The sequence below is a fragment of the Triplophysa rosa genome, linkage group LG10 (assembly GCF_024868665.1).
Source record: "Triplophysa rosa linkage group LG10, Trosa_1v2, whole genome shotgun sequence".
NCBI lineage: Eukaryota > Metazoa > Chordata > Actinopteri > Cypriniformes > Nemacheilidae > Triplophysa > Triplophysa rosa.
Genome location: NC_079899.1, coordinates 23,027,952 through 23,137,159, shown reverse-complemented (window position 1 = coordinate 23,137,159; position 109,208 = coordinate 23,027,952). Strand labels below are relative to the sequence as shown.

The following is a 109,208-nucleotide window of genomic DNA, read 5'->3' as shown; positions in this document are numbered from 1 at the left end:
CCTGGGTTCTCCTGAGGTTTTTTTTCTCNCGCATCCTGGTTGTGCGCTGGACGCCGCATGTCGCATTCGTCTGCCCTCGCGCATGCGCCACGAGAGCACCACGACGCATGTGCATCTGGGCTGCACGCTCGAAGGCTGCATGGCGCATGCATTGGGGGGCACAACCTGGATGTGCATGCGTTGTGGTGGTCTTGTGAACTATCCCTTTAACTTGTTTACACTGAGGTTAATAAAAGAATTAAGTATTTTTGAGGAGGAGAAATTGCGATCTTGTGTCTGCTATTTAAATATGGGCCGGTCCTATCTTCCATACTAATAAAAACCTCACCTGACATGACATCTGTGAAGTGATGATATCACGGCCAGACTGTATCCGGCACAGAACCGCTTGTGGCATGTGTGTCTTTCTCTGAGCTGTCATCACTCAGGTCCTGTATCTGAACAGTGCTCTGTCTGCGTTTTTGACCACAGAGGGAGTGAAGAACAGAGTCAACACTCGAGGAGTCCTGCATTATTGAGCGACAGGACACCAGGGCGGGAGGGCTGTGATGTATCGATAGTGATTGATCGGCTGCCATTGATCCGTTGTGTACGCTTGATAGTCAAATTTATTCACCTGAAAGAATATCAGATAGTGAAAAAGAGAAACGTTTATGAAAGTGTGCATGTGTAAATACTAACAAACATCATGGGTTTTATAGAAAATGACGTTTTTCTCCATCTGAAACAGGGACGGTTATGGAAGAGCACAATACATCTGAGATACTCGCCCAACAGGAAGTCATCCAGCCTGACCATCGTAGCAGCACTGCCCCACAATCCCAGCAGAGTGAGCATGACCCCTCCTTAGCCCCACCCCCTTCCTCCTCCTCCTCAGCAGCGACGGACAGCTCCTCCTCTCCAGCCTGTGAGGAGGCAAGATCAAAAGAGCAGAGCAGAAGTGTGGAGGCTTCTCACAAGGATGCAACAACACAGCCCGAGCATCCCCCGTGTGAGTCGCTTATGGATGCTGCTCAGCCAGGCAACGTCGAGGTCCAGCAGCCTCAAACGGACACCGGAGCCATGCCGGAGCAGACGGGAGACACTGTGGACACGGGTCAGGGAATAGTGGAGACTCCGGGTATGCAGGACGGTGGAGGAGAGAGAGAGGAGGTGGAGACTCTGAAGCTGGAGGAGACGGGAGATAATCAGGAAGTTCCTGAAAATACTCCAGAGTTTGATTCGGAGGAAGATGGACACGGGGTGGAGTCGCTGGATGTTACGAACGTGTCCACGCTGGACGACATTGCCAAGCGCATACAGGTAGAAGAGGTGGGTGACAGATGCCAGTATCATGAATCGGTTCAGTTTCATTTAAATTCCAAGGGTTATTTTGTGATTTACATGGAACTGCTGTAAGAAATAGACTTGAGTGAGTGATGTCATAGTGACATCATCTTGCGTAGGAAACCCTAACTGCTTCATACTCTTGACTTAAAGGAACAGTTCACACAAGCATGAAAATACTCTTAAAATTGAGAGTATTACAGATTTATGGCTTCTTCAGTTCACAAATAAGTCATTTGAAATTAAAATGTCATGTTATCTTCTTACGGGACTCAAAAGCTCTAAAAAGCACAAACATTTATCAATGAAGTAATCCAGTGGAAGTGTTGTTAAGTGACGTTTGTGAGTGAAAACAATATTTTACAATGATTTAGTAAAACTAAATAGAATTTTGGTTTCTGGTCCGCATTCTTGTATTTGGACCTTACAGGTTCAGTGTATGAAATTTTAGCGCCATCTAGCGTTGAAGTTGCGAATTGCAACCAATTGCTCACCCCTATCTTTCAAAGCACTACAGTGGCTCTCACAGAACAAAGATGATGTCACGTTTTCGCTTCTTTGCCGGAGGAGATATTGTATTTACGAAACGCGCTCTGTAGAGCAGTTTGTCCGTTTAGGGCTACTGTAGAAACAACATGGTGAACTCCATGGAAGGGGACCCGCGGTGTATGTAGGTAGAAATAGCTCATTCCAAGGTAATGAAAACATAACGCTTCAGACAGTTATGTGTATTATATTGCATTTCTGTCATCCTCCAAAATATGTCACATTGGACCTTTAACTTAAACTCATAACATTTCATTAGATTTTAGAACCCTAATGTATTCTGTGTTCTTTGTGTCTTTATATTGGTGTGGTGTTCCTGGCTTTTTGTACCTCGGCATGTGGCATGTAACCCGAGCTACCCGCCACTTTAACTTTCTTATACGTTTCTTTGTTGAGAGGGAGTTTGATAAGAACGTTAATAATATATATCGGAAGCTTAGATGTGATTCAGGACTGGTTGACCTAAAGAGTGACCTTTCCCCCTAAATGCCAGAGATGAGTGATTGTAACGGGCCGTCCACCCTGTGTGATGTCATAATGACACTTCTGGCCTCAATGAGACAGTCAACAATAGGATCAGGACTACTGAGCTCTGCTCGCACAATACAGGCCTTTATGAACGTAACATCTTGTGTCCCGAACACTGATGTACTCTGTTCCCAAACATGTGATGTTCTGTTGCTTGGGGGCGAAACGTCTTTTTGGGGAATTTTCCTGTAATCTTTAGTGTTTATTTTCAGTGTATTTGTTTATTTAACAGTGTGGTTAATTATTAATCTTTGTAAAATGTGTTGACTAGGTCTGTCAAACAATTAATCGCGATTAATAGTATCCAGAATAAAAGTTTGCGTTTACATAATATATGTCTGTGTACTGTGCATATTAATTTAGAATTTATGAACTCATACACGTACATGTATATATTTAAGAAAAATATAAATTTCAAATTGAATTAATGAATGTTTATATTTAATTTCAATTATTGGCAAATATAAATAAATACATCTAAATATGTCCTAAATATTTATGAAGAGTTTGGTTCCAAATTGAGATAACTCATACGATAAATGTTTCAAAAATCATGTTTTTTATGATGTTATCATGTATTTATTGTGTTTTATTGTGTTAGTTAGCTGTATTTTTGAGTTATTATGGCTTAAATCAAAACAAAACAACTTCAGTTTGATCTATATTCATTGTAATGCACAATAAAAAAACTAGATTTTTGAGAAAAAATGAAAACGGAGTGAGCCCATTGTTGGAGCCAAACTCTTCATATACATGTATGTGTATGTTTTTGTTTATAAATACAATGTTACTATGCACAGTACACAGCCATATATTATATAAACACAAACTTTTATTCTGGATGCGATTAATCGCGATTAATCGTTTTACAGCCCTAGTTTTGACAGATTTTGTGCAGTTTCCTTGAAAGAATCCGTTCCACTTGTGTAGTAGTATCAGAAGACCAGATGAAAAAGAAGAGATGATAATGCTTTGTTGTTGTTGTTATTGTTGAGATGGTATTCGGATCACGCATTGTGATTCACTTTACGGTTGGCTCATGATCATATTGTGCTTCTGCAGATGTCTACATGTTGTTTTCTGTCTATTTTAGTCTTAATAATTTACAGGACTTTTTCACACAACAGCGAAAAAGTGAGTTTTTTCATTCTTTTGGCATGAGGAACATGTGGATCTGTTATCCCCCAATAAAATGAATGTAGTGTATAATAAAAGCCTGAGTATCATTACACTTGTTTTATTAGCTATGAGCATTGTAAAACATTACCGTTCTCTGTTTTTTTATTCATACCACACCACATTCATTTAGGATTTATTTGAACTATGATAAAATCATCAGCGCCTCATGGTACGCTGTCTATGCAACGTTTGGTCGGTTCTTGTAAACAGTTTTATGGAATTGAGTCATTTTATGGAATGGCTTAGTTGTTTTATGGGTTTTGTTGAAAGCGTGTAAGAAAAGTCTTTGGCTTTATTTTCTGGCTGTCGAATGAAATAAGCTGTCGTGGATTTATAGACCTGTAACTGCAGCGCTCGAGACATTTGTTTTCAATCGGTCGGACCTTACCAAATACAGGCATAATGACATCTTAAGGTGAAACAAACTCACTAGAAATTAAAGCTAGTTTTTATCAACCCATTGTTTTGTGCATCTCTATTTGTATTGTATTCTGTTCAAAGTCAGTGTCATTATCACGTGTACAAGTATTATGAAAATGTGTGTACATACTTTATGATTAAAAGCTTTTTCACAGACTGTAGCTAAGACAGAATAAAATAAACAGCACTGCTAGTTGCATGAAATATACTGTACATATGTACAGAAATATACAAAAATGTTACAAAAAGGTATAATTTGCTAGACTATAAAGTGTAGAGAACAGTATCATTATTGGTGTTCTGTCTTCTCTTTAAAGGTTGTTAAACAATCTTTCTGTTGTTGTTGTTTTTATGAATCAAAAGAACTGGCAAAAGATTGAATATTAACATGTCCAACATTCATCATTATGGTGATGATAATGTTGAGTACAGTACTTTTTCAGGAAATTAATATAACGCGTTCAATATTTGTAAATGTCTCTCTGTTATTCCTCTGTGGGGTTGTGCTTGCTCATTAATATTGAGATTTATGTATGGCATTCATTGATTGGCCGGAGGGCGGCTCTTGACTCTTGAATAATGTCCACTCATTCTCGGTGTGACCTTTTTGTGACCTTTCCATTCCTCAGCGGCTGGTGATGTAACATGACTGGCTTCTCGTTCCCTGGCGTCTCCAATACTTTCATTGCCGTGAATTATTTATGAGATGGGGTAACACCCAATTCGCATGATGTGCTCAGCAAATGGATTCCTGCACTTTGAATAATAAAGTTCATGCAATATTAAACATGCTTAGTCAAGACAAAAACGATTTATTATGAGTTGTATTTGCATTTATAGCATTTGTAGGTAGGGTAGAGGATTTATTTGTATTAGTAGTCTTCGTTTTGGGTCTTTATTCGCAATGTACCACGTGCTTGCTCTTCTCACAGTGACATCTAGTGGTTAAACTATGTTAGCGAAAAACCTTGAATTAAATCATTCTTCAGGATTGTCGTTCACTGCCTTGTTAAATCACTTTGGAACACGGGACCCTGTATAATCATCATGAACCACAACACATTATTGGGTATGTTTCTCTGTCCTTCAGATCACACCAGCCGCAGGTCTTGTGTCTATCTTAAAAAGAAGGGCCTCACTAGAAGGAGCCAACAGTTCTGCCGCCGCTGCTCCTAAACCCGTCTCCAAGCGCAAGGTCCGTTTCCGTGAGCCCTACGAAGGCCTGGACCACGGTAAGAACCCGAATCAAATATTGATGATATTAAATCATATGTCTTAAATGCATATTAACTTTGTCCTGATTTGGTGCCTGTTTGCTCTGCTATGCAGATGAGGTAGGCGGAGACTCTTGGCTGCTCCTCCTCTTGTTGTGTTTGGCTACCGTGGTGATCAGCGTGGGCGGGACTGCGCTCTACTGCACCTTCGGAGACGCCCAATCCAGCGTGTGCACAGACTTTTCCCATAACATGGACTTTTACATCGGCCGGGTGCAGAGAGGGGTGGATGAGCTCAAACACTGGCTGTCCCCGAGCTCATAGCGGGACAACGAAGGACAAAATGACTCTAGGGTTGTTAAAGAGTCCTTTTTTTATTTCATCGTTAGACTCTATGATCTCTTAATAATTGAGTGGCATGTATGAACGTGTTAAGCTGACAACACCTTCAGCACAACAGACTTCATGGTGAGACCTAAACAATTGTTATGTGTAGGATTCAGGTCTTTCTGTCACTGAATACGCCCTATGAACCCTGAGCCCGCCTTTCAGGTTTGAAAAGGGGACGACCGGCCTCCAAAAGACCTGAGAAAACCTCTTGGCCAGTGTTTTTTCTCGAGTAGCTCCCTGTTTACTGCCGTCCACTGAACCTCATACAGAGAGACTTCGTTTTTAAAGCAATCTTTATATTTGATTGACAGGATTTTCATTCATTCAGTGATTGACCATCATGGCACTAAAGACGATGATGGACGTAACCATCTGTAGCCTGGACGTAGCATTCTCCTGTGGTCGGCCTGGATGGACTTATGGAAAATATTTCTAGGGACAGGAAAGCAATACATGAGAGTTCAATCTTTTTAGATGCACTCGGCAAGAACATCCCTGGAAGACAAATCTTGGTTCAAAAATGTTATAGAGATATATTTCAAATAGATTCAGCTGTATTTTGGGCTTGTTAAAATAGCTGATACAGCCACTGAAAACATGAAGAGACCACTCCAAAATTATTTTCAGTTTTTCTTCATTTACTATTTCCAGGTATGCGTTTAGGTAAAGTGATCATTTTTGTTTTCTTCTGTAAAGTAGTTTCTCCCAAATTTCTCCCAAATTCCAAATGAAAAGGTTGTTTTCTTATCCTAAAATATCCATTTTACCTTTAAAAATGACCAGGATTTGTTTATCCATACGCTAAACCACGTTCTCCAATATATGATGCCTTGCTGACTGTATCTAGAGGAAAGTCTTAAAGAAGAGCTCGGTACTAGCACGAGAATGTTGTGGTTTTATCATTTTCTCAGGCATGGTCTTACTGATCTTAACAGTTATTGCAATCATGATGTTAAAAAATACTTTGCTTTTATGTTATTATAACTTTACATCTTGTGTTAAATAAATGTGTTTTAAGTCAGATTAAGAGTTTGCTATTCTCATAAACGCACCCTGTGTTTGTTCTACCCAATGTGTTTCTCAGAGAACATCTGTTATGTTTCTTTTCAAAGCACAGACCTGCTCTGATAACGTCAACATGTGCAAGAAATTTAACGTGCGCATTTTAGCACAGTCATGTGCTGTGGTCACGTTCAAAAGTACAAGAACTGTAAAACATTATTTTGGGTTCTCTGTTTTTATTTGTATGTTATCTGGCTGGTTCAGATGACCGATGAATGTCTTATTGTGTGAGTTGTCAGTATTTATTTAATGCAGAACAGAAAGTCTTTTAGAATCACAATGTCCGGCTGCATGCACTCTCTACTGTCTGTACAGAGACTATTTGAAATTTTGTTTTTCATCATTTTAATTTTGTGTATATATCATGTGAAGATTTCTGTATTTCCTTAATGTCTTAATTGGTTCAGATTTGTTTAGTTATTGGCTTGGGAGAAAATGTTAAAGGTAAATGCAATGAGATGTCTTTGACCAAACATACATGGCAAATAAATTTTAATGTTGGGACTAAGTTGTCTCATTCCAATGTATTTTATGGTTTAATTGTAACATATATACTGTTTAACCTATATATATTTATATAGGCCTATATATATATATATATATATATATATATAAGTAGGATAAATACAATTTACTATAACAAATGTATTGAAAATGCAAGGCATTTGCCACTGACACACACCGGTTATCACATGGTTTGTAAAAAAACATATATTAAAAAATAAATTTATTAAAAGCAAAAAAAATCGCATTTATCCCAAAACTCTGCCCATAACCGTTGTTGACCAATCAGAAACGACTTGACATGACGCCGCACACCGATATACTGTATAAGCATTTACATGCGTAGGACCGACGCAAAAGATGTTTGATCAACACGAACTAACATCACCAAAAAATAAAATTGTGATTATGCACGATCGTCAAAAACAGTGTTAACAAAATATAGTTGTTAAACAAAATCTTAACTATGTATCCATCGGCCACGCTCGTTTAATTTGATAACATCCAAGGCTGCACAAAACGTGCGCATCTTTGATCTTTTTCAATGAACTCCCTCGATACGGAAGTGGCGCTTGTCAGAGGCGAGTCTGCAAGCTGATCCTCATTCCGCGTGCAGTGTTTGTCTGGTACGGTCAGCAGCACGATGGCAACATTCAGCACATCCTCCAATAGACCCTACCACATCGTCATCTTCGGCGCTACCGGTTTCACGGGACAATTTGTGGTGGAGGAGGTGGCCCGCACTGCATCCGAGGGTCCGAAGGGAAATCTGAAATGGGCTGTAGCCGGGAGAAGCAAAGCCAAGCTGGACAAAGTTCTCGAGCAGGCCGCCGAAGCTCTCGGTGCTTGATTTTTAAACCCATAATTTATTCAATGTCACTTTGCATGTTTAATCTGAAGTTAGTCCGATCATCGAACTGGAGCAAAGCAATCCCCATGGCAACCATAGTTTCTTTCAAGCTTGAATAGTTTCTCTGCGTTCATTTTTTAGCCACTTAAAATCATGTAAAATTAATATGGCACGCGATTTAAAACAGCATAAGTTACTTGGCTAACTGTTACCCATAAGACAGACTTGATTTTACTACAGTAACGATATGGTGTTTGTAGTAAAACTATGGTTATATTTTTTTCGTTTAACAGCGAATAGCTGTGGCATTTTCTGTGGTTGATATCTTTGTAAAGATAGTCTGGCTCTTTATATAGATAATAAAACTATTATTTAAAACTGATTATTGTTTTTTAAGCATGCATGTAGTGATGTCTATGAAGTGATGTACACTAAATTATATATTAGGTTTGCACTCATTTCCACCAGAAACTTCGATATGAAACTTGAAACCTTTATGACCCTTTATGGTCATTTGGCAGATAAAAACAGATAACTGGTCAAAGTTGTGCAAATATGTGGAGGGTTGTGATGACATCACACCACTGGACTTGACTTTGACCCACACTGTGGCAATGCTGTCCAGACTTACTGATTTTCTTACAGCAAGCTTGCCAAAGAAAATGCCCTCTGTGGGACACTGCATTGCCTTGTTTTGCTTGGAAAATGACAGTCTCGGGACAGCAGTCTCCAGGGCGGTTTTGAATAATCCTAGAACAGCTGATGGAAAATTGTCCTCCACTGACACATTACAGCACACACCCATCATGACTTTAATTCGGCAGCTTTGAATGGGTCGGCTCAGATTAGAACGTTTGCTCATAAGGTTTTATTTAGATTTCACTTCGAACTGAAGTAGGCAACATGTTCAAAGTTATTGATCTTTATCAATAAGCATATTTATGATTATTGTATTTGGCCTGGACTGTTTCGCATTTGAGCAGTACATTGTAAGCACGCGTAATTTATCGTCTCTTTAATTGACTTTATGTGTGATATATTATCCAGTATTTACATAATTGTGGTTCATGTGCAGTGTCATAACAGTTGCTGTGTTTAATGTGCTTGTTCACAGGTAGACCAGAGCTGCAGTCAGAAGTGGCCGTCGTTGTGGCAGATGTCGGTGAACCTGACTCATTGGCTGCCATGTGCAAACAAGCGGTGATTGTGCTCAACTGTGTGGGGCCTGTAAGTATGCAGTGAGGTTAGAACAAAGACTGCATGATCTGTCACGTTGGGCTTTTGATCACAAACAAATATCCCCCCAATGACGGGGCTTATTTAGGGGCTTAAACACTTCAAAAGGACGTCAACTAAAAAACAACATGCTTTAAATATTTTTACATAATGCATTTCGTGTAGTTCAGTTAGTGGAGCATTGCATTAGGAGTGTAAAGGTTGCGAGTTTAAATCAATACACACAGATAAATGTATAGCTTGTAAATTGCTTTGGATAAATGCGTCTGCCAAAAGCATAAATGGAAATGCTGAATTAGGAAAATTAAAACTATGCTGAAATTGCTTATCACATTATTGTGGATTCATATCACATAGCAAAAGAATTCATTTTGTATAATTCTGTCAGACTTCGTTTAGTTTACCTGAGGTGTGCACAGCATTGTATTTGTGTAAACAGGAATCCTATAATAAAACATTCGACATGTTCTCACAACAGTACAGATTTTTTGGTGAACCTGTTGTCAAGGCGTGTGTGGAGAACGGAGCCCACTGCATCGACATCTCCGGAGAGCCACAGGTCCCACATCACCACATTCACAATTGAAGCTTAACATTAAACGTCTTAATAATATTTATAACCTGTTCGGCTCACATGTATCATACAGAATTGAAATGCGTTTGTCTCTTATATTACTAGTTTCTGGAGAGTATGCAACTCGACTACCAAGACAAAGCTGCTGAGAAAGGTGTTTACATTGTGGGAAGCTCTGGGTTTGACTCCATTCCTGCAGACATGGGCGTTATTTACACCAGGGACCAGTTTAAAGGTACAATTTATTTCAAATATAGCACTTCATGCGTAGATTATAATACATTTAATAATGTTTTACTGGATAGTTAGTTTCTTTAATACTTTTATATCACACCAAGTTTAAGGCACTTGAGGTTGTGCTATATTATGAATATAGTCACAGCTGCAGGAGACCAAATGTCAAACTTCTTGATTTTTTTCGGTATTGTCATCTGTGTTCTCTGCATTGATTCTGTTTTATTCGTCTCCAGGGACACTAACAGCCGTTGAGAGCTTTTTGACTGCAAGCTCAGGACCAGAGGTCAGTGTTTTTACATTTAAGACATTAGAAGAATGAAAATGGGTTTGAGCTTTAAAAAGGCTTTTGTGTTAAACTCTCAGCTGACCCATATTCTCATGTGTTGCCACAGGGAGGATGCATCCACGATGGCACCTGGCAGTCGGCCATCTATGGCTTTGCGGACAGCGACAAGTTGCGGAGCCTCAGGAAGAAGTTCGGTCACAAGTCTCTGCCTGTGGTGGGGGCTAGAATTAAAAGGAGGTGTGTGCAAGAAACAAATAGTTACATTGTAAATTGTTTTCCCACTAGGGTGCATTAATACGTCTTTTATATGAGAACACAAATTTGATCAATTTTATATGAATATTTTCAATGAATTTCTTAACCAGGATTAAAAACTGCGCGGTTGACGAATACGAATTGTGTTCCTTTTTTACAGGGGAGCGCTGTTTTTTAGTAATGAGATACAGCAGTATGCAGTTCCCTTCATGGGCTCCGATCCATCAGTGGTGAAGAGAACCCAGCGTTACTTGCATGACGAACTCCAGGAGTCTCCGGTTAGTTGTCAGTTCAGTGTCAACCACCCCACATTCCCATAATTCTGTGCACAGAGTACAAAGCATGAGAATCGATCACCTGAAACTGTCAGTTAGAGCTGAAGCCAAACCCTGAACCTGTTCAACTGGACCAATGCTGAACTTGTTTAGCCAGTAAACTAAAAATACTGATGGTCTTGAAACATCTGCAGATTTTTGAGACGGCATGTCAAAGGGAACATCGACTGTAACTGGATTAGGGTTGTAATCTGCAAATTCATCACAGATTTCTTAGAGTTTCAGATACAGATGATTCAGAAGTGAGGGGATTGGATACAGGCTGGCCGATACATTTTATCATGCGTTTTTATTTCAATTGGATATTATGTACGAAGTCAGATCTATTCTCTTGTTTTCTCCAAACATCTCCAAAGTTTTTGTCCAGTGAAAATTCCAAATTGTCCATAAAATATGGCGTGTATTTTTTTCCAAATTTACAATATGGCGTGTATTTTTTTTTCTCCAAATTTACAATTGTTTCTTGTATTCCCCTAAAGGCATTCATATTCTACTACCTAACTTATTGCCATGTGTCGGTTGTCCTATAGGTTCAGTATGGTGCGTATGCTGGTGTTGGAGGCATTTCCAACATTTTTAAACTCCTCTTTGCTGGAATGATGTTCTGGTTCTTTGTGAAGTTCAGTTTTGGTAGAAATCTCCTCATGAAGGTAAATCGCTTTTCTGCTATTTAATTTAGAATGGTTTAGTTTGATGATCACAGTAATGTCAATGCAATTCTGAATTTACTTTGTTGCAGTTTCCAGAGTTTTTCTCTTTCGGCTTCTTCTCTAAAGAGGGTCCAACTAGAAAACAGGTATTACAGGCTTTGTTATCAGCTTTATCCTGTTTATACAACGGTTTGCAGTCCTCTGAACATCTTTATAATTAAAATGTGATATATGCAGATGGAGGGCTCCTCTTTCCGCTTTGCCTTTTTTGGTGAGGGATACACTGAAGGTCTGGAGCCCACCGAGGGGAAACCCAATGCTAAGATCCGCACTCTCGTCCAGGGACCAGGTACTTTGACTTCTGCCTTATAAAGTGTCAATCTACTGTACATAACTCGCTTTGTTCAAAGCAATATTTACTCAATGTATACAACATACGAGTGTATATCTGTGTCTGCTGTTTTTCAGAGGCTGGATATGTTGCCACACCAATCGCTATGGTTCAGGCAGCTATTACTATGCTGAATGAATCCAATTCTCTACCTAAAACGTGAGTCATGATGATATATATATATCATAGACTTTAAATATAAATATTCCCAGAATGTTTCTATATGTTAATACTAGATTAGCAATTTGTTGTTTATATTAGATTATAGAAGATTTCACATTTTCAATTAAATGTCTGTTATATTGGGTGACTCCACAGAGGTGGGGTATATACTCCAGGAGCGACTTTCGCCAAGACCACCCTCATCGACCGCCTCAACAAGCACGGCATCCAGTTCTCTGTGCTTTAAGTGGGATGGAAATGGGGCTGGACCCATCTGGCTTTGGCATCACTCTTCTAAAGCACCTGTTCCTTTGCTTGCTCAAACGTAAAGAAATCTAATGCTATTTGTATTTTGTAGCTTTCTCGGCACGTTAACAGTGTTGCTGTATTCCAGTTTCGTGTCCTGGCTTGCACACAGTAGACCGGGCTGGATTTATTTGCATGCACTTCGCTCAGATGGCTGAGAGGCACAGTTTTTTGATCATGTGACATTTCCTGTTTGAATTTAAGATGATTCTTTCCTAATTTGATCAAGTACAAAATACTAATGCAGATAACAGACATCTGTTAATAAACATTTTAAAAGTGCACACAGAGTTAAGAGAAAATATAGTTATGTAAAAAGAGAACTAGGTTTTGTAATGTCATTAGTTATGTGCGAAGCCAACAACGATGGCTGATTAGTAAGATCAATTTAAGAGATATAAATTTTGGGGGAAATCTGTGAATCTTTGAGTAAATTTTTTGTAAGACTACAGAAAGGCTGTAATATGGTTTACTGTTATAACCGATGTGCTGGCTGAACATTTCCTCTTATTGCCTGTTGTTATTCTGGTTTGTTCCTACCAAACAAATAAACATATCAAACCATATTTAGGAATAAAATAATATATTAATGAATTGATGTAAAGGATACATTCAGAATGTGATACTAGCTTACCATATAACATACTGTATTTACTGTCTGCTATTCAAAAATAGATACTGTATATACTAGTCGGTAGTATGACATTACTAATATATCCTGAGATAATTCAATCTGATAAATTAGGGTGTGCTTGTAGGCATGCAACAATTAAATTTTGTAAATCTTGTAATCAACAACAAGCAATGTCATTGGCCTACAACTTCATTGAGGCTGATTCAGGTTTAAGCTTTCAGGACCAAATTCCTGACTTCTCCCTTTTGCGGCGCACAATAGCAGCCACATCTTGTTTCAGAGTCGTGACGCACTGTTCCATTTGCACAGCAAAGCCTTTCAGGAGATAAGAATGTTCATCCACAAACAGTCTGAGACCCAGCAGATCTGCTTCCTCCTACAGAATCATAAACGCAAATATTAAAATGCATAGATTATTTCAAGCATATTTTGATGTCAAAGCATATACAACCAGTAGGGCTTTGGATAAATTCTTTGACATGAATAAAATGATTTTACTGAGACATCTGAATAACTCCCTGCTGATTAGGTATGAGAGCTTGATTAGCTTTATTGTCTGGTTTATAGCAGGTCATATAAAACTAAGGCAGGTGAGAACAGTGTACTCACACTGGGTTTGTGTCTGCGCAGTCGCTGTAATTGCCCTCTGACGGAGGTCATGCTGTGGTAAAATACTTTCAACGCTTTGGCGAATTCAGCATCGCAGCTGGGCCTCAGACTGCCTCTTCTATCCTGCCGAGTGCGGTTATTCGCCGCACCTGCTGAAGTGAATGAAGCCGTGTGTGTGTGAGCATGTTAGGTGCGCTGTAAATGGCTCATGTGCTAATCTGTTATGTTTACACATGTGCAGTTTTGCATGCTTGCACAAATAGTAGCACATATTGAGAGACGCTGGGATCAGAGTTCAGACAAGCCCATGATGTCACACCCTGTCTCTGGATTAGGGCCATAACAGGTTTTTATTTCCAAAATGTCTTGATGAAATGTGACCTAACAGAAAGTGCTCACCGTTTCTGGCTGAGAGAAGCTGGTCTCTCAGTGCGCTGTTTTCTTTCCTCAGCGCTACGTTTGCGTTCCTCAGCTGTTCCAGGTCTTGATGAAGGGCACGTAGAGAAGAGCTCAGGTCAGACCCACCGGTTTCTGCAGCCTAAACATACAAACTGTTTCACTAGTTCACAATATCTCAACATGCCCTTATATTTTTTGTACACGGTTGGTTTTTATAAGGTTTACCACTGGAACTTGCCATGTTTTCTGATGCACTGATCTTGTCAATAATAATGCTGTCGTCTTGGGTCATCTGCACACCATCCATACAGGAGACCAATTCAGGACATCCTTCTATAAGCAAAAACATCCTTATTTTTTAAACATCTCAATGCAATATTCATGGTATTAAGGACTTTTGAGGTCAAAATGTCAGAATTACCCTGTAAGCCCCAGAGCTCCAGCACGAGGGCATTGCTCTGCAGGTAGTTGAGCAGTTCTTGTGAGGTTCTCAGAGAAGTCAACTGAACTCTGTGGTCTAGCAGAGGATTCACGTTGTGCCACACTGCTGGGGAGTAAAGAGGCTGTGGACAGTCAAACACCTGGAACCTGTCAAAATATATTTAGATCATTGATTAACCTCCAGTTAACCTAAAATTTGTTATTATTGCATGGCAATATTGTTAAGACAATTTATTAAGGAATGGACTGTAATGCAGTCAGCCGTTTCGTAAGAATCTGGACTTTTGAGACATCTTAAAAGCGAGGCCGCATTATTAGATCAAGATAGTGCTTTGTGGAGAACACCGAGCTCTTTCTGTAGCTCAAGTAAGATTTTATTTCTAACATTCCAACAGGGATGCAAATCATCAGACTGAAATTTAAGCACTGCAATCCTGTTACGGTATCTACTCATGTACTAAGGCCCCAGATTTAGGTAATTTTGACTGGAAATGATGAGATATTATGGGACATAATTCATCTACATAAAACAAATCCAAGCTTTTATAAACTCTACACAAAGCAGACTTACACAATACGTTGCAAGACTTTTGCACAAAACTGACCCAATTTGCACGCCTCTGTTGCGCGCCTCTTTGACCCAGCGCAGGCCGCAGCACTGATCTAAAACAAGCTGAAAATCCAACCGCTTCCCAAGCAGCTCTGACGGGTCAATAAGGATGTCGTCTTCACCCAGAGGCCTGCAAGATAACCAGTATTCACTATTCATGACATCATGACACAAAGTATTATTAATCTTTATCACCTCCTCTTAAATGCAAATCTATTTTATTCACTGTACTATGCAAAAATGTTACCCACAATCCTGTGGGGCTGCATGGCACTAGCTGCGCCTGCAATATGGCTTCTTCTGTTCCTTCTGGACCCACCACCTCCACCTGCTCCTCCAGAGGGATGCGGAAGGCCAGCGACTGCAGCCACAGGTGAGCGCTGCCCAGGTGCAAAGGTTCAAGAGGATCCCAGAACGGGTCTCTGTCCCGGGGAAGAGGGGCTCTGTCTGCCCCCTCACCACCAACCACTTCCTGCTGGTACACCTCTTCCATCAAAAACTTGCGGTTCACGAACTTTGCCTTAGACCACATCCAGACCTTAGAAGATTGGGTATATTTACAGTTTTAACAGTATTCTCCTTTATTTATTGATAATAGTGATACACTTTAATGTTTACAATATAAAATCCACCTAGACCATTTAGACCATTAATCGTGCAAGATAAAATATTTAGGATATTTGTGCTGCAAAAACACTTGGATGTTTGTTATAAATAGACTTTCTATTGAAATGCTTAAAACGAGCTGTAAAGTACATTTTTGTTTGGTGTTTGTGAAATATGGCTATGGCCTGATTTTGTCCCTCGTGCTTCTGTTTAACGTCTTAAATCAATTATTGCATTTCTCTTTTATTTAGTTGCAACAGTTCATGGTTTCAACGAAATGAAGTCATCTGACATTATCTGAGTCATGCATTAGAAGACAGTCAGGACATTTTGGTTTTCTAAGAGCTTTCTTACTGGCTAGTTTGATCTGTAATGTAAGTGAGACATTTATAAAACGTTTGTGGTTGATCATCTTTTGTGTGCATATATGTACAAATGAAAGAATCAGATTCCAAAATCACTTTTGTGTTTACCTGCTTGCTTTCAACAGATGTCACTCTGACGGCGATCTCCTTCTCCAGGTCATGACCCTTAGAGTCTGACATCGCCAAATTCTTTATTTCCAGTTTGAATTCAACTCCCTGAAAACAGGAATGAAGATGTTTCAACTCATGAACATGTCCTTGTCTAAAACTGATTATATGATCTAAATTAAGATGACTGTAGTCACCTTCTTCAATTCTTTACTCATTTGATTGGCTTCTGTCACCATAGGCATCAGCTTTATATAGTCATAGAAGACAGCCAGGAGACTGGGATCAGTTTGGTTTGGCCCTAGTTACAGGATGAGTCTTCATGAGACCAAAAAAACTACAGATATTAAACTAAAAGGTTACATTTTACACAGTTTAAAGCCACCATGAAAACTAAATTAAACTTGTGGCTTTCAGTCCATGTCTTGTATGTGTCTATTTACATATCTGTGTACTCCTAAACGTTAAGAAAAAGAAAATGACAGATATACACATTTTAAGCTGCAATCTGTAACTTCTTGTTTAAAAATAAATAAAAATCAGTTATTGAGCAAGGACATAAAATAAGTGTTCAAAACTATCTTGCCTTGAAAAGTAATGGTAAGATTATAATAATGATTTATAAATTGAGCTGACGGGTATGATATCATAGGAAATGTCAGTTTACGTCATTTGACTTACATCCATCTAAAGCTTAATACTTAAAGTAACCTGCAATTTTATATTTTAAACAGAGATGGCGAAACAGAGGCAAAAGTTAGAGCACCTTGATATCTTAAATGACTAGCAGGAGAATTTAATATTTTATATCTATATTTCATAGATATTACTTTACATCTATTATATTAATGTATTTTATATCTAATACTTTAAACAACCATTGCAAGTAGTGAATTATGATTCATGGCTTTGACGTAAACTTAACACTACGGTCTATTTAGAAAAGGACGAATCCTCAATATTTTTCACCTCAACTTCCTGTTTTAACCGGATATCCATTCATTTGAGCTTTAATGGGAGCTTTAAAATGAAAGCACACACACACACATACGGTGGCCCTGATTATCACACAGAGACTGAATGTGGATTCCCTCGGCTGCTGCGAGCTCAGATTGAAAATAGTCATAGTCGTAACGACTCCAGTCCTCCCCAGGCCGCTCTGAAGGGAAGCCGATATACAGATAAGTGCTGTTTGAACCCAGAACCAGTCGATCCTTGAAAAGAACAAATTAAAATTAAAACTAAGTCCAAGTTCATTTTATTTGTATAGCACATTTACAACAGCCACCAGGCTGACCAAAGTTTTTTACAGAAGAGCAAAATTATACTACATATACAGAAACAGACCATACAAAAATTTAAAATCTCCACCAAAAAGCCTATTCTGTTTCATATGAAAACATGCAGAATATTTTTATGATTAACGCAGAACACACCAAATGCTGCAGCTCTGTGTTCTTAGATACAGACGTTCCATTCACAATGACCTTTGACCCAGACACAGGAGTGATTGATACTCTCCTTTGGTGATTCGAGAACACAGCGTGTTTTTCCTGGATGCTGAAGACAAACGGCGTGATTCATTTGCTCGAGAGAACTAAATATCTGGAGAAAAGATTTGAGACTTACCCTAGACCCCTGATAGAGAGAGCTCTGGGTGAGTTATCTGCCAGGCCGATATCCCACTCACCTTTACACAGGAGGACAAAAATCAAATGTTATAATCTATTAATATGCGGGTGTGAGTCATCCGATGTCATCAGCATGAGACGACAACACTCGCCTTCCTGAATAAAGTGCTTTACGACGCCAGACAGCTGAGCGTCCTCATTGACGTTCATTATGTACGGATACATCTGCATCATCCTTCGCTCCTAACAAGTGATAGGTTAAGAGTCAGAATGAAATGTTTCCAAAACGTCCTATACTGTGGAGGTCAGGGTGCTTGTTAAGTGTCCATGTGGGATGTCTGGGCACCTGTGTTATAGTGGCATACTGCATCTCCCAGTCTTTGAGAGCCTCCTGGAGATGTTGTTCCCACAACGTCTGAATTGCTCTGATCTGTAGCTCATTGTGAGTCAGCAATCGCCGTAGCTCCTCTGTAATGAAGCATTGAAATTACACTAAACCTACTTGCGTTTACAGTCAGATATTTCTTTGTATCATGGTCACGTACTTGTTTCATCATCTGCTCTACGACCTTCTTGACCCAGTCGGCTCAGTCTCAAAAGCAGTTTCGCGTTCTCTGCCTTGAGCTCCTTCACTAATCGTTCTGTAGGACTCTCATTCACCACGGCTCTATTCTGGATTCTCTTTGCTCTAAATGGAGAAACATTTTTTTATATATTACATGTTAGTTTAGTGTAAACACCCTGCCCTGCTAAAAAAAGAACCCTGTTCAATAGAAAATGTTATGGTTATAATGGGAATTTTATTGGTTTTAATGGACACTATAATGGTGTCTACTGGTATGTGATGGATTCTATTAGTGGGATGTTATCTGGCCCAAAAATGGCCTCATTCCTTTAAATCCTATTGGAAAATGATTTTGTAATGGTTTTAATGGAAAAGCTAATTATTCATAATGGCATTCTCCTGGAAAACATTAGAATTTCTGTAATGGTTTCTATTGTTTTTTTTCATGAATGTGGTTAAAAAAACATTAATATGAAGCACACAAAGGATGCTTCACCATGCCATAGAAGAACCATTTTGGCCGAATAGTTCTATAAAGAACTCTTAACATGTGAAGAACGAACCTTTCTGTCTAACTTAAGATTCTTCGTAGTTGGAAAGGGTTCTTTAGACCATACAAAAGTAAGAAAGAAATAGTTCTTAAAAAACCTTTGACTGAAAGGTTTTTGGGGAACCAAAAATATTTCATCTATGGCATTGCTTTAAACAACCTTTTGTAGCACCTTTTATCTTACGTATACAGTATATTAGTCCATACAGTATAAATATGAACCAAATATTTACATAAGAACTAACCTTTCAGCATATCTAAGTGTAGAAAGCGACTCTTCATAGCATATGTCAGCAGGGCTTAATGTTGCAATCTGTTTATTAGGACAAGAAAGCAGTCTTCAATACAGTATACCAAAGCTCAAGCAGAACTCTGGGCGTGGGTTATAAACCCTTACCATGACCGTTCGACTATTGCCACCGAGAGCAGACTGCAGTAGTTTGGTAAGGACGGAGTCTCTGTATGGGATGTGAACCACCTTTTTCCCAAGAGCCATGTCTGCTAGAGCACTTTGGAGACATGTGGAATGTACAAAGTACATAACCATTCACAATAGCACATCAAACACAAATGAACTGAACAAAGAATAGAAACGAAAAGCAGTGATGCATGTACATATACGAGCGGAAGTATATAGTGTATAGATATTAAATGGGCTCACCTGATAACATTTCCGAGGGTTGTTAAACTGAGATTGATGGCTGTCCCTTCTTTAAGCCTGTCGGCCTCTGACCCCGATGACCTTTGTCTTTCACTACCGGCCAAGTCCACTAGGTTAATGTTGGACTGTTTGGTGATGCACTCTTTTGAGAATATCTGCAGGTGCAGTGACACACACAACTGTATAATCTGCATGAACTTACCATTAAAGATCATGTAGAAAATACAAGAGAATCATTTAGTGTTACTCAAGCATTGACATTGCAGTCTAGTAACACCTGTTTCAGCTGGACGATGATGAGCATGTGTGACCGACTGCTGTTGGCGTTCATGTGTGTGGCGGCGGTGGTGCGTGTGCGAGTTCCCTGTTCCATCAGCTGCTCCACCTGTACCGCACTGTCGCAGGGCACCCGCCTCAACCCCTCCACGTAGAACCCCCTCTGCTGGTCCTCTCGTACCCGAAGACCACCAGCAGATCGACTGGCCTTCGACAGCAAGTCTATAACCTGAACTCATTTACAGGGGTAGTTCACCCTTCACCCATAGTTGTCATTTCAAACCTGTATCACTTTCTTTCTTTCGCAGAACACAAAAGAAGATATTTTGAAGAATGTTGGTAACCAAACAACAGCGGTTCGCATTCACTTCTATTGTATGGACACAAAACCAAAGCAAGTGAATGAGTACCGCCATTGTTTAGTTATAAGCATTCTTTAAAATATCTTCTTGTGTTCTGCAGAAAAAAGCAAGTCATTCAGGTTTGATATGACCTAAGCGTGAGTAACTTTCACTATTCCTTAAACAAAGATAACTAAGACTGGTGGCCAGTGTTTGGTCTATAAGCTGCATTCAAATTTTTTTAATAAAAATGATTATTGCGCTAAAATTATATTAATGATTTAGCATAAAATTACATAATTTGATCTTAAACCGCGCAAAAATAAGCACGTAAAGTAACCTGCAACTTTGTTTCAAACGGAGATGGCGATATAGAGACAAACGATAAAACAAAGTTATAAAGTACGCATGCTTACCAGTTCATTGTAAATTTCCAACATGCTGAAAAACACCTGGATTTGGTTGACAAAAAAGGATTCTCATAAACACAAAAGGTTATAGTCTTTCTGTAATAAGGTGCTTTCTATTAAGGTGTAAAAATGCAGTTAAACGTCAAAATTGAATCAAAATTTCACGAACCTGACACTGCCTGCTGTCTTGCGAGTTCCGGATAAACTGAAAGAGTCTCTCACAGAGGGTGGGTATCAGACCTTTATTAGGACCATTACCCACCATGGAGTAACTCTTCCCTGAACCTGTCTGCCCATATGCCAGTAACGTGGCATTGTAGCCATGCAGTGCATTGTCAAGGATGCCCTGCCCCAAACCATGAAACACATTCGCCTGTGAGGGACAACAAGGGATAGAGAGATTCAATCAAATAGAAAAACTGCTCAGACAATTCTTCAAAATGACACCTTTTAATAGTACTAAACTGTACATATCCTAAATAGCCTTGCCAACATTGGGCATTCAAAACTTTCCAAGCACACATTTCTTTTACAACACAACTTGTTAACCATGCAATAAAGTACAAAGATGCATCCTTGTTTTTAAGATAATATCTGTATATAACCTGATATCTGTTACCTGGTCTGCATAGCGCCCACCCGCCTCCTCGGGCACAAACAGACCGTCTTTGTTCCTACTGAAGCCACTATGGGACCAGTAAGCGTAGTCAAAAGTGAATGTGCGGCTGTTCTGCTGGTTACGGGGATCCTGAATGGTGATGTTGTTGGAGGTCATTGAGATAACACAGCGACTACCTGCATCCCGTTCCCTCTACAGAACCAAGAAAAAGCATACGCAAATCCAACTAGAGAAATTAAATATTAGCCTACTAATTCAGAAGAAACTAAAATATGATCTGGCTACTTGCCTTATTAAAGGGCCTGACTCGGACTGCCACTTTCACACAGTCCTTGCTGGCCATTTCGATTCCCCTCGCCCTCATCCTCACATGGGTACTCTCAACAGTCCCTGAAAACAGCGACTGAAACCTGAGCCATTCGTTCCGCTCGCTTGCGATCAAGGTCCAGCAAGATGAATAATACAAGACCCTTACGGATCGCTTCCCATCTCCATGCTCTTAACAATTGGATGTAAAAACTAGGGTTAAAGTTTTGTTTGCCTTTCTTGTTTGTATTGTTGTGTCTGCCTAATGGATGAACAATTCTGCATTATATGGTTTATCAGCATGATATACATTACTGGTGTTGGCAAAGTCAACCATACTAAACTTCAACATGTAACTTCTTTCTGATATTTCACATGTGAGAGGTAGTAAGACTTTCCTAATGCATTCAAGATTGTCTTCAGAAAATGTAAAAATTCACTTGGGTGATTTTATGCATCTTTATTGGGATCTTTAGGATGATTGTTGTACTTGTAAAACTAGATTATTTCAGATATCTGTAAGACATCCTTCAAATGGGCCACTGTTTCAAGAACTCGAAAAAATATACTGCACTTGTAGCACATCTTGATTACACGTCTTTGGATACCCAACATTCAACTTAAGTCTTTTGGACACACTGGATATCTTTAGAAAACAGATTGTTCAGCAAAACAATTACATAGATGAAAATTTCCATTGATAAAATGAAATGCTTCGTGAAGTGAAATACATCTCAGAGTTGTAAATTATTGTTCTGTATTTGAAAGCAAACAGGCGTTACAAATAAGTTCACACTGCTCTTTAAAATAAAAATGATACATTTGAATGAAATGTACATTATTTGCAATGAACAAACAATTTGGTGTTTTCAACTTAAGACCTCAAGATAGAGGAGATCGAGTGCTAAGCAAAAGAAAAAGTCCATCTATTTAAAATGGACAATCTTTTTACACTTAACCAACTTAAGGTATTCATCTATATGAATTACATCACCCAAGTGGTACAACTGTAAACCTTGTAATTGTTTGATCTGACCTTAAAATTGTTGTACAGTTCTCTCTATAAACAAAACAAGTAACAAAACAATTCAAATTCAAAAATAATATCAAATTTTATTTATAACATACCTAAAAAGCTATTTACATTTGCATTAATTAGTAGAAACACATTTAAAAATAAGCCATCTCCTTTTTTGGTGCCCAAGTCCCTCAGTGCTCACTGTAAACATCATAATTTATATAAAATTATTTATTCCAAATTAGACGTTTATTTATTTCAAACACTATCTTAATTAGAAAACAGCAGGCTGCAGTTTTTAAGAAACAGGGAGAGCAGAAAAAACAAAAAGACTGCACTTTCCACGCATCTGGAGATGAATCGCAATCAAAGTTTCTTCCTCCGTGTCACAGGTTTAGGGAAAATAGCGTCCATCATGCGTTTACGACGTAGGTTCATCTTCAACGAGGGCTTTTCTTTTTCCTCCGTTCTCTTTTCGATTCTAGCGTTGGTTTCGGCTGGACTGGGCAGTGGAGAGAGGAAACTGATCTCAACAGGTGGTGGAGGTTCTGGGGCAGCCTTGGTTCTGTCAAACAGATCAAACATTCATTAATATGTAGATGACACACAAACTCGAAGCAACACATGACAATTTTAATAGGACTACATGGTCACCTAGTTGTTCTCTTCTTTCTGGGTTTGACAGCCTCAGTTTCCACGGCAACATCTTCTACAGGGCCATTGTCCTAAAATGGAAGAAACAAACGTCTAATCCAGCACACTACATCAATTGCAGTCATTATGTTCAAATCAAAAAATCCCGTGCCCCATTGGACACAACAGAACAACTGCTGACCTCTTTGTAATAAGAATCAATGCCATCTTCGGAGACTTGTGGATGAGGCTCAGTAGGGGGCAATAACAGTTCTGGCACTTCAGTTTCATTTTCAACAGACGTTGCTTTTCTCCTTCCTACAAAACAGTGCAGATAAATTATGAAGGCAACATGAGACGATAAAAACTGAATTACCACACACAGGAGCATCACAACTTTGACTTGACGCAATGACACCCACCTCTTGTTTTTTTCAGGTCAGCTGTGGAATTGAATGAATCACCAACAGTCTTTTGTTCAGACACCTTGCTAGCTCGGGTACGTCTTGTTGGCTTGCTCGTATGTTCCTGTATATCATCCGTTCCCACTACTTTAGATTCTTCAAGGCCAGGATTCTGGGTTTCACTTAGCGATGCCACCAGTGCTGCAGATCTACTCGTTTTTCTCTTAGCACGTACGATTTCATTCACGACAGGTACACTCTCCTCCCTGGCTTCCTCATCAAGTCGATCTGCAAAGGCATCAGCTTGGGGAATTTCAGGATTTACGTCCTTGTCTTTTTCAGAACCATCAATTTGATTCCAGTGCTGGCTTCTGGTAAGTCGTCTTGAAACACTTTGAAGTTGTGCATCATCAACAACGAAAGTGGCATTGTTGATTTTTTCTGAAGTGCTGATCACAGCCTTCCTCCTGCTTCTTGGAGGAGTCATAAGAGGTTTAGTTAAAGCAACTTCTGAAGGTTCCTCTCGGAAACTCTCCAATGCAAGTCCTCTGGTAGACTTGCGTGTAACTCTACTAGGACTGCTACGTGTTTTGGACTGTACCCTCTCGTCGTGGACTTCTTGATGCGCCTCTTGAATCTCAACGATTGTAGGACGTGCTTTTCTGGCACTCTGTCTGGTCTCTGGTTGAGGGTCATCGCTGGCTGGAGGATCTGCTGATACCGCATCATCTTCTTCCACCACTGTGTTCCGGGTTCTTCGGGATCCTTTCCTGGGAGTGGCTTTCTGTGGGGTCTTTTGTGTTGGATTTGAAGGCTTTGACACTTTTACAGCTGGCATATCTTGGTCATCCGCATTGTTTCGCTGTGTTGTGTCTGCCTTTCTTGCGCTTCTTCGGGGTGTAACAAGAACTTGACTGTCTGGTAGTTGCTTGCCGCTCCTTGTAACACGTCTTGGTGTTGAAGGCAGTTCTGTCTGTTCTTCCTTCGTGACATCTTGCTCAGCGTCAAGATTTAGTACAGGGAATGTTACGATTTTCCTTCCCATTCGTGATGGGCTCTTAGGCACTTCTTTAACAGTCTCCAAAACTTCAGCGCTACTTTTTGCCACTTTGGACCTTGCAGGTGACTTAGATCTTTCTGGTGACTTTGGCCTTGCTACCTCTTTGATTGTGGAAAGCTTGTCAGTTTCTTCATCCAAGGAAAGTGTACCGTCTACCTGGTTTGACTCGGTTACATTGTCTTTTGCAAGAGTTGACACCACGGTTACCAAATCAGACATTTCCTTAGGCTCTTCTGGGGTCAAGACATCCTCTGGTAGAGACAACTCCAATACTTTGAATTTTAGAGAAGAGTGCGCTTCTTCCTGCATTTCAACAAGACCACAATCCAGTCTGTCACCATTAGAAAGTCCTTTTGTCTCTTGAAGAAAAAATTCAGATTCTGGCATGGATGCTGATTCCACTATCTGTTCATCAGCTGGTTTGTCTGGTTGCTCCACAGGTCCAGGAAAAGAAATATCAACCGGTTCAACGTTTAGTACAAAGTCATTCACTTGTTCTACATTGTTGTCTGAAACGTCAACAGTTGGTTCCATGATGAACAGCTCAGAGTTAAAATTATCATTCTTTGGTTGTTCTTGCTCACGTGAAGGTAGCAAAACATTATTAGAGTCCAACTCTGCAGTAATAGGCAGCTCCTCTACATCTGGATCCAGCATAAGTGAGAAGTTGTCACAGCCTTCTTGAAGCATGCCATCTGGAGCACTGCTAAGTGTCTCTAAAGTTCCTCCATCTATAAGGGGCATTTGCTGTTCCTCAGCCAGCTCTACAGGTACCAGCAGAGTGGTGGATGGCTTTAGCTCAGCATAAGACACAGCAGCTTCCTCATCTAGATCTGCAGGGGCGAGTCCAACCATTACCACTTCACCATCTCCCTCAGGTATGTCGCTATCCAAAACCTGCACAAGGACAAAAAGCAAAGTAGAACAGGACACAGAGTTAAATCTCACTGGACAAAACCCCAATTTTTTCTGTCCCTTGTAGGTTTTGATTGGCTATGACACTAGTGAAATTATGTATGCACTTACTTGCAATTGTTCGTCAGGCGTGACCAGTGAGAACACAGCATTGGCTTGTTCCTGGAGGTACTGCTCATGTGGTGGAAGTTCCTCCAAGTAAAGAGCAGGACCAGACAGATGGTTACTCCTCCCATTACCTTTCACTTCTTCTATAATCTCAACCTCACTACCCGAGTCCTCAGCATTGTCATCTCCAGACTCTTCTTCATCTTCTAGCTCATCCTCAGATTCAGCACTTGTGAGTTCATCGCTGTCATTCAAGCTCACTACAGCTATAGAAATGTTTTTAAAGTCAGCTTTGTAATATGGTACCCTGTTGTTTAGCTTAAAGAGAAACATGAAATAGACTTACATCTGGACTCTGAGGTTGTAGGTTCTGATGAGGAAACAGATGTCTGTGTTTTCAATTCTGCAGCATTGTCAGGGATGGGTTCAACTTCCTTAATGTCACAAACTGATTCACTATGTAATGTACACAACAAACACAAGTCATAACACTAAAAAAACTGTATTTTTTTCAATAAATGAGAAGAATTTTTGACAAGTACCTTTGGATTGATGCCTCTGGAGTTTCTCTAATACTGGATCGGGTCAAGGGTGGGGACAGATCTGGACCAAATAAGTGCTCTTCCACAAAGGCATCCAAATCTAAAGCATCAAATTAATAAAACATTACATACTGGGTCATAAAAATATTTTAAACTTTGTGTAAATACAACATATATTAACATTCTCATTACATATATAAAATCTTTTACATTAAAAAGCACTATGACAGGAATAAAGACCAAGAATAATTATAAAAAGTCAAGGGTTCTTGAAAGGTTCGCACCTGATATCTCCATAGATTCCTCAGGTTCAGCAGTAATGTGTGCATTAACAACAGCATCAGCCACAGGTTCATGACTTATGAACTCATTCGCTGGAAGTTCAGAAACAACGGAGGTCTCAAAAACTGGTTCTTGTGACACTAGTTCTGACTCCTCGATAGCTGGTTCTTCAACGGTGTTAGGAGCAGTACCTTCCTCCAAAACAATAGAGGATTCAAAAGATTCTTCTGTTTCTGTTGGTTCCTCGACTTCAGGATACTCTGAAACCCCAGGCAGAAGCGGCAGTGTTAGATGGCGAGGTGGAACCTCAAGCTCAGCTTCCATAACTTCATGTTGCTCGTGAATGTCAGTCTCTGAAGTTTCCTGCCACTGCTCTTCAGTCACTTCCTTCGCGAGATCATTCTCAACCTCAGCATGCACTTTAAGCTCGAGACTCTTTTCCTGAGCTTCCTGTGTGTTCAAAAGGCTCCGTCCACAGGGCAAGTCTTCCCAAGTCATGTTTATGTCATCTGTATCCAACTCTTTCGCTAGCTCTGTAACAGAGAACAACTCTGCTCTTGTATGGTCTTCCTCTAAAGTTTTAGGAAGTTTTACAGTCACTTCTCGATCCATGCCGTCATCTACTTGACGTTGTGTTTCTATAAGATCCTCAGGTGAAGGAGCATCGTGAAACTCAAGAGTGGTATCAGACTGATTGGAGACAAAACATGCTTCTTGCCCAAGACTAGGCCTTCGCAAAAGAGCAGGCAGCACTTGTTTGGCCTCCTCTGCAAGAATCTCTTTTACAGAAGATCCACTCTCAGATTCGACATCACGATGCTCTCCATCTTCCTTTAAGGGGGTGCAAGTCCTTAGATCTTTATCTTCCTCTTCTGCGTCTGAAAATTCACTCCAGACAATGTTTGCTTTGGGAGGTGGGGAAGACCTCTTAGGCGTTTTGATCTCCTTGTTAATGGTGATCTGTAAACAAGCCAAAGACAACTTCAAAATTTCATAATGTCTATAAAACTTCCATTTTGTTTCAACCTACACAATCAAACATACATGTTAAGGCCCATCAGTGCCAACACATTCAGACCTACCCCATTGTTCCAGTGGACGGAGCCCTTGGTAGCAACTGGAGATTCAGATTCTTCTATAAAAGTAATACGGCTTTCTTTGCCGCGAAGAGGGGGAGTGATAGATCGGCCTGGGGAGGCAGAGGGAGTGGCCACAGGAGTGGGTCGTAAACTACTCCTCAGAATAGACTGTGGGGTGAAGGCTGAGAAAACCGGGACTGACGCCAGTGCTCGAGCTCTCTGAAGAAACACCAAAGGATATTTTAATGGAGATGGGTGATGACCAAGATGGCCAAAGTACTAAGCTTTGGTCATGCTTTATGTCTGCGAGTTTAAAAAAAAACATGAAGTCCCTCACCTTAACTACTTGTGGAGTTTGCAACAGATTGAGCTCAGGAGCTTTGCTGATGCTCTTTGGTCCAGCCCACGAGGATATGGACCTTGAAGGAGTGCTCGGCACATTTGAACCCCCTGGAGAATTCTGGGAAGATGGCTGCACAACCAAATCCAAAAGCCTGTTGACAAAGCATCAGTTATTTGCTAGAGTTGCTTTTTGAGAAGTACATTTATCGGTAACAAAACACTAATATATAACCAGTCTTCAGAATGTTATACCTGGACATCCTCTTGGTTAGCATGTTGATTGGTGTTCCCACAAACGGCTGCAGTAGATTTGGTGAGGGAGGATGCAGGCTTGGCAGTAGCATCTCTGACTCTCTGGGACTACACAGGAAATACAACAATAAAGCAAAATTTACTAAAAGTTATAGGCAATATCTATAATTTACAAACCGTGATGTTAAGGCAGGACCTTTTGGAAGGGGATGACTCTGGAGTAGGATTCTTGCCAAGCCAAACTTCTTCAATTTTGGAGAGGACATTGTTGATAAAGGTTGCTCGGGTCATTACGTTTTCAGATGCTGAACGTTTAGTTACGGTTGACAGAGGCTGTGGTCTTTTAACTATGGGTGGGAAAAGCATACAATAAGTCAAGTTCAAGACAATGCTCAAACCAAGATCTTCACAAGTCCACATGAATATGAAAATTATATTACAGCATATAAAAATTATAGGTACCTTCTCTAAGTATGGTAGCAGGGTGTTGGTATGGTTTTGCGCGCTCAATAGCTAGTTTCCGCTGAACCCGAGGAAGAACTTTCCCATATTGGTTCAGAATAGAGTTTCTTGTGTTTGACCTTTCTTTCATCTTAGGATCCCAATCAGTCTGAAACAAAGTAAATAGATGTGTGAATATTTAATGTTTCCCCTTAAAAATTAAAATAAGCCGTAGACTATAATATGATTCCAAACATACTGCAAGGTTCATTTTAAGGGTTTGGTTGAGTTGAAGGGCAGGAACATAATTGGCCTGCTGGAGGTAGTGGACCATAAGCAGCTCCCGATTCTGGAAACCCCCGGAGCTTTGAAGAAATCGTTCCAAACACTCCTGCAAAGGTAAATTTAAGAAGAAAATGATTAAAGGATGACATGGTTGCAAAGGAATTATGACAATATGTACCTGTGTTTTTAACCCCACCTGCTCTGCTGGTCCAAGGGGCAGTTTCAGCAGCTCTTTCATCAGACCCAGCTGCTGACAAGTCTCAAAGAGAAACCTCATTAACTCCTCCATGTTCAACTTATTACAGTGTTGCCTTAGCAACGCCCAAGCCTCCACAATACACCTGTCCGTCGAAAACCACACCAAAGTAAGAGACTACAAAAGAACATACTGAAAACAATTGACTAATAAAATTACACAACACCATTTAAAGCCCAGATATATTTCTACCTGTTATACAGCAGAACAGAGAGGGAAAGCTTGGCTTGGTTGGTAGATGACAGGGGCGGCTTCATCACGTGCAGGTAACGTAGAGCGATGTTGTGCTTCTGCTGGCACATTAAAGCCTGCAGGACGCGCTCGTGTTGCCAGCTCCAGAGCGAGTGACTGGTGGCCGGGTGCAACAGCAGTTCCAGCGAGCTCTGGTGGATGAAAAATTGCCCATTACGCATTACATATTAGTAATATCATTTCAACCAACATACTAGGGTTAGGCGATGTCTACCAAATTGGCATCGGACGATGCCTACAGTGAAACATTGCGATGGACGATGACATCGGGGGGCGGGGCGAGGGTTATATCAGTTTTCTAGATGGCCATCTGCCAAAACATTAAAAATAATTATATCAGGGCTCCAGACTGCGACCACGTCGCATTTTGGGAACAACTTTTCAAGAAAGCGCGAGTTTTTTTACAAGTAGTCGCACATGTACGACCTGCAAATTTGGAACTTCTTCCAGTTGTTATTTCATGTGGAAAGACGAGTAGATCTTGAGCCCACCAGTGTAGACTGTGCGTGTGTGTGATTAGTCAACAGCGCGGGTCACGCATCACTAGGGCCATATGATTTCCGCGATCAGGAAAACGCGGAAGGAATTGCGGAATCCAGGCATAAAAACGGAATTTGCTGTATAACGCAGAATGCACGGAATTTGCCAAAATGCATAATTTCTTAATCAGAAAGTAGCGCTGAACAGCTAACAAAATTCAAATTGTGCTTTGAATAGCGTTATTCAGATGCGGGGTAAATATGTAATCTGTTTGTTTTGAGTGTCTATGAGTGAAAGAGTGATGTGGATGCGATCGTAGAGCTTTCAGCATCCACGTTTCACAACGAGGAAGCTACCGTCAAACACCCTTTGCGGGGATCTCTCAAAATAAAAGTTCTTTAGTGCTAACACACACACATTTTACCACACCTCCCTCTTGATTTGTTTTAATAATTTTACCACAGACATATTATTTACTTTACTATATTGAAGTAAATGTGCTAGTAAAATTATAAAAAAAATAATACTTATTATTAAAAAATATTACTTAATTAAAAATAGAAAACGCAGAATCCAGAAAAATTCAAACGGAAAAACGGAATTTGGGAAAAAATAAAACTGATTTCATAGGGCCCTATGTCATATTATGATATTCCCTGATATTTCCCACAGCCATCGCGGACGCGCACAGTTCAGGTCGTCATTGACAAGTTTACACACACACAGCGTGAGCGCATTACTACAATTCACTGTTCGCTTTCACTTTCTACGTCCGTCTTGCGCTCACACACGTTGCGCAGCTTCCGAGTCATACTCGACCGTGGAAAAGCACGAATGGATGAGCTCGACACATGCGCAGAATGTCATACTGTGGACTCAGCTGTCGACATTTGTCTTGGGAATGTGCTGTCAGCGGACGGGATGTGCGGACGACCGCGGACCCTCCTGATGAAGAAAATTGCGTCCTGCAGGGGAATCACAATGCTGGCCCAACAGCCATCAGCAATGGACGATGTCATCGTCTATCAGCCCAACGCTTCAACATACATCACATATCTTAATATGAGTTTGTACTGTACTAATTATGAACCAAGCCAAGAAAACTGCTATATAAAGATGATCTTCAGAAATATCTAAATATAAACAATGCAGCAGAAAAAAAATCACATGGACAAAGAAAATAAAGGAACTTTGCAGTACCTCATGATCATGATGATCCAGCAACCATAGGCCTTGTACCAGTTTTACTAAACCAATGGGAATAGCAAATGCTGTGGGAAAAGACTCCACTGACACCCCACTTTTATTGGGAAATGAGTACATCACATCCAGTAGCAAATAAATAACCTAAGAGACTGAGTCAAGGAATAATCTTAACATGACTGATGGCAGTAATATTCACAGCAAATTTGATATAATACAAGTACTTATATGCAATAGGTTAAGACGCCCAAAAAGGATGCAATAGCATATTTGGCAGACTCCTCAACATTTTCCAGGAGATAAATATCAAGCAAGGCCTGCAAAAAAAAAAGAAATAACAACAACTCAGTATAGCTGAGGCAATGTCCTTTCTTTAATACACATCTTAAAGTCTTCACTTACATGAAGTGATGGGGGAGGATAGTGTCCTGTTCCACCCTCGTCCCTTTTCCAGAGTTCAATAAGTCGCTGCCCACACTGACTCACCAGTCCGTCAATCATGAGACAGTCTGCACACCACTTATCCCTAATGCAAAGAAAACATGTATTATTTTAGTCCTTAGTAACAAGAACTTTAGGAAAGAAAGTACAAGTGACTAAGACATGTTGAAAGCCAGACTAAAACCTGCCACACCCATAAATCTGAAGCATGTACTACACCACACCTCCAACATGTACTGTATATGGAAGACAGACACTCAAATTGACATGTACACATGGCTCAGTGGTCAGACTTACTTGGCCAGTCTCCGCAGTTCTTCCCTTTGGCTGACGTAGTAGTTCTTTATGACAGAATGACTGTAAAAGGGTCTTGATATTTGCAGCAAATCATCATCTGGCAAAAAGCATACACAAGTTAATTATATGCAGGAGATAAATCACAGACTGAGTTTAACTTGGAACATGATCATACCAGTGGCCTCTGGAAGGAGACCGGTACGGCAGAACCACAGAACCACCTGAGCATACTGGGAAATCAAACTAGACACCATGCATTTGTTCATGAGTCCCACCAACCCTGCAAAAAAAACACATTAGACGTTAGTTCTTTTACCTATCGAAAGAGCTACACAAAAACAGATCCGTGTGAACGGTGCACACTCAGACACCTTTCTGTGTGAGTTCCTGAGCCTCATTAAGCAAACAGTGGAAGATGGTGCTGAGGTTTGCCAGCAAGCGTCGACTGTGCTGTAACAGCTGAAGTGTCTGTGGATCTGTGAAGTTTGTGGAGCTGTCAAAGAGTGGAGCACCTGGGTAAAGAAAAGGTGTATGATAAAAACACTGTTAAATTCACAATAACGCATAATAAACAGAAATCAGATTATGGGGGATAATTTACATATTTCATCCAGCTCTTCCTTGGTGTGGACAACCTTGTTCCAGGCCCATTCCAGAATATAGCGCAGATTGACTGCTGACCCTGGTTGCTCTGTGCGCACACATGTGCCAAATGCATTAGGATAGGTGGTTTTTTTATATGACTTAAAATGACCATTTTTTATATTTTGAACATTCCTACCCTCAGTAGTCCAATGTTTAATACAACCAGTGATGAATCCCAGCGAGCTGGTCTCCACAGCAGTGCACAAGATAGCATCAAGCTGCTCTTCCTGTGAAATTAAAACAGAAACCATGCTGTTACAGGAGGTCTACGGTTATCTAGTTACTTCTCTTAACCAATTCTACGCACGATAATGTTGAGTGAAGAATGTGTGACCTGTGAGAGGCTGGAGGGCTGAATATCAGCCAGACGAGAAGACAGAAGGCCAGACATGAGGCAGCGCGAGTATCCATTAGTGATGCTGTCACTCAAACTTGGTGTCACCTTCTTCAAGAAGCTCAGGGTCTGAGATAAAGTAAGACTTCAATGTACAACCTTAACAAAAACTTAGCGTACAATATCAAACAAGGGGCCAAAAGCTAACCTCCTTCTGGTGGCCAGAGCAAGTAAAGTGCACAATTCCAGCATTAAGCAAACAACTTCCATCTAGAAAAGGAAAAAAGATTAGCGTCATTATACAAAATCAGCGTTTACAATAAAACCAATATTCATTCTATAAATTATCACTTTTTTAAAAAATGAACAGATGTCTTGCCAAAGTTGTAGGTGGTGGGATTAAAGAACTGTTCGGGTGGAGGGCAGGTGTAGGGCAGACCCCTACTTAGACTCCGTTCATGAACCAGAATGTCTATCAGAGGACAGGGAGCAGTCATCTCCACCACAGAGTCAAGGGACCACACGGCCATATAAGGACAGTTCTTCAAAGACTCCCCCGCCCTGAGAAAGAAACATAAAAATCAGAGCATAAAAATCATACATGCACAAACATAAGATTTATGCATGTTTATTACTGGTTTAAAGCATGTGTCCAAATCCAAACCACACTATACACGCTTACCTCAGTGAATCTGGCATTTGAGCGTGGTACCATCTGTTAATATCAAAAACTCCAATGAAAGTGGATGGCTGCCCTTGTCCGTAAGACTTAACTTGCCAGCTAAAAATTGATACGCTTGTATCAGGAGATGCCACTGAGGGAAAAAAACAACAGCTTGTAGAGAACATGACATCCACACTCACATTACATGTACATTTAAAAGACATAAACAAACCTTCATTCACGCTGTCTTCACGATCAGGATGGTAACGAAACTTCTCAATGGTCTTGCAGCCGATCAGACGAGTGTTAGATGCCTGTGCCCTGAGTGGAAACGCTATGCCATTCAGGTCCTGACTATAACGCTCCTCACAATACTCCAAACCCTGAGCGTCAGATTTTACAAAATAAGGCATTTTCAGGCTCAACATCACATGATTAGCACGCATTTTTAAAATAGACATACAGAACTATAACAGTCTTTATTTTACCTCATAGATAATTTTCCCCGAAGCCAAGCACTTTCTCTCGCCAAAGGCCAGCTGTAACAAATGGAGGCTCACCACATCCCCCTCACTGGAACAATAATTTCAAAACACAAACTGTATTGTGTACCCTCAAAACCAAAACCAAAATAATGGTCATGCTACTTCAGTGTTAAACTTACTGATCCTGTGCCGACTGCACAGCCCACAAATAGCAGCAGTTCCGCGGGTCATTCTCTGGTTCCTGGAAGGTAAACGTATAGACGGGCACTCTGCCGCCCTCTAGCAAAGAGTGATATCTAGAGAACAAAATTGGAAAAGATTAGAGATTGATTACATAATGTAAATGAAAAGGAGTAATAAAGTATTTAAAAGAACTTAAAACCTCACTCACTCTTTTTTGAGGGTCTTCATGTTCCAGAGCTGCAGGTAGCCATCAGAGAAGCCTACAGCTAGCTGGTTGGTACGCTGGATATACTGCAAGGCTGTCGCCCCTGTACCTGTGGGGCTGTTAAGCTGAAGACACAGGTGTCTGCCCTGTTGAACAGCACTCTCCCTGAACCTTGGAATCTCAGATGGAGATTTATTGATCACTTCTAGATCTGTGTCAAAACACAAAATAATGGGTTAAGATTTTTGGGACGATTCCGGATTCATAAAAGCCAAAAACGGAGAGAAGTCTGTCATCTCACCTGAGGCTTCCAGTTCACTCTGGCTACAGGAGAGATCATCCAGACAGAGGTCAACCAGCAGAACATGACCGATGTCTGTTACCACAGCAGCCACTCCAAAGAACCAACGCAGACTCTGATGGAGATGCTGTGTGCTAGCACTGGCCCCTCCATAGCTAACCAGGGGCTCAATGGCTGTGATCTGCAACAACAGGTGTAAAATCTGTTAAAGCACTTTAGTTAAACGCAACAAGCTCTTAAAAACATTAATTAAATCTGTTGTCTGATGTTGTAAAAAATACAATCTGTACTGACACTTAAACTTGTTCACACTTACCCTGCCTGGTATGACCACAGCCTTGACAACCCGGGAGATGCCAAGATCATACAGGCACAACATGCTGCCTTCAGCTTCCTCCAGACCCACGAGCAGCCCTGTTCGCTTCAGCCAGCAGAAGTCCCGCACGGCCAACACTGTGGGCGGGTGCTCTAACACCCCGCTGAAGCGATAAGCAGATAAACGCTCGCCAGTAACTGCATGGACCACCTCCAACTGGGGTCCGCAAGCAAGCCAGGCCAGTCCACTTTTCCCTGTTCACAATAATAGAGGGCGGTGAAAAATAAGATGAAACTTAAAGACATCAAACAATAACATTAAAAAACACTGTTTGTCATACTAACTCGAACAACATGACTTGTGTTCAAACGGGTAGCTAAATGTCATGAAGGCACACCATCAGTACTCACCGACAGTAAATTTTCCATGCAGTACAGAGTCCAACGTAACTTCATCCTCTCCCAGAGCTTCTACCGTCACTTCTGGGAAGTGCAGCAAGCTGCTGGTGACTTCTGCTGCTAGGTCACGCATGCTTACTGAAGAGAGAAATCATGCTCCAAATCAATCCACCTTATGCATAAACCACTATGTTACATTTCAATTAGGGATGTTGAAAATCGATTATAATGTGTGACGATTCAAATCGGTTGAAGTGTGAACTGAATCACAATACATTTTTTGAAAAGCACAGACATTATTAGTTTGTTTATATTAAAGATACTTTTTCTATTATTAATTTGTTTTAAAATTGCAGTTTAGTTTTGTTATTTGAAATAAAAAAAATATTATACAAAGAAACGTGAAACATTTAAGAAATAATGCAAGGGGAGTTGTTCGTTTCTAATTTGTTTCAACTCATTTTGTAAAAATAAATCGTGAATAAATCACATCGTGAGATCAGAATCGTGAATCGCATCGCATCGTGAGCTGAGTGAATCGTTACATCCCTAATTTCAATAGATAGATCCAAAAAAAGGTAACATGCTGTGTCCTACAACAAACTAATGATGAATATTGCGGAAAAGATTTTGGACAAAAGACCTTTAACAGAACAGCTGTCAGCAGATTTACACTGCCTGATGGACAGTTGCTGAACACACTTGTGCCGTCGCTAAACATGAAAATACAAACTCTCTTTATTTGTATCTGAACAACGTTTATTTGTTTGTCTAGGTAACAACCCAGATAAAATATTACAAATACTGTTATTGATTTGAAGAACAAAAGTCAAAACTTTTAGAAGATGTAAGTGAACTTTTAAGGCCGGTTTCACAGACAAGGGCAAGGCTGAAGCCTAGTCCCAGATTAAAATGCAAGCATCTTAAAGGGGAACTCCGACCAAAAATGAAAATTATGCCATTAATTACTCACCCTCAAGTAGTTTAACATCTGTAGGACCTCCATTTTTTCCAAAAATGCAAATTAAGGTAGTTTTGGAAGCTTTCTGACTCCTCCTTAGATTGCAACGCAACCAATCTTCAAAGCGCTGAAAGTGCGTAAAGACATCGTAAAATTGTCCATGCGACTCTGGTGGTTCAGTATGAATTAATATAATGTGACGAGGATACTTTTTTGTACGCAAACAAACAAAACTAACAAAAATATTCCAAAACTTCCTGATTTGAGTGTTAGTTTCCAGTGCGCGTTCCCGAGAGCCACACGACAGTGCATCCGGTGTCAGCATCTCTCGACGCATGCGAGTCCCGACGTAGAGCCTGTGTGCGCGCATGTGTCGAGCGATGCTGACACTGGATGCACTGCCATGTGGTTCGTGTGTTTGGTTGCGTTGCAATCTATGGAGGTGTCAGAAAGCTTCCAAAACGATCTTAATTTGCGTTCTGGGGAAAAACGGAGGTCCTAGGGATGTTTAACTACTTGATGGGGAGTAATTAATGGCAGAATTTTCATTTTTGGTCGGAGTTCCCCTTTTCCATTAAACAACTTGCAGTAACAAGTATCAGTTCCAATCCCAAAGCTTTGTCTTAAGACGCAGTAAGATTTTTCTATGGCATGTTTATAAAAGCTACTTATAAATGCCCTAATTTGGCTAAACCTTCTGCTTAATCTAAACACTGTCTGGGAAACCGCCCCATAATGTTATAAAGCTTTTTACAAATCTAGAAATTATTACTTGCAAAAATATCAAATTACTCTAAGACCTGCATTTGATAACTCTTGTATAAACCGTAACACTATGTCTAGTGTTTCCCATAGGATTTTGACAGACTTGTGGCGCTGGTGACGTCACGAATTTATTAGCATTTTTTGGACAAGAAAAAGTTGACAAAAGCGCTTTTTTAGTAAAAAAAAACGCTCGCAGCGTTTGGTTACAAATAGCAGCCGAACGACTTCGCGCACGAAGGCAGCCCAGAGAAACATAGGCAGCGTAACGGAAGTCTATTTGAATTATAATCAGAGAGTCTTTCCAATAACCAATCACATATTTAAAAACTACAATTATTAATTTCTCGATAGAAATGCAATCAGAAGTTGTTGAAAGTGAAAATTAAATTTAAATGACATTTATACAAAACTATCCTCCAAAGGGCGTTTCGGCCGCCATTTAATTTTTTCGAGCTTGAGCCTTCTCGACCAATCACGTTCCTCGTATGTTATGAAATGACAGGTCTCTGTCATTTCATGAAAAAGGAGCTTGACTTAAGGCGTTTTTTTTCCAGAAAAGTTGACCTTTTTTACATGGTCATGTATACATACAATACAGTACATCTACATTAAAGAGCGTCTATATGCTGTTTGCCCTTTCTCGACAATGTGTTGCTGTATTACGAACGCTTCTCTGATTTTAAATGCAAGTGACAGTTAAATACGAGAGGCCGAGGACTCGCGCACACACATGGAGCTCATCGGAAGAGAGAGTGCATGCGAACACGGAAGATGAGGACGCGTACGCGGCCATGCTCCACTCACACCAAACAAGTCAGGAAGAAGAGAAGACGCGTAAGCGCTGTTTATCCACTAGTTATTCGATCACAGATACTGTCATTAGCACGGATGGATAGAAAAAAATGTGACTGCAAATATACTTGGGCGCCATAAATATACCTGGGCGGACCGCCCAAGTAAATGCATTGTATGGGAAACGCTCTATGTATGCAGCTTTGACGTTTACATACTTCAAAATGTGTGGTTGAAGTGTGATAACACTATCTCAAAAAAAATCATAGTCAAAACAACACGATAATCAAATGGCTCAAGTAGAAAATGATTTTGCACTAGGACATCTTTGCCTACTAGAATGATTTACTTGATATTGACTATTACATTTTCACCTGTTAAAATATGCATTTTTTAAAGCAGCAATTATCTGCCCATTTGTAAAAATACACAGCACAAATTATACAATTCTTTTGCATATTTATTTACGCAATGTGTTAACATCAACAGAATTGAATATGTTTTTGAACACCAACTGATTTTCACTAGTGGAGATGTGATTACTCATACAAACGGACTATTTCCAGTAATATCTAGAATATATGTTTTTAATGAATAAATATTTATTGTTTGTCATGAATTCATGCTGCAAGTGATTTAATGACACCAGCCTGCCAAAAAACAACTGGCCACCTAATGCAAACACATGACCCAACCATGTGCCCCCCACCAAACGTCCCACCCATGCGCGAGATTCACGTGGGAAAACAGCAACCTGGCACGCACTTCTACAAACGCAGACGTTTAGACACGGCCTAATTTAGAGAAAAAAAAACACTTTGCACAGTTATGCATGGTCTTAAAACGTAACATTATGTATTATTTTAAACTCTTGCAAATTGCAAGACAACTGCATTCAATACCATTCAAATTATAGCAGACACACTAACGTTAGCCGTTTTCTCCAAACTGTTCCAACACATTTGCAAACAGCAAAAACTAGACAAAGGCCCTATACGCTACTTTGGTTATAGTCACTAAAATAGTTTACATAACACAGTAACTGGTTATTCAGCATTTGCCTAACGTTAAGGTTTCTGTTTCTAGCAGCACCGCTAGTTTAGCTGCCAAATAATACCGCTAATGTCAACAAACCAAATTAGAGCATTATACGTGACCAATTAATCCACAACCCCGCTTTGTTGTGCTATTAAAGTACGTTTAATGTAACAAAACTAATGTTTTGCGAAAGTTTTTCCCACGCAGGTTCATACCATGAGATTAGCCTAGCCACACAAGCTAACGGTCAAAGCACGAGCCTGACCCAAAAAAGATTTCAATACCGAAAAAGCCACTTGGGTGAGTGATAAAATGTCTTGAAGTACAGGGATATTTACAGGTGACTAAACTATTGCATTACAACATTCTTATATGACCTATTATTTAAAAATATCACCAGGCAACAGCCTTTACCTGGGCAACGATGACGGCCCTCGAGAAAACTGGATATAACGTTACTTCAAATGCGACTCGCGTGGCAACTCTTTTCCGGTCATAATCCGGGTTCGATTCGCCCGGATAATCTCTTTTGGCCTATTTGCTAAACCTCTGAGCAAAATCGAAGAGACAACTTTGATTTCTAGTAAGTTAAACGTCTTAACTGCCGACTACTGCTACTCAAACGCAGGCGCCATTTCCACAGCGCTGCAGAAGGACTACTGCGCATTCATCAGCTCCTACCAAATCCCGCGCCACACACAATATCGCGAGATGTCGTCGGTGCCTGTCCTTGAGCAAGGAAATTAAATCGGTTTTTAATATCCTGCATTTGATCAAAGGCTTCGTCTTTGTTATTGAAGTCGCTTATTAAAAGATATGAATTTGTCTGTTGAATCATAATTATTAGACCATATTTGAGCAACTGATATTTTCTTATGTGATTACGTTTATCTTTCCTTATTATGATGTCCAAGGCCAAAGTAATATTCACTTTACATTCACAAATGAGGTTTACGCATTTTATTTAGAATCAAACATCATTAAAAACTTGAAATTGTTTAATTAAAAAATTAAACTAAACTTATTTATAATGATTTCTAGTTATAGTAGAAATAGAATTAGGAACATGGTAACCACTTTAAATGACTGTACATATGATCTTTATTCTGACATTTTTATCACTCCCATAAGGATTTTAATTATTTAGGCGAGATCATATTCACAAAATGGCTTATGTTCCACTTCTAAAAGAATTATTAGGATAATAGCAGATTTCTAGTAAACAACTACATCCTTGACCACTAGCTGTCAGTCTAATCTGCACTAGGCGTCTGCAAAAATCTACACTCAATAAGGTTAAGAAATATTGTAGCTGTTACTGCATAAAAAGCAATTAACCAGCATGCTTTCGCGTATTTTTATTGGACATGGTGCTATTTCAGCATAATAGTTTTTAATAAATTATAACACGAATGAGCCTGATTATGATGCCATTGCTTAGGCCCATTTTCTTAAATGTAATCCATCTACTTATTATCAACATTCTGTTTTTTTTTCAATACAATTAAAATGGTCATTTTATTTGTTTTCACTCACATTGTAACAGTAAATGATTAAAACGAGATTGTGTCATTCCGTCATGTTTGATCTATCTCTCTCTCTCTCTCTCTCTCTCTCTCTCTCTCACAGTCACAGACACACACTCTCGCTCTCCTTTTTAGTCTCTTTCTCTCTCTTACATGTTCTCTGTTCTCTTATAGTGCCCACCTCATGCTAAGATTGAGCTCTAAGGTTATGCAATTCCCCTTCCCCCTACTCATCCTCGCTCTTCCCCATCACTGCATTGTCAAACTGAATAAATATGAACTCTTTTACTCATGTGAAGGTTGCATTAATACCAGTTGCTGTGTTTATGTTCAGCTTGACAATGGAGGAACTACTCAAGTGTTTATATATTTTAAATGTTCAAAAACATTCAGACCCAGTGAGTCAGAGAGCCCCCAGCGAAGCTGTCAGCGTTTGTTAATGAGTTCTGGCGAGACGCTTGAGATAGTATGGGCATAGAACCATGAATAAGGAAGGTTGAATACAAAGAGGGATGAAGAGGTGGGCTGGAAGAGACTAAGCTTTGAGATAAGGAACAGGCCAGCGGAGATTCACTGTGACTCAGAAAAGGGGGCAGTGAGAGTGGGTGTCAATCGCTGAATAATGATTCTGTTCAATCGGCACCTGCACGGCGACGAGCAAATTATAGGCTATCAAAGAACTGTCACATCTCATTCCCTTCATCTGCTCAATAAGGTTGTCTCTTGAAGGTGAAGTTTAGCTTGTCTGAGAAAGCAGAACACTGACGACATTTCTTGCAGAAATTAATTAAGAAATCAAGTTTCTTTGTACAAAAAGAATACTTTGGCGTTCCTCATCAAAACGTACTGTATGAATTAAAAAATACGTCATATTCAAGGAAGAATATTGAACTCTTAAAAAGATTTCATAAGGGTCTTAAAAAAATAAAAAAATAATTTGGTTTACTTGATTGACCTCATTTTGCAATGTTATAATCATCTGCTGAATATGATTTTTTACTATAGCAATGTACATCCAGAAGGAATTGCAGTTTTTTTCAATTCCCCTAACAATTTTCCTAAACTCTTAACACAGCAACACAACTAAAACACAGAATTGGCAAAACTGTTCATTTCATGCTCAAAAACACACATTGTAAACTAAACTCAAACACTCATTTTAAAAATACACTAACACAATACACTGCGTCTACCAAAACACTAACACATGTTCTCTACTAACAGGAACATTTGGTCAATGATAGCACGATGTCATAAAAACACTAACATCAGATGGAATTACAGAAACTGCATTATTTTATGTGTCAGGTCTGCCCTTATACAATATCCCACCTGTTGGTTTCTCTGGACAATAAATGCCACTGTGTCCCAGATGAGATTTGTCTATATTCATTCACCAGCCTCTCTGTATGATAACCTGTGGTTTGACAGGGATTTTCAAACTGGGGTCTGGGGATCTTTTTTTTTTGCTACATCCATAGTTTTCAGAATTGTTTATATTTGTATATTTCTAGTGAACATTTCCTTTTTTTTCGCACTCAAAGTGAAAGTTATTACAGTAGAAATGCATTTGAATTGAAAATGTCTCTTTGGGGTTATATGCCTCCAACAAGTGCAGCCAACTATTTGTAAGTTTGAGAACAATATGTTGTCTTTAAACACTTATATATCACATTCATTATTTATCTTATAAAATTAAAATGTTTCTTTACACATAAAATTATAGATGGATATGTATTTTAGGAAGGGGGTTCATCTTACGATAATGTTCTGTCCCTCACTTTACGACAGCAGGCTTCAATATAGACTACGGCTGTGATTTATATATTTGCATACGTAACTTCAATTTGCTGTTTCTCATTAGCAATGGAACAAAATACAGGTGATATATTTGTGTTGTAATTCACAATATGAACAGCTGCTCACTTTATACAGTCTATAAGTTTATAATGTTATAGGTTTAGAACGTGATTGACATACAGTGTGAAAGCATTTGTAAACTTGGCAGTAAAAATACATCGTTTTGGTCTTGGTTGTGCTTGTACTGTATGTTTAAGAAGTTAAAGCATATTAAATCTGTGTTAAATGTATGGATTTTGTGTCAACCGCTGCAACAAGAAATGTGTTAATTGTATAGCCATAGCCAGATGTTGTGATAACTGTGTTAAGAGTTAAAAAATGTAAATAACCAAAACTTGTTGACAGGTTTCATCAGCTTGTTATGATGGGGAATAAATAAAAAAGCACTCTGACCAGCATGGAAATTCTTGTCTCATAAAAAGAATAAAATCTTTCACAATTTTGTGAATAGCATTTGGAAGAATTTGATGAGACATTTTTTAATATACATCATAATGTGATGTCAAATAATATACATGTCTCATACATGTCTGTACATTGTTATTTATGTTTCTACACCAATGGCAGCTGATTTTATCATCCCTTAACACCTACATTTACACGTGCCATCCGTGTAAGCGTGTATTAACTACAGCGTGTTTGTGTGTACTTGTGTATTTCAGCATTTGGATGTGATTAGTGACGTTGCCAGACATAATCCATCTAAAGCCGTTCAGAGAAGATCTCTGCTAGTACGACACAGACATTCTAGCACTCTTGTATCAACAGCAAATTCTATTGTCTCTATTTTAAAATATTCCTTTGATGTCAAATAAATGACAGCAGCACAAAAAACACCAGATTGAGTTCTAGGTTTGTTTATGTTTTTATTGGCATTTTCTTATACTGTAGATTTTACAAGACAGACACATTTTGCAGATGTACATAAATAAAAAGTGTGGCACTATTGTGATATTGCGAAACCGCGATACTTAAACGCATGTACTGCCCATGCCGAACGGTAATGTCTACACATTGGGTAATAAGTGAAAGTGACACGTGGTATACATACATCACCACTTCAAGTGGAAAAATCAGTACTGCACGCTGTCTAAGGGTGATGGATAGAAAATGGCAGGCTATGATAATCCCCTGAACCTCACCATCTAATACTTCTCCTGTCATCACAGTATGAAGCATGGCTTGTGTAGAATAAAACAGAGCATGAAAACATGGATGACTAAAAACCTTTAAGAAATTTCATCCCAAAAATGTGTGTATATATGAAATAAATACACACTTAAAAAACAAAAGAAACATCACGTGTGAGCTCTAGCCATCAAATATGCACTTTGTACATTTAACCTTTGGAGAAAAAGATGTAAAAGTAAATGTGATAATTTACTAGACTATCAGTTTAGACAGACACAGAACAACACTTCCTAGATAGAGCGTCAAGGGGCTGACAAGTGCACATGTGCGAACAGGAGGGGTGAAGACCGTGGTGATAGCACATGTGCACTTTTGCAGGTACAGCAGGGAGGGGAAAGGAAGCCAAAGCACTTTTTGCACTCATTTAGCCACTGCCCAACATCTTTGTGGCGCGTTGGTTGGCTTCGTCGATCCTGGTTTTGTTGGAATCGGCCTGAAAGACAAAGATAACAAATTGTTTAACTGGCAAAGCATGGCACCAGTAATCCGAAGGTCATGGGTTTGAGTCTCAAGAAACAAATGTATTTATCAAATATACGGTGAGTGAGCGGTGTCACAAAGTTTTGTGAGTTGTTGCCAGTGTGTTGCTTTTAGGTATCACTTAGGTATCATGACTATAGTGTCATTCAAATTTAGTACCCTACCTAGGGTTAGTGGTTTGCTCCTAATTAAGTAGCTATGAGCAATAGTGATGCTTGTCTTTTTTCAATTCAATTTAATTCTATTCAGTTCTATTTCGTTTATTTAACCTAGCGCTTTTCATAATTTTGCATTGTGGCAAAGCAGCTTTACATACAATTAGGCTGTAGTATAAAGATATAAAAGAAATAGATCTTGTTCTCAATAATGTACATCTTTTGCAAGCATCCTTATTTTACTAAAGTGTCTAGCATTGACGTCAATGTCTTGTATAGGTGATAATTGAAATCCTATGATCTTACCATATCCATAATCCTGTCGATTTGTCGATTCTGGGTGTCAATCTCATTGCCCATGTCCAGAGCCATGTGGCGGAGGTTACCGATGATGCCTCCCACCTGTTCCAAATTCTCATCCATTTCATTCTCTCGTGCATCATTCGTTACCCTGAGAACACAAAGAAAACACATATATTGTGGGTTTATTAAAACACTGATTGAGACAGGCATGAGAATTGTATTTTCTCACATTACCTCCCCTACATAGATATTAAAACCTTTTAATTGTATATGGATTCTCGTGAACCGACAGTGGATATTTTGAGAAATCAGAGCAACAAGAGCACAGTGGTTTCAAGACCAATACATGATGTGCCTGAAGCTACAGTCTGGCACATAGCGGATATTCGTCTTCAACAGACAATTATAGAGTTCATTATCAGACAGAGATGACTGAGGCTCTGTGAGGCTGGTGTTCAAGATTCAAACATCAACAGCAATTATGGATTGAGAGATGTATATTTATTAACAGTTGGGACTCTGAAATTTGTATGAAAACTAGGAGACAAAAAAGGCACTCCACCACAGTGTGAAGATTCTTCAGAACTAGAGCTGTTGAAATATAATGATATTTGCAATAATCATGATATTACTGTAAGGTCGGAGCCAAGATGTCCCGACCAGAGACTATTCTTCTCCTGAGAAACAAAAGAACGCATCTAAGCACAGTGGGGAACCTAGGCCAAAAGGGAATCATCTTCTCGGGAAAAGGACAGCGAGCATCTCTCAGTACAGTGAGAGACCTGAGCCAAAAGGACACCTTCCTTTGAGAAACAACAGACTCCCTCCAGTACAGCAAACTCCCTACTGAGATGACATCTACATCTCAAACGAGGCATATCAGTGACTCACAGATGCAGACCTCACCCTGCACCCCCAACTGTTCCTTTCCTCCCCTCTCACTCAACGCAGGACACCCAAAAGCTACACAAGAAAACAACACGGCACATACACAAAAACCATACACATGTTTGGTATCATCCAAAAGGTCTCAGTGCAACTGGTACAATGGTCTCACTCCCATAACAACAATGTAATGACAAAGTTTTGTAAGAACTTAGCAAACTTCCCTCAGTGCTGGAACATTTCTCACACATTTGGTGACTTTCACCAATCACCTACTGTATGCAGATTAAATACAGCCCCAGGGATCACAAGACCCAATCACATTCCTAACTCTAAAGAATATTTCCATAATGCTTTGTTCTGGTTTGGTATTTAAGGGAGGTTGACAAAAATATCGGCGAATCTGTAGCCAGATCTCCCGCACAAATTCCTGTGTGTCGTCTCTTGCCAGGTATGCAACATTGAACTTCTCTTTACTTTATTTCTTATGATTTTCTATTATTTGTTATTGAATTATATTGATTGCCATTGATTATTTGAATTATGCTTCCCTTACCTGGCTAATAAATTGTTATGTTTGAATTCATTCTGTATTTTTCTGAGTTCATAAACTTTAGTAGATCACGCTATATCCTTTGTTACCGCAAATCTACGTTCAGGTTAGTGACGGACTGGAATCCTGTATTAGGTGGAGCATTGGGCACGCCAGCTGAGATTCTAGAGCTCCGGCTAACTACTTGGCATTAGTTTAAGTGTAATTAGACCGTAGGGGCTATCGTTTCCATTTAGAACAGCACATATGTTGTCTGACCAATCTAAATACGGCAAGTTACCAAAACCTCTGGTTATTGTAATATTATTCTAACTAAGTGTACATAGGAAACTATGGCATGATTATATAAAGCTACCGTCAGAGGAAGTAAAATTGGTCTATTTATCTCTATGGAGTGGTCATGACCTCTGGTTGGAAATAATCATTACTTTAATTAAGTTGTCAATAGTCTAAGGGGACTAGATCAAATAATGTTTCAGGAGGTGCTGGTTGGAGACGGCCATCTGAGCATTACCAGTCATAGAAACCTCTGGCAGTGACCAAGACTGGCGAGTTTGTGACCGTGAGATCCGCGTATAACGGCCGGCGCGAGACTCTAAGCGACATTGAGAATCGGATGAAGGAGTGTAATTTAGAAAAAAACAGAGGAATCAGACATCCATCCAAATTTCACAATTATTAATGATAAAAGTTAAATGTAACCTAAATGAGAAGTCGAGGTATTATTAAATTGGAGTCAGATAAAATGGAGGTAATTAAATGAAATATAAAATACTGTTTCACTAAACAAAGGAAGACAAGAACACGTGTGAAGCCTTCGCCACGCCTCTGGATACCGTCATTGGACCAGCGGGTGGTGCCTTACATTACTATCCATGATTATTGATATTGAGTTAATACTACACATTCGATAATATCAAAATATCTGTTCTACATTTTAACATTTTGCCTTTAAGGGATAGTTCACCAAAAATAAACATTCTGCCATTATTTATTACTCTCATTTCATTCGAAACCTGTATGCGACTCTTTGTTCTGTGAAACACACAAAAAAGGATATTTTGAGAAGTGTCTCAGTGGTTTTATGTCCATATAATGAAAGTGAATGAAGTCCAAAGTTGCTTGGTTACCAACGTTCTTCAAAATATCTTGAATATATTGAATTATCTGTAAATTATAGGTTGACAAAAATATTAAAGTCAGTAAATATTGACAGAATATTCACGGTGAATGCTTTAAAAGGTGCTTTTCTCACTCGATGACCACGCTCTTCGAAGGCCAAACTCTCCTATAAACATGTTTAATCGAATGACACCATCATTTTTTAGAAAAACTGACCTGCGGATAAATCCTCCGCTGATGGCCATCTGCTCGCGTTCATCGACCACACGTGCTGGCTGACTGGACACCACCCCATCCTGATTATTACCCCAGGACTGACCACCACCTTTCAGCCTGAACGGCCACAGGAAGTAAGAGAAGATGAGCACTAGAATGCTATTACATAGCTCTCACACTAAAAGTACTAAACTTACACTTAAGAGGAATGACATGCAGATATATAACGTTTAAAAACAGGATATGGGTGGGGGGGTATCTGCATGTTATGGATTTACACATGCAGTAAATGTGATCATGAATAAATTAAACACACTAGTGTATGTGCTTCCTGAGGAGCAACACAACTAGAACTAACACAACACAGAGTGGATCACAAGAGACAACTTCATACGGATGGAAAGTTAAAGAGGACGTTTACACCAGCAAGAAAGCACATTTTTTTTAAATCAGTGTACAGAACAGAGAATATACAGGTGTTAATGAAACAGTTCAATGTGGTTAACAATCAATAAATCAATAGAAAAGCTTTAAACATAACACACATAATACATTGCATCAGGCAGGAAAGGGGTGTCATTTTTTAGTAACAATGCACAACAATTAAGGTCTAAAGGCTTTGTACACAACAAATTGTAATTCAGATCAAATATGATTTTTGACCTTTTGTTGTTTTACAAATCTGATTTTTTGTTCAGACAGTGTAGTCAATATAGGGGTAGTAAACATACAATGTCAAGACACTGTCTTCTACAAAAGGCCTGGGATATTTTTTATGAATTGTCCGCCCTTTCCCAATGGCCAAAAAACCCCAACATAATATCTAAACAAAAGAATGCACAAAGTTTAATAGAGTAAAAAAGTGAACAAAAATGAACGAATTAGGACACAGCTGAAGACACAACTGTGCATTGTGTGTATCTTTACATGTAAAATCACAAATAAGAAAACCAACATATAATCCAATCTGACACATTTCCAAATGTGAAACATAAAAAACTGTTTCAAAGAATGTGGCCTCATTGTGGTAAAGATCCAAAGACTACAAATGGATAAAAAATCTGATTTATGCAGCCTGTCTGAACAAAGCTTGAGTTCACAGCAAATCTCTAAGCAATGCAGATGCTTTCCTGTGGGCTATTACCTGATTACCTTTTATGTAAATTAGGGATGTATGTATGAAGTTATTGTCTGTTTCAATTTTATTCTCCTTCTTACATTTAAACTACTGCCATTGAGACCGCAGGAGCTGACAAAATATATTCTGACAATAGGCAGTAAGAATCTAGCATGACCTTAATCTTTTCTGACACAAACTCAAGTGTGTGCGTGACATGAATAAAATTTCAAAGGTAAGCAAAAATTCTAAATCGGTGCTTAATTAATTTGTAAATTTTAAAGTCAACAAGAAATACAATTATGACATCACCACCTGTCATTGAGATGCTTTTAAAAAAATATATATATTCCAAATCGTACTCTAAGATCCTCTATTGCTGGTCTTTTAGAATATCGCGCAGTCAATTTTAGGCGATCTGGTGGTACCTCATTTCGTTATTATGCTCCAAAAATTTGGAATTGTCTGCCAAATGAAGTGAGAGAATCGCCAAGTATTTATATTTTTAAAAAGCGGCTCAAGACATAGCTCTTTAAAATTGCCTACGACAAAAGGGGTTGGAGCTGTGTTTAATCCTTGTCTTAATTGTTACTTTTTTCTTAATTAATACTTTTTGTATTATTATTATACTATGTCATTTGTAATATTTTACTGTTTTTGCACCTGTGAAGCACTTTGAGTTACATTTTATGTACGTTTTATGTTTATCATTATCATTATGTCTAATCAATAACAAAAAATGGAGTCAAGTCGTCATTCAATGCTCACTTCCACTTGTCACCACACAACTTAAAGCTTTTATGTTAACTGTAAAAGGAAATAGAGCATCAGTGCATTTACTGTTTTTGTGTTGGACCTTGAATACTTCAATCCCCTAATACATAAAAGGAATAATAAACTACCCAACAGTTAACATTCATAAATACTTCATCAAACAACTGGCGTTCGGCGACTGCTCACATTACCTCTGATGACACAATTACACTTCTGAATATTTTAGCCAGTGACAGTTGCTTACATGAGTATTTATGTGGCGCCTGCACCATTATTCAAGATTTGATCACACGGCATAACATTAACATAACATTTACACCTCATGAAACACAGATAAATGAGATATGTTTGTCCCTGCTTGAATACTATTACTTACACTTACTAAATGAATTCTTTTGCTGCAACATTTGAACTTATGTGGTTTGAAAGTCATATTTGCAACCCAAAATTGTTTACCCAGAATCCTAAAGCGAGATATTTTAAAGCCTTGCCTTTCAGGAAACACGTACAAAAAACAGATCTGCATTCAGCTATATAAAAAACTGTGAATTTCGGTGCTCCACGTGGTTTGTTGAAAGTGTGTAAAACGCTAGCGTTTCATGCATATCAAGCAGGTACTTAACATTTAAAACCAACAAGAGCAGATCAGTGAAGCATAGAGCCCAGCATATTTGTGCGTTTAGCGGCAGAGAGCAGGGTCTAGATCTACAACTATAGATGTGCTAAACCAATGGCTTTGCATGCATCCAGCTATCTCTACCACCATCCCCATGCACACAGGAGCGGTCCAGGCAGAGTGCATCAGGGGGGGAAGCCGTGGCTATGGAGCGGGCATGCGTGCAAACTGGCCATTGCGCTTTTCCTATTGGTCAGGCAGGCAAGCAGGCAGGCAGGCAGGTGACAGGCATCACCTACTTGTTACATGGACATGGGCAAAGCCCACAGAGATTTCCTAGATCCGTCAAATTCTTTTCTGCTTCTTTCATGTCCTTATTGATTTGATCCATTCCTTCTTCGATGCGCTCCAGTTGCTCTGAGTTAAACATTAGTCAATTGGGACCCCCAAGAAATAAAGAATGCGGAAAGGAAATGGAGAGAGAGAAAAGGAAAAGGGGACAAAAAGAAAGAGAAAGACTTGAAACATTCACGTGACAACAGACAGTCAGACAGCAGCACGCGGGTGAAGCCCATCGGCGCTTCACCGGTACCTACTTGTCGCAGGGACATACAAGTCCACAGCATTTGCCTACATCTTTTAAACTTTTCTCTGCCTCCATCATGTCTTTGTTGATATGGTTCATGCCATCTTCAACACGCTCGAGTTGCTCTGGTCAGGACAAAGGGGTGACACAGCAATGAAATGAGATTTTGCATCCTGGCAGACAAACAGTGATGACAACAAGTGACAACCAGCCCATTGTGATGTGATGGGCTGGTTAGGTTTGGTTAAGTTAGGTGATGGGACGTGGAGAACACGAGGTGTTGAGAAAAAGCAAGAACATTTGCAAATTGGAGTGTTTTTAAACCCAATACATAGCATTAAATGAATTAAACCAATTGTATTGACCAATTAAGCCATAGTTAAGCATTGAGTTTAATGATGATAATAATCAATAATGCCTGTTTGTACTATTCCTTTCCTTTCAATTCTATCCAAGAGCAAGAAGTGAGCTTCTTGAAATTTGTTTGCTGTCTCCAAAAAAGGATCACAGGCCGAGATATTAGCAATCTTCTTCATTCACAAGGGGCAAAATAAAGTGCTCAGTGCATGTTTAAAATCAACAGACGTTTCAGTCACATTTGACCATCTTCAGTGTTTCACGTTCCCTAGAAACTCTTCATATTTATATAACTTACATCTAAACACACGTGTGTCCAATCAATCATTCAATTAATAATAAATCAGTTAATTTTATTAGCAATAGACAATTATATCTAGAGGAGAAAACTTTTGCAAAAATTGTCAATCAGACAATCAAACAGTCATATAATCAATCTTAAGGTTTGAATGAGGATTTTACTTTGTCAAATTTCTTGTAATTTTTTTCCCCCTGACTATATGATGTTTTTCTTCTGATTATTTAAAAAAAATTATATTACGGTTTATTAGGATTGATTAAAAGACTTGTTTTGATTGTCTGATTGACCGTTTTCTCCTAGATATAATTGTCTATTGCCAATGAAAGTAGCTGATTTATCATCATTGAATAATTAAGGGACACACGTGTGTTGAGATGTAAGTTATATAAATATGAATAATTTAATGAATAATTTTAATAATAAATAAGGAAAAATGGAAATGTTAGATTATAAATGACCAGGATGGCCGAGTGGTTAAGGCGTTGGACTTAAGATCCAATGGATATGTATCCTCGTGGGTTCAAACCCCACTCCTGGTAGTTTAGTTGCACAGTAAGGTTAGAAGATACATCTATGGTCAGTTTGAACGCCGTGCACTCTCGGTATGACGTTGCATGTGGCCTTTACTAAATAAATAGCACACTGGATTGTCCTGAGGCGGTCTGAAGAACACAACATCCATAATTTAACTGGATGCAATAAAGGACTGTATGTGTTGCTTTGACAGAATAATTACAATTTCTACACGTAGAAAGAATTTCCACACTTCTGATTATCCACATTAAACCGAATAAAGCCACAGGCATTATATGGCCTTAATTTATCAATAGCAACGTGACAGTGTTTCTAGTAAATGACTCACATCGTTGATAAATCACGTTTGATTGTTTTATAGCTCATGATAACGAGTGCTACGGTGTTTGTGGAATGAGTAGGTTCATTTGTGGCCTACTCTGGCGCTATTTGTAATAGCAATAAGCGTTAACAGAAAGTCGTTTACCCCAGGGATTGTACACAGATATATTTCATCTGGTGAAAAGGAGAGCTGTTTGTCGTTACCAGCAACATCAATCGTTCGGTTTACCTCTCATAGCTTCATTTTTGACATGACATGAGCTGGATATTAAGCTCATAAATACATATTAAATTCATCATAGTAATAGAATTGTAAGTATAGTCATTCAGACTTATTTTTTTTAACACGATCTGTTAAATACCTCATCTAGCAAAGCATTATGGGTAACCATTAGACTGTAATGACCAGCCTGATCACGGGAATTTGTAATTATTTTGCGAAATAGCTTATTCGTATGATTTTGAGTAATGTAAATCGTACAAAATCATACGATTGTTTGGAAAAAGCAACAATTAATCCCCATTCGCAAACATAACCTTGTGTACCAAAACATGCAAATGAGACCATAGGAAGTAGATGCCTCATAAAATAGTGCTATGAGATCGTGTTGTAATGGCTTTATTTTAGTTATTCAAAATATCACCATCTCTGCACTTACCTCCCTGTTCATCCAGCATAACCAAAGTTCTGATTCCAGCATCTTTACTCTATTCCATCAAAAGCGACAAAGAGGAAAGAAAAGAAATAACAAGCGAATAAGAGAAGGTAGATAGAAATCAGATTTTTACAGATGTGGGTCAGATATAAGATGAGAAAAGACTAGCAGGAAATAAAAGTGGAACGAATAGAGCACACAATATTATGACATCTGAAATTCTTCATATTTGGCATGTAATTATAAAAGGCAGTAAAGTGGCAGGCTGGGCTAAATTTAGTGTAGACGTGTAAACAGAGCACTGGGATGTGGTTTATTGGTACGTGTGAGCAATATGGCGAGCCGTTCTCTAAGGCACACGCAGGATCAACTGACCTAAATAGAACAGCTGTTTTTTTTCTTGCAAATCCCACATCTTCTCATTATTTTAACACGCATCAAGCCGTGCAGCGGAATGCTGTGATAGTGGCGAGTACCTTTGAGAATCTATTTATATGCAATTAATTGGTCAAATATGCGCACATGTAGTTAATGTTTAATCTGGTTGTGTTCTAATAAAATCAGGGGTGCGTCTACAAAACATTTGAATAAAATATCATGGAGTGTCTCACAGAAGTTGCTCGAGACATGAAAACACAGCATTAGACTATCACTCATTTTGTGTCTTGTGTGTCGAATCTGCCATATCAGTAACACAGATTGAGTTTCTCTGAAATCATTGATTTTTATTACAGATCGGAAGCTCGCTGTCTCTATTTCTGACCTTCATGGCCATGAAAACAAGCAATGCGGGAACTCTTTTTATATATCGGGCATAGCTATACCTAAAAAAATCCATGTTGATCTAATCTGATGATCTGTGGTTAGGTTTATAAAACTAGAAATGATACATAGATGCACAAAGAGTTTGATTTATTTTACCTCCTCGACCAGTTGCAGCATGCGCCGAGTACTTTCCAAAGACTGTGAAGAAAAAATATGTACACATTATATCCCCCAATGAACTGCATTTTTTATATTAAATATATTGAGTATTATCCTGCTTGCTGGCTAGTGTTCGTGAATTGTAAGAGCACTAGGTTTGGTACTGTACAATGTTCATAATGTCAGATTAGACATCGTGTTACAAACGTCTGCCAACTTCAGACTGAATGAACACCAACGTTTAACCCCCCCCCGCTACTTCCTGTTCTTTCAAAAGAAAGCTCAAGATAGCTTTATACACTCATGAATATTTAATGTTCTCTCAGTCCGGCGTGTATATCTGAGCTCATGAAATATGACTGCGCAGCACCACAGGACGCTGGATAACTAACTGACGTTAAAGATCATTATTCTGTTCTTGATTTTCATCTCAGAGAGCCGTTATCATGTATCAGATGCAACCATATATAACCTTGCAATTGCGATGTTTTCAAGGTGAAGTGTTCAACGTTACTTTCCTCTATTCCAGGTTAATGACTACATGGATGACAAGCAAGCAACTGTGGATTTGTAGGTTGGCTTCAATGTGGGGCTTGCACATCAATTTATGAACTATTCTCTGTAACCTAGTTGTCCAAAAAAGAAAGTTGACTAGTTGGCAAATCAACAAACACCATCTTATATCAAAGATAATCCATAGGAAGATGAGATGAGATCTCTTTAATATCTCAATCCTTTCTTCCAGACATCATAGAGATTCATTGAAGAGCAAATGGAAACTTTTGTTTAGATCGTCATGCATCTCAAATATTATTCCTGAGAAAAAGTAATCCCAAAAATGACTTCATTCGAGTTTCAGAAGAGATCTCAACAACGTCACGAACTGAGCTCAGATTTGTCAAGTCTGCGATCAAATGAAATATTATTGAAGATTTCAATCTGTACTCTCAATATTTCTCATCAAATTGACCCAAATCCAGATTATTGTACCTCTACATCATTCATTTTACACCTCCACACTCTTAATACACTTTAACAATCGTCTCATTTGTTTTTGTTGTTATTTCTCCTAAGCAATTTTAGACTAAGTTGACACGTAAATGAAACACATTTGAGAACTCTGTTAAATCTCCTGAGCTACGAACAAAAAAATGTTCCTCTGGGAAGTAGTTTCAATTCATTTTTACATTTGCATAACTCCAAATAGCAGCAATTACAAAACAAATGACTTGAAACTACAATGGAATGGTGTTTGTTGGCACTCCTAACCAGCGTAAAAAAAGTGTTTAAAAAATAATGAAAGACCAGTCACAAATGAAGCAGTCATACGTGTTCAAAATGCATACAAATTCTTGTCATCAACCAACCTCAGACATACCTAAGTTAACCAACCCCATCACCCCCACCCCCCCCACCCCCCTCCGTGTTTGTCAGTTCTGATTGTTTCTGCAGGAGACCGGTGTGATTAAAGGTCTATCAAAGCCAGTGCAGAAACCCCACAGGGCAGGTGCTGGGAGGGCTGTGACAGTTTGAAATAAGAAGCACTCGCTGACAGCCGCTGCTTCTGCCTGGTAACCAGACAACCTCCCCGGCTCCATAATAAATAGATGAGAAGTCCTAATATAGAGTCGCTTCTCTTTGCACAAGACACATTTATTCCCCGGTGCTCTTTAGCGAGGTTCTGTCTCATACTGGAAGTCTATTAATCCACGGTCTGCTAGTCATTTCCTGGTCTCCTTCATCCTGGGATGAGTCTATTAATATGTGTAGCTGTCATATTAAGTGTTTATTTTTAGACCGGAGGTGATCTTACCTCATCGCCCAGCTGATCGGCTCTGGCCTGCATGTCGGACAACTCATTGCGCATATCGGCTTCGTCCGCCATGGCTGATGGAGGGATGAGGTGTTCGCTCTACTTTGAGGTCTGGAAAAGAGAAAAATACGTTTTGCGTTTGATTTAGGTCATGTCAATAAAGGCAAACGGGCAGGACAAGGTTACATGAACATATCGAATTTATGAGTGAATCAAAAGGCAACCAAGCAGTGCAAATGAGCATCTCTGAAATTCATTTACATTTGAAAACAATAAACAGATAGGTAATGTGTGGCAGTCGACAGTTGCGGACTGGCCGTCTGGAGCACTGGGAGTTTTCGCGGTAGGCCGCTGCTCAATGTGTGCCGGCCCACTGTAAGAATATAAAGAAATAATAATAACATTTTAGTTAGGGGTTAGAGATGCAAACCAACTTTTGTGAATTCTGCTGTTTTTAATGAAAACTTGTTACGTAATGTAAAATGTAAAAACATAACCGACAGCATACCATTTACAGCAGCGGTTCTTCATCCTGGTCCTCGCAACCCCCCGCTCTGCATATTTTGTAATATTTCATATTTAAATCAGGTGTGTTAAACAGAGAGAGACGCAAAATATGCAGAGCCGGGGGTCACGAGGACCAGGATTAAGAATCGCTGGTTTATACCATTCAAGCCATAAAATAAGACTGTAAGTTATATGGTAACATTGAAGAATTCAATAGACTGCAGAACTATTATCACAGGTAATGAAATGACTATTTTTGGTCAAATTTCTATTTAACGTACAGTTTTATAATGCTTATTGAAGCTACTAAATTATTAAGCCCAAAGCTTGAATGTTTCTCTCCTCTCTTCTCGGTTTATAATTCTAAATGCTCACTTTTGAATACACTTGTATGTTGATTTTGGACTGTATATTTGATGTAATAAAAGAAGAGTTTTTAGCAGTCTAGTCACACCTTTTTGGCAGCATTTATAAAATTTTGGTTTATGGAGTGTCCAACAACAAGTTTACGAACATACAAGGTGTAAAAACACTATTATTTTGTTATAATAGGCAGTTTATCTTACTTCGTTCGGCGAATCATCCGTCTAATCTCCTCCTTTCCCCTATCCTAGTCTGATGTGATTGGTCCAATGGTCTAGTCTGCTGTGATTGGTCTACCGCGAATGAGGCTCATGAGCTACAGTGTTTGGGGGAGAAGAGTGAAGATTTCGTGGCCAGTCCTAGCAAAACGTGAGCGGGGATTACATGCAGTGACGTAAATCTGCGGCGGTTTGCGAATCGGACTAGGGCACGACTCGTTTGCGTGATTCAGAGTCGACTCCCTTTTTTCCAAGCCAATAGCTGTGTTATTTTGTCATTCACCAGCTTTACAACTTGGCAGACTGCTTACATTCACACACGGCAACATTACACACTGCATGAAATGTCATTTACATGATCTCGTAATATGTACTCTTTAAGTAAACTCTCTTGAAATGATTGATAAGTAGGAAGTCATCACCCTTAGACTTAAAACAGGGTAAAACTTGAATCTTTAACTCAGGTGTGTTACATGTCATGGTCAGTAAAGTGTAATTTACAAACAGTTCAAATACATTACACTATATTACACTGACATGTTTAGGCAGGCTTTTATGTAATTCGGATGTCTGTTTGTTGCTTAGACTGCACTGGCCTTTAATTGTTTAATGTTTGCTGTTTAATTGGCTTCGCAATCTTTGTCTTTAAAAGGTCCTTAGAAACATTTGTTTCTAAATTGTGGTGTTATAGAATGATTTGTGCATCAATAAGCTGGTGTATTATGTTGACAGCCTGGTGTTGTGGGCTGCTCCTGGTGAAGAAGTCCAGGGCCACTTTTTAGTCTCAATCCGCCCCTGGCAATCAATATGTTCAGACTCATTCTCTGGGAAATTTACTCATCAATTTTGAAAGGTAAGATCTTTAACACCGTGTCTACACCGGACGCGACAGGCGTGACGCAACATGACAACCTGCTTGTTCTTAATTTGTTTGTCGCGCCGCATCCAGTGTGGACAAAAATTGAAATTATAATGGGTTCTAATGCGTTTCTAATGTCTTTTGTTGCCAGCTGTCCCGTATTAACCGGGACATCCCGTATATTGAGCCTGCCTGATTTGTCCCATACGTGACTTCCCATGTCCCGTTTTATTGACTGCTCCACTGATCTAGCCACCGATTGAAGCAACAGCAGGAGTGACGACACTTGAGAATGATATTACCTACACCTGTCATCCAATCACAACCCCCTTGACGTGCATCAGTTGCGGCTTTGTTTCTGAATCTGTCACTCACACGCTCCCTCAGACCTCCGCGAGTCCGCGTCACACACACTCACACGCAAGCGCACAATGCAGTGTTTACCAACTTTTTTGACAGTAAAGCGCATTACAACATGAATGTAGTTTGTCTGTATATCATATACAGGTTACCCAGACGGATGCGTACCCTACTATTTTATTCATTTATGTCTGAAAACAGAAGCGGAAAATACTTGCATGTAAATGAGAACGACTTTATTCGGCATTTAGTTGTATTAAAATACTATACAGTATGTAACCGTTCAGAGAGTAAACGCAAACAAGACGCAATGACGTCATGTTATGCTAATTAGCACTGCACATGTCAGATTTTGTCCCGTATTTCATAGTGACAAAGTTGGCAACCCTAGGTGTAACGCTTCCCATCGCCCACCAGTCACAACTAAAATCTAAGCGTTCCATCTCAATCTGACCACAGGGTGTTTTTAAAGAGTTTACATTGTTGTGATGCATACAGTATGTCACAACCATCTGCGTCAAGGGTCTTGGCTCCATTTATAAATGCCACCCTGCATGCATTGATTTTTGTATTCTTTTTCATTGAAATTCAAACACATGGTGAATGATCCAGGCATGGTTTTATAATCTAGTGTGAATGCACAAAAACATCAAGTAGAAAGTCATGCTGACTGCAACATGGCAACGCTGTGTCTCTGCAAAGATCCAGCACTGGCGTGATTCCCTAACATTCCTCATCTTGTGGCACAGAAAATGTCTGATCTGCCAACTGTTCATCATCGCAACAAACTAATCTGAGATTTTAAGAATGTGTCAAGACTTTAGTATGCCAAATTTTATTTTTTTACATACAGGCAGTCAAGATTGCATTTGCATTGCATTTATGTATTCTGTAGGTGCTTTATCCAGAACATACAATGTGTTCAAATAATTTATTTCATCACTACATCCGTAACATTGGGGTTGCAAGCACCATGCTCTAATGTTTCACAAATGTTTTACAATGGCACGTCTCTTCAAAAAAGCAACACCCTTCTGTGCACCCCCCTGCTCGCTCACACATAGACTACAGTCCCACAAACTACTATATTAAAGGAATAGTTCACCTTCAAAATTCTGTCATTATTTACACGCCCTCTTGTCATTTCTGTATGACTTTCTTTCTTCAGCAGATCACAAAAGAATATTTTTTGAAAAATGTTTGGTCCCCATTGACTTGCATTGGTTTTGTGTCCATACAATAGAAGTCAACGGGGACCAATGGTTTTTGGTTACAAATATTTTTCAAAATATCTTCTTTGAGGTTCTGCAGAAGAAAGAAAATCACACAGCTTTAATAAATGTGATTTTAGTAAATGATGATACACTTTTCATTTTGAAGGTGAACTATTCCTTTAATAGACCGTATATTCTGTAATATTGGACAATACAAAATTGACAACATGACCACCATTCCATGCAATGTTACTTTAATTTAGTGGGCTTTAACAGATTTAAGTTGGCATCAAGTCAAGTAAATATACTATACTGCCAGAAATCTTGGAAGTGCCGCTGGTGCTCGTGCCCGTCATTAAGCATCTCTCCTGTGCCAACTGGAAAAGGCGGCAGACCTCTTGTACTCCAGCTTCCCACTGGCTGCTACATCTCTCTCTCTCCACCGCTAATGGTGAGAGGTCCATATAAACATGAGTCATTTCTTTTTATTATAAGACAATTAGATTACATACACAATTATTTTCACACAGGCTGTCAAGGTGAAAGTCTGGAGATCTGTAGCATGGAGCTTGTCCTCCAACAGTGTAATGTGTCTCAAATGAACAATTACTCCTGCATTAACTCAAAGGTAAATTAATGTCACTATATTAATGTTAATTAATTTTTTTTTTTAATTTAGGTCATAGTAGAGGAGACAGTAGCATTCTTATTTAACTTTTAGCTGACTGTGGAAGCGCTGATTCTAATTCACACCCACAACGGATTGAAATGAGGTTCCTGAATAATTTAATAATTTCTTTGAAGACAAAACAAACTCCTTCCAATTATATTTGTTAAACAGCTGAGGGTCAACGTATTCCAGAAACAAATCTACTTAATTGAAAGGCATCTCAAAAGCACACAGCAAAGTTTTTCATTATGATCACAAAATGTGTTTTTGTGACATTGAGGTCGAACCTGTGACATGCTTTACGTTTTGCTTTCTACGAGGCGGAAAGTCAGACATCCACTGGTGACTGAGAACAGCACAGGAGTTTGACTAAAAACTATTTTTACTTTAGTGACTCGCCAGATATTAAATGTTTCATGACCATAAAACACAGCATGAAGTGCAGCGCATGAAAAATGAATTAGGCTTTTAAGTTTTTTCTTTTGTATGGGCGGTGAAATTAAAAAGGTGGATGAAAAATAATGGCGGGCATGTAGTTATTAATTGCATTTTTTTCATAAACCGGAGCAAAAATATTCACTTGAATTATTGTTCCTCTGTGCAACATTTCAGCTAACGTCAACACTAATTTCTTGAAAGTCAACTTTGATGAATTTTCAAAGTTATGTCCATCTCACTTCCCTCTGAATAATCGTATTATTTGTTGGTTATTTTAAGCACTGACATAATCTACAAACAAATAGACACTTCATTTACATTCACCCTATAAGCTTTTCCAAACCGCTTTTCCAAAATAGGGTGATTCATCTCAACCAATGTGTCTTTCAGGTGAACAAAAAATAAAAGGAGTCTCTCTCTCTCTCCATCACTTTCTCTCCTGGGCCACTCTAATTCCATTAATAATGAACGGTGTGTCAGATAAGGAACGAGAGAGATGGTCGGCTCTCTCATTGACCAGCATTTTCTCCCAACCTTGTCTCCGGATGTGTAGGCCATCATGTAAATCATTGCTCTTCAAGGACGTGGATGTTAATCCACACACCCTGAGAGAGTAAAACTTCATCAGCACCCAGACATGCCCGTTGTGGACGTAATTTCATAATGTAAGTCTATCAGGCAGAAATCTGTGTGTTGCAGACTCAGGAATAAAGAATGTTTGTACCTAAGCAATGCCATAATCTTTGATTTAGCAAACTTAGCAAAAAATTGTAAATTTGCTTTATATAATTTCGCTGCAGCTATTCATTTACAAAATTTGTTTGAAATTTGTTTAACTTGTTAAAATGTTATCATGATAATACTTTGATTAGATGTCATGCAATAGCAGGTGACATATGACCAAAGCACATCATTGTACAGTATGTGTTAAGCATTGTGTTCCTCTGTTTAGCATGCAGTAGGTCAGTTAGTTTAGCCCTTCGGCCAATGTGGCGTTGTGCAACCCACCCCTGACATGAAGGTCATAAAGGTTGATATATTGCAACCTTGACATTGAGAATCAGGTGTGTTGAACTCAAAAAAACACAAAAAGCTGCAACACAAATCCAGGATATGTGTGTTGTCTTGCGGTTATTATTTTGATGGTTTACCATTTTATATGTGAGCAGAGCTGTAAAAATAACAACTCTCTGTCTATTACAAAAAAGGAAAATTGCTTACATGTCCTTGAATATGGTTTTTAGTTTGTTGTTTGATGTCTCTGAACAAAAGCAGCTGCATTTGCATTCAATACATCTTGATAATAATTCAAAATAAGGAGACTAGCATTGAACACTGAATAAAACATGGTTTAAAAGGCTTCGTTTTGAAAGATTTTGAAGCGTATAATAGCCATCAAATGCAGGCGAATGGAAAAGGACAGATCATTTTATTCCCACAGTAAATTAACCCCAGTCCAACACATTAGTTTGCACAGACACATTTGAAAAGCAACAGCTGATGCAAAAACAACCCACCGAATGTGATGCTTAATGTCAAAGACCGTCAGTGACTCAACAGCAATGGTGAATATAAAACAAGCAGAATAATGAACTCTGAGTGCAATCTGACATTTTCACAGAATGTTCTCAAAAAACACCAACGTATAACGCAGCATCAGGACCATATTGTGGTTTCCAGCAACTCAGGCAAATGCTGACAAAGACCAGGTGCTTCTATAACACATCCCAGTACAAATCCCAACAGGACAACGCTCGGCAGAATGTCACCCAGCACACGCAATATAAAGGCCGCCTGTGTCTGAAAAAGGACAAATAGTTCAGATAGCATCTAACTCTGCGAGGAATATGACCCCAGTCATATGAGGCCAGATGTTTTCATGTCTGCCTCCACGTCTCATAAAGAGAGCAGTGAATGTGCCCCTACTATATCAAAACAGTGTCCATGAAAAGAAATAGATGTTTAAGGATAGACCAGATGAAGGGCCAATCAACGTTTTAGTGTCTCTCCTAAAGATCGAATTGCTGTCTCCTCCAGAGACCTGCTGTCTGATGTGTATTAAACCCGTTAGAATGCGTCACGTCGGCCGTGTCAGGCCACAAAGCATCACAGATTAAACCCACCACTCCAAGAGGATTTATGGCCTACTGTCTCTCTTAAACAAGCTTACGGTGTTGATTCACCCCATTTATAGAATTCACAGGAAGATCAGTGAGATACAATTAACTGAAAGAAATCACTTATCTGTTTCTATACACATATCACGGTCTCCTGAAGATGTGTTCAAGAAACTTTTTTGTGCTATTACAAAACTTATTGACCCAGTTTCACAGACAAGGTTTAGGACTAGTCCAGACTAAAATGAATTTTGACCTGTCTTAACTGAAAATAACTTGCCCTGACATATCTTAAAATATGTCAGTGCCATTGTTTTGTCTCAAGATGCACATCAGTGATATTTTTTTCTAAGGCATTTTAATAAAAGTGACTTAAATAGCCTAAATTAACTAAGGCACAGTCCTGGCTTAGGCTATCCTTGTCTATGAAACCGGGCCATAGTGTTACTAACTGCTTAAAGTGTCACCCAAAAATGAAAATTCTGTCATCATTTACTCACCCTCAGGTTGTTTCAAATCTGTATACATTTCTTTGTTCTATTGAACACAAAGAAAGATATTTGGAAGAATCTTAGCAATTTTCAGTTCTGGGACATCATCCACCACCATAGTAGAAAAACAAAATATAACATATTTTTTGTTCTGTTTTACACAAAATGAGATATTTTGAAGAATTTTGTTAAACAAATAGTTCTGGGGCACCTTTGACTACCCTTTATTTTTTCCTGCTATGATAGTTAATGATGTTTCATAACTAGAAATTGCTTCCAAATATCTTTCTCTTTGTTCATCAGAACAAAGTAATTTATACAGGTTTGAAACAACCTGAGGGTGAGTAAATAATGACAGAATTTTCATTTTTGGGTGAACTATCCCTTTAAGTTAAAAGCATTAGGATCTATATTTCGGATCTTGATTTTGTTCATCCGTAAAGAAAGAAAAGCATGCATCCTCCATTACATGGGTCACCCCCATGTGTGTTACTAAAACAACATCTTCGTGAATTATAAAGCCAAACGTAATGCATACATTTGCATACAAATGCATCCGTAACATTGCCCACCCTGAATAAGTGTTTTGTAAAAACCTTAGGGATTATCTCTCCTTGTAAGATAGGGACTGGCTATGACCCAAGGCCAAATCTTTTTAAGATCTTTCCCCCTTATTCTAGCAGTGTGTTATCTCGTATAGGCATGAGTCTAATTATAGCCATGCATGATGTTCACTCTTGCAGAAACGCCTTTATGCATGATTTCATTACCAAATACTCTCTTAATGTGTGCCATATTAAGACCTCATTCTGTTCAAAACCACGTCATTAGGTCCAGATGTGTCCTCTGACAAACAGAATTCATATAACTCACACTTCCCCCGACACCTGATCTTACAGTATGTTTATTTCTATAGGCGGTTTCATCAGACGTAAGCACATGGCCCTAAGTTAACTTCCGGTCTGTGTTTATTGATCGGTCTGGCTAGTGTTTAATAATACAAGTATTTATATTTCATTTAATATATATATACTGATAGTAATTTGTATTACTATTTTATTGTATAATAATTGTATTAGATAAACAATAATAGTTGAACTTAATTGCATATTAATTTTATTAAATAAACAATTTGTTGAATGGGTTGTGTTAATTTGTCGCATTGGTAAACCAAAATAATACTGGCTAGACAGTTGCTAGCTAATGTAATTTTTGTTTTCAGAAATAATCTACAGAGACTTTTGCGGATGTGCAGAGTCACACTACCGGAAGTTGGGCCACACTGCGTGCATACGCAGCAATGTTTGTTTTTGTTGTTGCTTTGAAACCGTCTATAGACTTAAAACAGCGAACCAGTTCAGTTTATCCACAACAACCAGAAACCACGGAGAGGATGTGTGAAGACACTGACAAATCAAAGATTTAGCATAAAGGCTTCAATTCAGATATATAACAAGCTGGCATCATATTGTTAATATACGATGTAGACAGGTAAGACATTGGACATGGAGAGACAGAAATGGAAAGAGAAAGATCAAAATGGTAGAATTCAAAATAGTAGAACAAACAACAAAGACAACTGTTGGATGATTTGCAAGTTACCAAGCAACCTGAAGAACCATCCAAACACTTGAAAGCAGATTTTCCACCATCCCATCCCTCCTGTTCACAAACCACATAATTGAGATCATCACTCGAATTCACACCAAATAAAAAATAAAGACATTTTGTTGTTATTTAGCCACTCGCTCTCTTATTGTCATTTGGGTCATGTCCCATACAGTGACCACAGCGTGTAATGCTTCAAAAAATATGACTGTGCTGCTTCCAAGCCTACAGAATATGATATGTTTGTGACATATTGACTATTGTATTTTCACGTGCCTTTTTGTCCTTTCTGGAGTTACACACTTTTTTAAAAGTTGGGTTGTTTCAATCAATGGTTGGGCAAAATGTGGACAAATCCAACAGGATTTTTTTAACCTAAGGTTGAGACAAATAAAGACATTTTTTGGTTTAAAGCAATAGTGGGGTTTGTCCACATTTTGCCAAAACATTGGTTAAAACAACCCAGCATTATTTGGAGTGTTCAGCTCATGGTCACTATGAGCTGTTGATGTATGAATGAGCTGTGGAAACTTCATCAGCTGTTCCAACAACAGATGTCCAAGATGTGATAAAAGCTGCATAAGTTGCGTTTCAGGGTGGGTGGTTAGCATGCGCCGTCCGTCTGTGAAAACTGACAGGTTCCATTTCTCAGACGGCTGTTTTGCAGTTTACAGCGCTTGACAAGGTCGGACGCTCAGGTCAGACAGATACCCGAACTTATACATATATATACAATTACGGAAATATCAGGAAAATTGAATCCTGTAACTCCAGAGGAGGCACGCTGGCAGGAAGCGAATTGGCAGAGTTAATTTCCTAATGTCAACAGAATTTCAGTTAATGGGACATAATACCTCCATTTGGAAAATCCTGAAGCACACTTAATCATGCTCAGCATTTCACTTGAGAGGTTTGCATTCCACTCTGAAAGTACACACAACCATGATCTCAGCATCGTGATGGAGAAGTTGTCATATTTAGATGCTCGTCTTTGTTTCCACAGACGTCGTTCAAAGCTCCTACAGGGGTATGTGCTATTTCCTTAACAGGGTGATTTGACAGTAAAATAAGTTTAAAGGTAAAAGCTCCTATAATTTTAACATTCTATCACGCTTTTCCATCATTAGCATCATAATGGTCTCAAATTTCCAATCCTGTGGAAGAAAAGGAAGGTTCAAATCAATGGTAGATGCATATAGCTTAGAGGATGGTGAAACCTTCAAAAATCCATTGTGGGTCTACAGATGCAGCTGTAACTATGTCAAGGACGGTGGAAATGTCAGAGCTGCACACTGTCACATCTGTCTCTGCCTTTCGTAGTGCAGACGCTCTACATTATTTACCGAGAAGTATGAGGTCACGATTATTAATGTAGTGCCGCTTTGTGTGAAGAAACAGCGATGAAAGACTTTACTGGTTCCTCAAAAAAACTACGATGTCCAAAAAATAGGATAGTGCTGTGGTAATTAATCAATGCACGCATAATTTCAAGTCACAATATTAAATACATTCTACATATTAAATATTCTGAGCCAGTGTATGAAATTTAGTGGCATCTAGCGGTAAGGTCGCGAATTGCAACCAACGGCTCACTACACCCCTCCCTTTCTAAGCATTATGGTGGCTGACACAGGATTAAGATGAAGTCAAGTTTTCACTTCTTTGTCGAAGGAGATAATGTATTCGAAATGCACTCTGTAGAGCAGTTTGTCCGTTTAGGGCTATTGTAGTTCACAACATGGTGAATTTAATGCAAGGGTGGATGGTTTCATCTTAACAACATAAACAAACCATACTGCGCATGCGCACTTTTGTGACCCCACCTTAACTTCCGGTACACATTCACAAACAATAGAGTGCCTGTATATTATTTCTGATAACAATAAAAAAAAAACGAAAAGAACCATTTGTTGGCTAAACTCGTCTCTCCAATATTTTGAATATAGACTACGATACCAAGCTTAGTCGCTAGATGTCAATGTACCATACGGTTTGTTTAAATGCGTCAAAACTACAGGACCCATTCAACAAATTGTTTATTTAATAAAATGAACTTACAACAAAATTCAACAATTCGTTTATTGAATACAATTATTATACAATAAAATAGTAATATAAATTAACATTAACATAAATTAAATTAAATATAAATAGTTATATTATTAGACACTAGCCAAACACAAACCGGAAGTTAACCAGGGGTCAGGCTCGCGCACGTCCGATGAAACGGTCTATAGATAGAAATAGCTCATTCTAAGGTAATTAAAACATAACGCTTCATTGTGTAAGGTCTTTATTCACCTCTGAAGACATAGTCATGTATATTATATTACATTTCTGTGAATAGACCCTTCAAAAAATGACACATAGCATCTTTAAAAACGTGCCTAAAACATAATTTACCCATGGTAAAACAACAGCAAAAAGCTTTTTTTGTGGAATTATTTTTCTGGAATTTATCAGACATCCCAAAATGCATTCAAAATGTAAGAAGTGACTGCTGTTTGGTTCTTTTGTCGACTGACGTTTGCTAGTCTGTCTGGGCTGACAGAGGATCCATGGCTTATTTAATTAACAGTACAGTATGTATGTTATACAATAAAAACCGAGAAAACTCATGACCCATGTAACCAAACTCTTCTCAACATATTTCACCTGACCCCAGTGCTTCAAAGGCCTTGACCTCTGCTACCCTATCCCATGATTCTCCTTGCTCAGAGGTACGACTTCATTTTGTGCAGTTCACTAGTGACCTTCTGGTCACGTATAACCCCTAAACCCCCGGTATATTCCTCCAACTCTCCACAGGCTTATCGCCTTTAAAATCCTGATCCCGGGATCAAGGAGACTTCCTGCTCTCAACTGAGAAACTTTCTTTATCTGAGAACCTGAAAGCAGCCTGATCTTATGTGTGGAGATATTGTATCTGTAAACAAAACAGAAATTGGTTTTGCATCTTAGGTTTGTTGACAGAATCCGTGAGATGGGAATTGGTTCTAAATCAGAGAAAAATTGAGAGTTTAACCCAAGCCCACATTTGTGCGTCTCTTCTCCTTGCTAAAAGCATGCATGATGAAAAAAACAGTGAGGGCAAATTCATGTCTGTAACAGGCAGAGTATACTGTAGTTACACAACTGTGTTTGTCATTTTTAATATTCAAACCATAGGTATCAAGAGATTTACGAAATAGCTAAACATTAAATATATTTAAATATTTAATAAGACTAATTCATTTATTTAAAGTATTCTTATGAAAAGGAAATTTTATACTTCTAGGTCCTAAAAAATAAAAAAGGAACAAGAATTCAACAAATCTGTGTCAATGGAAACAAAGCAAAGCATCTGTGAATATAGAAATCCATCTGCAAAAAGAATGTACCAACAAGTCTGGTATTGCATGGACCATATAGCATTACAAACAATATATTATATTTAACATAAATTTGTACAAAAAAGTGTGATCATTTTTCCTCAATAATTACAATCATGAAAATGAGATTTCCCGATTTAAATGCAAGGACCTTGTGGAGCATAAAAAACGAATACTGTTGTACCAGCACAAAGACAATAACAACCCTGATTTGTTCAATTACAAGAGTCTTTTAGAAATTTCATTAATCCAGCATGCAATGATAACTCAGCGTGACGTGCGGCGTGAGCTAACAGCAGGTTGCGCGTTCTTTTGAAGGATGTAACTTGATGTCTCTTGCCCTGTGACATGCAGAAGAGGCCCAGCATATGAAGTAGGGTTACCGTGAAATGTGCTGTGCTATCAAAGACCACATGTCCTTTTTACTGATGAAAGTGCGTCCTTAGAAAATTTCTATTCTGGTTAAATGCCATAGATTACAAACAGTCGGGAAGCACAAAACGCTCCTTGAAACCATGAATGCTGCTAACATAAAAATGCATTTTAAGTTCAGAACGATTATTCAAAACTTCACGATTATATAACTGTCATATTTGTGTCAGAGCGTTGGCTGTGTAGTGCAGCAGCGCTCGGGAGGTTCAAAGCAATCATCTTTACCAGAGGGGATTACAGCGTTAAAACCAAAGTGAGTGTCCCATTCAGGAAGGGATAAAGCCCAGCGTGTTAATCTGATGGAGTGGAGGTGGCTTGTACGAAGCCATCCATTAAAGCCACCAGTCGCAGTCATTTGTGTAGACTGAGAACTATGTCTAGAGTATGACCCTATAGACATGCCTGAAAATGTTAACATCACACGCCTCAAGCTGAACATGACACTGCCATGTGTGCAACCCATTTTTGCAGCATTGGTCACAGCGAGACTCATCAAGGACACAGAATATTACAGTAAACACACGATTTGTGTGGTGACTGTTTGACACATGGTGCTCTCCATGAGCTGGATGAACCCACATGCACCTACAGGGACGTGTTATATCACAATCTCTTTCTGACGTGATGTTTATGTACACATCAAAATGTAAAACCGGGAATGCACAAATGTTACACAAATAGATTTATGAGATTTAAATCTTTTCATTAAGATACAGTATATCAAGAACACATCAGAAAGTCAGATGTGTTTATCCAAAGCAACATACAATGCATTTCAGCTATACATTTTATCATTGTGCTAGCAACAACAAGGTCATGGATTCAATTCCCTGGGACCTTCCCTGAAACAACCCTTGGTGTTGCTAGTGCCATGCTCTGCTAGTTCCAGTAATATATGGAATTTTTCTAGAGTAGACAAATTTATCACTGTTTTGGTGTGTTTTTAAACACCATCTGTGAGAGAAAGCAGCACTAGACTTCATGCTGTGCCATCCCGCGGAACAGAACACATACAGGTAGTGTGTGCTCAAAATATTGAGCACGCCCGAAATACCTGGCACCTGCTTCAGGCACCTCAGTCACAATTATTTCCCAAACTCGGAACACATTATCGCTCATCTAAAAATAAAGTGACAATACAACACATTTCAAATGCTACCAAATGAGAATCCTGAACAAACGTTCAGTGCCCTACGTTCAATGTCACCAGTCTCTCAGAGGAATACGCTCTTTTAAGGTGATGCAAACAAAACAATTCAAGTGCCAACGCACTGTTGGAAGATACTGTATAAAGCAGTAAACAGACCTGATGATGAGGAAAACACACCCTGCCCTAGATAAACAGTTACGCAATCCAAACTGACCACTTTTCTCGATACCAGCGAACCAACGTTACCAGCGATACCAAAGTCCCAAGGCTCATCTTGAAGAATCGATGTCTCTGTTGGCTCATTTCACATTGAGTGTGTAGGAAACTTTTGGCACAAATAAGTGATATACAGATTAGCCAAAGCTCTGAAAGCAATCAAGGACCCTATTTTTAAACTAGAATTATTTATCTCTGCCAGGTTTTGCACACCAAAATTACCTGGTCTTAGCCAGAAAACAGATTTTTGTGACAAGCACAGAAAGAGAACATGATTCAACATTACTACACCTTGATTGACTGTAAAAAATATTTATCATATTTATTCTAAAATAGCCATTAGTAGTATTAGTCAATAGTGTTTAGGCTAAAATGATAAAGAACAAAATAATTCTCCACAATATATGACCACAAAAACAAAAACCTGACTTGCTGCACGTATTCATTCAAGTCATAAAAAACAAACATCTGCTTAAAATATTTAAAACTAAGAATTATCTTTAAAAAAAAAATAAGGGACAGCACCTCAAAGCTCAAATAACACGTTGTTTGAATGTGTATTTTAGTCCATTAAGCGCGAGCGTCTTAATGAGCGCTGTCCGTGGTGCTGAAACTCTCCTCCTGTTCACTTACATTCACTCGAAACAACAAACACACATACAGCCCGACTCTTTTATTCGCTCCATTACACTTCTGACATCTCTGCCAGGAAAGTTTATCAAACTGAAAAACGCACATTTGCGCACAAACAAATAAAAACTACACGCAAAGTGCGCTCCAGATCTTTTACAGTATAATCATTAAGATAAAAACGCTTCTGTGTATTTAAAATGATTACGGTGATATTTCTTTATCTTTGAAGGCATTAGTAACCGATTGCTCAACATATTACTAAAGAAAACCTTTTCGAAAGCGGTAAAACATGCAAACAAACCAACCTTGCACTCGATGAACCACGTTGGAGATGTTACTATCGTTTTACCTCCGTCAACACTGATTTAGATCGCCTAATGCGCGTCCATACAACGCTGGGCTGGGTGAGTGAGTAAGAGAGAAAGAGAGAGAGAGAGAGAGATAACCTCTTCCCTCATCAAAGATGGCGAGCCCCTCTGACGTCACAATCACCCTCAACACAAGGGCGTGTCCATACAGTGCTGGAGCGAGTAAATGAGTAAATGGTGTAAATGACCCCGCCCTCGTCAAAGATGACGAGTCTCTCTTGCATCATAACAACACTCAAAACTAAGGGCGAGGCTTCTGGGGATTTAGATTTACACTCATTGATCCCAGCTACAGTTTGTAATGGGGTGCTTAGACACGCACAGTCTGGTTTATTATCTCCGTGGGGACAGTCCATAGGCGTAATGAGTTGTATACTGTACAAACTGTATATTCTATCCCCTATCCCTAACCCAACCCCTAAACCTAAAGATCAGAGAAAACTTTTTGCATTTTTAGATTTTAAAAAAATATTGTTCTGTACAATTTATAAGCTTTTTTGCCCATGGGGACCTCAATTTTGGTCCCCACGGTGACACGAGTCCCCATTGAGTTGGTGTGCATTCGGGTTTAGGTCCCCACCGGGATATACAAACACGAACGCACCCACCCACACACACGCACACACGCACCCACCCGCACACACACACACACACACGCACGCACGCACGCACGCACGCACGCACGCACGCACGCACACACACACACACACAGTAGGCTCCTTGTGATTTATAATGACTGACTGAGTTGACGTATAGGAGTTTTCTTTTTGTTTAATATTCCAGTAATTGACACAAACTGTAGACTAAGAAGTCAGTTTACTATAAAAAACAAAACTGGTGAGTTCTAAAACAAATGCCCTAGTTGTGATTTAAAAAAATCCTCCACTGTATCACTTGTTTGTTTTCTTGCCCCAAGCTGTGCTGCTCCCTGATCTCCTAATAGAAGCAAAATCAGATAAGAGCACTTTAGCTACAGAGACTCAGACACTAGATAAAAGAGATCAATAGCACTTACTGTATATGACTACTTAAATACTTTTGGACTTAGAACCTAAACGATGATGCTCATTGTTTTTATGTCTGGCTTTTGGAATAGGCTTGTGTATGTTAAAGCATATGTTAAACAAGATTATATTGTGTTTGTCTGTCAAGGTTGATTAAGAAACAAAATCTTAGTAGAAGAAAATATAATCTGGCAAAGTGCTTCACTTGATTCAAACAAATCAAGACATAACATCTAGATACAAAACACAAGAGGACAGATGAAGGTCAAGACAACTCCTACGAGATAAAATACTGTCTGGTGAGGAGGCAAAGACCCATTCGACTGGAATAAGCAACCTACTTAAATATGCTTGAACAATGAATCACGCCAAAACGCGGTACACGTGCTCTTGGACAACAGAAGAGAAAATCACTGTTGGAGAGTGCAGATATTGACTCAACACATACAAATGAGACAGTCATGTTAGTCACTGCAAAGCTCCAAAAAAAAAGAAATCCTTGTTAGTCTATTGATTTACACTTGTAAATTACGCCTCTGGTAGGTAATGAAGCCTTGATTATTTAATAAAGATTAAGACTTAATTTAGATTTCTTTTAGGATGTGATTTACATTCCGAGCAGCTCCTTTCTGTAGCGCAAATGCTGATTAATCCCGGATTCTTTGACACTAGCGCACATTTACAGGACCCACAGTTACCATTTATAGCTCTTTTATTTTAGCCTTCACCCTTTTCTGTCAATTAGCACTGCCAGAACCCACCCCCACAACATGTCAAAACAGGCCCGTATCCTATGTGAGATAAAAAAAGGTGGGAAATCTGTCATTGAACTGATCCTTTTCCTACCATCTATGATTGCATACTGAACTGTGAATATACCGCTGAAACAATATCCCATCTTTGTGTAGGCTTAATCACACAACTGCAGATGTAGATAATTATACAGAAGAAAATTCATTTGAAATGATAAGAAGAGGCACATACCTTCATAAATATAATGTTCACATCTTAACAATTCATATCCATCTATTATCCAACTTTATTACAGCATAGAACAAGTAGTACTGAGGCATTATCTTTTAAGACATTTTCACAAGGTCAGATAGGATTATTAAAGGTTCATCCAAAAATGAAAATTCTGTCTTCATTTACTCACCCTCAGTTTGTTCCAAATCTGTATAGTTTCTTTGATCTGATAAACACCGAGAAAGATATTTGGAAGAATGCTTATAACCAAACAGTTCTTGGCCACCAATGACCACCATAGTAGGAAAATTTGCTTGATAAATTTCTTTGTTCTTTTGAACACAAAAGAAGATATTTTGAAGAATGTAGGAAACATTTCTGGGGCACTTTTGACTACCGTAGTCAGTGGTGGCCAAGAACTGTTTGGTTACAAGCATCCTTCTAAATATCTTTCTCCGTGTTCATCAGAACGAAATTTAAGAAATGTATACAGATTTGGAACAACTCAAGGGTAAGTAAATGATGACAACATTTTTATTTTTGGGTGAACCAAAATGATTAATTTACATAAAACGGTTACTTGAAATTTATAAAAAAGTAAAGCATTAATTAGGGTGGTATCTTAATATTTTGTTTTTGAGACCATGACATTAAAGGAGTAGTTCACTTTAAGATTTGCCCCCATAAAATAAACGAGGGCAAATTTTGAAGTGAACTATGACATTAAAGGAAGTGAAAGGGGGGGGATTTTGAAGTGAACTACTCCTTTAAGCAATAAGGTATGAGACACCAAGCTATATTGTAAGCCATCGTGCGCAGAATATACTCAAAATATATGCAAAATACATAATATTCTACTAAAAAATCTAGTAGCTGAATTTTTTTATAAACAGATTTCAATAAACATCGTCTTAAACAAATTTAAAACGCTGTAAGTCATAATATACAGTGTTAAAACTCACATCCTTCAGACCAGCAACATTTGCTCAACCAATAGTTTGAGTTTGGGGAACTTTATCTCGTTTCAAATTTTTATGATTAACCTACATCTCCCTCTCCTTCTGGGCACATCCCTCCCTCTTCATTAGCAGTACACCTCTATCGCCCTTCTTTTCCTTTGGAGCTAAAGATTAGGGCCTGGTTGCATAAAGCACCTTAAGTGTAATTTTCCCTTAAGTGTGTCCTTAAGTATACCTTAAGTTTTACTTAAGTTATTCTCCTATTGTCTTTGGTAAAGGGAAATCACCCCTTAAGTGTCATACTTAAGGGAAAAACTTAAGGTGCTTTATGCAACCGGGCCTAGGAGCTGAGGTCATTGTGACTGCGAGTGCTAGATCATCAAATCAATTACCCCCTGTATCGCGGAGCCGATTATCATTCCCTCATCCTTTAAGGCCTTGCGCTTATTAAACAAAGCAGGTGTGTATTGTACATTGTAGCCAATTTGTTATTGATTGTCCTGCTTCTGTCTCTGCCGTAGATTTATTGACATTTAAGTCAAGCCTCTACCTTATTTATCTTCATATCCTCTTTCACAGTATGGAACCACAGCTAGAATTTCAATTCATAATGCTGAATCAGTGCTTGTCTGTCTGCAGGTGTTCTGAATTTTCTATTTAGGTCTGCACAATTTACATTCATGAGACAATGACGGTCAGCGACAGATCTGATGCAAATTCGAGTCGTGTTTGCTCATGAAAAATTTGCTATGTTTTGTTGTCATTGTTTATCTGGACATGAACTTGCAAAGGTCTGAGTCTTTTACCATGTTTCTAAGTGGCTGCTCATTATGTCATATATAGTTTCAATAATCAAGCTTTTAACAGAAACACGTTATTATTTAAAAGCTCTCGGGTTCAATAAACATATTGGCTCTGCTAAACCTTATTCTGTTTTTAGCACACACCCTTCGCATCTTGCGCCCAACAGCCATTTAATATCCTCTTAGGACTAAATTGCCCCTGAGCGAATAAACTCACACTTCGACACAGAGCTATTGATTTCCGTCTGTCAAACAGCAGCAAAACACATTTACTAACTCACTCCCTATATTGTCCTTCTTGCCTGTAACACATCCAGACACTTATTTGTTATTCGTAATGCATAAGCAGACTATTATTTATGTTTACTTCCAACCCAGACATTGGGGTTTTGTCTCAAATTTAAAATGATAGATTGAAAGAGACTGACCCCTACTGGCCAAACAGATGAAACAGGCCTGTGCATAAATACATGGCAATCCAAACGTCACATTTACATCCGCTTGATTAAAATGTGACTTTTGAAAAATGATGCTGTTCATCTCATTTTCCTGTGTCCAGTGGGATTGGATTTAGAGCCAAATCTGTGAGAATATCTGGAGATGTGTAAAGGAAAATGGCTTATAGAGCATCATGGTGCTCTCGGTAAGGGGCAAGTATAGCCGTACCCAAAATGACAACACACCAAGGTGACCACTGTGCTTCTCAATGACTTACTGTTAAATGTTTTTTTCTATCCAATGTAAGAAAAATGAAGAGGTTTCTTCCTTACTCACCTTTCATTATTGCTTCTGGCTAATTTTCCAGCAATGAAAACAAGGTCTTAATGAGTTAATGCTATTGTGCTGACAGATTTCATTTATTAGTCTTTTGTCTTCCATGCCATTTGGCTCTGTAATGCGCTCTCTAAAGGGAATGAGGTTATTGCGAGTAATTTTCTTGGGAAAGAGCTCTCTTTCTTCAAATGAGTTGTGAAGTATTGGTGAGCCGCTTTCCCCACAGCTACAATGCAGAGAACATAATATAAAAACCACATATTAAATCACAATTCAAATCGGTCTGTATGAAGGTTTTGTTGTCTCACGGTTTTGGGGACAAAGCTAATGTCTTTTTTGGTTGCATGTCTCATAGTGAACTTTGGGTTCTTTAATACGATGTTGTCTTTCAGGTCCTGTTTTGCTGCAGCTGAAACTAATGGTGGTGGTACTTGAATATTCAACTGCTGAAAACAAAAAGTATTTATTTATTATCAGATGTACGTAAATACTGGACAAAGTACATTTTTATAATTGCTTTACCTTCTTTTGTTCCGAAAACGCTGGTTTTGAAACCTTTTTATTGATGTTCTTTTTCACTCCCTGTTTCGCCGCAGCTGAAACTGATGATGCTGGTACTTGAATATTCATCTGCCGGAGACAAAAACTATTCATTAAACATCACAGATGCACCTAAATACTGTAAAACGATTTTTAGATTTTTAAAATAATTGTTTTACCTTCTTTTGTTTTGAAGATGCTGGTTTTGAAACCTTCTTATTGTTTTTGATTCTTGAAAGACTGTCATACTTGGCACTGATCACGTCAATGATTATACCACAACCATAATTTCTGGCAATGTCCAAACAATTTTGCTCTGTAACCACAACGTTTTGGGGTTTTTTCACTTAGAAGTGTTTTTTATCATGTAAATGTAACATTTCTAAACCAATAACAAAACCTTGACAATACCTTGCTTGTTTTGTGCCATTACATTGGCTCCAGATCTGATAAGATACTCCACACAGCTGAATCTACAGCTTGTAATAGCTCTCATGAGCGGAGTTTCGCCAATCGTTGATACTGAATCCACCGTCGCTCCAGATTCCACCAACATGCGGATAATTTCTACGTGTCCTTCATGGCAAGCATAGTGGAGCGGTGTCTGGTTAAACTGGTCAGCTGCTTTGACATTGGCTCTATAAGAGACAGAAGCCAAAAAGCCAGAAACAAACATTTTAAACTAGATTTGTGAACAAAAAACATGTATTTATTTTTTGTAGCTTTATTACCCCAGTTCTATGAGGAATTTAGCTATTTGGTAGTTGCCACTGCTGCAGGCTGTCATGAGAGGCGTTTTAGAAAATTCATCTGTGACATCAACAGGCACATTTTTGATGAATGCCAGGCTAAGAGATTCTTGATCTCCACCTCTCACACAAGAATGAATGTTGATATATTTCTTTTCAGGCTCATCGATATACCAGACAGAGTCATCCTCAATGGGGTGGATGGGTGGTCGCCTTTGGCTGAAACGTGTTGTATCGGTGAATGGCTGATACATCTCAATCATGTAGTCAGGAAGTTCACCGTCCATTTTTCTCACATGCCTTCCCTCTGCTTTCTTAAGCTCTTTCAGGGCATTATTATGACCACTGTTTTGGGCTATTTGGCTTGGAAGTTGTCCATCCAGATTCTTTAGATTGGGATTGCATCCTTTAAAAAAAGAAAAATATCAGAATCATTTTTGTGACCCTGGACAACAAAACCAGTCTTATGGGTCAATTTTTCGAAATTGAGATTTTTACATAATCTGAAAGCTGAATAAATAAACTTTCTATAGATATATGAGTTGTTAGAATAGGACAATATCTGGCTGAGATACAACCGTTTAAAACTCTGGAATCTGAGAGCGCAAAAAAATCAAAATATTGAGAAAATTGCCTTTGAAGTTGTTAATCAGGGGCACTGTGGCAGACCATCCACTCACAAAAATAAAGTTTTTATATATTTAAGGTAGGAAATTTACAAAATATCTTCATGGAACATGATCTTTACTTAATATCCTAATGATTTTGGGCATAAAAGAAAAATCGATAATTTTGACCCACACAATGTATTTTTGGCTTTTACTAAAAATGTTCCCGTGCTACTTAAGACTGGTTTTGTGATCCAGGGTCAGTGAGCAGTAATGAGCAGTGTTTTGTTTTTCATACTGTACCTAGGCAAAAGAAAAACATTTTTTTTAGTGGTGGTCTTAAATGTTCCCCTCAGTTAATTTCATTTAACCTGATGCAATATCCTATACAATATGACGTGTTTTCAATTTCCAAGGTACAACTGAGATCAGACATAAACACAATAGGGTATAAACAACAGTTTATTGCAAGTATGACGTTAGCTTCAGAATAAATTAAACACGATCCACTCTACGAGTCCATGGAGTGAATTTCAAGAGGGAGCAGAAAATTGTAAATTCATGAAATTCATTGTGAAATAACAATAGAAGTTGATGATTTGGTCATATGTATATGGTAAAAAATTGCAGTATCTTATAGACCTGCAAGACCTCCAGCTTACCTTCAGCCACCCTGGTCATCTCCATACTGGATAGAAAAAACATTTTACTTATAATAAACTTCATTGTAATAAACATTTAAAAAATTGCTTTAGAGGTAATTTGTTATTGTACATTCAAATATTTAGAAAAGGCATGCAGTTTTGTAGATTTAGGCTTAGAATTTCATTTTATATGCATAGGAATTATTACTATTACCAGAATGAGTTAAAGCTTTTGTAAAAATTATTCCTCAGGACAAAAAAATATTTTAAACAGGCAGAATAATTCTAAATATGCCTCCATATTAAGGTCAATAACATGATTACATGTATTGATGTGCCAAAAGACATACTTACACCAATCGCCAAGATGAAATTTAAGTTTGGAGAGAAATCAATTTTAACGGAAACCATCTTGTCGCTTAGCAACGGCTCTGAGGAACATGAGCGAGAACGCAATCTGTACAATTATTTTGGTTTAAACAACTAATGAAATGAATTAGTCACAAATAAACACAGATAAATAACATTAAGAAGTACAATAACACCATATATGAAATAACTTTTCCACAGTTTCTAGTTTAAACAAACACGAATGCAGCGCCCTCGGCTAGACTCGGTAAAAGTCGACAAAAGTCGTGCCTTCGTCCAAGCGCTTTCGGATGCATTCGGGCCAAACTCGTCAAACATCGTGCTCATGTTTACGTTTTCTCATTCATTGGTGCTCTCCCGCTTCTATGCTATGCATACAGGTTGTTGACGTTATGACCTTTCCTCCGCAGTGCACAGTCCACGCTTTCTTTTTGCTTCGAGAACATGGTTGACAAAAAGATACTTAGCATTGGTTTGGTGTGTTTGGATATCATTAATGTTGTGGAAAAATACCCGGAAGAAGATAGCGATAGCAGGTGGGCGCTTAAAAATCTGCACTATACATATAATTATAGTGCAAAATTAACTTATCGACAATATATAATGAACATACAGATTATTTAGCCATGGTCAGATGTTTGTGATGAATGACGTGTCACTGGTTGGCAGATGTTTATCTCAGAGATGGCAGAGAGGAGGAAACGCATCAAACACGTGCACTGTTCTGTCTCTGCTCGGGGCTCCGTGTGCTTTTATGGGCTCATTAGCGCCTGGACCAGTTGCTGAGTAAGTGCTTTTTAAATCAGTTTGACTATTATTGTCAACAGCATGTTTGGAGCCATCACTTGGACCTTGCAGGCTTACAGTAACGTTATGTCTAAATCTTTATAAAAAAACATTGTTAAAATACTGTATGTAAAATACTGTACTTACGGCCAATAACAAACTGTCATCAACACGTATATGTGCAAATGTATATTTGTTATCTTATATTTTTATTTTTATCTTATATTGTATATTTTTTGTAATTTCATCCTTCAATCTTAGTACTGCTAAGCAGAAAAGTAAATCAACTTCAACTTCATCATATATTGCATATGTGTACTGTACATATCATCTGCAAATATGTATATTCACAGAATACTGTATAGTTATTCTGTCAAATTAAAGATTTGCTTTATATTTTTGACATATGTGTATTTTACGGTTTGATTTTATTATTACACGCTTTATAACGTTTTGTGTTATTTTGCAATTAAATGGTATTTCCATTTATTTATGAATATTGGGTGTATTAAACTTATTTTAGTAAGGTTTTATGCCAAGAGAAAGATGCATGCCACACATGACTTCTCATAAATAAAAAATAACAACAAAACATCCAACAAACAAAACAAACAATAAGCCCTGTCTTTACATTAGCTATATATAAGTCTATTTGTGTATTTTCTTTTATCTTGCTAATTTGTTCCTCTAGTTTCATCTTGAATGACTTTCAAATGTACAAGATTGACATCTCTCTTCTTCTGGAGCATGCCGAATGCTCTTTTCCAGCCTCTGTAGTTATCAGCAATGTGAGGACAGGGAGTCGCACAATTCTGCACATGAACAGGTTTGTGTGAATGAGTGCGTATTATGAAGCTCTTTCCTCACAGGTGCCAAAGGATGCCTGTACCAGACAAATGATGTCACGTCTACTAACAGCCCAGAGGGTTATCTTTTCTCCTTTAAAGGTGCATCTGAAGTGCATGATTTGCAGTTCGCCGGCTATGTGTGGAGCGCATTTTGTGAACGAGTCAGTAGTGCTTGTGGGTCACCGTTATACACTTTTCTGTTTTCTGTACTAGTTTCATCGTGGGGGATTTTGCACGGCGTGGGGTGGACGTTTCTGGTGTGGCTTGGCAACAGAGGGGCGAGACCCCGTGTGCCTGTTGTGTGGTTTGTCCTACCACGGGCTCTCGTACTGTTGTGCTCTCAGACACGTAAGAGCGACATGCAGGGGAACAGTGATCGTGTGACCAATCATCACACATTAATATGGAATGACTGGTCCACTGCAGGGACTTGACCACTTTTGATGGAAAGTAAATTAGCCTGGCAATAATCGCAGATTGTACTTTACATTGGCATCTGTTTCATGCCGAACGTAAAAAATATTGAAAGTCTTTCTGCAGTGGCACTGCATTAATTGAAAATAATTTCGTTTTAATTAAGTTTTTGCAATTAACAAATTAGTTGACACTGCATGCAATAATTCATTTTTTAAGTATTACTGTGAGTGAATTTTCTACAGTGTTCTCACGTCACAAAAACTGATAGTAAAATTTTGAAAAATAAAATAAAATGGAAGAGATGTCTGCAGAATGTAGATGTACATATATATATAAAATGAAAAAAAGATAAGAAAAGTCATGGAGATATATTGGTGTAAAGTGTGGGAACACTGTAGTCTGTTTTGTCCGGAGTTATTTTATATTATGGGTAACAACACACAACAGCACACAATGTTGCAGCTAACTAAGCTTATTTGCAAACTAATACAGTAAGAAAGCACATTTTCATTCTAATAGTGCTTCTTTACTTAAAGGGATAGTTCACCCAAAAATGAAAATTCTGTCATAATTTACTCGCCCTCTTGTCATTTCAAACATGTATGACTTTCTTTCTTCAGCAGAACACAAAAGAAGATATTTTGAAGAAACAACCCAACACACTTCGTTACCCATTCACTTCTATTGTGTGGACACAAAACCAGTGCAAGTCAATGGGGTAACCAAACATCTTCTTCTGCGTTCTGCAGAAGAAAGAAAGCCAAACAGGTTTGTAATGACAAGAGGGTGAACAAATAATGACAGAATTTTTCTTTTTGGGTGAGCTATCCCTCTAATGCAGTAGTCATTAGAATCGGCATCTTGAGAAATTGTCCCTCTCTGCTGTGGTCTGCTTGCCAATAATCACAGTTCAAATCGGACTATTTGACCGTTATCAAATGCTTGTCAACAACTAATGTTTCTGTTTGAGACTGTAAACACTTTAAAGTCACTTAAAATGCATTTATTTGTATTATTTAGTAATTTAGTGATCATACTTGGACACATACTTGGTTGATGTAGTCTAAAATGTAACAACATTTTATTTAGCTATTTTTTTGCTTCATCAGAAACTTACCAGATGTTTCTGTACAAGACTTCTCAAAGGTGGACCTGAGCCAGTACAAGTGGATCCACTGGGAGGTAGGGGTGCTTTCTCTTTGCAGAATGTAGAAATTTACACCAGTCCAGAACACCGTAATACAACTGATTTTCTTCTGATCTGTGTCCAAAAAAGTGTATTTTATATTTAATTTCTAATGGCTATCTAATCTAATAGATGTGATCATTTTGTCGTTGCGTTGTTAGGGCCGTAATGCTGAAGAACAAGTGAAAATGATTGAGGGTGTGAGAGAGTACAACAGCAAACAGGAAGAGAAGAACCAAATCACCATCTCTGTAGAAATAGAGAAGACGAGAGAACCTCTTTACCAGCTGTTCCCTCATGGTGATGTGGTATGATTTGACTACAATTTGACCTATTAATAATGGTATTGGCCAAGGCACGCGTCACTATTAAAACGATACACAACCTGTTTTTCCCTGCGTTTGCTTTCACACAGGTGTTTGTTAGTAAGGACGTGGCCAGACACTTCAGGTTTGATTCGGCCGCCGCTGCACTGAAAGGCTTCAGCAGTCGTCTAAGAAAGGGGCGAGTAAAATTCAAGCATGAGAACAAAAACATCTTTTTACCCCAAAAATATTCACATAGACTAACTTCACCAGTATTTACATGTGTGTCGCTTAAAAAGACCACCAGAGGTCACTAATATTCGAAGATGTATTCTATCTAGTATATTATGTATTTGTGTCCAGGGCTACCCTCATTTGTGCCTGGGCAGAAAAGGGTGCCGATGCCATGGGTCCTGACGGCACAGTCATCCATTCAGATGCATTCCCTCCAGAGAAGCTTGTTGACACACTGGGAGCCGGAGATACGTTTAATGCGTCTGTGATTTATACTCTTGCAAATGGTGAGGATCATTTCTTGAAACAGTTACATGAAGCCACAGATGGTGATGTTTTCATAACACAAAGTGTTATTGGGGTATTGTCTGATTTTATGTTCCACACGGATGTAAATCAAGTCTGCTTCATTCTGTTCTTTTTTTCTGCAGGGGGCAGTCTGCAGTCTGCGCTCACATTTGGCTGCCAGATTGCAGGCAAAAAATGTGGCGTTCACGGATATGATGGAATCGTAGAGTGAGCATGGTGAAGTGCACAGCTGGAATGTGACACAGACATGGATTATATTATGATTTACTGGGAAACAAATGAAAAGACTAAGGAAAGAGTGTAATATAGTCGTAAGTAATAACAGCATATTCTAATTATGCATCTGTATGTTAAATTAATGTAGAAGACTTCTTATACCTGCATATGTGCAATAACGCTAAAGTGAAATGACTAAAGTTCTGTTTATATGCGGCTTATTGAGAAAATTACTTTTAATGCCTAATTTTGACCTCAATACTACATAATACTTGTATTAGAACCAGATGCAGCAGTGTTATAACAAGGAGGCAAACGGAACCAGTGAAATACCACGTGAAGAGTTGGTTAAGGTAGTTTACAATGATTTAAAAATGGTCATAAAGCAGCGCTGAAGAGTCAATAAGTGAGTATTCTGTAAGAGTTCACTTTTACAGGCATTAGGGAGGTTTGTTTTGAGCTCTGAAGTGCAAAGATGTTGTTGCCTGGTTTTTACTGAAGTGTTGGCAGGCATCTCCGCTGCATTGGGGAGCACACGTGTTGGAGAAAAGGAAGAGGACCAAAGTGTATAAGGGTGAAAGACAAACAGGATATGTGACATTTTCCCACCCAGTATCGTTTAGACACAGCTGGCCGACACTACACGGATTCTTTCACCCCACCCAGAGTGTAATAATGACACGCTGTCTGTCTGTAACATGAATACTGACTGTGTTGAGGTTATCTAAGGAAAAGTCTAAAGAAAATGGTGGTCGTTGTCTACGTTTGTCTACATTTTGATGCATATCGAATAATCATTTTTCTGATATTGGATGACCTCATTTTTCATGCAAATTACACAAGTTTCCCCTTCCACATATATGGGCTGTTTGGGCAGGTAAAATACAGTTATACACCAAAAGGCTGTTTATCTATCAGCAATATTTCAGAATACAGTGACCTAATGTAAAGAATGACTATGAAAAAAGTTTTTAAAAAAGGCCTTTAGGCTTCACCAGGTTATTCTCAAGAGTGAAATTGACCTTCAACCTCCACATCCCAAATCACCACAAGCCTCAAAAGTGGATGCAGATGTTGCTTTAGGAAGAGTAATAAACAATTTGCACATTCAGGTCTGACTTTATTCTGGAATAAAATTGTAACTTTTTAAAGAGATGGCCAACGGAGAGTTGCCAGATCTGCAAAACAGAACCAGCCTGAAAAATACATGTTTTAAAATCACTGTTACGCATTACACACAACTTCTTCTTGAAAGTCACTGTGCTGTAGTAATTGTAAATACTGGCGACCCTGGGAAATGTATAAAATGAAATACTGTTGGCCTAGGTTATGACTGTACAGGCTGGATTTATGGGTTTTAATGTGACAAAGGCAGAAACACAGAATAAATAAATGTAAAAAGAAAACAACAAACACTAAAACTCCCTGGCAGAACAGAGGAAGGGCATGAGGTTTACTTAACAACAGTTTGTCTTGACATCAGTGACTTGACAAACCCAAGGCTTTATTTATGATAAATAGCATCCAAGTATGACTACTGATGGACACCCAGAAATGTCTCTCTTTCCATCAAATCACAAGCCAATCTTCCCTGGCTTGCAACGTGGAAAACTGTATGCCTTGTGCACTTTCAGTCACACCATTTCTGTGCACATGCCTCAAAAATAATTTCACAAAGAGAAACCACTGAAAACATGTTTTATTCATGCGTTGTTTAGACAGATGATCCAGCAGCTGGTACGGAGTTTTCCATGGCAAAACAGTGACGAAACCTAAAGATCATGAATCATCAATCACTGAATGGAATTCTATTCAAGAGACTCGCGGTTCTTGAGTCCCAAAACTCTCCATTGTGTGAAACAATGAACAGTAGTCTTCATAGCGTTATGCACACACATGCCAAAATGACTGACTTTATAATCCATTATGGCTGCTACTGAAACCAAGCTCAGGAGAGATGACATTGTGTAAAATTAAATATCTTTATTTGAACACACGTGTTGCCAACGTACACATTCCAGGTAACAAGTTAAAGGGGGAACCTAAACATCTCGGAGCTGATTCTGATGCCTTTAACATGTCAATTTGTTTGTTGCTGGCATTTTATGTATAGGGAAATCTCATAACTGAAAACAAATAATGAAACATTAAAGCACATTTAAGATAGCAGCCTTAATTTTCAACATTCTTCACCGTATAAAGGATCATAAGTTTTAGAATTCATAGAGTTGCATGAAAAAACCTGCTGTGGAAATTGCACGAGTATCTGTTTCACACATACAAAATCCATCTTTGTTTTCTAGCGAAGCCGCATAGTTTAAAATTCTTTGGGTCGTCGAACAGTAAACATTCAAGCGAGACCACACAGACAGAATCGGTTGATGAAGGACACCCTCAGAATCCTCAAACTTGTTGTTTTTCAAGGGCACTTGAACCAGTTGAACCGCATTAAGGCCAAACTCTGTATGATAATTGTCTCTACTGAGCGCTGGAAGTATGAATACATAACGTACTGGAAATCGCAAACTCCATTCTGATAGAGCTGATGTTTTCATAAGCATTTCAACGTAAAAATGGCAAAATTATAAATTGAAGCTCATTGGAAAATGTAAGATTAGCGTGCCGGGACTCTTCAGTTTCATAGTACAGCTATTTATCCAAAGGCACATTGGATGGAGAGCAATAATATACATCATTGATTGTCACGTTGAATAACGTATTTAATGCTTTCGTTACTAAAAACGCATTTTTGACAAGCATCACTGACTGTAGATGCAATTTTTAGCAAAGCATGGCACTTGTAATATAGAAAATAGAAGAACGTAAAATTAAGGCACATACTCTACATTTAAAGATAATCCCTTAACTTTAAAGTAACCGTGATATAAGTCTTAAACCGTAAAAAGTAAAGGTGCACAGGAATGAAACATTCACAGCAAAAAATAAGAAATACTTTTATCAAATCTCTATTCCCGTGCCCCCCAAAATTCCTTGCATAACCTATAACCGTGACTCTGAGTCGAGTTCTGTGGCAGAAGAATACTTTATAGTGCAGTGGGAAGTCAAACAGACCTCACGGTCATCATCGGTGCATGAGAGACGATTCATACTTTCATGCCATATGAATCACAGACATGAGTTATCTCAACAAAAACATCAACATCGGTCGCACAAACCCGCAGTAGTATTTGTTACAACTTCACCAAAATGTGGGTTAGGATTAGATATCAAGGGCAATAGTTCCTCCGTTTCCAATCATGTCCTCTATTCGGAGAGTTCATCGGAGGTCTAACAACATCCATAGGTTTGAAAGAGTAGGTTTGCATCGCTATCCCAGGCTGCTTAAGTGTCATTTAGTGTCCTGTCCAAGCCCCGTCGTTTGCTGGTCCTCTGAGTCTGATAAGCCTCAGTGCTCGGTCGAGACGGCCCCCCCAAAGAGCCCCTTAAATAGGCTCCTAAATTTCATATAGAAGAGCGCCACTGAAGATAGTTAGAGGCTCCACCGAATGAGCCAGTTTGCCCATGACCAGGTCTATGCAGACCGTGTCTCCCAACTGAAGGGGTAGGATGACATTGAAGACAGCCAGAGAGCCCGGCGTAGGTTTGGCCTCGGCCATGGGTTTGTTTTCCAACCCCTCTGGCTGGTAACCCGCCGAGTCTACGCGAGCCATGCCGTAGTTAGACTTGGAAAGCACGGCTTCAATCTTCTCATTTTTGTGGCCCGTCAGGATGGCGCTAAAGAAGTAACGTCCATCCAGCGGCGCTGTAAACATACCTGTGAACAACGCAGAATATTTACATTTACAGTGGCGCAATGAAGAACAAAAAAATCCTTTAAGCAAAAAGGGAAACGTAAGTACACTCATGTTTATGTCAGGTTTACCTGTTCTTGGATTGTAAAAGTTTCCTTCATTCACGAATATCTTATCAAACATGATAGTTCCAGATGCAACCATAGGATTTGTGAGAGCAGCTGAGAAGGACACACGGGGTATATTTGCATCTGCTCCAGCCAGACCTGAAATAAAAATGAATAAATAATTAACAACTGTTTTCTCTGACAATGGGCAGAAAAAATGGTTGACATCACAGTTTCAGAGCCTAATTTAACCCACATACACTAATCTCAATATAGACCTTCTTCACACTTGCCAGCTTTAGTGATCAGCTGGTGACCTTTGACTCAACTACTGACCCTGTTCTCATGATCACCAGCAGACACTACTGGTAAAGTACTACTGTAGTCACGCCAGGGTCATGAGTTCAGTTCCCAGGAAAGACTTGTAAACACAAAGTAAACACAAAGTGGTGTAGCGATAGACTCAACAAATGATTTGATACAATTGACAATACTGGGTTCAAAATATGATCATATCATGATATTTTGAAAAAAACGTAAACTAAAATTTAAATAACAGATTTATTTCCAATACATGAAGAATTTTTCATCATTTCAATGTTGTATTGTTATATAACTGCCAACACCGAAGGTTTGATTAAATGTGACGTAATAAAATAAATAGGTCTGTCACTGAAAAATAAAACTGATTTTAAGACAAGTGAGAAACACGTCACATGTTGACAGCTCAAACAACAGAATTTAAATAATAATGTCAATAATAAGAATAAGAAGGAAAAATAAAAATGATAAGAAATATAATTAATAATGATAAAAAACAACTAATAATAAGAATTATCATATTAAAAATAATTCTTATAATTAAGAAATATAATTTATAATGTTAAAAAATAACTAATAATAATTATAATTGAATAATAATAATAATAATAAAATAATAAATAAATAAATCTGAAAAAATCACCATAGGGCTATAATAAATATCATACTTTATCACAATGCATTGTCTCAATATATTGTTACACCCCTATAAAACAGATGTTATTAAACAAAATAAAATTTAATAAATTAAATAAACAAATGTTTGTACAAATCCACTGATCAAATCTAACTGATTTTCTTTTTCCTGCCTTTGAATGGTGATCTGCACCCAGCAAAATAACCAGTTCGATTAAAATATGGCTGATAAAAGAATATAAAGCAAAAAAACAACATACCTTGCTCTCCCCTGAGACCTAAAACAGGAGAAAGCACATTGTGAGCAACTTTAATGTGTTTAATGTGTAAAGCGTGGCATTTACTGTAAAATGTGTTCTTAACATAAAGGAAACAAAATGTAAATGCTATTTTGACCTGATCTCTAAACCTTCATGACACAAATGAATAGCTAACAAAGAAGATTTCTCACCAGGAGGTCCTTTTGGCCCAGGTAAGCCTAGAATACCTGGAGGTCCATCTTTACCTGGCGATCCATCTCTACCTTGAGGCCCCTGTGGACCAGGGGGACCTGGTGGTCCAGGTAAACCTATCATAAGAAGCAGAATTAGAGAACTTACTAATGGAAATTTAGAGAATTTATTTTTACACACATTCACAATGCTATATACTGTATATACAGTACAATGCAAAGGGCTTTTGAGATGTTAATACATAAACTCTGTTTTAGACTTTTAGGGTGGGTTGCGCCAACAAGGATTAGTTTTAAATCTAGATTAAATCAAGGTTTAATCTAGATTTAAGGTTAATAATTCTGTTGCATATCAAATACTGTAAACCTTGCTTAAAAATAATCAGGTTTATATTTAAGCTATCATTTGATCCAGGTTTTAATTTTACAGTAAATCTAGATTAACTTTAATTCTGTTGCTCCATTATTTTAAACTCAGATTTATCTCTCAGTTAGGGATTAACTTTAAACTTGCTACTGAGGAAGTATAAATAATAAAAAAACGCATATCTATAATAAAATGTGTGGGAAATTGATCAGAAACAGATACATAAGCGTCATGTCATGCTTCAGTGATGTGTTTATTGTAAATAAAAATGGAAATAAATAAAACACCTCAGCACGAGTCAGGGCACGGCGGTTTGATAAACTGGGTGGTCGGCTGTGAAGCGTCAAATTCAAGATGCCCTGCTTTCTTATCCAGTACATACAAGCACAACGTCTGTGATTAAACGGAAAAGACAGACATCCTGAGAAGAGTAGTTATTTTAGCGGCACCAGTGACCAGGCACACGGATTTCGTGGGCGCGCTGTCTAAATTGTGGTCCGGTCCCGTACAGGCGCACCTCAGCCGGTGTTGTACCGAAATTCGACTCCCCGTGAGATTACGACTCCCCTACTTCTGATTGGTTCATTCACTTAAGATGCTGCTTTGTGATCGGTCCCTATCTCTAAATCCCGCCCCCACACCTAATCCTAACCTTCGTAGGGGAAAACAGGGGAGTCGTAATCTCACGGGGAGTAGGATTTTGATAAAACACCGGCGGTGCTGCCGCAAACAGCCCCAGAACACGACCGAGGACGACCCTCGCAAACACAATCGCCTACCGGGGCCGTTCGCGACGGTGTCTACGGCAGAGGTCCACGCGCTCGTGATTCCCGTACTGCGCTCTTCTCTCTTATGTCTGCTCCAGTCGCGAGCTGGATATTTGTACACTGTCATAGCCCTCAAGGCTTGTGAAATGTGTTTATGGATGATCAGACTGATCAACGAATTATCCAGAGAGAGGTTTTAAATAGCAAAATTACGTTTGTTTTACATGCACGAGCTGTTTATTTCCTTTTTACATGACAGTGCAACACTGTTGCTGTTTAGTTACACCGGCAAATCCATCATGGCGGACAAAATTAATCGCATATGGCGGTTTAAATACAGGTTAAAGTTTTAATCCACGATTTATTAATCTCTGTTTAAAATTAAGTGGTGCAATTTGAATTAAAATAAAACTAGGATCAACAAACCCTAGATTAGCTCTAAACTCTGTTTACTTTAATCCTTGTTGGTGCAACCCACCCTAAAACAATTAAAGTCAGACCTGTCAAATCTTTCTTAGTCAAGCTCTGGAACTCCTTGAGGATGTGGACCATTGAGGAATTCAGTCCCTTGATACTGCCGTGAATATCATCCAGATGTGAGTTCTGGAAGATTTCGATGAACCCGCTGTGTGAGGTCACTGTGTTGTTTAGATCACTGACACAGCTCCACAGGCTGGACACGTGTTTGTTCAAGCCGTCTTTGATCTTCTGCAGATTGTCTGAGACAAAGTCAAGCCGGCCACAAACCACTTCAAGTTTAGAGAGCCTCTTATCCAGACCATCGCCGGCCCTTTTGCAGTCGCCCATCTCGACCACGTAGCGTCGTACGTCCCGATCCACATTGTCGAAGCGTACCCTGCTATCTTCAATGTGCTCTGTCATTTCCTGCTGGATCTTGTCGATTTCAGAAATTATTTTGTCTTTGGTGTTTCCCAAGTCGGTAACTACGCTGTTGTGTTTCTGTACCACATGCTCTAAACCTTTCAGCCTGTCATTTATGGAACTGAAGGTCAAGATGACCTCAGACAATTCTCCACGGATGGAACTGAGGTCACCACTGTTAGTGCTGATGACGCTTTTCCCATCCAGTGGTTTTTGTGGATCATCCAGATGACCTGTTCCTGATTCAGTTCCTGTAGGAGTGGTCAACGTGATCTTGCAGTGACTGCAGCATTCCTTTACTTCCCCTTTCAACTGATCCATCTTGCCTTGCAAACCTGAACAAACGTCTCCACAGCCGGTCTGACCAGAGTCAAATTGACCTTTAATGAAGTTGAGTTCCCTTTGCCATCTATCCATGGCATGGTTTGTGATGTTCTTGAGTTTCTTCAGGTCATCTTCCACCGTGCTACAAACCTCACAGTTCTCGATCTCATTGATGATTCTATTGAAGTGCTCCCCATTGTCTCCAGTTAGCACTTTGATCTTGCGAACGTCGTGGCTGAGATTGATCACCTGATCCTCAAGAGAGTCACCAGACACGGAGAGATCCTTAAACCTTGTGTCAAACCTCTTGATCTCAGCTTCATTTGCAATGACTCTCCATTCCAAAGACTTCACCGTGTCACCTGGATTCGGACTGCCAACCCCTGAACTCGACCCAGGAACTGACGCAGAGCACGCCGAGCATTCGCTTAACTTTCTGTCTACAAAGGATGTTGTGTTCTCCAGCCGAGACAAGCGCTTATCAAGATCAAATACGGTTTCCTTCACCAGTCCTACATCAAGGTCTATCTCAACAATCCTGTAGTCTTGGTCATGAATACGATTATTGAATTCATTGCGAAGATTTCTGAGCTCCTGCTGGAATGAGTCCCGTATCTTAGTTTCCAGAGAAGCGCAATTCTCCTCAGTCCTCGTTATTGTGTTGTTCAGACGCCTCTCCAAGACCTGTAGATAATCATTGAAGATGTACTCCGTCACACTGGGGATTTCTGTTTGTCCACCGCCTCCTCCAAAGTGTCCACCACCCCCAGTTCCTACCAGTTCACTGTTCAGACGCTCCTGCAGCTTGTCATAGGCCTCTGATGTGGAGCTTATCTTCCTGTCCATGTCATTTAGTCTTCCTCTGAAGTCCACCACCGTGTCGCAGCAGCCCTGAGATCGACTGAGGTCTCTACGTAAGCCATCAATCGTCTGGCGGTAGCGTTGGTCCATTGCATTAATCTGCTTTTCTAGAGCGGAGATCCTCTCTCGATCTTGTTGCTGTTGACGTCTAAGGTCTTCAACCCCAGTTTGACAGGTGGAACAGGAGAGCGTCACTCGACTTTCAAGTTCTCTGAGGATCTCCTCCTTTAACGTATTGAACCTGCTTCCTCCAACTCCTTCTTCGTCCAGGTCATTGCCTTCTTTCCCGTTCACTAGATGGTTGTTGATGCTGACTAGAGTCTTGTCATGAGCTTGTGTCCGGTTGTCGAGCTGGTCCAACTTGGTCTGAATGTTATGGATGGTCTCTTTCATTTCTGGCTGGGCTGCATCAGCTGGCGTCTTGCCACCGTTCAAACCGGGTTTACGCATCTCCTCTTGGAATTTTTCATTCATCCCACGCAGTGATGACTGAAGGTCAGTTAAGTCTTTGGTCAACCGCTGGATTTTGTCCTCCAGTTGTTTCATCTTTTCGTTGTCACCTCTCCCTAGGCAAAGATTGTAAATCATGTTTTAACAGAACAAATCACTGTTGTACAGGCAGCAACAAACAAGAAATTTGCAACAGATATTACAATTTACAAAGTCTCAAGATGGCTAAAAATGGCCATATGGGAAAACATTAGTAGGTTGACCTTTTCTAGTGTGATACAATTTTGACCTACCATTTCCCCCACTTTGTCCCTGACCAGAACCTGCTCCAGTTTGTCCTGGTTGTGAGGGTTTAAGCCAAGGTCTGACTGTTGAGATCTGAGTGTTAGACCCCCCGTTTGGTCCATCATTGCAGTCTTCTCCACTGTATCCATGGCAACATTTCCACTCCATTTCCGTTACCATTTTGTAAGCCACCTTGTATCTGGGCCTCATGTATGTCCGATATCTGTGAGACATGTGAAAATCGTGTAAATGACAGCAAGACATTTGGAGACTTGCCGTGACTTTTTTGATCACTGTCAATGTTTTGTTTGAATTGGGAAGTACATGGGATTAAGAAACACATTGTAGCATTCTGTTCTCAAATTCTAATTTTAGGCATTAAAAAAAAACGAAACTGTTCTGGCTTGGTATGCTCATTACATTACAATTCACCGTTCTGTATATTGTTCAATATCTTCCACATTAAGCACTTTAAACAAACGGATCCTTTGGGCTTTTTGAGAACAATGTTGTGTTGCAACACTCTCCATCAGACAAATTAGTCTCTAACCTCTAGTTTAGTCTCGGTGAGAGTAAAACACACACATGCTTGAAGCGATATAAATGTTTCAGAATGAATTCCCTGTGCAAGAACAGACATATACTGTTTATTATATACATTCAGGACTAGTTACTGCCCACACATGTTTTCCAGCTGTTTAAACTAAAGTCTCTTGTTCAATGAGGGGCCGGGCAGCACATAGTAATACACAGAAATAATAACGCTCAAGAGTCGATTTTAACATTTTCTTAAGAAAATGTGAGTGGTAAACGTGAGTAACACTAGTCATGTTTGCCTTACCAAGAAGAAATGAGACTTGTGGTATGTGCATTCCATGCATTACTGTTACTATGGTATATTTATATCATTTTTCTGTGTAAAAGATCTCAAGTTCACTGTGCCATACAAATAAAAAAATACTGGTCAAGGTCAGCTTTGAACCCATTTTTCGGCACAGTTAAAAAGGTGGAATAGGAAACGATTTTAATTTTTTTCCCAGGACTATTGGTTACATTTCGCAAGCCACTAAATTCTTGTCTCCACATTCCATGACCCCTGTTAGAAGTAAAAGGGGTCTCTCTGCCCTATGAAGAGAGAGTAAAAATAAGTGGTGGTGTTTTAGTAGGATTTAAGCCTAATTCCTGCGGTGTTCTGGTCGAAGCTTGGACTGGCGTACCACTTCATTCCATATATAGTGGTGTGTGTGTATTAAGTCTAACGGTGTTGAATACACTTTTTCAAGCTGGAGACCGGTATGTTGCTGGAAACCACCTTGCAACTGCACAAACTCTCTAATCCTGGCGTCCACAAACTACAGTTTATTTATCTCCCAGATCTCCCACTTGACAGTAGGTCTACGGTGTAAACAGCACATTTTTTATTATTTCTTTCATTGTAATGACTAAATGTTGATGTGGTATTATTGCAAATGTTATAATAGTGTAGCTTTAAACATCTGTTACCTGTCAAAAGATAGCTGATGCTACAGTACATTATTCTTTTATTTATTCATAAAACACTAAATAAAGGCCAGACATAAACTCTGACATGATTTGACGTCAGATACAAGGTGCCTCAGATACAAAGTTATCAAACTGACAGAAAGCTTGAAAACAGATGCATAACATAGAATCGAAGAGTAACATACAACTGTTCACTAGCATTACGCTAAATCAAATTACAAAATGGTATTTAAAAACAAAATGGGAATTAAAAAAGAAAATTCTGTCATAATTTACCCTCATGTTTTCTTAACTCTAAACTTTTTTCTTATTGTTTTAATGTTAGCGAGTGACAGCATTTGTCTCCATTCACTCTCATTGTATAGATTAAAACAACATTCATCTTACATAATAAGATAATACATCCAATAATGATATACACAGTAAGGACATACATACACAACAACACGAGCACACTGAACACCCCAGGAACATGGCTGATAATCAGGCTTCACGTAAGTTTCCACCCCATCCTCCACCACACAGCTCACTGTCTTGGTCACCACATACGCACACCAGTTTCTGTAAAAAGAAAAACAGAGGTAGGTAACACATCTGTAGAAATGCTTATGGTTTAATCTAATGAATGTAACATTGCAATTTTCTGTTTGTATGGCAGTTATAAATTATAAAGTCTGTTTATTGTTTACACTTATTGCTTATGTAAAACTAATGCACACATTTACATTGTTATAAATATACAGTCAAATACAATAATTAAAGTGTAATTTACTAGCATAATCATACAGATTTAAAAAAAAGGGTTTTCCTGCCAAAAGCAACATGTACATTTTTAAACCCCATTGAATCGAAATTGGAGTTTTGTGGCTTTAGTCCATGGATGAAAAGTTCATGCCCAATGCATGAATGTAAAAGATGCCAGAACACCTTTGACAGATCAACTTTATCTAACTTTTACCCAAAAAGCAAAAAAAAAAACTCAATTAAATGCAATACCACTTTTTGCTTTTCAAATATAAAATCTGAAATATTCCACTAGTGAGACGTGCAGCTATACAGCTTTCAAAACAAATGGAGCTCTCCAAAGATAGAAGCCAAGTTAAATCTTATCTCCCCGATATGTGCTCAAACCAGCGTTTGTGTCTCAGTCTCAAATCTCATAGTGTCGCCTGTCTCTCACACACAAACAGTGACATGCTCTGGAACCAAGCCTTCGTCATCTCTACGCTGTGTGCTTGGAGAATTCAAACCTCTGTCAGAGAATTCAACTCGCTGACTGCAGAGAAAGTGAGTCGATCACATCTCTTACCCCATCGTAGGTTTCAGCCCTGTTTTGTTTTAGTCTACTAGTAAGGGCAACAATCTAGGTGCCGGTCTGCTGTGTGTAACACAGATGCGGTTTGGTTGTGCGTTAAGACCTCAAACAAATGAAGCTTAAAGACCATCGCAATAAAAGATTGCCATCAGTGAACTGGCCTCATGCTGTGTGTCAGAAAAAACCCAGTGTCTTCTTAATGGGGAGCATGTGTGACTAAGTGCAATGCATATGAATTGTGTTAAACCAGACAAGCATGTGGAACGCTTCCAAAAAGACAATGTAGTTTCTTTTCATTCGGAATGAATTAAAAATGGACTGATTTCATGTTATTCCTTGTCTAATGAAATCTTATTTTTTAACAAATTTGAACTTTTGCCCAGGTTAGCACCATTTACTTTATTTATTTCACAGTTCACATGGTTTGACAGTTGACAGAACCCTAAAAGGTCAACGTGACAGTCACCGCATTGTAATGTAATAACAAAGGAAGTTACCCAACAATTGGCCGTAAATGAAAACCACTTAATTTTCCCAAGAAATTCTCCAAGTGGACACTGTGGACCAAAACCACCTGACAGCAGCTTTGATTCCACATGGCCATCAGCGACCTACGGTGGATTTCCTGTCTCCCACAGCTGTTGGGTACGCTCGCACTTATTGCCAGTACAATTTCATGTTCTGGCCTACTGTATTAAACACAGATGGTGCTAGACCACACTATGACATCACGAAATAAGCCGTGGTGGCTATATGAAAAGATGCTTTAATGAACTGCATGAAAGCGTTTTGACCACTAGAACAAACTGGTTCAAGTTTAAAGGTTAATATTTCTAATGTTGATAGCAACCACTACTTTGTCCGTTGCTTCCTTTCTTAAAGAGACAGTACACCCAAAAATAAATATTCTGTCATACTCACCCCTTGTGTCTTTTTGAACTGGTGTGACTTCAACAATTCTTATCCACACAATGAAAGTGAATAGTAACTACTGTAGAACTTTTCTAGTAGGCTATAATAAATACATTTGGGTATGTTTATTTTTGGGTGTTTTTTCTGTATAAAAACAATACTTTGATGTCACCTTTATATACACTGATAAAACATTAAAGTGAGTAAATGACCGAATGTATAGCTTGATCAGTATGAGGCGTTCTGATAATACTACTAAGATGTAATGTTAGTTGCTTACACATAGAAGCTTTCTAGGTTTAAAGATGGCAGGAGTTATCCGTCTGTTTCAGCTCACCAGTATTTGTTTTCCAACTGTTGATTGGAGCGAAGCAGAGCACAGTATTTCCAGGCCTCTTCGGCCAGCCGTGAATGATCCACATTCTTAGCACATTCGTCATGCAGAATTTTCATCCCGGGCTTGCTTTCATCGAACATTTATGCAGCTCATGACTTTACGGACACACTCAACATGTTTCAGCTCCAAAATGGGAGGAAAATTTGAGACGAGACAAGAAAAAAAACGCACAAAATAAAGCACATTTGGCAGCTCTCACGCTTCTCCCAGTGTGTGACCGATACCAATAAGAGTTGATCCCAATATACAAAAAGACCTTAAATCATATTTTTCCATTGCATCATTTTATTTTCCAAAACTATAAATACATGAGATTACAGTCGTAACAAGCTCAAGGCATTACAGACTGATCTTCGACAAGATCCAGGCTCATTTACGCCGAGTACACAGCAAAAGGAAAATAAAGATCTTGTCATGTGGATACGTCATGGCTTACACTAATGGCTGCTTAACTTGAATTAAAATCTGACTAAATATATGACGTAAGATAAATCATCAGCACATTTCTGCATAAGAAAGCAATGCTTCCCTGATGTTATGAATGTCTCACCCACTTGGATCTGAAAACTCATTTCAGCGCAGTAGGAAACTCAGAAGTGGAAAACTATGAATTGGGGTTTGAGACGTTGCCTTCATAGTAATCGAAAGTGTTGAAATGTAAGACAGGAGTGTGCTGAAGAAACAAGATGAAAACTGGCCTCCGTCTGCCATTCAAAGTTAAAATAATAAAGCAGTTTATAATATACCTTTCAGGTCTTCTAGACAGAATTTGGCATTAGCTGTCTCTTTGAACCCATCCCACTTACTCACATACAGTCTCTATCTGACAAATGACCAAATCCCAAGTATAGAGTATCTACCGCACAAATACAATTACCCTTTTGTTCCTCAACGCTGCTGAAAACAGTCCTTTCCGGTCAGTTCTTCAAAGACGACAGTAATTGCTTCTCCCATGAGAAATGATATCAGATTATTGTAGTGCTTTTTCACTGTTATGAGGTAACCATCAAGAGAAAAATATCAGCCACTAACAGCTCATTTTCCAGAGGGATTTACAATACGGATAAGAAACTTTACCTGCATTTCAGTACGTGAATTGACACATGTGGGACAGGTTCTTGGTCCAGAACACTATGACATCACTTCCTGGCCCTGCTCAAGTCAAGTAGCACCAACTGAATAAGATCATTGTCTATAATCTAGGAGGGTCATTTAACATGAGGAAACTAATGAACAGCATAAAAGGGCTATAAACAAAATCATACCATAGAATTTAGTGTAGGCCTGTAACACCAGCTCATTTTTAAAAGCTGCAATATGTAACTTTTTTGGTTAAAAATAAATAAAAATCCACTGAGAAACATACTGTATATCGTCTCAGTCCTTCCGAAACCTCAGATGTCCAAATTAGCTGTTTTTCAGAAAATGGAAAAACACTATACTTTTTAAATGATCAAATACTGTGTTGACAAGCACTTTTTAATACATTTTATTGGTCTGATATGTGCAAAACCCAAGACAAAAAGGGTGACTAATAATAATTATTTATGACAAAAATAAAAATCATGAAATATGGAGATACAAGGTTTGAGAAGATAGCAGTGATATGTTTTTTTTTTATATAAATAAGGTATTCAAGATCTTCTAACCTTATACCATGATTCATAACTTTAAGCCTCAAAATTTCTAATTTGGATTAGTTTTACATCCTTAAACTTAAACCCTTGTAAACAAAAAACTACAAAAAAGTACACTAAGTGCAATTTTATGTTTCAAACAGCAATGGCCATATAGAGGCAAAAGTCACAGACAGCGGCTTAAATTCTTGTTAATGTCTTTGTCATTACTTAGTGTTAGTTTATGAAAAATACTATGCAATCTTTTCAAATTAACTGAGCAAATGGCATTCAAACTTCTACATTACTCTATTTTCAATAAAGTAATGTTACACAAGACTTTTATGAGACTATATGAATGCTAACTCACATGATTCTTACTGCTAACTCCAAACATTTGCACAGAGCCAAGGTCCCCTTCATAAAGTTTCTAAGATGTGACACTAATGTCTGCGGTTCCCATCAGGCCTGCTGATGTACTGTATACTGATATGTTTACACAGAGTTACAGAGTAAAGGACAATGAGTAACTTGTGTAGAGGTGTGGTGGCTATAATGCCTTCATTGGAAGAGGGCGATCATGCAAAACCATCCGCCTGATGATTTCAAGAAGCACTTCAGCCCATTGATGCTTAAAATCGCTCTGCCGCACAAATTCTGGAAACACCCCGAGTTGCTGTATCAAACCCATGATTTTTATTCATAAAGGGAGAAATTGTCAAATATAGTTAATGAACTGTCTATGATAAACTATGAACTGTTGTTGTTTGGAAAAGTTCAACATAAAGTCTTTTAAAAAGTCTACTCGTGTTACACAGAAATAATAACCGCAAATGGCTTTGGACAGATATGAGAGTGATTAAATACTGACATTTTTTTAGTGAATTGCTCCTTTAAGACACAGAAATGATAACTGTGGTTTTGAAGATTACACAATGCATCTATATGTCCATCATTATTATGTCCCTGCATGCTTAAGACTGAATGCATAATGAAACGCACTATCAAGTTACACAAATACAGACACTGAAAAGAACCAAGGCGAGAGAGATCAAGAGATAATGCAATTCTCAGCGATGGAATCCTTTTGATACTGAACTCCATCAAAACACACGATGACATTAAACTCCCTCTTGTTTTACTCAACAGCATTTGCACTTCCTGTGATCAAGACTCAAAAGAATTCTACCTACATATCTTCCCCTCTGGGTGACCCTGTGTGCTGCTCGGGCACTGCACTGCACACCGTGACCTCTGACCCCAATCTGACATCATCAACAGGAAGTGGTCAGAGCAGCTGGGACCCTCACTGCGGCTACACGGGCAGCCTGTTTTTACAGCCTTGCTTATTTATCTCTCCCCGGGAGGGGACAGACAGACGTCTGATCGTCCGTCTCATCAATCATCAACATCAGTGAGGTGACGAGAGGGCGTCTGTCCCAAACGTACAATCACACCCAGTTCTGTCCAACTGTGTCCACACTGAAACACTGATAGTGAGATTCAATATCAAAACTGATCCACAGGCACAATGATGATACTGTCAGGAAAAGCATTCATTCGCTCCTTTAATGTTGTTGTTGCCGATGGCTTCAACCTCCGTTTACAAACATCACTTAAATGCGGTCGCAGCATGTCATGTGGAAACAGCTCACAATTGTGGCTGTTTATTGCAAAAGATGATAAAAGTTCTTTCCAGCACGGCAATTTGAGATTTGATTATCGCTGCATGAACACCAACAAACATTTTCAAGTGTAATAAGAAAAACCTAAACTTTAAAATGATACTAAAAGGTACATTTCATCCAAAAATGAAAATTCTGTCATCGTTTATTCACCCTCTTGTCATTTCAAACCTGTATGAACACTCTTTCGTCTGCAGAACACAAAAGAAGATTTTTGAAAAATGCTGGTAACGGAACAAAGGCGGGAAAATGGATAAAGGACATTTGCACTAGGAATTCGGTTTTGTGGTTTGTTTCAAATCAATTTACACTTTTTCATCAAATAGACCTACAAGCGGTTTACCTACAGCATTGCTGAATGTCAAGCTAGATCAGAAAAACAATTTTAACACAAAACTAGCTTCCCATCTTAAAAAAACTACTAAAATAGCTTAAAACTTGAAACTAAAAAGCACAAACACAAACAAACACACACGCACACTGTGCCAAAAAAGCACTAAAGCCTGAGCATTCACAACATCCAAAAACAGTATTACCAGATGTTTCATTAAGCCCCACACTTATCTGCTCACAACAATATTTAGATATTCTCGGTGTTCACTATTTATCTAATTTTATTCCACATACTGATACTCAGATAAACTTTTGTTATGGTTACACTTAGAAATAGTTTAGGTCAATCCATCAGGGCACATATTTGATGGAAGGGCAAGCTCGTGGGAACATTTTCCTCATGGTTATACAGTAACTCGCTCACTTTACAGGAAAGCGGTTTCTGCAGGGGTTTGACCACAGCGGCACATCTGTGGCGTCTCAGCTTGGAACGTCACTAAAATAAAGGAATTGGAGGGGCTGGTCTTCGAAGCAGATGTACTACAGATGTGACTGAAATACACCAGGAGAGAATCCTCCTCTAAAGATATTTTCACATTGAAACACTTCTTGCTCTGGGATTCATTTTACTGACATATAGATTTTACTTTTAATTTAAGTTCGTCTTCCAGAAGCAATTGTACACAACAGACGTTTGGCATGTCTGGCCATCCGCTGCTGTTCAGCACTAACTGCTTCCCATGTCAAAGAAAAACGTGTTCACAGGAAACACTTTGCATATCAGAGGTGTTTTCAGAACAAAGTTCGAGTCCTGATTGACAATTCTAGGAAGTTTCTTTTCAAATGAATAGGCGATTGTATGAATGTAGACTTCCTGTCTTACTGTGTTGGATTGGGATGGTCTGGATCCACCCGAGACTTAAAGGCACTGGCGCAGGTTCTTGACTTCACAGTCGCTGCCACTTTTTCAAAAATCCCAGGTCAACGGCCAGGAACCTCTCTTTCACAAAGAGGATTATTTAAACCCTCTTGAGCCACCAGAACAAAAGGGAAAATAAAACAGCTACAAAATGCGAAGGACGGCTCAGCATCAAATAAGACCTGGCGTATTGAAAAGGGACACACAAAAGCATGGATGGGGAATTGATGAATAACAGCTATAGAGGTCAGAAACGCATTTTATCACCTACCAAGCAAGCCTGACTGCTCAAAAAATATAATAGCACACCTTTTTACACTAAGCTAAAGTGTGGAATAACGGCAATGATGTTTAATACCTGGGCTTAAGGGTTTGTTCAAACGATTAATCGTGATTAATCACATCCAGAATAAAAGTTTGTGTCCATAATAAAATGTCTGCGTATGGTGCATATTGATTTTGCATTTATAAACGCATACACATACATTCATATATTTAAGAAAATATAAAAATGAATAAACCTTTATATTTAATTTCATTTATTGTTAAATACGTCTAAGGAAATACATCTAAATATTTCCTAAATCTATATATACATGAATGTGTATGTGTTTATAAATACCAAACTAAAATGCGCAGTATACAGACATATATTATGTAAACACAAACTTTTTTTCTGGATGCGATTAATAAAATAAAATAAAATATGTCGCTGGGTCACAAACCTAAAAATAATATGTTGATGGGTCGCAAACCTAAATTACATCTTATAAAATACGTCCAAATGCTAAATGAAACTCATAAAAGAGGATAAAGTCTTTGTATTAATAGCCTCTCATTGGGAATACTGTAAAAATAGATAAAAGAGCAATTTTCCATGCTCCTGTTAAAGAGAGCTCTTCACATCTGTCAGTATCTTATCTGTCCTGTGATACTAACAGCTTTGAACACTGTCCCATTAGAGATATTCAGCTTGGGAAACTGATAACTGCAAACCTGCCTCTGACTCATCATAGTCTCAACCTCAAGACAGCAAACTGATCGTCTCATGCAAGCTGCACACAAACACGGCAAGACCTGGGAAAAATTCACCAGTTTTAATAAGCTGGTTGCTTGCAAATTCAATAAGTTAGGGTATACAACAAACAAGATTAGTTTAAAAGTCACAAGCCAATCCAATGTTGTGACATTTGTTATTATTGTGACATCTTAGATTTACACTTGCCACAGAGACCTGCATGCCGCGCTGTCTGCCAGAATTAAAATCTAAAGGAAATATATGAAAGATGGCGAAGGTGAATGTGGGCGTCCAGTCTTCATGAATCACTGCTTGTCCAGCATGATTTCCTGAAATGCCGTGGACTTCGGGCTTGGACTTTTGACTTCTGGTTTGGCAGAAAAAGAAGACCAGTGTTATGGCTACATGCATGGATCAGCAAAAAAATCTAAAACGCAGTACTACCAAAACACAACCCAAGCCACGTCTATACTGTAACTCTCTGTACAGGCCCAAGACTCACACAACATAAAAATATGTCTTTTAATCCATATTTATCCCATTTAAAAAGTAAAAAGAACTCCCTTTTAACCAACAGATGTGCACAGTTGAAATACAGTATGAAGTCATGGAAGAGTCAGTGGCTCAGTTCATTGGGTTCATTGTGGTCTCTTTAAGAGCAGCTCTGGAATATCAGAAGAATCTAAACATTTTATGTTGCACATTCTATTATGCAAACTATTATACTGTATATTCGTTTAACATTTTCATTCGGTTAAAAATGTTCTGTTAGTTGTATTTTGTACTTTGTATTACAGTGTTAAAAAACTGAAACAGGAAGTTCTTTTGGACCAGCGTTGGCTCAGCGTTGTTTACATCATCCAAAGTGGTCAATACATAACTTTTAGAAATTTTCAAATGATTCAGTTATTGCAAACTATTCCAATATGCATATTGCGATATACACATTTGTTATATTTCCATATATTGTGCAGAATCATTTTGAGACTGTACTGTTCTTGAAAAACTACAGGCTACATATTCAGTCTCAGTATATTCAGATACCCATCCACTACTGTCCACCACCCAACAAAGAGATGGACAATGACATTCATTCAATTTAATAAAAATTAAAAAAAACGTGTAATCATTCAAATCTTTGAGACTATTTCAAAGCCGATTAGTTTCTGCCATTCCCACTCAGCGAAATGTTTATGTCAAGATGGATTTTGTGGGATTTGAGAGGGTTCACATTCAGTCATTGCTCATTTTAAGTAAACAATGAACAAATCTGTATATCACATCCAGTGTTGGGTGTAACTAGTTACTAAGTAATTAGTTAATGTAATTTAATTACTTTCCCTTTAAAAAGTAAAGTAAGGGATTATTCTTATTTTTTCTGTAATTTAATTACAGTTACTTCTCATGTAATTGAACTAAATACTGTGTAATATATTCAATAGTGGAAATGACATTAAAATTATAAGTCTAACTTTAACATTTATGCTTTAATGTATCCTTCTCACATTTGTATACTTTGGTCAGTTAATAAGAATAATTTATGTAGTTATTTATTATTTATTTGAATGAATTAAATAAGTCGTTTCATGTCTATCCTTGAATCAATTCTAATCAAGGTTGATGTAGGATATAGAAAGTGACTAGTAATAAGTAATTAAATCAATTTTGGAGAGAGTAATTTGAATTACACCATTGAATATGTAATTAGTAACTAGTAATTAAATACTTTTTCTGAGTACTTACCCAGCACCAGTGTTGGGTGTAACTAGTTACTAAGTAATTAGTTACTGTAATTTAATTACTTTTCCCTTGAAAAAGTAAAGTAAGGGATTACTCTTGTTTTTTCTGTAATTTAATTACAGTTACTTCTGATGTAATTAAAGTAAATACTTTGTGTAATATGTGTGTGTGCAGAAGAGGAATTTACATCAAAATTCAAAGTCTAACTTCAAAATCCGTGCTTTAATGTATAATTCTCACATTTGTAATTAATAATAATACTTTATGTAGTTTAATATTATTTATTTGAATGAATTAAAAGAGCCATTTCATGTCTATCCTTGAATCACTTAACTGATCAAGGTTGATGTAGGATATAGAAAGTAATTAGTAATAAGTCATTAAATACTTTTTGAAGAGAGTAACTTGTACAGTAATCTAATTACATTATCGAATGTGTAATTAGTAACTAGTAATTAATTACTTTTTCAGAGTAACTTACCCAACACTGCCCAGCACTGATCACATCCAGCAGGGATGGTGTTTAATCGCAACATTAGATGATTGTGTTTCAAACTATTGCAGATACTGTACATGTATCATCACTTCACGTGTCTCTGCAGAATCTGTGTGGCATGTTTTTTTATTAGGACATATTTTGTGGTTTTGTGGTCGCAGCCACATGCCCACAATGTAGATAAAATGCACCATATGTGATGCTATATTGCACATTTGGCTCATCACATCACTCATGAACTGTATCATCAAGATATCAAATATCAATAAACAAGTGTTGATTCCTTTGCACATCAGTTAAGGAGCTGAGATGATGACTGAGATCTTGTATTTATTAAGGTCCCCAAATGATCCACATCTGAATGAATCTTTAATGAATCTATGATTCATCACATTTATGATTCATTTCAAAGTAACAATGTACAAGATGCCTGTTAATGCATTGTCTTAAAGCATTTTCAGAAAAACGACGTCAAATTCTTTTCCAACTTGCAGCCATTAACGGCACATTTTCTTCAAAATTTCTCAAGATGTTGCATCTTCTTGAAGAGCTGGGATTCGCAGATAAACACACCACAAACTATTTACAGTATATTAGGGGGGTGTATTCCAACACACAAAAACCTGGCACTGTTTCTTGCCAAATGCTTACAATTTAGGGGAAAGAGGTGATTTAGGTACTCGCATATTTGGCAGCAGGAGAGTCGTTCCTGCAAAGTTCATCTTTCAGAATCTTTCGGCATAAAATTTCTGCTAAATCTGAAGCACACATTCCTTGATAAATTTGATTATGGGTTGTGGTTTTCCTTGGAAATGCACATTTAATGTAAACAACATGAGTCAAAATCTAGCAGCCTATTCATTTAGAAGAGAAGAAAAACAACACAGTCAGCTACAGTCAGTCTTCCCTCTGCTCCTCACCCTTTTTTTCTCTCCTACACTTTCTCTTTTTCTAAAGTATACACAGAAAATGCTGAATATTTTTTACATCTGTTGTAACTAAAAGTTCAAACAGGCTCAGCTTTCTCGACATACTTCACCACATACTTCATACTGTTGGCACTGAGGGTTTTGCATTATGACCATCGCTCACTGTTTACCCTCCTTTTTTTATCCAATGGTCTTTCACATCCAAGTTACCGGGGCTAGTTGTCACACTTTGCACTCTAATGAATTTTACTCTTGGTATAGGTTTCCTTTGACTGCATTTGTATGTTGGCTATACAAAACATTTAACTGTAAACATGTGCACCATTATTAAAGCCAGAGATCACGCAGCCTAATGTGACAGCAGCAGGCATGCTGGAACGCAATATAGTGCATGAGGTAAGTTGTCACATTATATCGAGTAAAATGAAGATTTAATAAAACACTGCCTTTGATTTTTATTTCACATAGTTTTAAACTAAGCATACAGACTAGTACAAAAATGTATGTATTTAGACTTCTCACTCCAAACCATGAAATACAGTACAAACATTAGGCAAGCCCACATTCATCTATCTCAAAGCATGTCCTGCAAATTGCATAATTCGACTAAAATGGCTCACCATTTCCTAATCAAAAACACGAACAAATCATCACTGTGACTTTATTTACTCGTTGTTCAGACAGATCAGAGCCCATCGTTTTTACATCAGCCTTCTCCTGATCCCAAAAGCTCTGACAACCAGCATCTGGCCTGCGTGTGTCCATCCACCCTTGAGAAAGCATTGCGTCAGTTCTGATGAAGGGGGAAACCCCGATGCGCACGTCAGAGCAGGGACAACCTCTCCCTCTCACACCCCAACAATCACAGTCAAAACAACCATGTCAAAGCGGGTGTGTGCCGCTAAGACTTGAGATCAAAAGTGGTGACGTGTGGATACTAAAGCAGCACCACCTGATCGACAGCTGAAGGTCTGCGATTGTAGTATGTGAGGATATGAGGATGGTGACCTTCATAGCCAGCATTTGAAAGACTTTGGACATTGCAGGGGTCCCTCTTATAGCAGAGCCTTGCATTTAATGATAATGAGCTGTTTGGGTGGACAGAATTGTACCTCCTGTCGGTTTATTGTAGGAAAAACGTGGGCTTTTCCTGTTCAAGTCTTTCATGTGGCCCTATGTGCCACATATTTAAAAGTTTAAAGTGCCTCCAGGCTATTTTTCTCTAAGGAAAATGCATAGCATCAGCAATGTATGATATCTATCTTATACCTTACAAAAAGTATAGGTACTGCCATGGTATTTTGATTTAAGGCATTCCCAAAATACTTTTAAAAATTATATAAATAATACGGTCACAAAGTAAATGGAAAAGTCGTGCGTTCTGATTACAGTTCATTAAAAAACTGCTGTAATTCGGTATCATGTCATCTTCGTGATAACCATCTTATTGTTCTCATCACACAAATAGCGGTTTTACGTAAATTAGATGCAAGTTTGACTTGAGGTACCTGTGTCTGCTCGCCGCTCTCGCCCCGTTTAAAGACTGCGTATGCGTCTGCGTCTGCGCCCCCGCGTACAGGTTATACCGCTGAGGATACGAGGCGCTCCAAACATCTCCAGAGAAAAGCAGCAGCACCATCAATATAAAGGGAACCGCTCCATCCATCACAGCGCGCGTCGATCTGAAACTCTGTTTACTTGATAAACTCTCTTTAATCCAGAAAAACAGCAGTTTCCCAGTCGCTAGAGGAGCTTGTTAACACTCCCAAAAGTTCGTACTATCGATCCATTACGCGCGTCCTGGGCGTCGCGTCCAAAACTATCGGATAAATCTCTCGAGTCGACGCGTAACGGCCTGATAAAACAACCTAAACTCCCGCTATCCTTCTTTTCAATGGTTTGTAATATTTGTCGGTACATCCAAACACAGCAATCCGAAGGCTTCCTGAAATCTGGAGGAGTTTTCTTGGAAAGGAGAGATGCAGCGCGTTTGGAGTGAGGGGAGCCAGTGCGCTCTGACGCACACCAGCGTCCCCAACACCCTCTCCCTCCCCTCCGACAGCTCTTAAAACCCTCCCTCCACCGCACAAGTGACACCATATCACCAACATCTATGCTTAAAAAACACCACGTATGTGATTCCTATAGGAGTCATTCTATTGCTTTCCTCTATTTATTATAATCAGTATAACAAGAAACAACATTACTGTAAAATATCTTAATTAATTGAACTAATTCATTAATTAAATATGTTTTGTAAAATGTTTATAGGGACGCTAGTGACCCAAGCTACATGAATGACAACATTGTTTTAATTATATACCGTAATACACTAGTTAAAAAATAATTATTTTATCGCTTTAATCTTTAGTAAGCGATTTTAACATTTTGTCTGATGACAAAAAATGTCCAAATATAACAAATTGGCTTGCTAAAGATCTGAATATGTAAACATGACTGGCCAAACATTACATTTTGCTGAATTACATAAAGTCTTTTAGTTCTGACACAGTCTGTATAGATTTTATATCTTAACAAAAGGTGACTGCATTTATTGTTTTCATTCACATTCTTTCTGAGTAGACAATTTGCATGGCCAAATCAAAAGCAGTGTTTTAAAATAAATGTCAGCCAACTGTGTGCTATTTTTAAAAATAGAAATGGCCCCTGTTTTAACACAAATCTCAGATGAATGTTTCTCATGGTTTATCTCAAAACCATCTATCTTTTCTACTCCTTTGAAGCCCTACAGCTGTGAAAAACTATTTCTTACACCGTCCAAAAGTGGGGCGGCTTTGGGGGTGTGTGGAGAAAATAGCCAAGCAGCCTGCTGCTCTTCAATGGAGGAATGTAAACCAAACATCTGTGGTTTTGAAGACAATAGTAAACTCCGTTCAGAATCAAAGAACTAAATATACTCACATAGGACTGTTTTTAACTCTCTGTGTGTGTCTGTGTGTGTGTGTGTGTGTGTGTGTGTGTGTGTGTGTGTGTGTGTGTGTGTGTGTGTGAGTGTGTGAGAGAGAGAGCGGCAGTAAAAAGAGATTTTCTATAGTCACTGACAGGTTGCTGGGACGGCATAAGGAGGAGATGTGAGAACTATTTCAATAATGTCATGCAAAGCTCTTCTCCATTCCACCACAACCACCTGTATTACTGCCCCGAGCTGACCTCAGGCACCAACAGACCCCCAACGTGCCTAATTTACCACCTCCAAGCCCACAACACAGAGAGGTTTATATGAGGTTACATTAGCTATACGTAAAAGATATTTACAGACCGAGCGCGTGACAGGCAGAGCTAATGGATGTGTTCTTAGTGGACAAATAAACGGCGTTCATGAAGTCCTGACGGTCTTACATCCGTTTCGGCTCAAACCCACAGTCAATCTTTTGTGCTAGTCTGTCAGAGTAATTCGTCAAGCTTCTCACTAATAAAAAAAGGCCCGTTGTGCCCTAGGCCGGGGAGCTGCGGCGTGGCAGAGGGTCTTTGATGTTAAGAGTTACTGTGTGTCAATGAGGACAGGAGCAGATGATGATAAAGTCGGTTAGTGAAGGGGATCTGGAGAGATTGCGTGTGGTGGTAGCACACAGTTAAAGACTATAATCATTAAACCAAAACACATGTTGCTTAAAGGGCAAAATTATACTTGCTGAGCTTTTATTTTCCCAATAAACATGCACAATTGCATGGCTGTTCAATTAAAAACAAATACTGTCTCAAAAAGAACACTAGCCTACCTCCAAAACAAAGGTGTGCAGCATTCCTTAAGTTTATGAAGTCTTTAACAGAAAATGTCTAATTTAGATATTCTTAGGTAAATTGATATTCAACTGATGCATAGGGAAGTCTACATCAGCCAACTGGTGCAGAAACTACAAATGTTATTTAAAGGTGGTTTTAAATGCTTTCTTCTATGCCAGTTCAATCACTTTGGAGTGACCACAAAACATCATTTCTTCATGTCCATTTAGAAATACTAGTGGCATGAAAATGACTGCACAATGAAATGTAAGTATTTCAATAGTATTAAAGGTGCTGTGTGTAATTTTTTGGAGGATCTATTGACAGAAATGCAATATAATCTAAATCTAAATGTCTTCGGAGGACCTTAGATCATGAAGCTTTATGTTTTTATTACCTTAGAATGAGCTATTTCTATCTACATACACCACAGTAGCCCTAAACGGATAAACTAATCTACAGAGCGTGTTTTGTACATACATTATCTCCTTCGGCAAAGAAGCGAAAACGCGATGACATCTTTGTCCTGTGAGAGCCGCCGTAGTGCTTCGAAAGAGAAGGGTGGAGTGAGCCATTGGTTGCAATTCGTAACCTCACCGCTAGATGCCGCTACAATCGCCACATTGCTCCTTTAAGTATAGTGGCCCCTAAAACCCCTAAAAGTGAGGCATCCATACATCTACATCTATGATTAAGTACCAAGCTCTGTTGGAGTTTAAAGACCCATAGTTGCCTTGGATCCCACTGTAACTTTAGCATAAGGGCACCCCGGTACAAACAACCTGACATCTGCAGCGGACACTGATTGCACAAAAACCTAAAATATGCTCATTACTGGCAGGAATGTAACCAGTTTTCAATCCACGGCGTGTCGACCGAACTGCGTCACACCAAAACACTGGACCAAAACATATTTGAGCACCAGCTGTGCTAAAGGGACCAGGCACGTGTGGAACACGATTACTGCCCTACATTTACAGTCCCATCAACAGCTGTGTTTACAGTATAATTAGGGGTCTCCCTCCACCCCACCATCATCAACTGAACCCCACCATCCCTCTGCTTCCCCAGTCTTCAACCACAGTGTGCTTTTATTCTGGCGGCTGACTCCGGTCCCTTCCACAGCCAGTCACCACACAACCCAGCATCGGTTGATACGCGAAACCCCAAATGAGGTTGAGAGCCGGGGACGAGTGCTTGGTGTAGTGTATTATTTCTGTGATTCTCAGTTCTGTTATTTAAATCAGACCTCACCCTTCAGACAAAACAGACGACTAATGCTTTGACCGCAGCCACTTTCCATGAAACATTAAAAGGTGGCGCACATTCCGTTTGAATGATTTGAGATTATTTCCTCTTTAAAGGGGTCATATGACAGGGCTAAAAGGAATATTATCGTTTGTTTTAGATGTAATGC

At 38.7% G+C, this 109,208-nt stretch overlaps 8 protein-coding genes and 1 non-coding gene across 11 annotated transcripts; 4 read left to right on the top strand and 5 right to left on the bottom strand.

Moving 5' to 3' along the window:
* Positions 1-125: 125 nt before the first annotated feature.
* On the top strand, positions 126-7,239 carry LOC130560762 (consortin-like). The gene is made up of 4 exons (XM_057344769.1): positions 126-589; positions 731-1,311; positions 5,090-5,231; positions 5,329-7,239. Exons 2-4 carry the CDS (start codon positions 739-741, stop codon positions 5,535-5,537), a joined length of 924 nt encoding a protein of 307 aa, XP_057200752.1. The 5' UTR covers positions 126-589; positions 731-738; the 3' UTR covers positions 5,538-7,239.
* Positions 7,240-7,736: 497 nt separating this feature from the next.
* sccpdha.1 (saccharopine dehydrogenase a, tandem duplicate 1) lies at positions 7,737-13,017 on the top strand. Its single transcript, XM_057344754.1, has 12 exons — positions 7,737-8,011; positions 9,134-9,246; positions 9,734-9,814; positions 9,935-10,064; positions 10,300-10,349; positions 10,459-10,589; positions 10,768-10,885; positions 11,473-11,592; positions 11,682-11,738; positions 11,830-11,941; positions 12,061-12,142; positions 12,302-13,017. Exons 1-12 carry the CDS (start codon positions 7,813-7,815, stop codon positions 12,390-12,392), a joined length of 1,284 nt encoding a protein of 427 aa, XP_057200737.1. The 5' UTR covers positions 7,737-7,812; the 3' UTR covers positions 12,393-13,017.
* Positions 13,018-13,141: 124 nt separating this feature from the next.
* On the bottom strand, positions 13,142-21,619 carry kif28 (kinesin family member 28). The gene is made up of 23 exons (XM_057344753.1): positions 21,566-21,619; positions 21,277-21,468; positions 20,827-21,030; positions 20,664-20,699; positions 19,908-20,135; positions 19,631-19,785; positions 19,367-19,478; positions 19,215-19,282; positions 18,400-18,542; positions 18,201-18,322; positions 18,007-18,097; positions 17,853-17,913; positions 17,660-17,783; positions 17,290-17,437; positions 16,421-16,527; positions 16,224-16,331; positions 15,396-15,682; positions 15,140-15,274; positions 14,515-14,681; positions 14,328-14,426; positions 14,081-14,225; positions 13,695-13,812; positions 13,142-13,461 (listed from the first exon to the last, which is right to left on the bottom strand). Exons 1-23 carry the CDS (start codon positions 21,617-21,619, stop codon positions 13,303-13,305), a joined length of 3,063 nt encoding a protein of 1,020 aa, XP_057200736.1. The 3' UTR covers positions 13,142-13,302.
* Positions 21,620-22,669: 1,050 nt separating this feature from the next.
* ahctf1 (AT hook containing transcription factor 1) lies at positions 22,670-39,625 on the bottom strand. The gene is made up of 36 exons (XM_057344147.1): positions 39,374-39,625; positions 35,416-35,541; positions 35,006-35,259; positions 34,690-34,870; positions 34,392-34,599; positions 34,180-34,296; positions 34,004-34,088; positions 33,748-33,898; positions 33,534-33,666; positions 33,231-33,412; positions 33,060-33,121; positions 32,852-32,980; positions 32,654-32,744; positions 32,474-32,563; positions 32,244-32,384; positions 32,048-32,152; positions 31,873-31,969; positions 31,537-31,660; positions 31,395-31,451; positions 31,132-31,278; positions 29,392-29,582; positions 29,140-29,284; positions 28,918-29,049; positions 28,680-28,827; positions 28,414-28,564; positions 28,218-28,325; positions 27,961-28,117; positions 27,627-27,842; positions 26,547-27,504; positions 26,263-26,362; positions 26,067-26,176; positions 25,724-25,986; positions 23,656-25,594; positions 23,436-23,551; positions 23,255-23,325; positions 22,670-23,165 (listed from the first exon to the last, which is right to left on the bottom strand). The coding sequence occupies exons 2-36, from the start codon at positions 35,534-35,536 to the stop codon at positions 22,967-22,969; spliced, it is 7,479 nt and encodes a 2,492-aa protein (XP_057200130.1). The 5' UTR covers positions 35,537-35,541; positions 39,374-39,625; the 3' UTR covers positions 22,670-22,966.
* Positions 39,626-43,191: 3,566 nt separating this feature from the next.
* Positions 43,192-70,333, bottom strand: snap25b (synaptosome associated protein 25b). The gene is made up of 8 exons (XM_057343709.1): positions 70,202-70,333; positions 55,250-55,360; positions 53,434-53,475; positions 52,516-52,564; positions 50,057-50,174; positions 47,251-47,367; positions 44,478-44,622; positions 43,192-43,969 (listed from the first exon to the last, which is right to left on the bottom strand). Exons 2-8 carry the CDS (start codon positions 55,319-55,321, stop codon positions 43,901-43,903), a joined length of 612 nt encoding a protein of 203 aa, XP_057199692.1. The 5' UTR covers positions 55,322-55,360; positions 70,202-70,333; the 3' UTR covers positions 43,192-43,900.
* trnal-uaa (transfer RNA leucine (anticodon UAA)) lies at positions 51,458-51,540 on the top strand. Its single transcript has one exon. It is a non-coding gene; the product is annotated as a tRNA-Leu (tRNA).
* Positions 70,334-74,954: 4,621 nt separating the features above from the next.
* On the bottom strand, positions 74,955-77,763 carry ankef1b (ankyrin repeat and EF-hand domain containing 1b). The gene is made up of 8 exons (XM_057343104.1): positions 77,666-77,763; positions 77,330-77,355; positions 76,042-76,465; positions 75,722-75,948; positions 75,490-75,626; positions 75,293-75,400; positions 75,079-75,216; positions 74,955-74,996 (listed from the first exon to the last, which is right to left on the bottom strand). Exons 2-8 carry the CDS (start codon positions 77,352-77,354, stop codon positions 74,955-74,957), a joined length of 1,101 nt encoding a protein of 366 aa, XP_057199087.1. The 5' UTR covers position 77,355; positions 77,666-77,763.
* A 232-nt stretch (positions 77,764-77,995) lies between these two features.
* khk (ketohexokinase) lies at positions 77,996-83,111 on the top strand. Of its 3 annotated transcripts, XM_057344330.1 has the most exons (9): positions 77,996-78,216; positions 78,350-78,466; positions 79,158-79,292; positions 79,528-79,662; positions 80,841-80,913; positions 81,079-81,225; positions 81,333-81,421; positions 81,586-81,743; positions 81,888-83,111. In XM_057344330.1, exons 1-9 carry the CDS (start codon positions 78,125-78,127, stop codon positions 81,974-81,976), a joined length of 1,035 nt encoding a protein of 344 aa, XP_057200313.1. In that variant the 5' UTR covers positions 77,996-78,124; the 3' UTR covers positions 81,977-83,111. The 3 variants fall into 3 exon arrangements, with proteins under 3 accessions (XP_057200313.1, XP_057200315.1, XP_057200314.1); XM_057344332.1 differs by lacking the exon at positions 79,528-79,662; XM_057344331.1 differs by lacking the exon at positions 79,158-79,292 and having other exon boundaries at positions 77,998-78,216; positions 81,888-83,091.
* A 561-nt stretch (positions 83,112-83,672) lies between these two features.
* emilin1b (elastin microfibril interfacer 1b) lies at positions 83,673-106,046 on the bottom strand. Its single transcript, XM_057344329.1, has 8 exons — positions 105,556-106,046; positions 93,126-93,248; positions 91,193-91,407; positions 88,883-91,015; positions 87,249-87,365; positions 87,058-87,075; positions 85,865-85,999; positions 83,673-85,756 (listed from the first exon to the last, which is right to left on the bottom strand). The coding sequence occupies exons 1-8, from the start codon at positions 105,711-105,713 to the stop codon at positions 85,437-85,439; spliced, it is 3,219 nt and encodes a 1,072-aa protein (XP_057200312.1). The 5' UTR covers positions 105,714-106,046; the 3' UTR covers positions 83,673-85,436.
* Positions 106,047-109,208: the final 3,162 nt, after the last annotated feature.

Bases quoted from the DNA above. Each gene is read 5' to 3' on its own strand.
- LOC130560762 (XM_057344769.1), top strand. From the start codon at position 739: ATGGAAGAGCACAATACATCTGAGATACTCGCCCAACAGGAAGTCATC. The intron at 1,312-5,089 runs GTGGGTGACAGA...TCTGTCCTTCAG, and splicing joins AGCGCATACAGGTAGAAGAG to ATCACACCAGCCGCAGGTCT. The intron at 5,232-5,328 runs GTAAGAACCCGA...TCTGCTATGCAG, and splicing joins CTACGAAGGCCTGGACCACG to ATGAGGTAGGCGGAGACTCT.
- sccpdha.1 (XM_057344754.1), top strand. From the start codon at position 7,813: ATGGCAACATTCAGCACATCCTCCAATAGACCCTACCACATCGTCATC. The intron at 10,350-10,458 runs GTCAGTGTTTTT...GTGTTGCCACAG, and splicing joins CTGCAAGCTCAGGACCAGAG to GGAGGATGCATCCACGATGG. The intron at 10,886-11,472 runs GTTAGTTGTCAG...GTTGTCCTATAG, and splicing joins ACGAACTCCAGGAGTCTCCG to GTTCAGTATGGTGCGTATGC.
- kif28 (XM_057344753.1), bottom strand. From the start codon at position 21,619: ATGGCCAGCAAGGACTGTGTGAAAGTGGCAGTCCGAGTCAGGCCCTTT. The intron at 18,323-18,399 runs GTACGTGACCAT...GCTTCATTACAG, and splicing joins TAGAGCAGATGATGAAACAA to AGGAGCTACGGCGATTGCTG. The intron at 17,914-18,006 runs GCGAGTGTTGTC...TCCTGTGTAAAG, and splicing joins AAAGCACTTTATTCAGGAAG to GTGAGTGGGATATCGGCCTG.
- ahctf1 (XM_057344147.1), bottom strand. From the start codon at position 35,536: ATGCGTGACCTAGCAGCAGAAGTCACCAGCAGCTTGCTGCACTTCCCA. The intron at 35,260-35,415 runs GTGAGTACTGAT...TATTGTGAACAG, and splicing joins GCATGGAAAATTTACTGTCG to GGAAAAGTGGACTGGCCTGG. The intron at 29,050-29,139 runs GTGGGGTTAAAA...TTACCTTTGCAG, and splicing joins CCCTTGGACCAGCAGAGCAG to GAGTGTTTGGAACGATTTCT.
- snap25b (XM_057343709.1), bottom strand. From the start codon at position 55,321: ATGGCGGACGAAGCCGATATGCGCAATGAGTTGTCCGACATGCAGGCC. The intron at 52,565-53,433 runs GTAAAATAAATC...TTGATGGAATAG, and splicing joins TGCTGCAACTGGTCGAGGAG to AGTAAAGATGCTGGAATCAG. The intron at 43,970-44,477 runs GTAAGATCATAG...TTTGTCTTTCAG, and splicing joins TCGACAGGATTATGGATATG to GCCGATTCCAACAAAACCAG.
- ankef1b (XM_057343104.1), bottom strand. From the start codon at position 77,354: ATGGAGATGACCAGGGTGGCTGAAG. The intron at 75,949-76,041 runs GTAATAAAGCTA...TGTCTCTTATAG, and splicing joins AAATTCCTCATAGAACTGGG to AGCCAATGTCAAAGCAGCTG. The intron at 75,401-75,489 runs GTAAAACAATTA...TGTCTCCGGCAG, and splicing joins CATCTTCAAAACAAAAGAAG to ATGAATATTCAAGTACCAGC.
- khk (XM_057344330.1), top strand. From the start codon at position 78,125: ATGGTTGACAAAAAGATACTTAGCATTGGTTTGGTGTGTTTGGATATC. The intron at 79,663-80,840 runs GTAAGAGCGACA...TTGCTTCATCAG, and splicing joins ACTGTTGTGCTCTCAGACAC to AAACTTACCAGATGTTTCTG. The intron at 80,914-81,078 runs GTAGGGGTGCTT...TTGCGTTGTTAG, and splicing joins ACAAGTGGATCCACTGGGAG to GGCCGTAATGCTGAAGAACA.
- emilin1b (XM_057344329.1), bottom strand. From the start codon at position 105,713: ATGGATGGAGCGGTTCCCTTTATATTGATGGTGCTGCTGCTTTTCTCT. The intron at 93,249-105,555 runs GTACCTCAAGTC...TTCTTTTTACAG, and splicing joins AGAGCGGCGAGCAGACACAG to AAACTGGTGTGCGTATGTGG. The intron at 87,366-88,882 runs GTCTGACTTTAA...TTCTTATGATAG, and splicing joins GACTAAGAAAGATTTGACAG to GTTTACCTGGACCACCAGGT.